Genomic DNA, 144,179 nt, shown 5'->3' with positions numbered 1-144,179 from the left:
CTAATTCTATAAGAAGAAATAATATTAAAAGCTTAATGATTACATCAAGACCTTTTTAGGAACTCTGGAAGTCAAAAAGAACTATGGAAAGTGTACTATGAATATAAAGCACAAACACTCAGACTGAAATAAAAAGGCTGAGACACTGATCAACTAATAAAGAAGCAGAAAAATATCCTATAAATACATTTAAAGACAAAACCAGAAGAAAATACAGATTGACTGTTTCACAGAGAAGCCAGGTGAGCTGATGATAATAAAAAGGTTAATTTATAAAACAGCTTTATTTTTTGACAAATAAGGTGAACTGTAAGCAGATATTTTTAAAGGGGGCAGAAGAATTGGGTAAGTTAGGAAACAGAGGTTGAGGAATATTTAGATAAATTGTATGTACACAGGTTTGCAAGGCTTGATTAAGTTCTGTCTTTAGGACCCAGTGAAACAGTCTCTCAAACTTTAATGGATTTTTCAGAAATTCACTGGATACTCTCAGGGGACTGGAAAAGGATAATCTTGGTACCATCTTTAAGCAGGAGAGAAAGAAGGGACTGGGGAATTGGAGACAGCCTAGTGGATTCCTGAAAATATTCTGGAACACATTATTGAGCAATTTATAAGCACCTCAAGAATAATAAGATGATAAAAAACATATGACATGGATTTGTCAAGAAAAAAGGTTGTATCAAATTGGCGTAATTTATTTCTTTGACAGAGTTGCAAGCTAATGGATAACAGGGAAGCAATAGATGTGATAAACATAAGCATTACTTTTTTTTTTTTAATTCTCTACAGCATTCTCTTAAGTATGCTAAGAAAATCTGGTCTGCATTAATTCCCTGTAACATGGCAGAACCCTCTAAAAATCTCCCAAGTACAGACTTCAGCAGTTCCCTGTCAAAGTGCAAAAGCATTTCAAACAGACAACAGCAACCAAAAACCCCTTACTTCAGTCAATATTTTCACTGATGGTCTGAATGACAGGCAATATGGATGGTGAGGAAACAGCAAAACAGAAAATGAAAAACTTGCAGATAACAAAACTTAACAACATCATACACACATAATTTGCCTCTATTTTCAGGATGGTTATGAACCTTTGCAGAAATTATCCAAAATCAGAAGCTGAAATTCATTATGACAGGGTGAAGAAATCCACTACCTAGTTATGATATTCAAAACATCTGCCTATGCTAGGTACCATGAAGAAGATCCTGATCAACCATAAACTGAGCAAGCAGATAACAATGGAAAATTCAGTGCAGAATATTGAAATTTGTCTTCAAATATACCAACTGGAATTTTAGCTGTAATATAGGAGTAATTTTTTCACTTAGTTACAGCTTTGAGCCCAAAGATAAAATGAATGTGCCTTGTCTTAGATATTGACTTCCACAAGAACACATAGCAATTTGAAAGAGTCCAAAAGAAAACCAACAAAAATACAAACAAATTTGGAAAACACTGTTATTTGGGATTAAAGCTTGAAATATATTTATTTACATTCTTTCATTTCATCCAGGAAAAATAAAAGGGAAAATAATTGTCAATACTTAGTGGTTTTAAAATAAATGACAGTGGACTCTTCTCTATGCTGACTCATAAAGAGAAGATATTTCCATCTGCAAATAGATTAAACTCAGATTCTAAGAAATATTTTTGTGACATGAGACATACCCAAATTGTCTTCACACCTTTCAAGGCAAGGGAAGGAATTGATCCAGTATGACATGACAGGATCTAATCAATAAGAGCTCTAAACACTGAGCTACACTTCACAGAAAAAGGATGCTGCAAACCTTCTTCACTGTCTGCTCTAGTGATCCCAAGTAATAGAGCACATTCAGAGCACGTACCAAGAAAAGGAAAGCTTCTTCCACGGACAAAAGGAGTACATGCTGTTACTGGACAGGCTAATGAGCAAAACTTCAGACTCATAGGAAATTTCCAGATAAAAATTCAGTGCACTTTTGTCCACTATTAGGTAAGGAAAAACAAGCAGAGGTTTTGTAATGCAACTTTGTATTAGCCCATAAACCATTACCAGGTAGGACTTAGGAGTTTGCTATCTTCTGTAAACATATAGTTGAAGCTCTTTAAACAGCCTATACTGCACTTTGACATTACCAGCCCAAGTCTGCAAAACTGCCATGTTTTTCAAAATGACACTGCATCATCTCTGTTTAACATAGCCTTATCCATGCATTGAGAGAATGGATAAAGTAGTATCAGTATCAACAAGAATTTCAACGTTCAGCAAACGTATTAATTAATGGACTAGTAGTACATATAAAGATTACTGATGTACTTGGGAGAAGAGTGAGCCAAAGACAGATGCCATGGATCCAGTGTAGGATGACAGAGCTTTAATAATACTGTTCATTTACAGCAGGTCAGATTCTACCATAAAAGACAAGTTTGGTAAGGAAGAAAACAACGTGAAAAGGAAAAACCCAGTATGCAGTAAACCTAGGATCTGCTAAATTGTAAGGGACTGCTGTTTTTATCTTTCATTCTGAATATAAGCGTTTTGCAGAGACTAAAGTAAATTACTGTGGAAAAGAAATCTTTTTGCCTAAATGAACACTGAGAATATGGTGTTATAATGAAGAAGGAATACCCTCCATACTACATTTTGTCCCCATCAACACCATCTCATCCCTTGACAATCACTTTCTGTTATAAATATCTTAAAGACATGTTTTATATGCTGGGAAGAAACTGCAGCAGTCATCAGCCTTCCATTGTCCCTAGAATGAGAGAAAAGAATGGCAGTGGCTCTCTGACTTGGGAAGTTAACAGTTTTTATAATCTCGTAAACTCCTACTGAATGATAATTAACATTACCATATTTGTACTTTAACTTCCCTTGCCTTAATCAACATAAGCAATGACAGTTTTCTCTGCAGAAATCCTGTGCCTGAACTGAATACCCCAGAACTCTTGCCCATGGACTTTCCCTGAAGTCATCAAGCTTTATTCACTTCTCACTTATACCTTAAACAGGTTAGAATCAGAAGTGGTGTCTACCACCACCATGATATAGTAGCATCAGTGCAAGAGGAAAATTAGACATTTCAGGCTTCAGTGTCTCATGTTGCAAAACAACCACACCTACATGCTAAGGCTATGTCCTTCTTTTGAGAGACAAAAGAAGGACATAGAGGTACTCTAAGTGGTATTTGTTACCCAAATCAGTATGGATCTATTGCTGAAAATCTCTCACTAAGCACTATGATGCTCAGTATCTTTAGGCAGAGATTCAATCCATCTTTTCTGTATTGCTCAAGCCTTTCTTTCTGCTACCCAATAGTTCAATGGTTTCCTAACTTCTATACTTCATAACATTCTATAAAGTGACAGCATGTACTCCATCTAAAGTTAAATACAATTTAAAAGGGAAAGTTTGGTGAGCAAGGGAATCTTTTTCAGGTTTTTTCCTATCACCAACACTTCCTGCTTCTGGAAGAGGAAATGTTCCTTCCATTCAAAAGGAAAACTTTCACACATGCAATTTTAAATGTTTTTTAAAAGTATCTCTCAGCATATATGTACAGACCAGTTAACAAAATTGGTGTGTCTGTCTCACTTTAATCTTTGATTGAAGAAATATGACTAGCTCTCCTCTAGTCATCTCTCATGCATTCTTTCCATCTAGTAAGATTTCTTTTTTTCTAAACCTTCATTATGTCCCCTACATACTGTCAATTAAGCTTCAAGTAGTAAAAGAGATCCTGCAAAATTAAGAGAATAAATTTCATTTTAAGGGTTGAAAAAACAAGATTTCCCACATAAAGCTACAGTTAAACACCAAATTGATCTAACTTTAGAAACAGTTCCTTTATCTTCAGTGAGTGGTAATGTGACTGCTGCCTCTTATAACACTTCTGAATTACTGTCACATTCATCATGACAGATGTGGGTCATTAGAACTGAGGAATTAACGACATGCAGAAGGGATTGGGAGCAGACTGGTTTTGATGGAAAACCTAAAATCTACCAGAACTGGGAGGTCAGGTAATGCTTAAAAATTACTTTCTGCCAGTAAAAACAGAACTGTAGGAGGTAATTATCTGACTCTATAAAAACACTATGCTTCTTGATTGGACTAACATATGGACTCCATGAGTTCTCTGGACACAAAAAACAGTAAAACTGTGACCCTGATAGAGTCTGACATCAGTCATCATAGGTGGCATGGAAAACATGCACCACATGGAAGAACAAATCCAGAGTTCTAATCCCGAAGGGTGCCAGAAAATCTTTACTTCCTGCAGAAATACTTGCCAAAGTACATTCATGGGTTTTTTTCTGGAAAAAAAACAGTAAACATGATTTTTGGTCAATTATTGTATTTAACAAGAAAAAAAATCAAGATAAATATTCATTAAAGACTGTCACAAGTATCTTTCATGTAACAATATTGGTAGTTCTCAAAAAAAAATTTCCACAAGTAGTATTTATTCTAAAGCATAGATTTAAAATGTTACAATAGAGGATAATTTATGGAACTCAAGGGTTCCAGTTAACCATAGTGTACAAAGGCTATCCTATAGTGAACATGCTGTTTACCACTGCAGTGCTTGCATATTTAACAACAACTAAAGTGCATGGGCATCACTTTGTATCTCAAAAACTGCCAAGTTTTTTCTTCTCACAATATATTCATGCAGAAAAACAGGACTTTGAGAATTACTAAATCATTGCAGCATTTAAACAAAAATAAAATTATCTTACAAAATTTTAAGAGAAAGAAGATTGGTCAGAGCAGGAAAACACAGACAGATAAGGAACTGCTTCTGTTAAACTCAGCAGAAAAAAAAAACAGTTACAGACTGTCACTATCCCTTTCCCTAGTCCTTTTCTGTTGCTTCCTTTTTGTAATTAAGTTTATAAGAGCCTTTGTTCTGAGATCACACAATGAAATGTAAAGAACTTCAACTTGAAAAAAACCCAGGGATAAACTTCTCACCTCTGTTTTGTTGCTATTTAACAGATCCAGTATCATGAGAAAGGATATACCTTTGCCACTAATATGCTCAGTGCAGTCACAAAACACAAGCATTTACAAAAATTCCGGAGCATTTCACCTGTAAACACATGGGGGGAAAAGCCACAAGACCTGAATCTCGCACACAGATAGGAATTTGGAATGAGGTATCTAGTTCTTTTTAAACTTCATTTAAACTTTATTACACAGAAATAATGGCAAATTAACCAATGGTGTCTGCCCCCCCTTGAAAGCCTCAGCTGCTAGAATGCTCTTTCAGTGTTGCTTCAAATAGAGAAAAGAGAACAATTTTGATCTGATGGGCTTTTCTTTTCATTTACAGGAAATCTGCCACCCAACACAGTGTTGCACTATTCCACCACATTCATAAAAGATAAGCAAGGCACAACTCTGCATGCATAACAAAAGTAATTATTAATCTAGGTCTTGTCAGGATATATTTCAGGTGATCTTAGCTGTTCCCAGGAAAGGAGTAGGCAGGTGCTAGAGCTGTGTGCCTCTGTTTATGGTAGTAAGCAAAATGATGACTTGACAGCAACACTCATCATAATCACTCTTGCCCCTGCTGTCTCACACATATATACAACCTGCTAGGAACAAATCCTTATGCAACAGAAAGCTGAATATAATGCAAGTTGTGACTTGTGGGGAATGTAAAGTGATTCTTTCGGGAGTTATTCGGTACTACTACCTAATGTCTGACATTTAACAGATGTGCGTCCACATGGTGAGTCAGTCCGAAAAACCTCTTTGATCAAAATTAATACATCTGAAGCACTAAATGCATTTTCCAAATACCTTAGACCCCTGACCAGTTCCAACAGGACAATTCACAAACTATGTCCTTTTACAGAAATCTTTCTGTGGCATATTGTGAAAGAAGCATTGACTGGAAGACAGATGCCTTTTAGTGCAATAATAGATATGCTGAGTTATACATTGATCCAAAATTGATTGGTTTTCTGATGGAAGTAATATCTACTTCCTGAACTTATTGTATTTCACCCAATGCCATGATAGATGCCTACAGCACAGTACACTGTATTTTCCTCTTCAATAGTTAACTATTTCTGTACTAGTCACTGTGCTTGTCATTAAGGAATTCACACCACAACTACAATTGAATTGGAGTTGCTCAATATATTTCAGGTAAGCAGGTCACTTGCATTTTTACGGACAAGATGTGCTCCTTTTTAAAAGGTATAGAAAATGAGATGGTATACATAGAGCTGCGATCCTAACAAAGGCCACTTTCTCCTCCAAGCTAAAAGAAACAGAGGGGTTTTAGCAAGCTAAATTTTTGATGGTTGAAGGCTATTTGTGAATAGATTAATAATTTTTCCTAGGTCTTGCTAAGCTATATAGTTATGAGTACACTTTTTTCTGTTCATCAACTTTGAAAGCAGTCAAAAATTGTCTTTATACTAACTACTCAGAAATGTTTTTACTTTCTGCCAAATGGAGAACAGGTGACAATCATGTTTTTCTATTCAGCTATCTCTGCCTCTAATACCTACAATGAATAGCAGAAATGCGCTGTCAGAAGTGCAAGAGCCACAAGCCCAGCAGTCCCACACTGCTTTGCATGTCTAGGCCTTGACAGGCCAGGCTATTTCTGTGTTTTATTACCTGTTAATACAGTGTCTTTACATTTGACCTGTAGCTTGCAACTATGAAATGTGGTACACATCAAGGTACACTAGGTTATTGAACTTTTAGTACAGTAGAAACAAATGTGACTTAATGCAGTAGTTTAATTGCCATTTAAAACAAGTGCCAATCTTTTAAGTGATTTAACCAACAATAACTTACAAGTAGCAGGTGTTTTGCCTTCAGATGAAAGAAGATAGCAGTGAATTTCTCAAGAAGCTATAATGTCAACAGTAAAGCTATTTTAGGAAGAAGATAAATGAATTTTGTGGCATCTGTTATGTTTTATCATAAGAGAAAAGGAACTTGCATTACTCCAGGCTCATAAAGAGGTTTTTTAAAATTTATATGGATCTCTTTTATTCCTTAGCAATGGATCAAATTCAGCATTAACTAAAAGCTAAGTACTGTCAGCAGCAGCATTCTTACTCTACTCAGTAGGCAACATACATTGGCCTTTGAGAGGATGCCAAATGGGCACAAATGTCCTTGAACCTCAAGAGACAGCACTGTCACTGCTACCAGTCAGAAGTACGACCTGCAGGTTTTATGGCAGACACAATGTCTGGAAAAAGCTGAAGTAAAGCATCAGGAAACATTCCATCCATCTTTATTCTAGTAAAACATTGCTTAAGGACAGGGCATAGCCACCAACAACATAGGTTTTATGTAAGCTAAAGTCTAGCAAGAATATATCTTAAAAGTACTTATATTTTTATGGCTAAATATCTGGTTTCAAGGACCAGTTTTCCAACTGGGAGGACAGAGATTCTGGGGATTAATTGGCAGGTGTCTGATTGCAAAATAAATAGCACTTAAAATGTTAAGACTTTGCCCTTCAGAGCAGGCAAGTGTCACCTGATCCCCCTTGCATAAAAGCAACACTTATGGGTATTTTTTCCTATAGGTCTCATATTCACGGCATTAATACCCAAAGCTTCCTTTTCTTTTCTCTTTCTGTGATATGCAGTTGCACTACAGATTTATAAGCATTCAGTACTTGCAAGAGCTATGCATATTGATTGAATTCAAAGGCAGACTATCCTGAAAAACCACAGAGAAAGATAAAGGGCCAGTCCTATTTCATAAAGGTTGCAGATCACAACATGTTAGTGGCTAAGTATATAAAACATTCTCATCCTGATGTAACAGTTCATGATCTTCCTGCATTGAAAGACAGTTAGTGGAATCTGACATATATGATTAGCCACAAAACATTTCTTTAATAATTAAAAGGAACTGTCTATAATTTTATTGTCCTTATACACCTGTTCTGCCATGTACTCCATTAATAATAATGTATTAATATTACATTAAAAACAAACTGTGATCAGCTTAGAAGCACAAAAATGGGGGCCTATATACTAAAGTCTAATGAATAAATCTAAATGCCTTCTCTGTAATATTTGAAGTACTTCCTACTATTTGTCCCAAATCAGAAACAAGGCTTTTATTTTGAGAAAGCAATGTGAGAGCAATTTTTCTCCTGACTCCTTTTTCCTTGTCTCTTGCTCTTCCTTTTCTTACTGCTAACCTTTTTATCCTCTATCTTTACTGTCTTTAGTTGTACCCATGGGAGCTAAGTTGTAGTGAGTTTTATACTTCGCCTAGGAGACAGAGAGATTTGTGGTCATTCTTATCTACTCAGATAATAATTTCCAAAGCTTTGGCTGTGTTGCTGAGGAGGTCTTGTCTTCTGCTCTCTCAGGCTTCACCCTTGAAGTTGACAGCTTCATAATTCCTGAGGAGCACAGCTGTCAGGAGAGGTTGCATTCACAAAGAGAGTTTCTCTGAGGTAACATGTACCAATTCTGTTAACGACTTTGAAGATTAACCCCATGACCTTGAATTTAACATAGCATCCTGTGAGGAGTCAGAAGCATGAGGCAAGTATCGGTATGATGCACCCAATTGGGCTGGCACGTTGAAAGAAGAGGGATGTTATAATCTGAAAAATGTGAAAACTGTTTCAGTCTTCACCAGAGATACACACTCACAGACAAAAACTTGCATAACACCAATGTACTCCAGGTCACAAAATCACAAAGAATTTACTCGCTCTCTAATGTGACAGCAAAATCATCACCAAAGGCCTAAGTTTGCTTGAAGGAAAGCATACACTTAAAAGCCTTGCTGGATTGGCAGACTATCCTTCATTTTTGCAGTTTCAAACAGGCAGTGGGAGTGAGGACAGATTTTCTATTTGATAAACAATTTCTGATCAGCTATAGGTGAAACAAATGTATTTCTCATTCTGTCATGAGCTCTGTGTATAGTGGTTTGAAACTAAAAGATTAATTTCCCAGTTTGCAGAGCAGTTTGACAAACAATAATAGATTCATTTTGCAGAGGATGTACTGGACCTTGCTTTACCAGCACTCTCTTTGACATGCTTGTGTTAAGCTCCAGGCAGGTGATTTCCATGCAGAGACAGAAATCAGCAGGAAGCCAGAGAGTTGGCAGAAGCAAGCCACACGTAAACTGTAAGTCCTGCTGAAAAGACAGCTGCTACACCAGTCATTTCACCACCTACATCTGATGACAGCTCCAGCCTCAGCATTTTGTGTAATCACAACAAACTATAAGGAAAGAAGCAGTAACATAGTAAAGGCAATAAGCACACAGAAAGCACACAGAAAGCTCAAGAATTAAAAACAAAACCCAAGAAAATGCAGCTCCCTTTTCTGTATTCCATACTAGCAGTGCTGTCTCAATGCCACTGCAAAACCATAGCCAAGGCCTGACTTCAAACTGAGTTTGAGAGCCACAAGTGTAACTAGTGCAGCAGCTTGTCTTGCATAGAGGCCAGTAGAAAAAGCTACAGGAAAGAGCATAAAAAGAGAAAGTAAAGAAGGAACTTGCCTCATTTTGCCATTCCACGTTCCAGCAATCACATTTTAGATTTTATTAGTTGAAAGATTCATCAAAACATTGCTTCACATTTTCTTCCATGAACTTGCATAATCTCCATTTAAATGCATTTATTCTTGATGAAGTTCTGTCTCAGTGCATTCCAAAACCAAACTATGGATCCCATGGAAAAGAATCTTAATTTCATATGTACCAAGTCCGCTCTTTGATGTTGTCAACGGACTGTTCCCTACTTCCTGTATTGAGGGAAATGGGGTTTTTTTCCCTTTATTGATTTTCTGTATTATCTCATTTATGATTTTGTATTCACATATTGTACTATCAACTCACCCTTTAGTCCAGCTGGCCCATGTAAAGGCAAGTGCTTTAGAATAAAGGTGAACACTTGCAGTTTTCCAAACATACTTTAAAATTTTCTGATTAAAAATAGCATGTGATTATTCAACGAGCTGTTTTATGGACAGAAAATATTTAATGGCTTAAAGAGGACTTAGTGGGGCAGGGGAGTGGAAGCCAATTGGTTCATTTTTCAGATTTCTTTTAAAATCACTGGGGAAAATTCACAATACTAACCAGGATGGACTCTGGATGGTGGATCATGATTAAGAGATCTCCTAGTACTTTAGAAAGGTTTAGTGACAAAAGTCTGTTCTATTTAGTTCCACAAATTTACCCAAAAGTGTTAGGAGAAAACATGTTTGTTGTGACAACCTGGAAAGAGCACAGTTATACTAATACTTAAATACTAATGATCTTGAAATAGAAAGCCTGAAATATCTTGTGTCCACTCCAGATGCAGGCTGCACAGTATTCTGTCTTGTAACTGTGATACATATAACATCTACATCTAATAATAATTTGTATCTGAAATACACTTTCTCTTAGCAAAGAGTATATGATTCTAGCTCTCAAGATCATGACAGATGCTGCTTTATATAAATCTGTATAAACTTTTCCTAAACAGATGTCTTTAAGTACAACATTTGAGAACTGCACCTAAAAATAACTTCAAAATGTCTAATACTAAATATTTGGATCTTTTTTTAATCTCAGTAATTTCAAGATGAATATGTGAATCTATGGAATGCCATAAACCTTTGTTTCTGTATACACATGTGAACAAATACCAATACTCTAAATTTTTCATTTAGATTAAGTATGAACCATTGCTTTTTCCCTTCTGTGCTGTTAATTCTGTTAACAAGAAATTGCTACAAACTTTCTTAGTACAAAAATTATCTATTCTGCCAAACTAGAGAACTATACCTATTGACAAGAACTGAGGGAAGTTAGTGACAAGAATTTCAGAGGGAAAACTGTTATTAAAAGCAACACTGAATATTCTGATACTCAAGAAAACTCGTTCTAATTATAGATGCCTTAGATGATATAAAATAATTCTCATTTTATACACAGCAATATGACAGACTGGACTTCCAGTTTATATCATTACAGGACAGATTTTTTTTTTTCTTTAATATATACTAGCTAGCTAGTTAAGCCAAGTCACTATTCAGAAAAGAAATCTCTAACAAGCACCTCTATCCAAGAGATTGTCTCAAAATTTATAAATTAATTTACCTCCCAGTAGATCCTGGGATCAATTCTACCCCCCTTTACCTGGAGGCCATATCCATTGCCCAACAAAACCAATTTTTTACATGAGCTAGGCCATTTCTTCCCAATAGTACAACTTAGAAATATTGTATACACAACTTCTCTGCTACTTATACATGTTGCACACTGTCTTCAACTACTCTGTGAACTCACATCATTTCACAGTTTGAAGAATACTTAGCAGAATAAGAATCAGATCTATATGGAAGTTTCGTAACAATACACCATAGTAACAATATTATAAATGCTAAATTGCCAAAAATATGACATATACACATATTCTCTCCTGCATGTACACCCTATTTGAAAATCTTAACTAGACTTGTGGTAAAAGGGGAAAAAGAAAACCTGCTGTGATAATATTGCTTGAAATGCCTAACCTAGATTGCTATATTTCTCCACCCCACCAAATTCACTTGCTATATTTTTCCACCCCACCAAATTCACCTTAGCCCTGTTTTCTAGGACACCAAAACCATTGCTGTTTTCAGAAAGACTAGCGAGCTAATCTGTTTCTTTGAGAAAACTTCATCATCACTCCACTGTTCCTTTTCTCCCTGCTAAACCAACTAACCTCAGCAAAGTTCTGCATCAACCTTTTTTTTCCATCTTGCTATGAGATACCTCTCCCAACACTTGCTATTACAACGCCACTTGGAAAAGAATGGGCAATTGAGAGCACCGAGGAACAAGCACTTTCACCTGCACTGTGAATAAATATTTTCTAACAGAAGTTTTGTGAAACTTCCAGCAGATGTTTTGACAGGTAAGAAAAAGTGCTCAAGTTCCCTTAGTCTGTCCAAATTCTAGCAAAACTGCTTAGCCAATTCATTTACAGGTCATACACTGTTCAATTCCTTTCATTTTCTAATCTCCTGAAATCTGAATATTAATCTGAAAGCGAATTTGGAACAGATGTAACATATTTTGAACTTCAGTCACCAAGAAGGATTTTGCCTTGTTAATCTCAAAGGATTGGCATAGAAATTTTACCACATTTTCTAAAAAAATCCATACAAATTTAAAGTCGAGTTCTGAACTTAATTGAAGTAACCTTTTGTACAATCTAGCTTTAATGAAGTGCAATGAAGTTAAATTCCATAGGGGCCATTAATCTGAAACACTCCATTAAAACAACTACAAGGGGAGTTTTTAATAAACAGTGTGAACTAATGCCCATGTGGAAAGGTAATTGAGAGGGAACTGGTCTCTGGGCCAGATTGTTATTAAATCCTTATCACAGGTAAAGCTGAAACCCCAAATGGCAAGCTGCCATGTGATTTATAGTGACCTTCTCTTCCTAGCCTTAAAGAAAAGAGTATGTTCAATAATAAAAAAATCCTTAGACTAAGCTATAAAATAACTTAGCAATTACTTAGAATAATTTATACAGTGCAATACACTGACCTTGCTCCAAGCATAAAATCTACAAAATGACTTCAGTAATATAACTGTGAGCTACTAAAAGGACTAAAGGTTTAACCACTTTTATTGTGCAGAGCCTGAGGGTGCTATAAATACATATCACACTCCTAATAGGAGAGCTTAAAAAAATCCTAATTTTTTAATCTTAAAAAAAGCTTCTCTAAAGTCAGGTAGGATTTTGATACATTCCAGAAATGCCTACTGTCCTATTTTAAAACATTCTACTGGGCTGCTAAAGTCCACACTTTTGAGCATAATATACACTCAGCAGCTGAGCCCTGTCTCAGTCAAGTCTCAGAGGAAGCAATGCAACAAGAGACAGAAAACTGCACCACAGAATAATTTGGTTTACAGCAGTACAAACTGTACTTCTAAGAAAGAAAAAAATACTTTTATTAACTTCATGAAAGGTAGTATAAGAACAGTATAAGAATATTTCCTTTAACAAAATGTGTATAAAAGTACAGTGTATATATAAAAAATATATACTTTGAAACAATCAAAATACTTTTCTGTAAAAATTTGAATAGAAATTACTTCAAATCAAAATGTTAAGAAGCATGGCTTCAGATGAAAGTGGAAATGTATTTAGTACATGACTGGCTCTATACTTTTTTCCATGCTTCAAATGTCTGCAATTCTTATCTAAATAACAGAACAGGAAAGTGTTTTGTGACCAGATATATGATAAGAGTAAGAGTACTACAATGAAGGTTTGACAGGGTCAAGTATAATCAGCAGCAGAATACTTCACCAGAAAAGAATAATAACCACTTCTATTTTCAGGCTAGAAAAAATCCAAACTACAGCAGATACCACCCAGAAGAATACAGGATATGCACAGCATAACTGAAAGACAAAAATTGTCAACAGGCTGATATCATGCAACACAAAAAGCTGTCATCTTGATTGATTGGAGCTCAGTTAATTTGGCAATGTACCAAAGGTTAGGATGTTGCGTCACATCTTGAGTTCTCATCATTAGGGGGAATTCTACTCAGTCCATTTCCTTTCGGAAAGGGAAATGTTGCGACTTCAATGGGGACCAATTGGGCAATCTTTGCTCCATGTCCCTGCACTTGATGGCCTCCCATGCCTTTGGATGGCTTTCACTTTGGCAAAGCATTTTTTTGGGGGGATTTTTATGCATGTTTACCTTGTTACTCCTAAATTCCCCTCGAAGTTGTGTATTCACCCTTGATTTTTTTTTCTCCTGATTTTGCAACATCTGTCAGCTTAGTTTTGGCATGTTTTGGCCCTTTGCACTTCACTGCATGTAATCCTGGTGCATTTTCTTGTAGTCACTAAATTTCCCAATTTTATTTTTTTTTCTTCAATTGCATTTCCTTTGATGGTCTCTCCATTCTAGAGCGTTTGTAAGTCATTCTCTGCTGTTTCCAGGACTTCAATGGCCATCAATTTTGGCAAGCTTTGGTCCATGTCCCTGCACTTGATGGCATCCCATGCATTTGGATGGCTTTCACTTTGGCAACGATTTTTTTGGTTTATTTTTTTCAGTATCCATGTCATGTCTCTCATATCTTCCCCACAAAGTTGTGTCTTCCTCCTTGAGTTTTTCTCCTGCTTTTGCAGGATCTGTAAGGTTTGTTTTGGCATGTTTTGGTCCTTTGCACTGCACCTCATTTCCTCCCAGACCATTTTCTGACAACCAATAAATGTCCCAATTTTCTGGTTTTTTGTGGTTTTTTTTCAGTTGCATTTCATTTGATCCTATCTCCTTTCCAGAGGGTTTGTAAGCCTTTCTTTGGTGGTTCGCAAGATTCCGTTTCCCTTCCCAAAAGGAAATGAAATTTCCTTTCTCTGATTTCAGAAAAGGTGAAAGAACTCCAAGAAGGTCCCTTGTGACATATAGGTAAAACTACTGGGAAAAAATATGCCTGTCAACCTATTCACAGGTATTGATCAGTTTCCTGGGGATTAGTACATGCTCTTTTTTTAGACTTTTGGCCAGAACATATCTTACAGTCTTATCATGGGAAGAGATGGTTTTGGTAAATTTAGAATATATATTAAGAAATTTTTTCCTTTGAGGATGGTGATACTTTGGAACAAGTTGCTCAGAGAAGGTGCGGATGCCCCATTCCTGGAAGCATTGAAAACAAGACTGGATGTAACTTTGAGCAAACTGGTCTAGTGGAAGGTGGCCCTGTACATGGCAGAGTGGTGATGGAACAAGATGATCTTTAAGGTCAGTTCCAACCCAAACCACTCCATGATTTAAAGATTCTGTGACTCAGTGATGGTTACTAGGGTGCATGTGTATTTAGCAAATACAAGCAAATCTGACTTGTTTCTATTTATTGGCATCTGAAACATGCAGCCAATAAATACACTTAGTGGAAACTCTGGGTTATGAAGAAATTCCTCCAGTGTTATTTTATGCTTCTTTAGAAGAACGTGTGAGGTTCATATGTCTTTGTACCTCATTTTAAAAATAGAAACATAATTTAGTTACATATTGGCAAGTGGACAACTCTGTCATTTTAATACAAGTAAAAGTGAAAGCTCTATATAAAAGCCCTGGAAAGAAATGGAGTTCAGCATGTGACTAAAGTTAAATACATTATTTAAGTACATTTTTAAACAAGGATGAACCGAAGCATGTGTTTAAATGTTCCACTGAACTGTGTCTGAGAAAGGACTATTTTCAGCTTCTGCTTATGATTTTTCCAATGCTAAATCTCAAGCAAAATGAAGCCATTCCAAACAATTAAATGTGCTTAACTGTACTGGTCTCTTTCCTCAGCCAGCTGATTCTTGTATTTCAGTGGAGTCACTCCAGTTTGTATCAGCTCACTACCTGCCTCAAAATCTGACTGGGAAGATTTTTTCCTTTTAAAAAATCTGGAAAAAAAAATCTGTTGAGGTCTTTGAACATGACTGAACTACATTTCATAGGGAAATGCCCTACAGGACAGGGAGTCTTGGTCAAAAGAGCAAACTAGTGAAAATGCTGTCTCTCCCCAAAAGGTTTTTCTTTTCTTGCAATTTCAGAAAATAATATTTGAAATTTTCAACTTGGAATAATTCAGTTATTTACAAGTTTCAAGAGATTGGCATGAACAGAAATTCAATGTTACATTCTAAATCGCTTTTTCTGAATTCTCTGATGGAAACTTGTTTATATCTCAGCTTTCCATACCATCCCCTCACAATGTATTTTCTTCTTATCTTACTTCTTTACCATGATTCTAAAGAACCTGTACACCCCTGACACAGCTCTACTCAGTAATGGGGAGGGTACCTGGCAGTCTTTGCATTGCTATCTAGAGAAGGGATCTGGAGACAATCTGAGCTGTTTCTGCTTTGAAGAATTACAAGACTTGTTTGGGAGAATGTCAGCAAATGTTAAGAATCCTACATTGTCAATTCCAATATTGGCTGGACATTGCTTTACTAATGGAACATCATCTATTTCAGCATCATTGTTTGATTACGAGTTATTGACTAAATCAGTATCTTCTGTCAGTTATCTGCTTCAAAGAGAGAAATCAAGCTCTTTTCCTATTTTTGCCTGAATTTCTCCAAAGACATTTCCTAATGGGTATGAATAATATACTCTAGCCATATGGCAATATATATATATATATATAAGCCCACTACATCTGTATGTACAAAACACCTTTAAAAGTAAGTTTCATGATACTGGCCATGTGTGTAGACATACAAATAAAGTATGTAAACATGTGCACTTTGGTCAGCTTTAAAAAGGTATGTTATTTCCTGAGCTTAAAGCAAATAGCAGGCTCCTGAGGAATAACAATGCCTAGTCAGAAAGGAACATACTGAATATTTAGAACAATTTAGGTATCTGCTGCTCTGCAATTACAGTTTCCTCCCAACACACATGTAATTTTTTACCATATAAAATTCACTGCCCCTTAACACAAGGAAAATTACCTAAGTTTCAATACAAGCCTGGCTGTCAGGAAGCTCCCAAGACAGATGACTGGATAAAGTATAAAACCTTCTTCCTCTTATAAAATCCCACTGTTCCATTTCTGAAGGGAGCTTGGCTTCTTTGAAATGGTTAAGACAAAACATGAAAACAACATTTCATTTTTTTGGCAATCTGCAAAATCATTCTTCTAACCCAACCCAGAACTGAATGTTATTTCATTCTAAGGGGATGTCCCAGTTGAAGCAAGGGTGGCTCATGGAGTTCATTACCTGCAATCTACTTTCATAAGTGATGAACACCTTCCAGTTCTGCACTGTCCCATGAAGGAGTTAGAACCTCAGATAAATCCCAACACAGGATTTCAGTCACCTGATGATGTATTTTATCACAGAATTATGCAGGTTGGAGACCTTCAAGATCACTGAGTCCAACCTTTGACTGAGCACCACCATTCCAACTAAACTCTAGCACTGAGTGCCATATCAAGTCACTTCTTGAACATTTCTAGGGATGGTGACTCCACCATCTCCCTGGTCAGCACATTCTAATGCTTAACCAGACTTTCAGTGAAGAAATTCTTCCTGGTGTCCAACATGACCCTCCCTTGGTGCAGCTTGAAACCATTTCTTCTTGTCCTATCACTTGTTACCTATGAGAAGAGGCCAAGATCCATCTCCTGTCTACAACCTCCTTTCAGGGAGTTGTGGAGGGAAAAGGTCTTCCCTAAGCTTCCTCTTCTCAAGACTAAACAAATGCAGCAAAGCTCCAGAAATAGGGAACACCTGTAAATTTGTGCTGTTTGGTAATGCACTTTCAGAATACAGCATACGCTGAAAACAACAAAAAGCTAAGGGAAATAAAGCTTTATCTTTACTGCCCTCTCCAGGCTGCAATAATTTTGGGTTTGTTATGCGCAACAAACACACTCTTCAATGCAGCAAGACCTTAGAGCCATTCTGAAATATTTTGTTTAATCTGTGATTTTGCCTAAAAGAAGCTATTTGATTTAGACTGAGGAAAGAGAGTGAATCTATGGGTGTATGAAAATCAAAAAAACTTTTGATGGCTTCATAAAACATACACTATATGAAGCTGTCACTGTCGAAGTAATTGAGAAATTTACAGTGAAACAAGCTCTTATGATTTTTCAGAACAGCAGAAAGATGGTAGCGTTCATATCAAACAGCTGTTCCATAATATAGAAGTGTTTGTAAAGGACAGAAAGCTAGAATCAAACATTCAGTAAACGTATGATTTTTCACCCCTTACAAAGTTAAAATTTCATATTAATCTTAATCATGTTGCATCATTTCCTTCTACAAACAAAAATTTTCATATACTGTATTTCCCACTGCATAAGTCCCTCTATTTCTTTAAGATATAATTAATATTCTTAACTTTTTCCAAATGTGGCTTATCTCATATTTGTTAAAGTATTGTTTATTCTCTCATACAGTATGTTGATGGAGACAGAAAACTACTCTTGAATTTGAACTTATTTCTGAACCATGAAGTCACATAGTCTCATTTTTAAAAATGTATTTTAATATTTATAATATTTTAAGTGCCAGGGTTATTCTTATTAATTTCATTGAAAACCATTAAAACCTTTTTACTTTTCTGTGGCATTTCAGAATTCAATCTTAGAATCCCAACATCAGCCATATAAAAATATTACAGCAAACTAAATCTCGTGCATAGTTTGCTTCTATTTTGTATATAAGGCCTGGTGTAAAATCATGCGAGACTTGTCCATTTAATTCAAGAGGACTGTGATTAAAATCCAGCCCCTACTAACACAGCCACACCTTCTGAGATCTAACACATTAATTCACATGATAATTCACTTGGTGCAGTATTCTGGCACCAAGTTCCATACTTTAGGCAACAGTATGTCCCATCTTTTTTGTTTATCTTTCCTTAATTCACCCCACGTTTATTCTGACTTGTTGCAGTATTTTGCGCTCACAGTTTTAGATTATTCTAAGATTTACTTTTGTCCCACCTTACTTTACCTAAATCTGTCTTCCAACATTTTCCCTTTCCTTGTTCCTCGTTACCCTTTTGTTGTCATCCTTTTGACTGGTCTTCTCTGTGTTCTAAAAAAATTTGTCCTTGTTATCTTGATTAATCTCCACATGTACAGTCTGAGTCCACTGATTCTCAAGTCAGTAATCTAAGGGGAGGATTTGGCCAGTATAAAATGGCCTTCCCCCCTTGAATTCTGTGAGAACGAGGTATGAGATACCCATGTAAGATATGATATATTATCATTTTGTTTTCTAATATGTACATAATATGGAAACAGCAAAGAAACAGATGCTCTTCTAATAATCATAAATATAACTGCATTCTTAGCATAAATCCTGAATAGTTGTGTTTGCTCATAAGTAGTAATGCCACAAGTGTGACAAGGATTTGACCTGCATTGCACGTGACTTCAGGTTTTTCATTATAGCACATTCTTATGGAAATTGGATTTTTTTCTGACACAGTTTGGAGGATGAAAGGGTTAAGAGATCATAGAAAGCAGGGATTTAGAGAAAGCAAAGGTATTTGGATAAAACCAAACAAATATTTTAATTTTTGTTTTCCAGTATTTCTGACTATTCAACCTGGTTACTTCAGGCATTAACCTGCAAAGCATTTAATTTTAAGCACATAACCAGGTTTAATCACATGCTTAAAGTTAAATACATGCTTTGGTTTCATACTGAACCAAGCCTTATGCCCTCTGACTTAAATGGATTAAAATATAGTTGTATTTCTGTCAAATACAGCTTGTACAAATAACGCAAAGCAGTCAGGCTCCTCAAAACAGATACTTTTTATTATTTATTTGTTCTTGAAGCATGTTCATCACTTTGGCACCTCAAATAAGGGGGACTGAGGAAGAAAATTAGCAGACAAGGCTGAATTGGTTAAAATGAAAAAATTATAGTACCCTATTATGTTTGCTAGCTAGCATGTGGCTACTTAGGGAAAAAAATTTCCCACTTATCACAGATATTACCACATGTACATGTATTTATATGTATCTTATAGTCCCTGCATTTCTCTTTCGGTTGTTTTAATTCAGTTTTTGAAACGTGCCAGACAAGCAGATACAAACAGGACCTTGTTTGATTTGATTAGGCTAGAATGGAGAGCTTGATTTCTTTCCAAAGTTTTCCAACAGTTGACCTGAAACATATCAAAGCAACTTCCAGCTCTTTTGTTTCTATCAAGTTGTCCCAATTTCCTAATTTCACCAGATCCCACAGTTGCCATGTCTTTGAAGTTCATTTGTTGTTCATGGTTATTTTCTTTCTAGTGATTAGTATAGCAGACACTCAGACGGAGAGTGATTTCAAGTTTTTCTGTAATTTATTCTAGTTGAGAATCTACATGCTGGGGCAGAAATGCTATATTCTATAATTGAAACATGCAGAGATCAGGATGTTAACATCTTTGGCACTGAGTACTGCAACACCATATCATAATCACCATATTACTTGATGTTTCTCCCGTGTTATTAAATTGGAATGTGAACATGTACACGGAAATTGATTGTAGAGTAGTGCTAGAACTCGTGTGCTGAAAGACTTTTTAAGCAAGATTATGAGCTCCTGAACACTTCCTTTCTAACAAATACTGCGCAATTTATCACTAATATTGTTTCACACAATCAGTCTTGGTTTAAGAAGAAAAAAGTCAAGTTCATACTTGAAGAGGAATGGTCAGGGGGAATGGCAAGAAATTATGCAGCGGCCATTAAGTATTTCTTTAGTATCAAAATTCAGGCTTCGCCTTTTGAGACAGCATTTTGTTTACTTACAAGTCAAAGTAGGACACTGACAGGAAAATCCTTTGTTTCCCATCAAACATCAGGCTTGGCACATGGATGGTAACGCAACTTTTCCCTGAGAACAGAATTTCCATTGAGACCAACCTTCAAACTGTAATTGCAATTCATGGGGGTGCAGGATAACTGCCAGAATGGGGCAGTCTGTACTGGCCAAGGCGCTCACGCAGCGCCTTGCCGTAACGTCCTCATCTCTCCTGAATCCAAAGGGCCACTGTAGAGCCACATCAATACACAGCAATTGAGACCCTGTCCAAGCACAGGAGGCCCAGAAAGATTTTCTTTCTGGCACTTGGAGCTATGTTCATCAGAAAATTTGGCACAGAGAGAGGAGTAGAAGGAATCCCACTTCATAAAACAAACTAAGTGAACACAAGGGAAAACTTTGCAAGCAGGAAAATCTCTGACATGCAAAGAAAAGTTTAGGGGACTTTTTAAGTAAGCAACACAGGAAGAGAGAATTTTAAAAATTCTGTGTACCAGTTCAAAACTGTGTGAAAAATTGTTAGTATTCTGAGAAGCATCATATAAAAAAAACATGGCAGACTGTCGCGTTCTCAATACTGCAATAGCAGTGGTATATGTGGCTTTCCTGTAACCATTTGATGAAGAATTCAAAGCCATTAATCTATAAAGGTCACTGACATTAGTAGTTCACTAAATTACTGATACTAGAACATTCAATGAAGAAGAATTGTTTTCAGAAGCAGACAGACATACTCTGACAATCGTCCATAACTCCTTGCTGACACAGACAAAAAAAAACATGTTAAAAGCCCTAAGCTTTAAATTTTAAGACTTCCCTGCTTCTAGGGCCATGTCTATACAGTGATATGGAGAGATACCTGATCTAACTTCAAATGCATTTATTAGCACACTTGACAAGACAGTGTTCAAAGCCTAAATTCTTTAGTTGATCCTAAATCTTGAGGACAAGTAGCTGCTTTCAGTTTGTTTGCTCACCTCTTCTGCTGGTGCCTCTGCCATTTCTGGTAATTTAGCATTACTTTAATGGCAATATTTACAGCTGAAATCACAAATGCAATAGAAGCAAATCTATGTACAGAATATTTTTCAAGTTTAAAGTACCCTTTGGTGTCAAAACCTTCCAATTATTCAACTATTAGCTGTATAATTTATTCTTTTGAGACCTCATGTGCAGTCCAAAATAAAAAGGACAACATCCTAAATGTGACAAAGAAAGAATTTTCCCCACTTTAATAGAAAGGAAATTGTTGGTGAGCTTTACACTTGCAATCACTGTATTATTGGCCACACCTCCTGGAAAGAAAAAGAGATGAGTGTTTGTCTTTCCCTTATGCAGAACATTTAAAGTCAGTAAAGCTGGGTATGGCACCAAAACAAGCTAATATCTATTATTTTTAATTTCAAAAGCACTCTCTTAGTTAATATTGCAAATCATTGTAGAATCATCATTGTAGCCCACATTCTTTACCATTTCTATAAGTAACAGTTGTTTTGTACAAAAGGTTAAACTTGACACTTGTAGACACCTCATTCTAAGGAGGGGAAAACACATTGAAGGCATTACCACCTCCTCTAATCTGCTGACATTCCTAGGCCCCTCTCCTGTACTGCCTTTCTTTTCACACCTCTCTTTCTTCAATGCAGCTTTTAGAGAGAACAAAAAAGAAAATTTTCCATACTTTGACATTAACAAAGCTCTCTTAATACCTCACACCTCTTCACTTTCCGCTGCTGCTTTTTCCAACTAAGCTAAATGTCAGTGGAAACTTCTTTCTCTTCTTACCAGATATGCCTTACTGCACTCTTTTCTGATGACTTAAAGAACTGCCTTTGGTGCAATTGTTACTGATTTCCCACTGCTTTGAAATAATCAGTCATCATTCTTTCCAAGGACTGTCTTCTCAGGAATACTGTATTTCTTTGATCAAATTGTCCCACTCACCATCTGATTCTTTCTCCAACCTTTCTTTACGGTTCCACGAGCAAGACCAACTATTCTGTTCGTACACAGTAACTCCCAGAGCTTTCTCTGGAATCTTACACTGTCCACATTCTAGTTTCCTGATTTGACTTTCAGAAACCTTTAAGTGCAGTCAGCTCCTGGCTGGCAAACAAGTCTGATCCAGACAAACTCTGACAGATACACATTTTTGACAGTATATTTTGCATTTGTGGAACAGAAAAGCTAAGCTTATTTTTGTTGAAGGCTGTTTTTGTCAGAGAAATTTCCCAACTCACCATACTGAGAGACATTCAACTGGTTTACACACATGAGATTCTAAGGGAGAGAAAACAGAATAAAGTTTACTGCTCTTACTACCTGTTATGTAGTAAGATACTTTGAGTCTCTTGAAAATGCAAACATATTCTAAATGTGTCCCCCTAAAGCAGGGAACACCAGGCATGTAATCTAGGAAAGTACTCAGACCAAATAGCAAAAATTGGGAAGGATACAATCTAACTTATTCACGTTTTAATTGAGCTGCTATTCCAATCATTTAGCCTGCCAGTTTGATATGGCACAGGACATTCATTCTGCAACACCCCGACATCCTAAGACAGAAATGTCCGCTCCCTTGCTGGTGTCAAGTTCCCTGTTGCTGATCCCATCTGCTTCTTTAAGTGATGTTTCTGGCAAGCACTGTTCTAGATTAATCTCTTGTAAAACCCATCTGCCTTTTCCCAAAAGAACATCAAGTGCTTCCTGCTGCCACTCAGGGGAAAACATGATAAGAAAAATGTCTTTCTTCCTCAGCTAAATGAGTGCTAAAATGATTGAGGCTCTGTTTTTACTCTCACACACCCTCACTTTCCATCATGTCAGGACAGATATTAAGATACACAATACTCCCAACTCATTCATATCTTGAGGTTCATCTTTGTCTTATCGTCTACATTACGTTTATGTATCCAGGCATCTCTAAACTTAAATAAAAGGAAAACCATCAGTGTTACCTACGCCAACTTCACATCCAATTTTGTTTCTAAGGTTCTTTGGAAGAGAGATCTTTCTCCAAATTTCCTAAAGGATTTCTCAATGCCAACTGATGTCAGTAATAATGAACTAGAAAATGAGCAATCGATTAACTATGTCACTACATTACTTTTATTTCTATGAAGGGACCAGAAGATTTGTGTTAAGCAGGAAAACAGCTACTTTAGCACAACCAGAAACCAGCATTTGAAACTCTAACTGACCTTTAGAGACAGCATATCAGTCCTCATATACAATGCCACCATCTAGCTCTTCCATTACCTTTTATTCAGAATAAAACTATCTATTTCTTGAAGCCTAACTAGCCTGAAAATGCACTTAATAGAGTTTGCTACAGTGCACACTAGCTTCTTGCTTTGCAGGGGAGAGAGCTATTCTCAGTTATACACACTTTATGCTTAGAAACCCAGTAAAAGGATAATCCACTGAAATGTGTGTATTTATGTAGAATTCCAATGTAAACACAGGCAGAGAGAAATATCAAGCATCCTTGAAAAGCTGACAAGACTTTATTTTTTTAATTTATTACATGCAAAATCCCATTGGTATCTGCAAAACTCATTTCAAACATTGTTTTCAGCTCTGGATATGACTCCTAAAACAGCAGCAGGAAAAGAGGCAAAAAAGATCTAACAGTCCTTGGCATATCTGGGCTCTTCCTTTGTTCCTTTAAAAAATCAAAAGCATCTAAAAAGAAAATTTTCTGTTTGTTCAGATTTAGGTGTTACTTGCTGTGTTATATGAACACAAGGGTTAAGCTCAGCAAAAGAAAAGCAAGATTCTCTGCTTGAATCAAATGCAACAATTTCCTGAGGATTTCTAGATTGCCATTGGGCATACTCACCACCTCTTCACAGTTTTGTATATATCTATACTCTAAGAAATATTTTGAGGATCTTGTTGACATATACAATGATGATTATATGAGCATATGAGTGAGAATTTGACATTTGAGGTGAGTCCAGACATGCAGATTGGTCACTGCAGTTAAAGTTCTAAGACATAAGAACCTCGAGTTAACTATATCGCTAACAATTCACTCACATCAAAGTGGTGTTGAAAACTCCTCAGTCTTTCAGAAGACTAAAATACTGCTGATTGCACTTAATCCCTCTGGTTTCAACAGCAAGCATAGACTGGTGAACAAACAATTTAATAAACTCAAGCATCCCTTAACATTTAGGAGAAAAAGTCTAGAAGGATTTGTAAACCCTGATGCTCCAGAAGGACTTAAAATGAGAGGTTCCTGTTCTTGTATTATGTTCTTAATTGGTGCTAAATATCATCAGTAAACTGCTGGGCTTCCAAAATTAACCTGAAATCTCCTAGAGAAAACAGACTGCCTAACAAGTCCTTAAAATCAAGACTCTGAGAAAAAAAAAAAAAAAGGCAGACATTGTCACACCTCTAGCAGTAGCTACTTCGTTTGCACATATGCACTAACCTTCCTAAACATGTTGCTCTGAGATCTTACTTAAAAAGCAAGTTTTAAATACAAACACTCACAACTTTTGATACTCCTCAGCTAAATTCTACTGATCAGATTTTTAAACTCCTGTTTCTGATTTCTGTGCACTTCGGTGAGTAGAATTCTACATCAGAATAACATCCGTTCTGCTTGAATAAGGAAAGCAGAGTAGTTCCAACTGCACCAAGACAGCATGAAAAGAACCATCAATAAGCACTCAAGAGATGTGTCTTGAATCTCAAGCAATTTCCACAAAAGGCTCTTCATCTATGAAAATATACTTTATTTCCCCATTTTTAAAGCCACTTTTGTATTTTACAAAACACTGAGGGTGGCTTTCTTCTATGCTGAAAAATTCATGCAACTCCTGTTGTCCTGTTCAACTGTTATTGTTGGTATTGTCCTGTTACCTCCCCATATACCCCTACATAGCGTCTTTAAGATGAATATTTTAAAGTGTGCTGCATGCTTATAAAGGAAACACTTATTTTAAAGGGAATTGACTTCTGTTATGACCTTTGCCTTCTCTTGTGATCTATCACTCAGGAAACAAAAGGTCCAAGGACAGCTCAGCCATTAGGTACTCTGTTGCCCTCTCTTGGAAGAGCTGTATTCATAGATATGAGTGTGTGACCTGAACTGGGGCATCTTCATGTTTTTATCCCTTGCATTTGCTTTCTTGGGTAAAAATGCCAAGTGCCAGTTCACATATGCAGATACTTTTGCATCTTTCTATTGACAAGTAGAATATGAAATAAAAATGCCTCCCAAATGTTTTTTGGGGTATATTTGATTTTATTCTTAAAACAAGTCTTTGCATGTTAGAAATTATACTGGTTGAATTAAACAAGTATAAGCTTTACTGAAGATGAATAGATGAGTGCAAAAACTCCATTGCTATGAAGAAGCTCATCCAAGTAGAAACTTGCTTAAGGTATGCCTTTGTTCCCTTTCTGAGGGTTGGTATTTTCTAGTCTTGTGCATAAATTGAAATAAAAACTGTAAGCAACTTCTCTATAAAATCCAGCCATCACAACACTAAAAAAATTATTCCCAAAGTTCACTCCAATGCCGGGCCATAGTTATTTCACTGTAATTTAACAGACTGTGACATGGTATAGTTTATATAAGTGGAGCAAAAGTCATTTACATAAACTTCTTACCAGGTTTCCTCAGATTCAGAGCCAAAATTCACCAATACGCATTACTTTCCACAAGAAGTATGGGTGAAGTGAGTACTTTCAAGTGGTCCTTTTCCAGAAGATGAGGCTTAGTCAGCTACTAACAATGCATGTCAAGTTTTGTCTTGTAGAAAGACATGAACAAAAGCAGCTTCCCTACATATTCAGAAATAAGGCTTTTACAAAAGCCTGTAATAGTAGGGCAGATTTTCAGTTACTGAAAAAAATCACATCTCTACTAAATTGACTCAGGTTTGGATTCTTCAGTGAACAACTCTGAGCTGGAAATGTGCGCTAATGAAATTTGTAAAGGTATCATGGATGCCCCATTATTTAAAGAAGCATAAAAAAATGAATACATGTTCTCACAAGATAGGGCCAGTGCTTTTGGGCAGCCATTCATCAAGCAAGTGCCCATTGGGGGGCATTTGGAATTTCATATTTGATGCTACTTCTCCAGTGTTTCATTAGTTCTGTTCACTTAATTATATCTTGTCTAAATGATCACCTAAATTTTTTATAGAACCAGATTCCCTTCAAAGAAGCCAGTCATGCAGTACTAAAGGCATGTGGCTTTATAGCTCCTAGCAGCCATTTAAAGGAGTGGATTTCCCCTGGAGCTCCATGGAGATTTCAGTGGGCACAAAGGCAATGAAATATTACCAATTTTGCATTACTTTTATACAGAACAGATGTCTCATTATAAAGTACTCCTACTCAGGTGCTGATAGAAGATGACCTGTCGAAACAAGACAACAACTTCACTTCAAAACAATTGAATTAGGCAGTATAGACTCTCTCCCTGTGTCTTTATCTGGGTACATTTTATGTCAGTGGAGAGCCACACTTACACAACGTAACTCTCCAGCAGATATGGCTTAAAGAAATAGGACATTATAATCACAAAACATTTGAAATAATCACTGTATTTTTTTCTCCCTCAAGTGAAAACAGTTGTGAAGGGTGAGAGTGTCATGTTTTACTTATGCGCTCAGTCACAAAGAAGATCTGTCTGCTGGTTCACAGAACCATTTTTTTCCACCTATAAAAGGTTAAAAATATAAATCCAAAGATCCCAGATGAATGAGTTAAAATTCCAATCCGACTAAATGATCATTTTAACCACTGATTTCAGCAAAAGGTTCCACATGGCATTTATATAGCTCGAGCCTGGCCCACCTTCCTTCATAATGCCTGCCATGGAGATTTGCACACAAATTCATGCATCAATACCATAATCGTTATTCAGTCAAGTACCCAAGGGGGTGTGAGAGCAGAGGAGGAAAGGAAATAGATACTCAGTGAACCTCCATCAAGTATGCAAGTAAGAGATGTTAATAAGCACAGCCGTGTGGAAAAGATCAGCAGACTTGCTCTGCCTCCTCCTCAGCAGTCAATGCTCTCTCTGTGGACCACAGGCTTTCCACTTCTACCTTTTGCTTCAAATGGAAGAGTTACTCTGAGCCTGTACTCCGGTGTGAAACAAGTGATCAACTCAAAACAATGCTGGCCCTGGGGCTCTCACAGGAAACCTCCCAGCACAATGCCCTGGATAGGCAAATCACTTCAGTCTGTCATACAAATGTTTTAATTTTCACTTGTTTCAATCAAAGGTTTTTTTCCCAGTCAAAAAATCCAGCATGAAAATGCTGTCTCTTTAAAAGAACTCATGTGTTTCAGGGCATAAATACAAACTTCAGCAGTGAGGATGAATAAAGTGAGTATGGCGGTAACCAGTCCAACAGAATGCTCACCCCAAAACTGGATTATCCCTGCCTCTGTTTCCTTAACAAGATTTTTAGGGGAATTCAAATGCTTCAAATTCAAAGTTATTTGAATTGAGTTACTTTCATGAGGATGCACAGCACAAGTAAATGTATATATATTATAAATATATATAGCTGTTATTGTTGTTAATAATACTAACTATAGTTAACAAATGTTATCGTTCTCTACTTGCATTGCATACATCGATTTTGTAAGATCACTATTTCCTGTTCTGCCAAAACTTTATTAAAAGATCTCTCAATTTTAAAATAGACCCAAAAAAAAAAGACAATCTGTGATTTCTGTCATTTTCAGTAAAGGGTTGTGGGTGAGCTGGATAGTTTGCATATCCTACTGTGTTATTTTTTATACAGTTTTTATGTCTCACCTGCCTATATTTTCCAATAGGAAATTCTAATCTGGGAAGCTTTTCTCAAAAGGCAGAAAAGGAATACTGAAAGAGTGCTCTTATGTCTGAAAAATATTGTTACTAAACCTCCACTATCTCTGTTCTGAGTATTTTTGGTACATAGGTGATGTTTGGGAACTACTTGATTTTCAGGGATTTAGAGTAGGAGAGTATGCCTATATATGGAGTGTAGTTATTTTGTCCACAAGTAAGTTGGGATTTGCCTATATATGAAGTGCAGTTATATTTATGTAGGTATAGTTTCAGACTCCCCTGGAAATAACCTCCTCATTGGAGTGTGCCTACATGACAGAAAAGGGCAGTAACTACAGAATCACTATTTGTGAAGAACAACTGTCATAGTCTAGCTTGCGGAGACAATTCTGGTTGTTTGACTTTCAAAAAGTATTACAAAAATCTTAGAACCAGCTTCAAAAGTGCAGTGGCTGCACTGTGCAGCTTTCTGACAATTTCTGCTCTGGCTCTATTTTTTACACTAAAGAAATTCAGGGGGAAAAAAGTGCTGTGGTTGAGAAAAAAAATATATCCAAACCACTGACACTTAAGTAGTTACATTTAGCAGCTTTTCAAGGCTTTGATCACCTGCCACTTGTCTGAAGGTGATATATGGTTAAACACTCCCAGCCAAAAGCAGTTTCTGAGAAGAAGATATTATCACTGGAAGAGTAGCAAGGGGTATTGATCATACTGCAGCACATTGAACTGTGCCTCTGAGACTTCAGATTTTCTTCCTCAATACACAGACAGCTGTAAGAATCCATCTTTATTGTTTTTAATGACTCTTAGCCAACCTTCTTTTTTTTAAAAGTCCTTCCTTTGGCCAAGCTCTGGGTGTGCAGTAAGAGAATTATTTTTACAAGTAGAATTAGTATTACAAGTAAATACTAGAGAAAACATTAAAAAAAAAATCAAACCGATTACCACAAGCAGATTAAATCTACAAAGATATAGAGCTACTAAAACTTGACAGAAAGCAATCACCGGACTTCATTTTCAGAGCAACAAGGGCCCACTTAACACAGATAAAAGGGCAATATTTTGATCCAAAGCACACTAATGTCAATGGAAAGATTGATCAAGCTCTAATTTCCATGGACAAAGATGAGACTGGGGACAGGTCAGCCTTCTGAGAATGGATGGAGAAAAAAATTACTGAAATGTCAGCTAAATCACACATTGCAAATTAATCAGCTATTCTGTTGTAATTGCCCCAGTGGGAAGCATTTGCTTATTATAAAAAATATAAATAAATTGCCTGTGCTTGCTCCAATAATAAGCAACTTACTTAGATTAGCCTTAGGTGTCTAAGAAAGGCATACAGATACTTGCCAAGTACAAAGGATAGGTTGTAAATTGACACCATAGTCTACCATACATTCACCTATTTAAATAGCCACACCTTTTCTTGCCAACATATTGTTTGTCCTCACTATCACAAGCAAAGATGAGAATTCTCACAAAAAGTCAATAGCTGCCATGGGACTTAGGAGGCAACCAGGATAGCAATTCCCACAGTAACTATCATTAGAGCACTAGGGGCAAAACCTATTAACTGAGAGTAGAATAAGCCTTGGCCCCCAAGGTGGTTAGGCCAGATAAAGACTGGCAGCAGCATGGGGGGTAGTGCTGTCACTACCCATGGGACCCCCAAGGGCTGGGCTTATGCCACCTCACAGATCAGCCTGGGTGGCTGCTGCACTGTGCTGCCATGCAGCTCCACACTGGTTGCAACCCAGAAGGAATCAAGCAGGTGGAGCCATACACCAATAGCATACCCTGATGTGGGCAATGACCAGCCACAGCCTCTTCCTTACCCAGCTTGACTCTAAATCCTTTTGACTAAATTGACAATTACCAGATATGTTGAAATCATGGCAGGAGTCCCAGCCATGGGAGCTCATTCACGTCAATACCATCTAAGCCAGGTGGCCCATCCACCTCTAAGCCACAGAAGGGACACTTCTGTGCATGTGTTTGATAAATAGCCAGCTCTGATTCTCACTTGCCTTTGTACTGGTATCTGAAAGTGCATTTTCCCCCTCTACCTAGGAAAGCCTAGGTGGAATATTGAGTATGCAGTAGTCAGCAGGCAGGGAAGTTTGATCAGCCAAGGGCTAGAGAAGAACCTCATTCTTGTCCTTATGGACAGTTTTCTATAGTGTTCTGTCACAGATTAAGAGAGGTAAAAACAGCCTCAGATTTTCCCTTAGCAAGGAAAATGGAAAAGCTCCCTTTGGTTCAGAGGGAGGTAGAGATATGTATCACAGTGGAACTGAGTTTCAGACTCCAGAGGCACCACTCGCTTAATGTTTGGGAACAAATCCCAATTTACTTGTGAACAAAATAACTACACTCCATATATAGGCATACTGTCCTACTCTAAATCCCTGAAAATCAAGTAGTTCCCAAACATCACCTATGTACCAAAAATACCCAGAACAGAGATAGTTGCATTTCTTGATGATGAAACACAGCAGTGACAGAAAAAAAAATCTGGAATCTTGCTATTCAAACTCAAGGAAATCATGCACATCACAGAAGGAATCATAAACAAGATTTCAAGATTTGATTAATATGCCACCCCAGCCTTGGATACTCAACAAATTACTATGTTACCTCAATTTACTACATACTTTTCACTGAGAGAAAAGGTGAGTTCAACTACATGTTCAATACCAACAGAGAAAAAGTGATTCCCTTCTGACTCTTGAAATTAATATCCCTGAGGTAACAGTACCGGCACTTATCAGTGTAGGGCTGAACCCAGGCCAGCAAATGTCTAGTACCTTTCCTGTGCAGATGTTGGTATTCCTGAAGTTATTTCCCTGAACTATGAGATGAGAAAAGAAATAAGGAAATGGGAGCACTCTTAGAGAGAACCACAGACCCCCTTGTACAATGTCAAGACTCTTCAACGTAGCAAATTCTCATGTCACACTTTTTTGAAGATTATATTTCAGTATTTCTGCATGTAAGCTATATACACTCCATCCCACCAAACTATTGGATTACTAAAAATCAATTTACTATGGGATTACTTAAATACCATACTACATATCCAGTGACTAACTGCACATAGTGTGTGTGATATTCTGACTTGAGTGAGCTCAGCTCAAAAGGCACCTGCACAAAGCTTTCCAAAGCAACTGCAGTAAATTTTACTGGTTGTGGGAAACCTTATAAACATTAAATAATGTCATGCTTTATAAGCATTTCCTTCAATGTGACTAAACACATGGATAGCATTGAGGATGATATTTAACTTTTTCCATGTGCAGATTTAATACCACAAGAAAATTTGAGTCCCCTATTGCTAATATTCCACCATGTGGTAACTATTTAGTTGTTTTTTAAACGTTACTGAATTACAGAATTAAATTACAAATTACAGAGCACAGCAACCACCAGCGGGCATTGTGTGTCCCTCTGGCTTAGCACAGGGTCACATATACTGGCATTAAATCATGACAGTATTCCTACTGCAGTACTGGTTGTGTTGATACAGGAATGAACATGCTTGCTGGCAAAACCACGTGCTTATGTACTTTTAAAAACAGAGCACACTAATGTCAGATTTGATTGATGTAACTCCATCAGGTTCCTGTCATTTTTAGCACACCTGTGACAATAACACACTGTACAGAGGTACATATAATGCTGGTGGAAAGCCCTGTTAGCATACATACCTCAATTAAATCAAGTTAGACTAATTTATACAGCTGTGCAGGTCCAGATGTAAAATGAGAAGTGTCCATGAAAGTTGAGGCTAGAAACATTCACAATATGGAAAACAAGGAAAAAGTATGGTTTTTAAGCTTCCCTCACAGGTTAGTTTACAACCTTAATCACACTTTTTGGAGAAAGAAGCACTTTAACAGACCCACTGGAAACTGCCACAGGAGAAAATGAAACAGTAACGACAAACATTTCATTCTTTCAGTATCAGTGATGAATACCATTTATTTCTAGTGGAGGAGTGGAACAGATCTTCATTGTCTTTCAAAGTGCATCTTTTAAAATTTGACTAAAATTCAGAGCTTTTTCTCTACTTTACATACTAATGTACATCAACACTTTGGTATCTGAATATGTTCCTCAAAAGCAGGAAAATATCTTCCAGATCCTATTCATCCCAAAATTGTGTATAAATATACAGGATTACAAATACACTGCCTAAGCTTTACAGAGTATGCTCATTCAGGAGCATGAGAAATGCTCCTGAAGCATCCAAATGCACAGTTCCTGAATTAGTTTATTTCTTTACTTACCACATCTTGGGGGTGTTTTAGACAACACCACTCACAGCAACACAATAGATCATAATCATAATCAGTATTGGAATTTATGTTCCATTCTTATCAATTCCTAGCAACATAAGCACAAAGATTTTAGCTACTCTTTTTAGAACAATCAATGGTAATTAATGTAGCCTTAGCCAGGTTTAATTAATTCTCTCCTGGTCATTGTCTCTCAATATTGAGGAGAACAAAAATTTCTCTCACAGCCTCTAATACCTAACATTTGTAAAGACATACATAGAAAAAGAGTGAATATTTGTTAAGAATAACTCCCAATTATCTGCCATTGTATTCTCCCTAGGCATATTACTTACCTAAGGGAGTAAAGAGAGCAAGGTGTGAGTTCAGTACCTTATACACGGTTGGCTCCAATTTTTATTTGCCAAAACCCTCTGTATTAATATTATTAAGAATAGTAAAAGGCAGAGGAAGGGATGGAAGCAGACCCTCCCCTCAAAAATCATAACCAAAAAAAAAAATTAAATTGCAAAGAAGGAATGAAGAAAAAAATATAGGGGATACCCATTCAGGGGGAAGCAGAAAAGATACAAAAGCAGAAAGGACAAAAAAAGCATCAAGTAAGTATCCCTTTCTATGATTCCCATTTTGAAAATCCTGTTTGAGACATGGTGTTAAGTGCTGAACCCACTTTCATTCATCTGTTCAATAAGGTCTGTATTCTGGAGATTTTTAGGATAGAAAACCCATTACTTATGCCCCAGGGTTCAAAGGGGTTCGGTTTCAGAATACACATTAATTCCCCGAATATCCTTTCACCTAAGCTCATATTAAGGTCCTTGAATCATGTTCCTGTCCTTGTATTAGTATCTCCCCATGCATATTTGCCTGGAAAGTATAATGTATATTAACAGTTTTTTGATACACAGTTCTCCATATTTTTAGATCTTGTTGTATTTAAATGGTATTGTATTTTACTTAGCAACTATTAAATTGCATATTAAACTACTGAAAAATTCAGACTGCATCAGTCTGGCCTTTATCCTTTTTTTGTGCTCAATACCAGACAAACAATACTTTCCCTGGCTAACTATTTTTTGGCATCATGCAAATATCCAAGACCAAAGTATTTTCTAAATATTAATTGGATATTACAACTACACAACTGCTGTGGGGACAACCAGAAGTACTTGATCTTTTGTTAATAATGCTAAGCTCCCAGGAGCTCATTAACAGTCTTCATCTAGACAATCATTTAAGCATCATGTCTGATGAACAGGATATGGGTCAGTGAATTAGCAAGTAGTCTTTCACCAAGACATCACTCCACAGCTATAGCATGGCTTGTCAGGCCAAGTTGAAAATGAATGCACACAGATCTTCATTCGCCTCTTGCTCAAAACACATTTCTTATTTCCAGTATAGCACCATATCCTCCACTCTACTCCATCAGCCTCTAGTGCTTCAACATTTTAAAACATGGAAAAAAGGACTACACAGCATGCACTTATTAACAGTTTCTGTAGAGAGAGGCTTATTTTTCAATCCATATCTAAGATTGTTTCTGTACTGGTTGAAAATCTTTAAAAAGCTCTTACAAAAGGAAAGACCATCTTCATGTTTCTTGTATTATAATACAAAAGCAATTCATTAGTACCTAAAGAATTACATCTCTGCAGGAGATTAATACAATTCTCTTTCTGCTGTAGGCAGGATAATCCTTGCTAGAATTTCAAAGCTCCTCCTAGCATCCCGAAGAGGAAAAAAGCTCCTTGTAGGTAAAGGGAATTGAGCATTTCTACTACCATTTCTTTTGTTTGGAAATTTTAAAAGCATTGCTTTAGAAAGTTATCTAATAAATCTTTCATTTGGTATATAATGTTCTAGATAGATAGAATCTTCCATTGTGCAGAAGCTAAAAGGCCAAAAGTACAGATTTGTGTGCGCCCATCACCACTGAAGAGAAAAGAAGTACAACAAAGTAACTTCTCCCACGGGAAAGAACACTGCCACTTGCCTTAGAGAAAAACCAAAGGACTTCAAAACCCATCCTAGAGATCAGTTTAGAGTGTAGGCATCATAACAGATAACTCAGAGGAATTAAACCTGCAACTTTCTGTGTATATGTTATTACTATTTTCTGCATCCTGTAAATATTGCTGATTCAATTATTATTGTAATGCAATTTACATCCTAAGTGAAAAGGCAGACATATCCTTTGTTTCAAATTCCTGTGTCTTGAAGACTGCATTGATTGCAAGGGGTTTAGAGATTCTGAGTTCCAAGACAACACAATGTCTTACTGCAACTGCAATGACTGTAAGACAGCAAAGAAATGCTTGTGGAGCAAACTTACCTCTGTTGAAAAAAGCCTGAGAAACACTTTTTTCTGTCTCTGAGCACAGTACAAAACCAGGCATCAACATTTACTTATGGGAAGAAGAAGCAGGAGCACCTGACATAGTGTAGACAATAGATGCTGGGCTAACTAGGAAAGAATACTGCTGATGCAGCAGATGAAGACAGCCTCACCATCAAGCATCAAGACAAAACACCCAACCATGCCAAGCAGCAAGGGCTATGTCAAACAAAGCTTAGACTGATCCAGTGCAAAGGGGAAAAGATGGTACAGTAGCTTCACAGTGACACTGTGCTGCTTACGGTCCTGTGGTTTTATTTCATATGGTTGAGCTGTTATTTCCTTCACCAAACATCTGTTTGTCATCTCTGCCTTGCTTATGATTCACACTGGTATAGTGTTGATATGGGAGCACTCAGACCCAAATTAGATACGGAGCTCCTGGACATCCTTCTTAAATCATTTCCTGGCTCTACTGCATGAGCTGCCTACAGTACAGATCTAATGCCAAAAGTAGCTACTGCTTTCTGGTTTATATTGCTCTGATAGTTGTCAGGGAAGAGAGCAAGCAGATATTAAAGCTGCAGGTAACTACCTTAAATTACTTGTTAGAGAAATAGTATTAACTACAATTATCCTACAGTAGAATGACAAGAATCTTGTACATATAAGCCTGCACATCAATACACAGAATGGAAGATTAACTTGAATATGAACCTTTGTTTGCTATCTCCATTTCAGTCTTCGGATCTATTCTGGCATTTGCTGAAGAGGGGAGAGTAAATAAAAGCCTTTGCCCTCCAAAATCATCTTTTACCAAAGGAAAAAAAAGGAGAAATTATAACTATGGGAATAATTGGTCCTGTCAACAAGGGTTCCCAGATAACAGCTTTGGACTTGTTTGAAGTACCATAGATGAGAAATCTGGATGTTTGCATTGCTCAAAGGAAGATAAAGGGGTAAAGAGAACTGTTTAAGTGTCCCTGACATATAAAACTAAACTCTGTGGTTTAAAGACAGATTGCTTTGATTCCTCATGGCATCAACCTGCCACTTTTAAAGATCAGAGGAACTTGTAAAGCTGAGTGGTTGTTGGCATATTCACTACATATGACAACTGACTATTAGGCAAAAATAAAGATGAACACTGATTTTTGAGTGTTGCAGGAATACTGGACTGATGACTGAGGATGGGGAAGTGAACGATAAAAAGCTGTGATTTCTCATAATTCATACCTGCTTTTTTCACTACATCCTGCTGGGTTTTCACCTTCTCATATGTTGCCAATCTGCACTCATAAAATATTGAGAAACAGGTGAGGAGAGTAACAAAACATGGGACAGACTACAAGTCAGGGAGCAGCTAAGAAACCAGTGGTAAAAATTGCTTTGAAAACAAGGAATAATACTGGGAAATATAAGTTGTTCTTGGATTTCTTCCTCTGCAACATCCCATTATCCTCTAACTGAAAGTAGATCCAGTGTTATATTTTTTTATCTACTACTTTTACCATCAGATTTCTCAATTGTGTAAAAAAACTGAAACCACTGGGTATCCAGTCAATATTTCCCTTTATCTTCATATGTTAGAAAGGAAAATCTTCATATGCTAGGAACCATTTCTTTCCCAATTATAGTAAAAGAGTGGAACATGCTTCCTAGAGAGGTGGTTGATGCCCCAAAGATGCATTTGAAAAATAATGTGTTTTAACTTCTGTTCATCCCTGAGGTGGTCAGGCAGTTAGACCAAACCACTGTTGTCCCTTCCAACTGAACTATTCAATTCCACTCTATTCGCACTTCAAGGAGCAGACCAATCATACTTTTTGCCTTTTCTAACTTCCCCCTGTGCAACATTTTATTTTGCAAGTAAAGCAAAATCACTCTAGGCAAAAAAAAACAAAAAAATCCTTTTGCTTCAGATAAGTGAATATAGAAAACTGCCTCCCTCTCCACGTTTCTCGTGTAATCTTAAACTGGTAAAGAGTTCACATCAAGTCATGCCCTGCACATACAGGATGTGGATGCATGCATGCACTCACAGGCACTTTCCTGTACTATACTCTAAAAGCAGCGCCTCAAGCTAAATTCCAGAATTTATCTTTTGCTTTCTGAGACATAGAATTATACAATGGGTTTGGGTTGGAAAGCACGTTTAAAGTCATGTATTCCAACCTTCCTGCACTGAGTAAGGACATCTTCCAGTAGACCAGACTGCTCAGAGCCATGTCCAATCTGACCAAGGATGGGGCATCCACCATCTCTTTGGGCAACTTGTTCTAGTGTTTCACCATCCTCATCGTAAAAGCCTTCTTCCTTAGATCTAATCTAAATCAACTCTTCTTCTGTTTATAACCTTTTCTCATACTACAAAAGCCCTGCTAAAAAGTTTGTTCTTCATTTCTTATAAGGCCCCTTCAAACACTGAGAGGCTGCAATCAGGTCCCTCCAAAGTCTTCTCTTCTGTAGGCTGAAAACAGCCCAGCTCTCTCAGATTGTCTTCATAGAAGAGGTGCTTCATCACTTTGATCATCTTCATGGTCTTCCTCTTAATCCAGTCCAACAGGTCCACACCCTTCCCTTGCTGAGGACTTCACAGCTGGACTCTGGTACTCCCGGTGGCATCTCACACAAGTAAAGCAGAGGGGTGGAATCCCCTCCCTCTCTCTGCTGCTCACACTGCTTTGGATACAGCCCAGAACATGTTTGGCTTCCTAGGCTGCAAGTGCAAATGGCTGGGTCATGTCCAGCCTCTCACCCACCAGCACCCCCAAATCCTTCTCAGCAGAGCTGTTCATGATCCATTTATGCCCCAGAGTCAAGCAACAAACTATGCCTAAGAGAAAACTAAAAGTGTGTAGCAGCAGATAGCTGTGAAAACTAATAAATCAGAAGCAACCACTGCTTTAGCTCAGTTTGTCAAGTACTGCCTCTTAAGTGACCTTTTGACAACTTCAATAGGCTGAATAGGCTCTCTTTGATTGCAGGGGATGAAGCTCAATCTATACTGCACAAAGTTTAAGTAGCAGAACACCTTCAGTGAAGCAAAAGGAGGCATGGAAGACTTGGGATAAAGAGAAGGAGGTCTTCACAGAGCTAGTTGTTATCAGACTGTGATGCATACCATCATCCTTTATATAGGTACTGTTCATTCTCTAATTACCACAGGATAAATTAGTGCAGAGACAGAGTGGGCAACAGCAGCATCACCTTCTCATATACAGTTGTAACCCGAGATCTAAGCTACGTAGGTGATCACTTAGTGACAAAATAAAGTTGTCTTACACAAGAATCAAGGCACAATATTAACAGCTTCTCTGTGTGCCTGCACTTACAAAATGTTACCCTTTTTATTGTTTGTTTTCAGAGACAGTCAGCTGTGGAAGCACAGAGTCCAGAGACCTCCTGTGGCCCATTGCATTGTCTATGCAGTTTCCTCAAATGGCTTAATTATGTACCCTTGGGAGATTTAAACATCTATTAACTCAAATTGTTAATCGTTTACAAAATCCTGCTTGTATTACTAAAACAGTTTAGAATAATTGCTACTGAATAAATAGTGAGGGTGCATTTTCCAGGCGCTCTTATGCCTAATTCACATCAATCACATCCAAAGACAAATGGACACAGGCCCCAGTAGCAGAACTGTGACTTGGTGATCAAGTTGCAGCAGTTCATGCATTCAACTCTTAAAACGCTTTTATCAATTCCAATCTGTTGGCCCAGAGCTGATTATCTAACAAAAGCAGCAGAATTTGGCCCACTGTGTGCTCCATTTTGAAAGCATACAGCTGAGATTGCCAGCATAAGCAAATGTTGGCAGTGTTTAACTCTGACAGGAATGCTCAGTTACATATGCTATGGGACTGTCCAAATCCCTGGCAGAAAATAAAGTGCCAGTGTTTAAGTAACCAAATCTTTTAAAAAATCCACATTTGTTTATTTTAGCAGCTCTAAGTGTACTCCCAAGGATAGCTACAGCACTAGAAGAAGGCTGTTCTAAGAATAATCCATTTCCAAAAGAAAAAGTCTTATGAAATAAAAAGCAGCAAGAGAATTTTTCACATTCCTTGCAGGAATTAGCTCTGAACTGAAATTTTTAGTCTTTAAAGGAAATCATCTTTCATCTAGAGTCCTGGATCACTTTTACTGAAGACTGTACCTTCCTCCCTTTATCACCTTAGGTATTTTCTGGTACTGGCTGTAAATCACAAACTTGGAAGAGAAGCTGCATCTATACCATGTTTACTGTGGCTTGTTTGTCTCCATTTGTTTAAATTGCCTCCTATCACAGATTGGCTGAAATTGGTCCAGGAATGCTGAAGCCTAGCAAATACATATATATTTGACAAAGTGGACTGCAAGTAGATGAAAGTTATGAACAACATTATATTTATCATTTATCTTTCACAAGCTCACATAAATATCTGCCCTTCTTTCTGTACCTTACAATGCCCTAGAACAGAAAAAAGTTATGACTGTACCAGACATAAAAATCTAAAGTAAATCATAAAATTCTAAAGCAGTATCCCTCCATTTCATTCACAATGCTTCTCAATATAAGTCATTTATCCTCTTATCTAGACTTTCTAACCACACAGTAAACATGTAAAGAAACTTCTTTGTCCTTGTTGCTAAAGCACTTTGTACAGTGTTGGATTTCAACTACTAATATCAATAACTCGTAACTAATGTTTACCTAAATGCAAGTACCCAAAAGACTGACTTGGGAATGGATGGTCTATTTACTTAACTTGTGATGAGTACAAACATTCAATCTTTAAAATTGATTTATTTCTAAACACTCATTCTCCCCCATTTGATTTTCTGACAGAAGTTACCTGTAGGTTAATAAAAAGGTAAACCTGGAGTAGTCAGCTGCAGAATACTGAGCTGCAGGAATTTTACTGTAAATGCAATTTCAAAGACAATTCTTGCACAAGCTCCCTTTTTTTTCTAACATTTATTTTTCTTGTCTTGTATTGCTTTCAGCAATATGCCAACATGAGTTTTTCTTAACTTATATTCAAGATTTAATATTCACTGAAGAAAAAAAATCACAAGAAAGGCAGATAATGCACCTTTCTCAAGTCCTGTACTCCAGCTCAAGAATCATCATGTGGCAGTACATACAGCTGTAAAGTACATATGCGTCTTACACAGAACCAAGGCACCCTTTCCCTTTTCAGGGATCCTCTGCAGAGATATAGAAACCCTTTCTTCCCTAGACATCTGCAGTTTTGAACAGGCAACATGGCAAATTCCCTACCTTTGAAGGGATGTGACTTAGCACTCAATGGAGGACTGTGGTCCTCTGATATGGTCAGCAGCAATATCCACATATGGAATTAACTTGGAACTGGGAACTAGAAGTCTTTAAGTTTCACTTAAAATTAAAGCACTGATTGCAATTACTCTTAAACATGAACATTTAGGAGAAACACCAGACATGGTAACAGCAAGCAATGCTGTGTCAGTCTCAAAAAACCTTTCTACCTCACTTCATCTCTCTGAGAACATGGGTGGCCTGAAGAGATCAAGGGCTGACCTAGAGTGTGTGCTGACACAACCAACCTATTAAAGACGCAAGATAAAAGCACAATACTAGGAACTGATGACAGAATTTGCTCTAATCACTTCCACCTACCTTGATAAAAGAGAAAAGGAAATACCTCTGTCTCAATCATTCAGTTGGGAGAAACTGACTTGTTGGTAAGAGAAAACCTGCAAAACAGTGCTTTAAGATATCTGTTAAAAGCCTCTTAATATATCTGTGTATGTCTCCAGTATATTTACCTGAAGGTCAGAAAGAAAAGTAGCCAGTGATTCTTAGGGTTTTTTTTCAAATAGTTCAGGTTGACAAATCATTCTGAAAAATAAACTATTACCCAAACATTTCAGTTTATTCCCACGACTGAAAAAACAGATGTGTTATAACATAGGACGGAGTTGAAGAACTTTTGGGGGTAATCCTTCTGAGAATACCAACTATTCCCTTTGGCTAAGAATTTGTATACATAGTACTGCTGCATGAAAAGCAATTTTTAAACTAGAGTTTACTTTAAGTAGATAAGAGACCAAAGCCATGTTTCAAAGTGTTCAGACACATAAGTATGATAACTGCCTTGCCAAACAGAGCTTATCCAAACAACAGTGTGAAATCCTCACTGTTTGCCTGTATTAGTTTTAAGTGCCTTCTAAAACCAACTGTCATCAAAACACAAAGGGATGATTTTTTTATTTTTTTTTACTATGCAGTATGTTAGGGAAAATACATACTACATCTTGTGTTTGTGGCCATTCTTACAGTGGTCTCAGCTGCTTCCCATCTACTAAACAAGTTACCAGGATGGGAATGGAACTTCATTTGCAAAGTAATAGCTTTCAAATTAAGTAAACTCAAGTCCTTCATCTTATTACTATTGCTATATACTCAAGTGCCACAAACTCTAATAGCACTAGAGAGAATATCCCAGACTTGAAGAGATGACAAATTGTGAATTTCTGAGTGTTACATAAACTAAGTCATCAAAACTACTCCTGCATATGAAAACAAATAAAATCAGCTATTACTTTTGCCAGTCTAGAAACTAACTGAAACTGATTAATGCCAAAAACTGTAATAAGGACCAGAGAAAGCATTTAATTTCCTTATTTTTCTAATAAAGTTCAGTAGTTCAGTGTGTTGCCCTTTCAACAATTTTTTCAGGCTATTATTCCAAGTTGCTTTGGTATTATTGCAGATGTCAGAGGCTTGAGGAGAGGTTCAGTATTGATTTCACGTGGCAAGGGGTATGAGGAGAAACCAGTGCCAGCTCCAAACCTACTGCAGGACACAGCTGAGGATATCAGGCAAGTTGGGAGCACCTCTGTGATAACTTATTTAAGAAAGGACAAAAAAAAAAAAAAAAAAACCATCACACATTAATTATAAGACAGAGAAGTGAGGAAAAAAAATCCCACAAATGAGGACAGTAGAGAAGGAAGGAAAGATGCTCCAGGCCTGGAGCAGAAATCTCCCAGAAGCCTGCCCAGAAGACCACATTAAAGTAGAAATTCCCTGCAAACCACAAAAAGCCCCAGAGTGAAGCAGGTGGCCCCCGCAGCACATGAAGAGCAACACGGCAGTGGGTGGATGTGCCCTGAACAAGACTACAGCCCATGGAGAACCCCTGCTGGAACAAGCTACTGGCAGAAACTGACACCCATGAAGGTCCAAGGTTGGAACAATCTGTTACTTAAGAACTTTAGCCTATAGGACAGAAAAGTATGAGGAGATAGGAGCAGCAGAGACAAACTGTACTGGACTGATTTTAACCCAATTCCCCATCCTCCTGCATCTCTGGGGGTTGGGAAGGGGTAGGAGAATGGAGTGAAGTTGAGCCTGACAAAGAGAGGAGACAGGGGAAGGTAGTGTTATAGTTGTCTTTTTTTCAAAGTCTATTTTGCCCATGATGGTAATGGATAAGTGGTCCTCCATCTTTATCTCAGCCACAAGCTTTTCCATCTTTTTTAATTTCTCTGTACTGAATCACAGAATGATTAGGTTGGAAGAGACCTTCCAAACCAAGATCATTGAGGCCAATCCGTGTCCTAACACCTCAACTAAACCATGGTACTGATATGGTATGTTGAGAAGGTGAAGTGCAACAGCAGCTGGGAGGGCATCTGGAAGTCTCCCAAGATCACTTTGTCACAGGTCATAAAGTACCTTTACAGGCTAGATTTCTTTGGACACTTCACCATCATGGATCCTTCTTTTTGTATTACCAACAGAGAACAACCCCAAAAATGGCATTTACTGCATATTCCTTAGCACATCATGTTATTTCCTTCACTAAATACCTTCATTTGGAACATATCCAGCATTTACCTTGATTACCTTATATTACAACTTTTTTTCCCCATGTAGCTTTACCTATAATTATACACATGTTACGCTGGGCTGCATCAAACATGTTCGTTGCATTTAGTGCTTACTTTGAGGAGATGAAATAGTGAACAACTGAAATTACATGCAGATCTTCCAGTAATTTTTGTAATTGGATCCAGGCAATCCATGGACACATAGCATTTTTCTCATGTGCATCAAACATTTTAGGTGTTTTATTTGTACCAAATCCCCATTCCAAGTGTTTATGATCTGGTTATAACCAAGAAACAAAATAAGAAAACCTCATCTTCCCATTGTCTATTCAAAATTTATTACACAGTAAGATAAACCATTCCAAATGCTAACTACTAGAGCTGGGACAACTAAATTCTTGCCATAGCTATTTTGCTTTCTAAAGAAGTTTTTTTTTTTTTCCCTACATTTAAAATCACAGATGTAGATGTTACCAGATCAAAATGATATTGTTCATTAAATTGTTAAAATGATAGAACAAACCTGTAAAGCCCAACAGCCTACTTGTATACTGGTACTGATTTGGAAAACAAAATGAGATATTTCTCTGCCAATGTTCCCATCAGAATCAAATATGTGAACACAAATGGGTAAAGACTTACCCAGGGTAATTAAGTTCATCCCATTAATACCATGGGTATCCCACCCAAGAATGCCTTCTACAAACTTGTCAAACTCCATCCTAAAAAAGGTTAGTTTTTCTTCTGATTTCCACTTACATTAATAACATTTCATACACACTTACAGGCAGTGCTGAGAAAATTTCTAAATTCTCTCCAAGGTGCTTGATCCAGCTAATTACCTATACATTCTCCTAAGTTCTTATTCAAGTTCCTGAGCTCTAGAGTTGTTTAGCCTGAACAAAAGAAGGCTCAGCAGAACCTTATTGTTCTCAATAACTACTTGAATGAAGGTTGTAACAAAGAGGGCAACAGCCTCTTTTTCAAAGTATCAGCTAAGAGGACAATAGAAAGTTGTGCTGGGATGTTCAGATTGGATATTAGGAAAAATTTCACTGAAACTATTACTAAAAATTTAAATGGGCTGCCAGGGAAGTGGCTGTGTCACCATCCCCAGAGGTATTTAAAACAGGTGTAGATGTGGCATTTGGCGTTTTGTAAGGAACTTGACAGAATTAGGTTTATGGTTTCTCTTGATGAGCTTAAGGGTCTTTTCCAAGATCAATGATTCTATGATTCTACAGCTGAATGCACTGTAGTACATTCATATTCTCTTCTGTAATTGAGACAATCACTATTATTTTATGACTGAATTTAAACTAAATTTACTCATTATAGCATAATCCATAGTTACTTTCTCTGGCCTCTTGTTTATAATCCAAGAATCATTAAGTTCTGCACGGATCTCCTGAGATCCAATCCCTTGAGTCCAAACTGCATACTCAAGAAGGGCGAACTAGAGCGAGTTGCCAGGACCACAGTGGACTCTTACTCTGTTTTATTTTAACTTGTTTTCACTATCTTCTTCTTCTTGCAGCGCTATCAGGCAGAAAAATTATCCTAGAATGCAAGTACTAATAAAAGCTAATATAAAACTCATTTTTAATCACAGCTAAAAAAATTCCCAGATTCTGGAGCCTCAAGTATCAATAGCACAGTGAAAAGCATCTGTGCTGTGTCTAAAAACCTATCTGTATGTTTGGGGCTTTATGAGAGCATAGTCACTGCAAGCAATAGCCAAACTAACTTACACTTAACTTCCTCTCAATCAACTTCAGACATTAGGAGAGTGAGATGCAAAAGCAGGCAAATACTCAGACAGTCAACCTGTTAGAAGTTGCAGTCACGGCAGTAAGCCTGCAACAGACAAAGGCAGAACAAAAACAGACAATATAAATTCAATATTGTCTTAGTATGTATCTGCCTGCTGGAGAGAGCAGAACAGATCAAATGGATGACTGCTGCTCAATCTAACATCACATTTGAAGCCAAAACTGCTTTTCAGATAATCTTTCAAAATACAAACTCCATCTAGTCTTTCCTATTATAAGGCAAGTCATACAGACAGGGTCAAGACTGTGTCAGAGAATAGGTTTTGATTTTTATATTAGGAGTCAGAAATCACATAAAAAAACACCTTTTGTTCATGTTGGTATATTAGTTCTCTAAACCTTAGTTAAAAACAAAGTTTTATTTTTCTATTTGAAACAGAAGATGGCTTGTAGAGGTAATCCACATGCATGTCTGTGCATAGAGATGCGCATACCTTCCCTCTGTGAAAAGCCTAGCATCACACAGGATACAAGAGTAACTAGAAGGGAAGAAGCCTAAAACTTTCTCCTGCTGCTGTGCTGGCATTGACAGGGTTAAATTTAATGTCCATTTGTACTGCTGGTTCAGATAAATGGGTTTCATTTCATTGTTTCCTTGTACTTGATAAGGTTCTTGGATTGATTCCGGTGGCTCACAATGCCTTCCAGGCACAGGATGTTATTCATACTACTGCACCCAAAGCCTTTCACAACACTGTCATTTCTTCTTACAAAGGCAGGCATTACTAAACTAAAATATCAGCAAAACCAGTTTCTCCATTTTTTGGTAAAATGAACAAAATTCTGTGAAATGAAATCAATTTTGTCACAGTACAATAACCATGACAACCAGAAATATCAAGAGAGCTGGAAAAAAAAATTCCTTCTTCCATCAGAATTGGACAATATTAAACCAGTGTGGAATCCATGATTCACCTTAGTAACTCATAGCTATAAAAGTATCTAAACATGTTTCAAATCATAGAAGCTCCTCTTACAGAGCAGGAAAGTATTTTTAACTGAGTCAATTAGCAGCAGCAGCAACTCAGGTTCCTATAACTGAAAAAGTATGTCTCTATCCTCATTGATCTTCATCACAAATACAGCTAATAATAACGTTCATTGAACCCCAAAAGGATTTGCATGACTTTGCACTGGGAAATACAGTGAATCCGATTGCTTCGCAGAAGATTAAATTCAAGACTTTCGGCATGACTGCCTCACCTCATCACTGACTTGCATAGTCTCAAAATATCTGCACATGTCTGCATGCCTTCATTTCATGTACTGTCTGCAATAAGATGTACACTAACGTCTACATACCTCACAGAAATGCTGCTAACATTCCTTAATGCCGCTGGCTGGGATACGGGGTGTACCCAGGAGCTGCATCAAAGCCGGATAGCTCAGCTCTGAGGGGGGCTAATCAGCCCAAGCTCTGGCGGCGCCCCTAACCTATGCCTTAGCAAGCCTTTAGTGATTTCAGCTCAGTGATTATCAGCTCGTGAGTGATTTCAGCTCTTTGGGCTTGCTAGGCTTGGCTGGGGCACGCAGCAGGCACTCGGAAGACCAGGAAAGAGAGGAGAGCGCTGTGTGAGGTTCCAAGACGATGTCTTTATTGGTCTTCTTCGTAGCTCTTTCGCGGGGTGTCTCGAAGGGTCTCAGGGACAGCGGCTCCAACGAGCCGGGCAGAAACAGGGGTTTATATAGGGTTAGGGAGGATTGAGAATTGTCCAATGGTAAGGGTTAAAGGAAAGTGACCTATAGCTTTACAGAGAGATAAGCAAGGGTCCGAGAGCGGGAGAGAGGGGCTCCTTTTGTCCAGTCATCCTGACTCAGCATTCTGTCTCTGAACGCCAAGGCAGGTTTGCAGGGCCTGTGCCTGCTACAATTCCTCACTAATAATAAACTCCATTAAGAGCCTAATTTTTTTAACTAATTCAAAGAAGCCAAAGAACTGATTTTTCATCACCCCAGTCTGGTGATTAGATTGAACCTCCAAGACTGGGCCCATCATTTTGGAGTACACGGGACATTTTTACTACAATAGCAATGGAGAGTATTTTCGCTTATTATCTTATCAAGAAAATGCAGAGGTTATTAAAATAGCTAATGTGTTAAGTATTTTCCTGCTTTTTGCATGAATTTGGAGAATACTTTCCCCAATGTGAGTTTGTCCCTACATTGCAGAACTAGAGAACCAGCTCTGGTTTTTATACATATACTCTGGTCAAAATCTTCTAGGATGATTTTAAACTTCTCCTGACATTTTCTTAACATCTCATCCAGCTCCTTCAGCCATGTTAGCCTGCTGTAAACTGTAGCTTTGGGACTGGCTGCACATAGAACTCCAACATAACAATAGCAATTGTGTTACGACACCTGTCTCATACATCGGGCCATCCTAGGGAATCCTGCTCCATGGAAATCACCCAAACACTAACTGCAGCAGCATTCAACACGGACAGCAGTACCTGTGAGTGGCAGCCTCTTCACCTGCTACATGGCTTACCAATTTTGTGGCTTAGGGAACAGAGCACATCACATTATCTCCTCAGCCTTCCTAACTCAGTAGCCTGTACACTCACAGGATGTTAAGGAGACAGCTGTCAAAGCCAATATTCTCATCTCTGAGCCATCACTCGCAGCTACTGTGGTGCTCCTGTAGCAGTTCTCAGCAAGTATGACACAGATCACAAATCAGAACCTTTACTAAGTGTAGTGTTTGCTAGGACTAAACACACCACCCACAGAGCTTGTAACCTGGTGAGTAGGAAACACCAGAGAAGGTGCTTTCAATTCTACCTTTCTTCAGGAGTTACAGCCTCCCTTCCCACAAGGTGCATGAAGACAACTAGACCAGATAAGGATTCACATCTCTGTATTCTCTATATGTACATAGAATGGACAATAGTAAATGGTGTTCCTCAAATCAAATTGATCAAATTGCTATTAGTTTTCACCAGCAATCTGAATAGCATCATATAGAAAAAATAAAAGACCTGCTCAGAGCACTATTCTCACTAGGACTCAAATTCTGGAACATGAAGGTACATACTCAAAACCAGACAGAGTAGGGAATCAAATCCTGGTCTCTGACATATTGCATGATCACTTAAATGGTATGATAAAAAGATGAAGGATGTTTGAGTCAAGGGATTTATATCACATGTGCTAATTTAGAAATATTTAAACAAAAATCTCTTTGCCTTACTGTACAGCAATATGTTCAGCACCATCTTCTTACATTCAAGGCCAGTTCTCTTACACCCATGAGGAATTTCACACCTGTGCTTGAGCTTTCCTTTCAAATTAGCTGCTCATCAACTCTATTACTAAACAAACATGAAGCAGCTGTAGCTCTCAGACTATGATTAAAATTAAACCCTTCAAATCCAGCCTAGTTTAGAGAACCTCTGTACAGTTGTTCTCCATTGATTAACTCCAACTGGCTCACTACTAAAACTAATAGATTAAGTCTGAAAAAAAGTTTCAAATAAAGCTTTTCACATAAATGGGATCCAAATGATATTTCAAGTAAAACACAAAAAGATGGTGCCACTAAAATGTTTTAATAAAAAATAAATAATGTATAGGTTTAAAATGCTTTTTCTTTGCCTTAGAGCAGTTAAACTGTGGATTACTTTATTGATTCAGCATTCATTATTTTGCTTTTCACAACACTGGAAAAACAAAACAATGCCCTTACTGGTCTTCTAAGGGAGGAAATGGAAGATGATAGAACTACAAACAAACCTGCCAACTACCAGTTGCACACACCACCTGTGGCAAAATACTGAGTGCTTTCTACAGGGCTGTGTTCCAACCAGGCTATAGAACAGGTTTTCAATCTGAACTTTCCAGCATACATACCCGCTCTGGGCAGTCAATGAAATACAGGAAAAGACAAATAGGGGTGATCCACAGGTCTGCATTATCCTGTTTAGCCGTGATGTGATACACAGAATTAGAAGCTAGAAAGTTACCTACACAATAGGCAAATGAGACTTTGGAATGAAGTCTCAAAACATTTCAGAAAATAGCTCTTTGCCTTTACAATGTCTCTTTAAGAGAAAATACATCTACAGGATGCTGCTGACTGAAATTCATAAATATGAGCAATACTAACCCAATCACATACTGTCCTTTCCCTTGTTTCTATTTTAGGTTGAAAGCTTTTGCCTCAAGATCCATGTCATTTTTACTGGTATGATGAAAGGGCTGAATTCTCTCCATGTAATGTTCTAGTGAAATTATTGGTATTTCACTAGAACCTAAACAACCCTATAAACATCATTAGTATTCTTATGATTCTTTTCTCCACCTGCTTACTGACTTCAGCACTTGAAGTCAGCCAGTATCTTCCCCTCAAGACAGAGCTGGCTGCTGATTCACTTTCACAGTGATTACATCCCCACTTGTCCATCACACCCTATGCTACACACAACCTCTCAAAAGCTCACTATACCATTTCACCATTTTGAGATAGTAGCCTGATGTATTGTATGGTCCCAGCACTAGAGATCTTTCTCCGAGTCAGATGCACACATCATAGTCTCCAGAAACTGGCACACAGTTGAGGAAATGCCTGATTCCATTCTGAGGTTTGTAACAGCTTTAAAATCTGTGCCAAATTAATGTTAAAACAATTTTAAAAACAAACAAACAAAAATGTCTACAGCTTTATGGGAGATGGGAAGACATAGAAGGCAAAATATTTGGGAGCTTCAGAGATTAATAAAGGCACCATAGAGCATGCAGACTGTATAGAGAATCTTACTGTACTTCAGGAAGAGGAGGAGAATGGAAACGCCAAGGATCTGCCCTTCAGACATCAGCCTAGAGGATGACTACATTGCCTTACTCATGCCAAGAACAGACCACAATCCCAGCAGTAGCCAAAACCACATCATCAACCCAACAAGGATTATTCCCCAGCCTTCCTATACAGAGATGCTTTGTGAAGGCAAAGGACAGCACTAGGCATGCAGATAAAATGAGTGCTCTGTCACCAATATCCAAGGAGGCATTTGAAAAAAAAAAAAACAAACAGCATTCTCCAGCTGCACCTCCTTCTTCCATTAGCAAGGGACTCACAGGTGATCTTCAAGAAACCCCAGCACCTCCAGGTTATTTCACCTGAATTGCATCCCCACACTGACATGCTCGTCCATGAACACATCACTGCTACCAAGGCTTAAACATAATTTACTCTCAGGTTACTCAACTCCAGAGGAGAGCAGAATAAGGTACAAAAGCAGGTGTAAACCTGTTGGAAGTTGTAGTCACAGCAGTAAGTCTGATACAGACAAATTCAGAATTAACACAGACAGTGTAAATTCAATAGCCAGTCTTACTATATATCTACCTGTTGGGGAGAGCAGAACTAATAACATGGTTGACTGCTGCTCAATCCAGCATCACATTTGAAGCCATAAATACTTTTTAGATGCTCTTTTAAAAATACACATCACTGGTACCAAGCTGGGGGAGTTCTGTCACACACCTCCACATGCAGGAGAGGAAACAAAAGGTGTCACCTGCAAGTATTCTTAGCAGCTCTTGTAAGTACCCACATCCTGAGAAGCAGAGGGAGAAAAAGACCTAGCACCTTCAGGTGAGAAAGGTGGGACAGTTGCTTGGTAAAGCATGGAAGGGTATTTCACACAGCAGAAGTCTCTTTTCATTTTTATGTTTTTAGAGCTGTCACTGTCATTTAGTGGACAAAGTTTCCACTTGCAGGAGTGAGTAGCAGTGAGCTGGGTCTTACACTACTACAAACCCTTGCTTCTTAACAGATGTCATGCCTTGGATTCATTTTGATTCCACAGGGTGCTTTTGTTTCTCATTTCCTTTATCACGTGATCAGTGTTTATGTTTGTTGTCTTCCTGTGTGTAATCTGTCTCAGGCCATAACCCAAGCATGACATAGGAACACAGTCTGACCTGATGTTGAAGCTTCCCAGAATGTTGCAGTAAACTGCAATGAACAGTGTTTCAAACAATATCTAGAAATATTATGTGGTTGTGAATCTTGACTATTACATACTCCTATCAAGAAGGACAGTCTTTATACACTCTGCCAGTCCCTGAGAAGAAGACTGACCTATACATAAATATCCTCTCTTCTTTTTAATGCCCCAGCACAGCAGAAAAGCATTGGAGGGTTATTAAGTGGCCTGGCCTGCAGGACTCACTCCTTGTCTCATACCACAGGACTGCAAATGTTCTTTTTACACTACAAACTTGCTCCACTTTAACAACATGACCATGTTCCCTAAATTCCATTACACTGGGAGGGGGTGGAGGAAAGAACCACATCTTTTCTGTTTTCTCTCTAATTTCAAGCAGACACAAAGATATGGCTCAATACTCTGTTAAGAAGTTAATTGTATAAATTACACTCCATCTACTGCACATGTCCAAAATCCTTCTGGATTATTCCCTAGTACTCTGGGATGCACTGAATCTGTGAGACTGAGCCAGTCTCACAGATTTCACCTTTTAAGATCTAAACCAGATAATGCCTTGTCACAACATAGTTTCATGAAGCTGTGACAGCAAGAAGACTATTTTTATCTTTGCCAAATTAGAGTTGGGATTTCCAGAAGCAGTAGCCACCCTTTCAGAAAAAATAAACCTTAATTGGGAAAAAATACCTTGTGCTGCACCTAGACTATAAGAAAAGCACTGACATACACCACCTGTATGCTGTGGGGAAAACAGCCTGAAAATAGGTGATGCATACTGAAATGTTCCCATTCCTTTTCTCCCAGGATCAGAACATGGAAAGATCAGCACTTTCAACTTCTACTCACTTACCTACTGTGACAGAACAAAAGCCAACAGATGTTCCCAATGCAAAGCACTCAAAAATCATTAGTCAGGCTCCAAAACTCAAAACGATGGCTTTAGAAGCAGAATTTAAAAGAAATATAGGTGTGCCATTCTTTTGTTCCACCTTTCAAATTTTAAAACCTTTACAATCAGGTTTTATGTCTGTTCATATCCACGGGGGACAGGCATTACAGTTTGCATTGAATTTTTTTCAGCAGAAGCTAAAAGTTTTACATCATTCATTCCTTCAAGTTACTGAAGCTTTTAAAAAAAAGTCAAGCAGTATTAGGATGGTGAATGCTGCCATCTCTGGCTGCTCTATTTCAAAACAGTTTTCATACTGTGTTATGGGTTGGAAACCTTATTTACTTCATGTCAAAAAGGAGGTGATGATTATAAACCTGTTTTGTCTGCTTGTGCTGCTTTTAGAAAGTACAAGACAAAAAACTGGCCAAACCAGACTTAATAGATATGCGATGGGCAAAATAAATTTTTTAAAAATTACAAGTTATTGATTATAGTCCTGATGGGGGACGACAACTAGAAAGTTCTACATTTTCCTTTCATCTCTAACTGCCTCAATCTAATAAACATTTGGAGTCTCTCAGGATGAATAAACAAGTAGGACAGTCCGAGTCAGACCATCAAAAATAAACAAGAGTTAAGTGTACTTATTTCCCTTTTATATTTGTCCTGAGGGGGGGACCCACAAGTGGGTCCATTATAACATAGATTTTACACACTTACAAGGAAGTGAGTGGACAAGGATAATGGGAGTTCAGAATTCCCTTCAGAGCAAAAAGCTTTATCTCTCTTTACCTAGACTATACTTATTCTATCTGCAATGCTCTACAGGTCTCCCTTTCACCTCCAAAATTCCTAAGTCCACACAAAAGCTTTTTTAACAAGATATTCACAAGATATTCACTGCCACTGCATTAGTAAAAATTTCCTTCTTCTGCAAGAGCATCTGCATTCAGGACAAATTACACAGAATCAGAAGCTATGGAGGATAAGAGAAGAAAATAACATGTAATAGCTCTTCAAATTCAAATGGGCAATGCAAACAATCATAGCACGTATATGCTCCAGTTCTGTTAGGAAAAAAAAATGCTGAAAGAAACTGGCAATCCTGGGAGAGAAGAAACAATTTACAAAGAGAAAGGGTACAGTTTTATGGCCATAAGGACAGCAGCCCTGAAAATGAACACCCTGCCACAGGTTCATTCTTCTTTTAAGTCCTGCCAATCCATATCTCCATCGAAATTTTAAAGGACACCCATGTTGTCTCAGAGGAAACAGACTAGGAAAAATATATAGCACAAAAGGAAGACACATATTACTGTAGGGTTGGGGAGGGGGGGTTATCACTGTGAGTCCCTTCTCAGAAGAAATGCTGTGAAGGTGAGTAGAACTTGCCCAACTAGCTACAATCACCTGTTTATTTCCTACCAAATCACAGACAAAGTACAAAAAGGAAGAAAACATTTTTTAAACACTGAATTTAATCAATTTTCAAAAAGACGCTACTTAGAAACTGTATTTAAATTAAACTTGATTATAGGCTAACAAAGAACAATCACAACAGCGATATACATGTACATGAAATAGAAAATCTTTCCCCATGGATCCTGTGGCTTTCCTAATGAGATACAAACTCAGCCACATATAACAAGGGAAATAAGGCTCAATGGAGAAAAAAAAAAACGCATGTCCCAGAAAGGGAAAAGTCTGCGTATGAACACATAGCACAAAGCAGGTAACTTGCCACAAAAATTCTCTTGTGTTTATTTTATAGTCTATATTTTAGTCTGTATTTTCCATACAGTATCAGTAAATAAGGAAATGAGTTCTCAGCTACATTTGCATCAAACATGCCAGCCACTTGTCAGAAAATGTCAAAAATCATACGCTCAACTTACAGAATCAAATTTCCATCCCATAAAAAATGGAATTCCAGTTCAGAGAAATAGGTTGCTTTTTTAAGCACTGGAAGTAACACAGTTTGATTTTTCACTCATTAGTGTCCTAGATTTAGTGGGAGATTTTTTTTCTCTTAGACTGATTTCCGAATGAATGTTCTCTCCCATCACTAGTAAGTGGGGAATTTATCTTGTAACCCCTGCCCTCATCAGGGAAGTTACAGGTCTTTTTCCTATTTATCTAACAACAGTTCCAGAACTCACCAGATTTCAATCATTGTTGTGATTGTGCCTGTTAAAAAAGTATAAATCTGGCCAGCTTAAAAAAAATACTAATAAAGAAACAGACTAACAGAGAAACAAAAGTGTTTATACACATATAAAAATTTTCCTTAGTACATCAGGATAAAACACAGAGTGCTTAGTAGAAAAGAATAGCAGAATTTGCAGAAGTACACATGAATCATTTGGGATGACAAGCAGAAACCAGAAGGTCTGAGTTCAAGTAAACACCATAGAGAATTGGCATCAGCATGAAGCCACTGTACATTTGCAGTTACTTTTTCATTTCTCTTTTGCATTTCTTCAGTGTGCAGCAGAAAGGGATTTTGGTGAGTGCTCCCTGACAAACTCTAGAGCAGGATCTCAGTGTCTGGAGGAGCAGATATCGAGGGTCTGGCCAGCTAGAAAAACTTCACTACAAAACTTTACAGAGTGACAGCAGAGGAAAGTGGTGGAGTGATCAGGCAAAGCAGAAGAAGCTGAGAAGCCAGAACCAAGACATGATTTCTGTACTAGGGATGCTGAGGATTGGGGGATCTGAGCTGGGGCTCCATCCTGCCCTGACAGGCTGAGAAGCCCTTCCTATTTCCCAAATACTCCAAGCACTGAGCCATAACCCAAGTAGGAGAAATGCAATTTTGAGAATATCTGTTTTGAGATATCTGTTATATCTGTTATATTTTGAGAATATCTGTTTACCTGTGCTTAAAAACCTAACATTTTCAGCTTAAAAAAAAAAAGGTAATTTCTGATCACATTTAAAATTTGGAAGTTATAACAAAACCACTTCCAGAATGCAGTATTAAAAATGCTATGAATCAAATTAGCTTTTTATTTACATCTGTCATGCACCATCATGTCCTGGGGATGCTTCAACACTGGCACAACTGCCACTGAACATTATGACAAACCACAACATTCCAGACTATGTACTTTGTCCCACTGGGGAAAAATTAAAATATAGTTGCTCTGGTTCTAACTCACATCAGATTTCACTCCTTCTATAAATGAGTAAACAAAACTATATCGATCTTGGCTGTTACATCAGTCAAGAGCTTTGATATTTCACAAGGGGCCCACACTTATAAACAAACAAGAAAAAACAACAAACACATGATCTGTCAACTTTGCTATCAAGAGAGCTACCTCAAGCTTCTCTGGTTTGGGGAGGTATTTTAATATTTCCTAGCATAACAAAACATGATGGAAGAAAACTCCAAAGCACCTAAGTTTGGGTCCAGGCTCTTACGACACTAGACTATGACACAGATGCTCAATCCCAGCCCTTCATTTCCATCAGTCCTGAGTCTCTATTACATTTTTGTAATGATACCCTTCAAACTTGAATGATGAAAGCGCACATTTTGCAAATGACACCTCAGCCAGTCTGCCCCATCTGCATGAACGACAGCAAATGATTTCACTCTTTAGGCATTCAAAATAAAGTGCACATGCGGCAAATTCCAAGCTGGCAGGAAAATCCAGTCATTAAAAAAGTGATTTGTTTTCTAGAATTGCAAACACAAAGACTCCATTTATTTCCAATGCCATAAAGAAAATGAACTGTTATATTTTTTTTAAACAACCACAGCCTGGACATATTGGAAATGTTTTAATTTCAAAAATACTAACTGGTAAATTAGAGTCTAAATAGCTTTTCTAAAGTGGTACCATTTTATACACAGTTTTCAGATTTATTTCATCACTTTACCCCGCAGGAAAAGGTTTTATCATCTTCTGCATAAACTGTAATGATGCCCATTTGTTGCTGGTGTCACTAAATTTAAGAAGAAACCTAAGATACGTGAATTTTAAATAAAATTATACTCATTATAAGAAAATATATCATACGTTATGGGAGCCCCCCAAAAAAAATCTACATTTCTATTAAAATATTTATTGTCTCTGTCATTCTGTCTTTCCTACTTTTTCTTCATAAAACAGAAGAATGGAAACAGAACAGCAAATTAAGAAAATAGCAAACATAACTGATATAGCCCTATCCTAAGAAAGCTTGCAGACACTATCAGCTTTACACTAAATGAGCTGCTTAATTGGACTCACCAGGACTATCCCCTATACAAAATGTAAGCACATGCATCATTCTTTCCAGGATCATGATTATGTAAGGGTCATCTGTAATGAAAAGAAAACTACCTCCTTTCCCCCCCTCCCAAACTTCTCAACCTGCACTTTTTTGTGTGGCTGTAGCAGCATCTGGTGGACAAAGAGCAAAATGAACATCTGGCACATGATAAAAATATATGTATTTTAAAATACAAATTGTTTTAATTGCTCTTGCTTTTTTAAAGTTAAAAGAAAAAAAACACAAAAATCCAGTTTAGATAATCCTGAATAACTTTAAAGTTATTACATTTCTTATAAATGCTTTTTATCCTTACCTTTTCCTCCCTCATTGGGCCACTCAGGTAAGTGCTTGTGTACTATGAAGTGCTGGTCATAGCAGTGAACACAGGCCCACTTTGACAAAAATGTACAAATACCCCATAAATACTAAGGTTGCACAGTTCAGCAGTGAAAAATCAGAACCTAACACAAATAAAGTTTTAAAGTTATAGTTGATAGAACAAAATGAACTCCTGCAGGTTTTCTCTCAACAGAATCAAAGTCTAAAAAGAATTCAGATCCTTAAAATAACCATTGAAGGGCAAGTTAGCATACTAGGGTGGCTCACACTTTTTCCTGCTTCACTCATCTCTTCTATGCTTTTTTCTGACTTTTATGTAATTGCTCTCGCCTCTTTCATATTCCTTTTACTAAAATATCTGCCCAATTGGAATATCTGTTTAGAACCTGAAGTATTTAATTATAAGAGTCAAATACAGCTGTAATTGTATTTGCTAAAATTGCTCACTGCTGAAATTGGCCTGAAGTGAATCCCAAAGGGCTAGAAACATATGAATATGTTGTTTAAAATGACAACTTCCTCCTCCAGGTAAAAGAGGAGTCAACAAGGAGAGGTGCTATGCTGGATCTCGTTCTCACCAACAAGGAGGGGCTGCTGAGGAATGTGAAGCACAAGGGCAGCTTTGGCTGCAGTGACCATAATATGGTGGAGTTCAAGATCCTTAGGGCAGCCAGGAGGATGAACAGCAAGCTGGCTTCCCCAGACTTCAGGCAAGAGGATTTGTATCTCTTCACAGATCTGCTTCAGACACTACCACAGGATAAAGTCTCAGCAGGAAGAGGCACCCAAGAAAGAGAGTTAATAGTCAAGGATCATCCCTTCTAAGCTTAGGAACAATGCATCCCAACAAAGAGGAAGCTGGGCAAAAACATCAGGATATCTGCACAGATAGGCAACTCCTGGACAAATACAATATAAGAGAGAGCCCTGCAGAGGCCAGGTACTTTCCTACTTACCAGCAGAAAAGCTGTCACAGCATACGTCACAGTTGAACAGCCATGATACATCACCGTACTACTTCAGAAAGCACCAACCCACACAGAGCAACACCATACCACCCACATCAGAAGGCTTCAAGCATCTGCCCTTTTTGTCCTTTAGTCCAACCTTTTATACCCTCATGTTCAAGCATTGCACCTGTGTGCCCTCTGTTCCCTTTGGTGGTTGGTCAGTGCCCCTGGGCACTCCATGGCTCATTGCTGTCAGTGCTGCTCACCTGCTTTTCACAGCTGGAGCCTATTAGGGATGCGGCTGTGCCCCAGCCCCTCTCCCAATTACCATAAACTGTGCACCTACAGAAAGCAGCATATCCAACACACAACCACACACAAAAAGTATTCTGAATTTACATGGATCAGCAGCTTGACTCAGGTATTGCTTTTGCTAACAAACTCAACGCCCCCAAAGTTCAAAAATGGGAGACTTGCCAAAACCTCCTCAAAGTTAATTACTGTTGTTTGCATTTTACACGGCAAATGTAACCTCTCCAGCTTCATAAATAACAATAGGAGGTAGTGTCATCTTAGGCACACAGAGAGAAATTCAAAGAAATTTTGGTGAGAAGAGGCAGGGTTCTGGATCCAACCACAGTATCTGTGGAAGACACCTGCAGTCATTCACCAGGGTCATTCACTGGGACATTGTACACACCAAGCTTTATGAACTGGTCATGCTTTCAGTGACTTTAAAAACCTTAACAAAAGGTTTGTTGAGGTATGACCTCCCATGTCTTACTCACAGAAGATATGTCTGAGGTGCTGAAAACTTGCAAGCATAGATAGGAAATTAACTTGGAAACCAAAAAGAAGCGATCCAATGCAAGAATCTCTGTACCTGTACATGACATGTACAACAAGCCTTGAGAGGGGTAGTATTTTTCATCTTACCAAGTAATATAATCAACATGCAACTTTTTGGGCACAAAGCCCCCCGTTCTCATGAGTGTGAAGTAGGAAGAACACTTTTGAAGTCTAAACACAAATTACTAGTGTAATGGGGATTCTAATCATATATGGGCTAGTAAGGCTGCTCCCCAAGGAAAGTGTATTGGTACCTGTCTAGAAGATGCTAGGTTAACACGAGAAAAAGGTTGTTATGTGCCAAGGGGGAAATCTGACATATATTTTATTTTGTGGAATAGCGAGTGGCTAACAGGACAGGAAAAAAAATGTCACACCTCATTTTACCCCTAGCATAGTACACTTAGCTTGCTTGCAAACTACATTTCCCTAACTGGTATTCATAGACATTCCTGGAAGCTTTTACTCCTACACCACCATATCCAGGTATCCAGCTCCCGTGTTACCCTGCCAAAGGCAAGACCTGCTGCCCTTGGTCTTGCTGCTCTCACGTTCGAGGGCTCTGCCGATGTCCACGACGGGTGTTTTACAATAGACACACACACGCGTGGGCTGTAGAAGCTGTGGGCTCTTCATTCCTTAGCGCTCTTTGCCTGCAGTCTGGCAAAGCGCACGCACTACACCCATGGAGCCAAGCCAGACCTAAACGACAAAGGTGCCCAGGGAAAGACTGTTTAAATGCAATTTTAAACTCTTGTTCTATTTTCCCGCTCAAACTCCGCGTCCAGCACCCTCCACGTGCGCCGACCGCAGCACGGTGCCGCCGGTGCCCGCCCACAGCCGGGCGGAGGCAGGGCCGCGGCTTCAGGGCTTCCGCCCGGCCAGGGGCGGAGCCGCCTCCGTCCGCCCACCCTTCCCGGATCCCGACATGGCGGAGTATTCCTGCGTCAAATCCACCAAGCTCGTCCTCAAAGGGTCGAAAGAGAAGAGGTGAGGAGCGGGCTGCCCGCCGCGCCGCCCCTGCCCCGCGCTGCGGCAGCCGCAGGGGCCCGCACCCCCGGCGGGGCTGGTGCAGGAGGCCGGGCAGGGATGAGGCCGGGCCGGCCCTTCCCTCCGGCCGGGGACACCCCCGGGCTCGCCGGCGGGGCAGGGGGCCGGGCTGCGCGCCGCAGGCTCCCGGCCGCGGTCAGGGACCCGCTCCCGCAGGGCCCGGGCGTGAGGCCCGGCGGGACAAGGGCCGGGTCGGCGGCTCGTTCTCACTGCTTTGTATCTCCCCTCGCAGCAAGAAAAAGCACAAGGAAAAGAAAAGGAAAAGGGAAGAGGATGCGGCAGAGCAGCTCGATATTGTTGGTGAGCTGCTTTCTAGGAGTTACGTGGCAGTGCGGAAACTGTAGGGGATGTGGCAGAAGCTAACGAGGTCGTTGTAGGACTTCGTAAAGCAAGTGTAACCCCTATAGAAATGTAGAACAATTATTTCCCACAACATGTCATTTGTGTCTTGGGATCTTTCTCGATGCCAAACGGAATTTGTGACACCAATGGCATGGATTCAGATTTTTATAAGTAATTTTTAAAAAGTGTTACTATCTCAATGAGGTAGGAAATATTTATAAGACAGTAGACAAGGAGAACATTTTACTGTTCAAAAAATGTAAAAGTCGTAATTCTAAGTTGTGCACATGGGAAGGGCTACCTTTAATTTTGGTAGAACTCTGTAGGAGTCATGTTCAAACCAACCTGGGTTTGAACAACTGAGGCCTAAGGATTACAACTCACATATTTAACAGCAAGATGAAATAGTATCTCTGTTTCTCTTGTGCTGGAGAATCTGATAAATGGATATGACCCCAAAACTGCAGGAGATAGATCTAGAGGGAAAAAATATTTTTCTTGTGAGGTGTATTTTTGCTGCATCAGCTGAATGAATCAGCTTGGTTTGTGGACTAACACAAAGACGGGATGAAGCACAGGAGCTTGTAACCAGGGATGACAGCAGGTCAAAGAGCAGGACTTCTGAAGCAGCAGCAGCAACACCATTAAATTGGCTCTGGACTATAAGATAATGCACAAAAATTGTGAGATAGCTATCTTTGGAATTTAAAATTTCAGAGAAGACATGGAAATATAATCTCTTCGGCTATTGTAATCAGAAGTTGTGGTTATGCTGTTAATAAACTGTCATGGTTTTGTATTACAGGAAACTGGTGGGCTGTCAGTAATTTTGGTGAAATTACAGGAACTATAGCTATAGAAATGGATAAAGGAGCTTACATCCATGCCCTCGACAATGGCTTGTTTACACTTGGAGCACCACATAAAGGTTTGTTCCAGGAAATTTGAAAATAATAGAGTTTAATAGTGAAGTGCCTAAAAGCATAGAACTAGCATCACTTCAAGGCAAGCAGTGTTACAGCTACAAAAATTGCAATAATTCTAGCTGAAGCATGCAGATGATTTAAACCTAATGACTGCCAATCAGTTTCACTCATCTAGTTTCATGTTGGCTTATGTGTGCAATAAATTGAACTGCACTGGAGATGATTACCTGTTAAAGGCCATACCACTTGCTGGAAAAAAAGCAGTAATAATTTTTATTAAAGCCTATAAAATGTTTATGGCGTCACTTGAAGAGTGAAATTCAAGGTAGATGAGTTTTAATGCTTATTGCTGCATCCTTGTCTTAATATACTTGTTTTGTCATTGCACAAGAGGACTACTAATGTGCTGGGATAATTAGCCTGTTCTTTGAATTTGAGGGCAATGACTCTAACATGGGCTGTTCCAGAACCCTGACAGTCTGTCTTTTTCATCTCCAGACAGAGATCAGAGCAGCACTGGCCATATTCTCCTGTTTTGGTTCTGAGGGATGGAGAAGCCAGTAGCTTTTAGGATACTGAGTTGAGTTACCATAGCTGAACCATAATGCATTTTGTTATCAAAGAAATAACATTACAAGGAGATTAAGGTTTTCAAAGCCACCAGGAGAATTACAAAACATTCTCAATTATAAATTTATTTAAATTATGATCATCTTTATTTTGTGTCTTGTTTTAAGCACTGTAAAGTGAATACTCAGAAAGGAATTTTTAATTAAATAAATACTTCGCATAGTATTTAGAAATAGTCAGTATTTAATTCTTTTTGATACAGCAGTATTAGTAGGCTAATGTATTTTATGTTTATATTTCATACTTAACTCATGGAAAATTCATTCCTCAGGTGATGAAGGCCCTAGTCCTCCTGAGCAGTTTACAGCAGTAAAGTTATCTGATACAAGGTAATTACTGTAATGTTTCAAGTTTTGATACCTGTTATCTTTGGATTTTGTGAGAAGGCATTTTAATACTCTTTTGAAATACATTGTCTACTACTAAAAGTGTCTGTGATGTTTTGGGTATTGTGAATTGCATTAATTAAAAACACTCTTTATTGTTTCCTACATTTTCTCTTTGAGGATTGCTCTCAAGTCTGGTTATGGCAAATATCTTGGTATAAATTCTGACGGGCTTGTTGTTGGACGTTCTGATGCAATAGGATCAAGAGAGCAGTGGGAACCTGTCTTCCAAGATGTAAGCTGTTTGGAATAGTTTATTTGATGTTGCTAGTGTTTGTATTTTGAGTTAATCTATGTAGATGGGTATTTTTACTATGAAGTAAAAGCCTTTTGCAATCTCTTTCCTATTGTAACTTACGATTTTCCAACTGCAGTGCATTTACTGTAATTGAAAGTTTTTAAATACTTCAATAGCTGCATTTTGGCAGCTGTAAGCATCTTAAAAATGAAGGAGTCAGCAAGTCTGGCTGCCTATTGAAGTGTCCATACATAAAAGAATTATTTACAGAGACTTTTTGGTGTATTGTAGAGGATAAATTGTTACAAATCAAGGATTATATACAGCCTCATTATACTTACAATGTGTGATATTGTTTCTGCAGAGGAAAATGGCATTACTAGCAGCAAACAGCCGTTTTATTAGGTGTAATGAAGAGGGGGACATAGAAGCCAAAAGCAAAACTGCAGGGGAAGAAGAAATGATAAAGGTAATCTATGACTTCTGCAATTAATACAGGATTGGCAGGAACCAAACTCAAACAAGCAGGTGTCTGTGTACTATGATTTTCTGTTAATACAGTTATAATTGCTTCCTATAAGCTGTCAAGTGATCTGGCCGCAAGAAAAGTAAAAGAGTTCCAGGGCTGCATTAATTCTCAGTATTTCCTGTAGAGATAAGAAGATACTTTATCACTCAGGAGGACAAAAGAGTCTTTGTGATCTTCCAGGTACTTCTAAACAGCTTGGGACAGAAAAGAGGAATTATGACCAAATCACAGACAGAGAAGGATTGACCAGAATGATCCAGAAGGGGAGATGTTTTAAGAGAATCTGAAAAGACTATCTTGACTGTATGGGAAATGTATCTCTCCAAGTAGAGATAGGGGTCTTAACTAGTCAGAGCAACAGTATTTTAAGTCAATCTCTGAATTGTCCCGCCAGAATTAAGAACTGTTATAGTGCTTCCTTGAGATAAAGGATTGCACTTAACATTTCCCATGTTTCAGGCAGCTCTTATTTGTGCAGTTGTTTCTGGTTAACCAGTTTGAAAACTGTGAACTTGAAAAGTCACTGTGACTCTCATTCTGTTACAAAGGATATGTAGTCATCTTTCACCCATAACTTACTGGTTTTAAAATACAGATGTTTCCTATTGTGTTTTGGTTGTTTTTTCACTTTGCTTTCAATTATTAGATTCGTACTTGCGCTGAAAGAGAAGCTAAGAAGAAAGATGACGTTCCACAAGAAGACAAAGGAAACGTTAAACAGTGTGAAATCAATTATGTGTACGTACTTTAAAGCTGGTAACAGGCTCAAGTACCTTTTTTTGCTTGTAACTGGGGCTATCTTTGGGCCCAACTCCCATCCAGCCTTTCACTCACTTTTCGTTAGCAGGACAAGGGAAGAAAACAGGATGAGATAGCTCATTGGTTGAGATAAAGGAGAGCTGCTGTACCAGATACTGTCCCAGGGTTAACTGTGAAAAATTAGTTAAATTTATTTCCTTTTAAATGAGTGTAGATTCTGAGAGACAAAAATTAAAACCACTACCTTTCCTTCTCCCATCTCTCAAGCTCAGCTCCTCTCCAGACTCTTCTACCCACTCCTCCAAGCCGGATGGCTTATAGGTCAATACACAGTGGTTTCTTTCAGCCACTCCCCTTCTTTCCTGCTTTTCCCCTGCTCTGGCATGGTCTTATTCATGGGCTGGAAGGTAATACTTGCTCCAGTGCCTAAAGCATCTCCTTCCTCTCCTTCTCTGTGCTTGATGTTCCCACTGCCACTTTGCACTTTTACGGTTTTTTTTTTTTCCTTTTCTGCCTGTGTGGCATTTTGCTTTACCTTAAACATGTTTTCACAGGAGTGCCACCAGCTTTGCTGGTGGATTTGGCTGTGTCCTGTAGTGAATGTCTTGAGAGCCAGCTGTGTCCAGTGCAGGTTAGCCCCTGGCCTTTTCTCACAGAGAAAACCCCTGCAGCTTCCCTGCAGTCAGCACCTTGCAACTACATCCAGCACACTTTAGCTCCCTGATTTCCTATGCTAGTAGTTGGAGAAGGAGCTCTTTAAAATTTGTAACCACTTCATACTAGTCACATAAGGGCTCATTCCAACTTAGACTGCCAAAAAAGTAAAACCTGAATAGTTTTCACCTACAGAAGCCTTAGTGCAACCTTAGTACTGGGTTGGTTTGCTGGATTTTATTAAGTCAGTTACCTGCTGCTTTAATAGGAGCTAAGATTCTTACCACAGCTGCTGTTGTGTTGGAAAACAAAAATTTTAAAAAGCTTCTTTTCTTTACTGCTTTTCTTCCCCCTTACAGGAAGAAATTCCAAAGTTTTCAAGACAAAAAGCTTAAAATAAGCAAAGAAGATACAAAAGCCCTTAGAAAAGCCAGAAAAGAAGGCACTTTCCATGAAATGCTACTTGACAGGTACTTCAAAGTGCTAGAAATAATGTATTGATTAAAAACCTATTGGGAGATGGACGTACAGTAAAACCTGGGGTACAAAAGAGGGCTAGATTTCAGGGAGATAGGTTCCTGAGCATTTTTCCTCTGGTGAGTGTTGTTCCTAAGTTCTGGGGGGTTGCCACCTTTCATTTTTTTTTTTTAATCTGGATTTTCACATCTTTAGCTGAAGTTTGCAGGTTTGAACTTACCTGTTAATTAGTTATTTTGAAAATCTTTAACTAGGTTGTTCAGTTTGTTTAGTACTGAGTTGTTGAGGGATTAATCTTTTTAATTGTGAAAATTGAGCTAATTTTTAACATTTTTCAATACCTATGGTACCAGAATATTTTGGAGCCGCAGAAGTTGCATTTTAAAGAGAAATAGTGTTTATTAAGGACAGTCTTTATGTTATGTAATGGGAATTTTTCCCCCCTAAACTGAGACTAAAGAAACCATGTTGAATTTTTAAAGCCTTTTATGTCAGTGTATAGCATAAATATTTGCATTCATTCAGTGGGTGGAATGCAGAAAACTACTCCTGATAATTGCAAGTGATGTGAGAACACTCCTGGGCTCTCACAGGTGGTCAGCTTCACATATTGCTGAATGTGAATTCCATTCCTCAGGGGAGACAAAATGCAATTACGATGATTTGAAAGGAAAGTCAAGGTTAACTTTAGACACTGCAGTTCTGCCTCCTTAGGAAAACAAAGCTAATTACCAAATCCAAAGTGTTGTTAGGCCTTTATATGTACTTTGAAGCAAAGTTCAAGAAAAATTGTTTTCAATGCACTCTTAACACTTCGAGGCAGATAAAACACCCAGGTGTAATTGTATTTGGTCTTTATCTAAATCTTGTTTCATTCACTTTTCCCATACAGGAGAGCTAAAGTGAAAGCAGACAGATACTGCAAGTGACATCCAGCTGGCCCATTTTCTTCTGCAACTTTGATGGCAGCATCAAATTGAAAAAGAGTAAAATATTTTCTAGGTGTTTTTTTATTTAAGGCATTTTTAAAGTATCTTCAGGAATTGTATTAAAATTTTCTCAAATATTCATAACCCAGTTATCTTGTTAGCTGTATCATTTGTGAATACTTGGCTTGTATTAAGGGATTGGCTTCAACAAAAATTAAAGGTAAATCAATTAACAATGGTAAGCTATTTGCCATGTAACTTAAGCCCTGGGAGACAGACTTACACTGATTTAGTCCAGAGAGAAAGCTTCCTGGCTCTTAGTTTCCTTTAGGACAAAATTTAGAAATAAATAAGTGATTGTATGCAAATATTCCTGGCCAGAGTCAGGAATTCTTGGATAAAAATGCAGCATGGCTGTGAGGTGGGCCGTGGAAGAGAGGGAGAAAAAAAGTTACTGATTTTTCTCCAGAGGTCCTTAGGTTGGCCCTAGGACTGGGGATTTGGGCTCATTAACTAGTTGTTGTAGGTACCACACGACACATTCCTCCCTAGAAATGTGAGTGACTGATGTACAGTGAACCATTGGAATGTCACAGTGCTGCTGTGGCCTGCTGCCAAAACTACACTCAAAAACAGCACTGCAAGGAGCAGGCTGCAGGCCAGAGTAACTATTTATTGGAAGTGCATTGCAGGTGCCATTGATCCACAGTCACTGTGGATCTTAAATACATCCGAAGTGAACACACTGATGGTGGAAGTAGATTGATGTTACAGCATCTGTTTTTCTTTCAAGAATATGTTGTTTGAATAAAAGCTTGCCTCGTAGAACCCACAAAAATGATTACTCAGATACACCTGGAAGCAGAAATATATTCTCTGGTGGGGAAGGGTGCTGAAAGGACTGCTCAGCAGCAAAATAAAAGCCTGAGAATTACACCTGAAAAGGAATTTTCAATTTCATATTAGTGTAAATAGGAGAATGCAGTGTGTTGCAAGTCATGATATGTGATAGTAAGGGGAAAACTGAACTGAAGGTGTGTTTGTCACAGAGAGGTAAGTGAAGTAAAAAGCAATGGCAGAGCAAATGGAATGGACTGTCCCTGGTAGGAGAGGAAGTAATAGAATTGGCAAGGGACTGGCAGCCTTGCAGAGAATAGGGGAATTTTAGTAACGATGGGATTGCCCTGTATGTTGGGACTAATGATACACTAGAGTCCTGAGAAAATGTATTCTGAGATAGCAGAGGGATCTGGGGAATTCACTGGAAGTCTAGTCCCAAGAAGATGAAATCAAAGGCATAACAAAATAGTGAAGATCAGTGTGTGTATTTAACTGTTGCTATGGAGGAGTCTTTTTGGATGTTTTCCCAATGGAGGTATTCATGGAGTCATCTTGAAGATACTACATCCTGACAGTACTGTTAATACAAGGAGCTTTAATTTAACTGAAACACAAAAAGGGAGAAATAATTTGGGCAGCCTCTACTTAGGGGGGAAGGAACAGATCTGGAGAGAGGCAATACAGTACTGGATAGATGAGTATGAGAGGGCAGAAGGGTGGACATAAGTGCTGGTATCAGTGAGACCAGCTGTCAGGACAGTTAGCAGGCTAACTGTACACCTTAAGAAGCATCTTCCTTAGATTTTTGAAAACTGACAGAAGAAACCTAGGGGAGGTTTCTGGAGGGCCTAAGGTGCTGGTGCGGACCCTGAAGGCAAGGTATTGTGATAGAAAGATAGCAGAATAGCCATAGTCAGAGAAGGTGACTGGTGCTGGAAGATAACTGTTTCTTAAACTGAGAATTTCTTTACCAGTGAAAGAACTAAACCAGAATCACAAAGAGGCCTCATAAAAGTACACTGTGTAATGTGACAATGACATCATTTTGTCTTCAGAGCATTTGGAAAGAGATTTTAATTTTCCAAAGTCATTGTTTATTTTCTCATGTTAAAAGTGTACAAAAGATAGTAAAGCATCTCAACAAAGACAACGAAGTCCCTAACAGCTGTCCACCCCAGATATAAAAGATGACCAAAAGATGTTCAGAAAATAGCAGGACTAACTTAATCAGACTCATTCTTACTATAGCACATAATTGTATATTCAGATATCTGGAAGTAAACACAGGATTATTGTCTTACATGTATTTGTTTTCAACTGAAAAAATTTTCCAAACCCTATAGAAACTGCCTGATGTCCTGTTTTTAAAGAACACTCCCATGAAAATCTCAAGGTTTATCCTGTTACACTGTAATTTTCCTCTGTTTCTAAATCCACAGATTGGTTCTGTATGTTCTTTCACCTGTGCTTAAATGTTTTTATGCCTTGGTCTCTAAAGTTTCGTGCTGCTCTGAGCTGGTTCCTTACTACACAGTTGCATGCTCTCCTCCCAAGGCTTTCCCACACTACAGTAGATTTTTAATTCTTTCCTGTTTCCTAATTTTTGCAGTTCCATGCAGCTTTCCCATCAACTGTCTGCCAAGGACTTCTCTTTTTTTTCTTGCCACCCCCACTTGGTTTTGTAAGAGAGTTAATTGCCCAGGCAGTTAAGTCACGATGTAGAGACTGCGTCACTTCTTTTCTGTGTGCCTAAAAAACATGTGACATGGCTCAGGCACTGCACAGAGCACATGAGACAAGCTAAAACACAGGCATCCTGGAAGGTTTTGAGTACTTTTTCATGGTGCTTCCACCAACTGTTGCCAATGTACACACTCATGAATGAAGCATTCATTTGCTCACACTAAAATGATAATGCTTGTACTAAAATAGCAGTACACACTTAATTTGGATGCTGAGGCAAGAAGGTGGCCTGCCCCTAGCAGGGGCCTTGGAACTAGATGAGCTTTTCCCTTCCAACTGAACACCATTCTCCAATTCTATGAAATAGATACCATTTAAATAATAATTAGAAGGCAGGGCACTTACAGACGGATGCATCTCATACCTGTGTTTCTCATTAGTCTTGTCTCCCCAGTTGTCTACTTCCTGTACACCTAAGCTACAAGATGGAGAAAAATCCTTCCTCGAGAATGTGCCTGACTGGCATCTTTCATTACCACTGATGCTCAAAAGATAGGCTGGAAATAAATCCCCATGGACTGATAGCTGTAGAGCAGGTATTTGGTTATTGCAGCACTGGTGGTGAGGGGGATATCTCCTCCTAACTCACCCACCCGTGTCAAGTGCTGTGGTATATTTATACAGTAAGTATTGCTTAGTATTGCTATGTCACTACAACATCATCACATACATGCTGGAACTAATTTACATAGTATGATCTCATGGTTATTGGATCATTTTTTGCACTGTGCTTGCGTCTCCCCAATTCGGGGGTCTTTCATGAAGGTTTCCAAGGTCTTCTTTGCATCTGAACTTTTCAACTTTGCCTTCAGAGCATGCCCAGTTATGGTGTTGCTTGGTCTGTCTGGTCTCAACCAGTCTCAATTCATTATTTTGTGGCTAATTGGCTTTGCATTTGCCAATTTTTTATTAGTACTATACTTACCTATCTCTAAAGCCATCCACCTGGTGAGTTTTTTCTTCTTTTTTTTTTTTTGTCTATTCAGCATTAAGCAACTAGTTAACCATGTACCAGCCCCTACATTAGAAAGTTATTTATATCAGGTTATATAGGTATAAAAAGCTATGGTTCAGGTTATATAAAATTATATTGATATCTTATAACTCAAGCTATATAAGCACCTTGTAACTTTGACCTAAGTTATATAGGCATCACCACACAGCCTACCTGAAATCTGCGTAGGACACACAGTAATTAAAAATCGCACTACTGCCAAAGTGAAAACTGGTGCCACGGGTTTTCTCCCAGCGTTGCCAAAGAGAGGCGATTCTGTTTCAGACTCTCCTGTGCGGAAGTTGCCATTTGTGGAAGGGCGCCTGCACATGAACTGCTGAGCTTCATCATAACCGCACGGGCGGGGCGGTGAGGGGAGGGCCGTGCCGTGCCGTGCCGTGCCGTGCCGTGCCGTGCCGTGCCGTGCCGTGCCGTGCCGTGCCGTGCCGGGTCGGGTAGGGCCGGGCCGGGCCGGGCCGGGCCGCCGCTCCCGCCTCCGGCGGGCGGGGCTGTGTCATGTGGCCGCCGCTCCGGGAAGCGCCGCTCGGAGCGGAGCCGGGCAGAACCATGGCGGGCCGGGCGCTGCTGGCGCTGCTCCTGCTGGCGCAGCCCGCCTGGGCGCCGGACCCGGTGAGCCTGGCGGGGGACGGGCAGGGGCGAGCGGGGCCGGCGGGAGTGGATCGCCCCGCGGCCGGCGGGGGGGACGCGGCCGCCGCCCTTCCCGAGGCGGGAGGCCGGGCGAGCCTCTGAATGCACGCGTGTGGATGCGCGGCAGCGCCTCGCTGCCCCACGGGCTCCCCGGGCCGGGCAGGGCTCCTGCGGCGAGCGGCGGGAGGGGCCGTGCCACGGCCGTGTTGTACAAGCCCTTGCTCGCTCCTGCGCTCGGTTCCGTGCGCGTCTGTAATGTCAGCGTGGCCCTGCTACACCGCAGCAGCGATTTCCACAAGGAAAGTTCAGAGGGGCTTGCTGAAAAAGCGCACGGTTCTGAACCTGCCGAGTGCGTGTGCTGGGGCTCACCCGAGGGGAGGAGCGTAGCGTAGAGCAGGTGGACTTGGTGTGTCGTTTCTTGCTCTTTCGGCAGTTTGGGTTTTTTTGACTGAACAAATGAAATACTTAACTTTTGGTGGAATTGGGAAGCTGGGAAGGCGGGGTTCGTCGTTTGGAGAAGGCTGGCTTCCATCTCCTGGGCGTATAAACGGTTGCTCTTGTTTCCTGGTGTATTCCTGAAGCAGCGAAGTATTCTTTCATCTCTTGAAGTGCCTAAATTTACTCGTCCTCTATGAAGAGGACAGGTTTTAAATATCTGTGGATTTTAAAATATCTTTTGCAATCTATTTTTAAATATTTTAGGAGTATACTACCTCTTTTATTCTTTACTTTGCTCCAAGGTGGGTTTTTTGGTTGGTTTTTTTTTTTGGTTTTTTTTTTTTTTTTTTTAGCAAATTGCATTGATTTTGGGAAAATTATTATGGGTTTTGTGAAAGGGGAGTGCTGCAAGAAATGACTGTGGACATCTGAATGGCCAGCGTTCCCTTAGTGTCTTTTAGTACACAGGAGTTGGCTTTCCTCTCTCCCCTCTCTTCTCTTCTTCCAGTCCCATCCTACCAGCCAAGAGCAGCTTCCTAATGCTATAAGCTATCTCCAGCTTAAAACACCTTCAAAATTTTAGCCAAAAGTATCCTGGAGTGTAGAGTCGTAGAAGGTGCCAGCTGTCAGCAAAGTAGTAGCATTAGAGCTTGATTTGCATTTGATTGCACTTGGTACATCTTTGCACTTGCACAATATCCGCTGTGTATCCAAGCTGCAGGTTGTGATGCTGTGCAGCCAGATATAAGGCTTGGATATTTTATTTTTGTTTGAGATGCAGGGTTGCATCACATGCTGAAGAATTCTTCCTAAGTGCCGCTGGGTTCATCTCATTAACGAAGAACACAGAAGATAAATGCCTTGAATTACATCTCAGAAGTGCAGACTGTCAGTCCCTTCAGCTTTCATTGAGGCCCCCTCAGCCATACTGACCTTTTTGTGCAAACTGCAGTTTAGGTAGTCTTGTCACTGTTTCTTCTACTGCAAGAGTACTCTTCTTAAGCTCTGTGTTCAGAAAGGGGAACAGTATTGGGACTCCTGCAGCACAACAGGGTTGCATTGGCATTATCCCATGAGGGAAGAGGAGCAGAGAGGAAAATGTGTTGGATCACAGAGTTCATAGACCAAAGGATGCTGAATATAACAGATTGACTGAAAATATGGAATTATATTTAATAGCTCAAAGAGATTCTTTTCTGTTTGCTTTTACATAGGAAGGTGAAAAATACAAAATACATAAATATTAGGAGGGATGCCAGAGATGGCCTATCTCAGAAATAAAGAAATAAAGGAAGTGCTGGCATTTCTTAGACTGGACAATCTACATTCAGTCTATTTCATATTAATGAAATCAGGCTAGGTGTCAAAATATTTACTCAGCAGTCATTAAACCATGCATTAATTTTCTGTACTCCAGTCAATAATAACTGTTACTACTTGATATTTTTTTACAGTTCACCCAATTCATCTCAACAGCTCATTAGTTATTTGGTTTCCGTTCCACTTTTTTTTTTACACAATCAGTCAAAATATAAATCTTCTGTGATACTTCCACTTTTTATTTCCGTCTTTCCCCATACCATGTTCTTCTCCTCCACTGTGTTATCTTCCTGTTAATGTTTTGATCCTGTACTGTCACACATCTGGTTTTGTGCCATTACATCTCAATTTCAAAGCTGGCAGTATGTAAGATAATCAAGATATGCAACCTGCTGGTAAAAGTAGATTTAAAAAGCAAAACAAAGGGAGCATTAAATCACCATTCAATAATAGCTGTATTGCTCTTAGGGGGTTCAGTGGGTGTTTGAAAAGCACATTTATAGTGGTAATCTGCTGTTTAGGTCCAGCTGCCAATAGCTTTTTCTAGGGGATTACCTCTGGTTTGTCACTTTGGAAACCAAAGGTGATTCTGTCATGCTGGAAGGATGTTCCTGGCTTTCTTGGACAGCATTTATTGTTGATGTTCCAGTGTCAAGCCTCTGCAGAGAGGAGAACCCCACTGACCACAATAGTAACTTCATAGCTGCTTATTTTACTCTGGTTATAAAAAGTGCTTGATGTTTTTTCTGCCGCTGCCAGAAAATTCTTTTGGTGTCTTTTTTTTTAACCTTCTCAGAAAGTTTTGCAGCTAATCTTTAGCTGGTTGGAAAAGATATTTTTCTTCTATTCCTTGTTAGAACTTTATGTAAAAAAACCCAAAACAACAAAACACCCCACTTCTAGTTTTCTGATTGTCTTGACATCTTTTTAAGTTGCTGCCTGTGTGTCAGGGAAGCCATACACGAAGCTGTTACAGTCATTCACTTTGTTCTCATTGGAGAAGAGACTGAGGGGAGACCTCATTGCAGTCCACAGCTCCTCACAAGGGGAAGCACAGGGCAGGCACTGATCTCTTGTTGCTGATCAACGATAGGACCTGAGGGAATGGCCTGAAGGTGTGTCAGGGCTTAGGTTTAAATTGGATATAAGGGAAAGGTTTTTCACTGAGGCTGGTGGGGCACCGCCTGTCAGAGATCAAGATGCATTTGGACATGTTCTCAGGCACAGGGTGGGACTCTTGGACTAGACCCGTGCAGGGCCAGGAGTTGGACTTGATGATCCTTTATGGGTACCTTCTAACTCGGGATATTCTGTGATTCTGCATTGTAATAATTAACCTAAAGAAACAGTTATTATTAGCTCTAGTTTCTTCAGATACCTCAATTAGTTTTGAAAGATGTACAGGTTGTTTTAGGAATTACTGACTTCTTTACCTTGCTTTATACATAGGTTAGAAATCTAAAAATAACACACGTAAGGAGGGAACATTTTCTATGTTCTCTGTCCCTTTATCTGTTGCATTCCTTACCTGTTTTTGTAGCTTAGGCTGCAAAGCACTGGGAAGATAAAAATAGGTGCAGATACAGGATTAAAATCTCAGGGGAAGGTGCCAGGAGTGACATAATGTTTAGCACCTTTAGCTTAAAATCCTCTGAAATCAGTTTTGCACAGGTGCCTCTCTGTGAGTATGGGCTTTACTGACAGAGCAACAGAATTCTGATCCACTTTGGATAACTTTTTTTTTAGAAGCTTTATCTGTCAGTAAACATTTGATGGAGTTATGTCCTGAAGGTCCAAATCTGTACATCCATTCCAGTAGGATGTATATGTAATGTCACTTTTTTTCTGGTGGATTTTAGAATTGCAGGATGGAAAATTGCACAAGACAGTTGCGTCAATACTGTTAAGCATTTGTCTGGCTTTGCACAAAACCTCTGACTTTTGTTGCCTAATTAGTCATCTGATATCCCTCCTACCCTCCTTGTTTTGATGCTTCCTCGCTTTGAAAATTAAATGGCCTTTTGTGTTTGACATTTTGTTCCAGCTGTGCAAAGGCTGTTAGCTGCACTGCAGTGAAATCAAGGAAACACAAAGCTGCTGGTCCTATACCTTCACCTCATGCATTGGAAAACCAAAATTTGTCTCATGCTTTCTCCCACCAACTGGAAACAGTAGAAAGAGATAACATTATAACACAGAGAAATCAATCCCAATTTAGAATTGCTGTTTCCAGTTGTAACGCATTAAGCTGGTGTTTCAAGTCCATGGCGTTGTGTAAGACATTTTGTTTTCTATATTAATGCATTAAAAACAGATAATGAGATTAGCCCAAAGAGAACATTCATTGACATGAGTTAACTTCTTTGTCCCAGTTACGTAGGGGCTGAAGATGTTGTCACAGTTTTCACTGGAACCAGAATGCATTTCAAGGACACACTAGTAATCTAATTAATACAGCCTAATAAGTATTGGAAATCAAAGGGTGGGGAAGAAGGGAAGTGGTGGTGGAAGGATCACTCCATATTTTGTTTGTGTTCTGTCTCCCGAACAATTGTGCTTTGGGAGCTTTTCTGTGGGCTCCCAGAACAGCACCTGTACCTTTCCTTTTTCTTAGTGAGGTATATTATACTCTAAGGAGCTTACTGAACTTGTCACATAGTTTTGGGACCAAACCTGGCCTGCTGTCAACTGGCTTGAAGCACAAGTGTGGGTGGCCAGTAGGCATTTGCTTGTATGTCACTGGGTAGAACATAGAATTACAATTGTGGCATGTATATGCATATGTTTATTATATTTATATGCATGCTTTATGTAATTGATAAAAAAACAACCTTGCATTCACTTTGAGTGCATCTAAAATAGTTCTCAAACTTTAATTTGTAACTAGCCATGCTCCCAGGAATGAAGGTGTATTTTTTATTTACATTCCTGAATTGCACCCCACATAATGTTTAGCACCACTTCAGCAGTACTTCTCCACACTGAATCCTCAGCTCATTCCACCAGCTGAGGGATTGCCCAAAGTTCATTGTGCTTTTCCTGCTCTGGCTGTACAGTGCAGCTTAACACTAAACATAATTAGGAATGACACTATAAAATGGGATTATGGATTGGACAAACAGAACAGACTGGTCCATACTGAGATCTGAGGTTCTTCAACTTGTATAAAGAGTATGCTTTTGAAGTGCTCTTCATTAAATCATACAGAGTAAAAATATATACAGTTTGTATATGTATCATACCCTTGTGCTTGCCATGGAGTACATTAGACATGTTGTCTAGAGGTCTGTCAGACAGCATGGGGAAGTTGCTGCTGGTCCCTTCTCCTCTATTTTCCTCTTTCCAAAGTCCCAAGATTTTGAATTTCCTGAGTAGTACTAAAGGTTTAATTCAAAACTAAGTCTACTAGAATAATAGTGTTCTAACAAAGAAGCTAAATAGTAATGTTTCATTGTCTTTTCAGTATGGAGAAGAGTGTAGGAGTAAAATGTACCCTCCTTCAGGACCAACGTAAGTAATCTGATTCAACTTGTCTAGCAAATTGCAGAGAAGTTGTAAATTACAAGTCTGAACAGGATTTTCTTCTTGAAACTTGTTCCTGTTGCAGGTCTAAAAAATGCTAGTTACAGGTGGGAAGCACATATTTTGTCAAATGTTTTTTCAGAGCCTTCTTTAAATTTGATCTCTGGTGTTTTTCTCTCAGGTTCAAAGGTAATATACCCACATATGTCATAAACCTCGATTTACCTCCCAGCAAAAGGTGGGATGAATTGATGCGCGACAAAAAGACAGAGGTAAGAAATGCAGAGCTGCTCTGAAGCTTAGCAGATATAAAACTAGCACAGTCTTTTGTTTTGAGAAAAGTTTTTAAAGGAATACGTGTGCTAAAAGTATCTGAAAGGGATAATATTTCCTGTTGATGTTTCTACTATGATTCCAGTTCAAAATAATTGCTTGGGTAAATTTTTTTTCTGTGCAACACTTTAGCTAGCAGCATCAAGTGTAGAGACACTGGTGTTTGGGATGTAGAGGTGTAAAAACCAGTGTGCCATAAACAAGTGTGTGCCATTCCATTTATCAAATCTCCTTAGTGGTGAGGTGGTGCAGAATGAAGAGGGAGCAATACACCAAAGGAACAGGCTTGGTAAACTGAAGTGAAACTGTGGCAGTATTTCGTCTCTGCACCTCCCTCCTTCTCTCAAAATGCTGTGTGAGATGATGAAATGGCAAGGGGGAAATTAAGAGCTTCCTACCCTTTTCAGGAATGCTGGTTGTAGCACTGGTGTTTACATAGCACAAATAATTTTTTTAATATTTGAGCCCGTTTCAAACTGCTTAAAACAGCTGTGGTGAAGATGGATGAAAATTGAGTTCAGTAATTTTTAATTTCTCAAACAAGGCTAGGGCTTTTTTTCTCTATCCTTTGACTTTGGACTTTCCACTCTGAAAGCCAGACAAATGCTACTTACATGCTAATATTTATTTTAAAAGGTGTTGGAAGCTTCAGGTTTCGCCTTAAATTCTGAAGAGTTTTATCTCTTGTGTACTTTGGATTTCGATCACACGGAGTGGAACTCTTATTTGCGACATTTACATGTTCCAGATCAATAGCATGTGCTTTCATAAGAAGTTTATTGAGTGTTTTTGTCTTCAGTAACATCACTGTTTAGGCAAAGATCTTGAAATTAACATTCTGAAAGACAGAAGAGTGCAGAGTATTAAAATGTGTTCAGAGGAGCAGAAGATGAGGATGGCTTTCCTGCAATTTGTTATTTCTGGTAGAAGGACACATTGGAATTAGTCAAGAAAGTTACTTGAACAAAGCTTGAAGAGTAATTCTAGTGGGGAGTTGAGGGTATTTGTCTCACCAAGAAGGTGACATTTAGCACTTTATTTAAATATTTGTTTTTCTCAACAAAGTGTTTTTTTTCAAAAGTCTGTCAAGGAGTTCTGTTAGTATTCCAGCAATTCTTATGCTTAAGATCTTCTATTCAACAAAAGCCCTTGCTCTTTTTAGCTGAAGACTGTGGTCCAGAATATCAAAGATATAGCAAATACCTTCTTCCCCAGTGGCAAAGTTGTTGACATAGTGGATAACAAAATAGTAAGTATTTTCAGCTTAATTATTTTATTACTGTATGCTCTGACTACAGAATTAGAATGCTTCTGAATCTGGCCGTTAAGAACTTTCAAAGGTATTAATTTACAAGTTCTTAATTCCACTTCTGGAACAGAGCAAAAATGCTATTTCGGTCACTCTGAAATTTTGCCTTGTTGTCTACTCTGAATAAACCATCAAACAAAAAATGCAGGTTTCTTCCTCCTCTAATTTTTCCTATATCCTTTCAAGTTTGGATTAGTAACACTGGACAAATATGCAACAGCCTTAGTTACTGTAGCAAAACCCTTCACTGAAATTTTTTACCATGTTCTGGTTCTTTTAAACAGTAGAGTAAAATCAGGTTTTGAAAACTGTAATAAATGTCTGATTACAGGGACAACTTTGACCAGGCCTCACCTTAAAAATTAATTTGATTCTGATTAGAGTACACTTTGGCATGGAACAGGAGAAAGCAGGGTAGGGTTAGAGACAGCAAAAGGTCAGATCTCTACCCCATCTTTAGTTACAGCATATCCCTGTGTGCCTGAGTGGAGTGGACATAAATGCAGCTTTTGCAGGAGTGGACATAAATGCAGGTTGCCATGCCAATGGGTGAAAGTCAGGGATGCCCATAAACAGTGACATTGAGCTCCATTGCAGTTGAGATTTTAATATATACAAGTCCTACTTCACTTTTCTGTCTGTTGCTGCTGAGAGAGGCTGTGCTCATGTCCATTGCTCACGTCAGTGTTTTGATAAGAGTTTTACTTCCCTTAAGTGTATACTTATCTTCCAAGTACTCTGCAAACATCCTCAAGTTCTACAGGCTGCAGAGAAATTAAACACTCAATAGTTGGGAGAAAAGTGTGCCTGTTGAGGAGGCGTTTGTTGTAAGTTACAAAATACTGTTCATTTAAACATATATCATATAAAAAAACTTTCCCTTTCAGGCTCATTTGACTGCTACACTTCCTTATCCTTTCAATGAAGAGCTCCAAGGGATTGCAAATTCATCTGGGATTCCTTTGGGTAACAGTTTCCAACACTTGATTAACATAGTGGAAAGCTAGGAATACAGACTCATTTAAAATTAGTGTGTTTACCAATATGCAGTTAGTTGTAGCCATCTGTGATTTTAACAAATCATTAATTAAGTAGTTGAAGCACTAAATTACACCTCACCCTAAACAAAAACAGTGTTTTAGAGGAGAATGGAAAAAATCACATAAGCCTTTTATCAGGCTGGGACTGCTCCATGGAGCTGTAAGTTCTCATTCATAGGTTTTGGGAAGTGGAGCAAGTCTCAGCTCCTGTGCACCAAAATTTGAGGGAATCCTTTATTTTTTGTTGGTTTTGCACTCTGCTGTGTGTCTGCTGTTGACATAGAAAGAAGTCAAAGCTCAGTTTTCTGCTGTGCTTTATTTCCCTTGTGGTCCTTGCCATGTCCTTCTGCCTTCCCTGTGTACCTCCTGCAAAAGAATTCCAGGTGAGGAGTAGGCACTGAGTTCTTCCAGAACTGAGACAGAGAAGGACCACTGCCTGTTTGCACTGCTTGCCTCATACAGGAGCAGTACACCTGCTGCTAGCAGCTGCTCTTACATGGCAGTAGTGGTGCATGTAGCAGCTTTTTCTTTAAAGTGAATTTTATAGCTTGTTTTGGAGTTTTCAGAGGAGGAAGTAGAATTGACTGTGAGCTTTGTGCATGGCAGAAAGTCAGGGGATTCTGATCCCTCTGTTTGCTTTTCAGGAAGCTCTTGGTTTTGCTGAACCAGTCATTTTAAAGATCAAAGGAGATTTAAATTGAAATATTTAACAGAAATATTACAGAATACTAAATTTGCACTATGGTTTTTTTCTAAACATTTTTTCTGTTCGTGGCAAGTTTCCAACTATTTAACTTTGTTTCTTTTTTTTCTAGGGGAAATTGTTATTTTCAACATTTTTTATGAAATTTTTACTGTATGTACATCAATAGTGGCAGAAGATAAAACAGGTAATGCAATCCAAAATCATGTTAACAGTTTTCTTTTATGTAGAAGAGGGTCCACCTCAGTTACGCAAATACAGTCCTCCTCAACTGCAGCCAGTAAGGTCTATTAAAGAGACTGAAAGGTAATAATAATGCCTAAGGACTGATAATTAAAGGTATTCCTTGAGAAAGGGAATAAGAGTTTGTAAGTGTCTTAGGTTTAAAAAAAAGGACAAAAATACTTTCAAAGATAGTTTGGGTTTGGTTGGTTTGGGTGGTGAGTTTTTTGTGATTGGTTGGTTGGGAGTTTTTTAAGAGGTGGTATTTGATTTTTTGGGAGAAAGAAACACCAGTAAGACACCTGAAATTTTCTCAGTTCCATGCAGGATTTTGCATCTGGTTTCTAGATATTGCATGTGTATGCTGTAGAGAAAATGGACAGTCTCTTCTAAGAAAAAAGACTCTTTCCTTCTCCTACTTAGTTCTGCAGCCCTTGTCTGCACCCATTCCAACTTAGGAAGTTTCTAAGGGATTCTCAGAGGGCTTGCAAACATCTCACTTTTAGCGGAAGCTCAAGGTGTTGCCATTGCATTAAGATAATGTGAAAAGATTAGAGTCTGAGATGGACAGCAGTTTGCAAGATTACTTGATTTCAGTAATGGCAAAGCACTTCTCTGACCATTAAAAACCCATCTTTATATTATGGTTATGAAAAGGGCAAGTGAGAATGCTATTTTCCTTGCACACTTTCCCAGCTATTTGACTGCTTACTCATTTCTTGGGTTTCTAAGCTGAAATTTGTCTATTTCTTTGTAAAATTGTATTTAATTATTTGTTGTTGTATAGGGAAACTGTACCATGCCAGAAACTTGGATTTTGGACTCTTCCTAGGGTAAGTACTTAAACTTGTGACTTTTTTTTTAAACCCAAAGAAAAGCAAGCTGAACTTTAAGTAGCTGTATACATTCTTTCAGTCTTCTTTGGATATCTGTAAGGCTGTGACAAGTAATTCTCCATTGTGTGTTGTGAAAAAAAGGCTAAAATGAAAAGATCAGGATGTTTTGCTGACCGTATGTCAAACTGCATCAAGAACAGCTGTGTTTTGCTACTTAATTTTTTTTCTCAGCTCCAGTTCAAACTGTGTCAAACCAAAGAATGGCCCATGTAACCTGACCTCTGTGGCACAGTATATGTTGTTCTTTACAGGATGGGATGAAGCATCAATTTTAATATTGGAGTGAAATGGGGATTGGATTGGGGCATTGGGTTTTAATGATTTCCTCCCCACTCCTTTCCCCCAGATACTGTACTGTGTTCCACTGACACTTCCATCATTCTTCATTTCCATACAAACTCTGTAGTTTGTTGCCCAGCACTCATTAGTTCTTCTTTCATGCCCTTGATCAGGTAGTTCAGTATTTGCTTTTATTACCCCAGTATATTTTGTCACATCTAAAATCATTCATCCAGATGATGCTCAATGCACAATTGGAATTTAAATGCTCATCTTCATTAAAATTCTTACCTACCTATTAAAAACTCACCTATTGTCTACTGTGACTCCACCTGTCCCTTGGTTTGGCTTGTGTTGGACTTCTCTGACTTGCCAGAAATACTGTGAACATGCTTCCTGAAAATTAAGCAAACTTTCAAAGCTGCTCCCAGAGTCTGGATTAATTCCAGAGAATTTAATGGTCTGCTAAGTGCTCTGTATCAAACTTTTGCCTACAAACTGGTCTGGCTAATCTTACAAACTAGAATTGGTGCTTCCCTTCACATAGAGCAAATCCAGTAATACATGGTTTCTTTTCTGCCTTTGAAAAATAAGAATTCAAGGTTTGGTGTCACAGGCAGTACCTGTGGCTCCCTTTGCTAGCAGGTAGAGAACAAAGTTATTTGTTGAAAGCAAACCAGCTGTGATGGTGGTGCTGTTTAATCCTGAGCAATATATATGCTCTTGCTTCAAACAAAACTTAATTCTTTTCACTGCCAGCCTGTGCATTTAGTCTTCTTAGCTGTTCCTTGCTGGTGCTGCTCAGGTAACAACAGAGCAGTGATCTTGCCTGATGTGAGTAAGATCAGAGGACAGGCATTATACACAGGATGTCTGCATGCTGTAAAGGGAAGCTTCGAAAACTACTGAGGGAAGTTTCAAATGCTGTACTGTCTCCTGCAGGTGGGATGTTAAAAATAATTCCTGGACGTTAACTCGGGAACTGAAGCCTTTAGTGGTACTCTTGGACTTTCAGAGAAACAACAAAACAGTGTTCAAGTCCACAAATTTTGCAGGATACATAGGCATGGTGTCTGGAGTCAAACCAGTAAGTATGGGAATGGGGCCTTGTCAGTTGGTTACAAATGCTTCAGACTTTCCTTTAATATTTAAATTTTTCTGCTTTCATGCTGTGCCTTGAGATGTTTTCCAGTAAATGATTTCTAAATTGTTTCGGCACACAGCATAGCTACTTGATGACAGATAAAAGAAAAAAAATGCTGCGCCCTTCCTTGTGAAAGGAGATTGCCTAAATGAAATGTTTGTTTGGACAGTTCTTAAAAACAGCATTGAATTCTGAATATGAACAGGAGTGAATACAAAGTGCTGAAGTGGTTAGAGTTTCTTGCAGGCTAATAGCTAATGCTGTGATCCCAGAGGGGAAACAGCACACCTGTGGTATTTAATTCTTTCTCCAATCCTTCTTGGAAAAGGCAGTCCTGCATTTTAAGAATTTTTTGTTGGGTTTTCATTTAATAGACACCTGAAATTTGGAGTTTATATATATCTTAAAAAACAGCAGTACAGAACTATATCAGGGTGTCCAACTTGCCACAACTTCTCCTTTTCTATATGCTCTATCTTCTGTTATAGGTAGACTTTCTTCTTGTAGGGCATTTCTGGCATAAATCCCTGCATTGTATCCATGTATTTTTGTATTCTGCTCAAATAAATTAGGAGGATGTCATTCTGAAAATGATTCAGTGTAGCTAAATTCAGTTTTTGTCTGAAACATTATTTGGAGAAGACTGAGATTTGAGTTGGAAGTTTGTGTTCTAGTTAGCATGGACTGCAGTGTGTGCAGATGCATGCCCATGCAAATAGTAGTAACATAGCAGGGTGTGCTTAGCACTGGGACTTAAAAATCTGCCTTCAAACTAGAATAGTACTCAGAGAGATGAGAAGAAGGTGACATGCAGCAGGAAAAGGAAAACTGCTAATTCAGCAATGCAACACAGACCAAGAGGAAAAAATGGCCACAGGCTTGACTTGCTTAGCATAAAAGCATGCCTTGCTGACTGCCTGCCAGGTCAAAAAACTAATTTCTACTTATTGAAACCCTGATAAATTAGGTTCTTCTCTACATGAGCTTGATCTTGCAGCCTGTTACTCGAAGGGGAAGAGTCTAACAAACAAGAAGCTCAATTGACATCTAAATTGCAATATTGCCTCTTGTTTATTACTGGTACTTGTGGGCTGGCAATGGCTGAAGGTTGGCTTGTTTAATGCTTTTCAGAACTTGTTCACTCTGACAATGAATGAGCGTTTCAGTCTTGATGGTGGTTATGTGGGTGAGTAATGCTCATTTCTTTCATTATTTCTGCACAAATTTTCCAGACCTTGGGCAAACCGGTTACCTTAATAAACAGGCACACAAGTGGTGAAAAGATTGCAGACGAGTTAGATAAAAACCAGCTTATTTTAAAACCAGCTGTGAAAGTCAGAATAGCATGAGTGAACTGTCTAAAAACAAATTATTCTGATATTTTGCAGGAATCTTTGAATGGTTTCTTGGTAGAAGAGATGGTATGTGGATGGGCTTTCTTACAAGAACTGTATTAGAGAATGCTACAAGGTATTTCCTCTCCCTTTAAATATCATGCTCCTTTAATCTGCTTTGCATTCAACTAACATGAACACTGTAAATGTATGCTTAATATCCAGTGATATAGATACCTTCCTTGTGGCCTTAACTTTAAATAGTTCTGGTGTTGCTGGTACTCTGGAGCATGAGACAAAGCATCACACATGATCCCTCAAATATTTTTTCTCAAATTTCTTTTTTCCTGATGAGCCTGTTGCTAATCTAAATGCATAACAGCATTCTGCATCAAAGCACATCCTACAAGTACTAGTACATTGTAGGAAGTAAGCAGAAACAAAGCTGGTATGCAATAAATTAATTCAGAGCAATATGACAGAGTATGTCATCATTTTACTCACATTTTAAGTGTAGAAGTGCAGAGAGCACCTCTAAACAATCATACTTTAAGTACAAAATGAGACGAGAAGCTTTGTTCCTTTATCATGATCCTGTTTCCTCATATGTGCATGAAAAGGGAAGAAGGGCTTAACTATCCAAACTTTTCCTGGGTCTGTGAAACTCGCTCTTCAGTACTTAAACCATTTATAGCATTTAACAGCCCAACATTATCTTACCCACAGTTACCAGGATGCAAAAGACAGACTGGCAAAAACAAGACTGCTGGCTCCAGCTTACTTTATTCTGGGTGGAAAAAATTCTGGAGAAGGGTGTGTGATAACTCGATCCAGGACAGCTGCTCTGGATATCTGGGAGTGAGTATGCTTGACCTGACAACTGACTCAGCCTTCCAGAAGAGGACAGGTTCCACCAATAATTGTGTGCTCTGTTTCTTGTGACCTCTGTTGTACAAGAACTCACTTCTTTTCCATCAGTGAAAAATACCACAGCAAGCCTAAAAAATAATGCAACTGTATATAGTATATATTGTATATGTGTACTTGCTATATACTTAGAGAAGCAAAACACAAACTTAGACCTCTTTTCCAGCCTTGATATCAAGAAGGGTACATGGTATGTATTAGAAACCAACTATGATCGCTGGAAGCCTCCACTGGTGCTGGATAATCGTAGAGGACCTGCAATGAAATGCCTGAACCAGACAACACAAGAGGTAAACATCCTCCAAATACCTCATATCCTGCTGGTCTGAAACTCCCAAGTTACAGTCCTGACCTGATACAGCCAGGAGCATTCAGGTTATTTTCAAGCACAGCTGTAATGACACAAGTGGCTGATGATTTTGTGGTAACTTCTCTGCTTCTGGGTTAGAAGAAGCTGGCTCTTTACATGGGGAAGGTTTGTGGGTTTTTTGTGTATTTGTTTGGGTTTTTTGGGGTATTGTTTTGCTTTTTGGTTTGGGTTTTGGTGGTGGTTTTGGGGGGGGGGATTGGGTTTTTGGGATTCTTTTTTGGTTGGTTGGTTTGTTTTAGGCTTTCTTTTCATCTGGGTGGGTTTTCTGAAAGTATCTTCAGCAGCTGCATATGCAGGAGGGTACACCCAGAGATACCTTGAGAAAGACTTTTGGTGTTTTTAGGGTAGTTTTACCAGTGAAATTCAAATACTCACTCTGGGGCAACAAACACACTTAAGTGTGCCATGCTCTACTAAGATCTGGTCTGGTCAAATTTTTGCAGCCCACATTCTTCTGATATCAAAGTGTTATGGGTATCTTGTACTTTTAAAGCTGTATCTTGTTATTTGAGTAAGGTATGAAAAAGTTAGTTCTCAGCATTTACATCAACAGGTAATGCCCCTTAATATCAGTGTATTATTTTCTTTCAGAATCTCTCCCTACCTGCTATTTATGATGTTCTCTCCACAAAGCCTGTGCTCAATAAGGTAATTTTTGCAGGACGTTTAGAGTGGGGTGCAGACCACTAACTAATGTACATATAAGGAGGAGGCTTCAGTGGTGCATTCAGGGTTTTTTAGGTGAAAACATGTATGTAAAACAAATTTCGCATTACTTTGTGAAAGCAAAATATAATTGCTAGAACAGCTATTTCCCAAAGGCTGTACAGCTTTAAAATTCTCTGTAGCCTGAGCCCTTTCCTCGTAGCTGGCCCTGGTTTGAGGCAGCAGCTGCTCTGCAGACATCTTGAGCAGCCTTCTAACCAGAATTAATGTGTGATCTATGTCTTTGTAATTCACCTAAAACAAGTTAATATATCTCATTATTTAGGCATACTACAGGCACATTACTCTTGCAACACGAGAGGTTTTAGTCTGGAATTGAAATTTTTGTGTTTAGGAAAAAAAAATCTGAAGGAAATAGTTTAAGAGTTCTTGAATGATGAAGTTTAGTTCCTGTGTTAAAGGGAGGCAGCATTCTTGACTGAGAACACAGACAATTCATACTTGCATGTTGTTGACTGAAGAAGGTAAATGCTCATTTTAGTAGAACTGTTCAGCTGCATCAGAGAGAGTTTTTCACTAATTCCTGTAATGTGGTTTATTTTCTTTTTCTTCTTCCTCCTCCTGCCCATTAGCTGACCGTGTGCACAACGCTGATGGAGGTGTACAATGGCCATACAGAGACTTACCTGCGGGAGTGCCCAGATCCCTGCAGTCCTTGGTAGCCCTGTACCTCTCCCTGTTGGAAGCTGCTTGTCCCAGCTGGCAGTCCTCCACGAGAAAATGCTTCTGGAAAGATACTACTCAGTCTGACTCCTTTCTTCAGAAATCTAATGGCTCTAAAGAAATGGCAAAGTGCTTCTAACAGTGAAGGACCCTATCTCACAGCAGACTTTCTTGCTTTGTAACCGGCAGTTCTGCTGACAAGAAATGTATCCTCACGAGTGTCTGGTGTGATTTCAGCCATTTCTGCCAAATGAGTTTCAGCAGTTCGTTCTAGATCTCTTCAGTCTTGGCAGTATTCTTGGTGTGTTGTTGGTTGGGGGTTTGTTAATTTTTGGGTTTTTTGGTTTGGTTTATTTAGATTAAAATAGTTCTAAAAAACACAAGTTATAGTGGCACCTACCAAACATCAGAAAGAATTGGGTGTAAGAAGACCATCTGGTACAATACAATTCTGTTATTCTTTCATAAGCACTTAAAATTTCTTGCTATTGTTCTGGTATAATGTGAGGATATGTCTGATATGCCCTTTTATAAAATAACCTACCAAGTGTCATATATAGTCACAGAAACAAGGTCTTGGGGAAATATCTGAAACAAGATCTGAGCCAAGAATATCTTGCTACTGATTTATAACTTGTTTGCTGAAATTCTTTCTTGGCCTGTTAACAAATGTGGTTTTTTAATACAGATTTTTCTGTTGTCTCAAAAAAATACTAATTCAATAAAGAAAAGATACTTTCTTTCACCAAAGTACACATGTACTGGTTTCATACTTCAGTCTGAGACATCATGCATGTTAGATACCACAGCGCTTTCATTTCCAAATAGACTGTGTCTGAAAAACTGATTTCTTCTGATTTTGTAAACTGGTAGTTAAAACTATTATCATAATAAGGCAGTTGGGTTGTTTTGGGAGGATTTTGGTTCATTGGTTCTTTTGAAGGTGGGGAAAGGAAGCCAAGTCAGATTACACCATTGTCTGCAATTCGAGAAAAAAAGGTTGTTTAGAGAGAAGTAGTAGCATCCTAATATCCTAGGAAGCAGATAATGTAGGAGGCAGTAATTTTATCTGTGCCACTGGCTGCATAGCTGGGACTAGCTTACAGTTCCAGCTCCTGTGTTTTCTACACAAGAATGCTATTTACCAAATAATTTTAGCAGCTGATACAGAAACACTGCTTCTGGTTGAAGACAATGAAGTACTGATATTCTAGGCCTTAGAACAATGCCTGTAGTAGCACAGCAAGAAGCAGTTAAGGGGGATGTAACACTGACAAATTGAGGGCACACAGAAAGCAACGTCCCCTGATTAAACAAGGGCTAGTCTAGTTGTATATCTAATTTCTTTTTTAACTGAAGCATGCAAGCAGAGAGGTGTGTTAGCATTATTGTATGTACCAGGGTCCATTTTTAATCTCAACTATGAATATTGAAATCTCTTGAACCCAATATTAAATCTATTGAAACAAAACATAACAATACAATTTAAATTAGTGAAAAATGCATGTATGAAAGGCAGCTCCTGGGCCATTTGATTCATAAGAGACAATTGAACCAAGTCAGATGTTGCAGTCTGTCCTGTGAAGAGCCCATCACATGTTTCTGAGTGCACACCTTAACCTGCCAGGGGATTGTTAGGATTTATGTGGAATGAAGTTGTGTAACATCCATAATCAAATTACTGCGTAATTTAAAAATCAGTTTACTTGCTTAATTAGTCTTGTCCCACTTTAGCATATGTAGAACAAGGCAGTGTAGACTAGTGACAGTTATTAAGTAATGTCCCTTGTGCAAGACAATCCACATTTCCACACTTGAAATTGCTTTACAATTGCAAAAGGACAGCTAAATTCTATAAATGTCTGTCCAGAGCCTGAATGCCTATGCTGCTATTGACTAAAATAAACAAAGCTGTTTAAAAACAAAGCCCTCAACAACTGTCTTACTGTGTCTGCCTTATTATACAAAAAGTGATGAATGTGATTGTTTATTGATTTAACCTTCACCTGTCAAGTCTAAAAGTTTTCTCAAGCCAGACAAAAAAAGTTTAATTTGCTTTTGTTACAGATAGACATACCTATTTTTAATGTCAGTTTACTGCCTTCCCCCTGCTGCTGCTGCTCTAGGCACAGCAACCATTCCACTGAAGAAATGTTTTGCAGCTACTTGCAATGTTGGGATTTTGTTTAGCTGCCTTTTATTTTACGTAGAAAGATACAATGGCAATGGGTGTGGTTTTTTAATACTGATTTGCTGCACACATAGTTGAGATCTCTCACAAACACTGAGGCAGTGGTCTGATTACTTTTTCTTAGGTTTGTTTTTTTCCCAGGTCAAGTAACCAGCCATATCTACTTTTCTCTCTAAGTTTACATAAGAGATTTATGCAGCTTTCCTAACTCTGCTGTGAAAAACAATCAAATCGTTGCAAAAAAGGTGAATATGTGAGCAACAAGAAAAATTTTGATTATTACTGCATAACATAGTTCTAGAAAAACCAGCCTCAGTCTTAGCTTCTAGCACATTTACTGTCTATGTAAATACAAAGAGTTAATCCAGTTTACTGTAAACTAGATAAAATAAGGTGTTACACAAGAGACCAAGCTGCTTGGGTGCAGGCATTTAAATGATAAAAAAAAAATTTTTCACTTTTACAGTTTTAGGAACCCATGCAATGAAGCCCCATACCATTTCAGAGGAAGAAAGAATGTCATCTCCCATGTTAAAAAGCAAAATTTTGGCAGTTAATGAGGACATGAGAAGGCAGGAATTTGAATCTTAATCAAAATCAAGCAGTAGTTCTGGGACACACGTGCAAGTGAGTTTGCTTTAGAGTCAATTACAAGTCAAGGCTTTGCTTAGAAGCAAAACTCCAGAGCAGGGCCCATAGATGTCCTGGCAAATACCTCCAAGGAAAGCAGCAAGAGCAAATATAAGATTTTCAGTGGAGTGAGCAGGCATGATGAAGAGTGGATGGACAAGCAGCAGGTGAGAGCTTCAGGCAAGCTCCGCAACTAACAATTAAATAAATACTCCTTCCTCCCAGCACAAGCTCATGTCCTGCTTTCACACAGCCAGCTCCTTGGGCTATAGGTGCAAGGAGAAAGAAATGCAAAGAAAAAGCTCAGTTTCCTCTCAGTGGCTGGCAACAGCAGCTTATGACAAGATCCTGCTTATGGCATGGATCATCAGACGAACTCTTCTGCTTTTGGAGGACCAGAACTCTTAGTGAGAAGGGCACACCCAAGCTCTCTGAGCAGTAAAACCTCTCTCTCATCCTTTGGACCAGAAGAACAAGATGAGCCAGAAGTAATGCTCAATCAAAGAAGTGGCACAGGCCACAGTTTGCCTTGGGAAGAAAACTGCAGATATTTATTCCTTTTTTATTAGAAGCTGCCTTTGACAGTTAAGAGAGTCTGAAAACTGAACATACCAGCTGGCCAAAGGCTGTGATCTAGAACCAAGCAGACTGTGTGGTTGTTCCCTCGAGCTCTGCCTGCCAGTTTTTCAGACCATTGTAACTTGGCAGAATCAAAGATTTTAAAGGTCCTTTATAACTATGTCTGCTCCCACACAGTTATCTACAGGAGAGGACAATAATTAAAAAGGAGCTAGCCTGTTTACATACCAAGAAGCACTATACTTAGGACATTTTCTGATCTACAGTGAATCAGCTCTGAATTACATTAATTGTATATGGGACAATCAGTCTAATCTGTTTTGCAAAGTTTGTTCTCCTAGCTCAAGGGTTACACATGAGCAATAGAAGGATCCCAGTAGTGAGACTGCCTCTGCTGGAGATTCTGCATTAAGGTAACTCCAGTCTTTGCTTAATGTTTTGTACTGTTAGTCTTGTCTTTCTTTTAAACTTGCTAAGTTTTCTCTATTTTGCAGATACACAGTGTAGAAAAGAAACCCAAAACATCCTTAGGTTTTCTTCTCTTTATATTTCAGTGAAAATGGGTCATCTCAGTAAGAAAGATTTTTTTTTTGTCTGCACTAAAAAAGATTATATCACAAGCACTGAGTTGTAGCAAAGAGTTGCTGTCTAGTTTTTAAAGCGGAACTTTAATTCAGGTACCTGGATTAGACATAGTCTAATGTTTGGATTAGACATAGTCTTTTCTCAGGCTACACCCACCATCTGAATTGCACCAGTATTTAAACCTTTGAGTGGTTACATATAATTTGCATCTGCTTAGTTTCCAAAATGCTACATTTACATTTCTGCAAGAGGTCTACATGCACCATCCCCTGAGAGCTGGAAACAGTTCTCTTAAGATGGCCATATCCAGCTCCATGAACCTTTATGCCTTCTGTGTGAACCAGGTGGGAAAAAGAAGTAAATGTGACTGGATGGAAAGGAGAAACTGAGACTACTCAGTTGATTATCTGCCTCCTTCCTATCAAGTAGCCTGCAAGTGCAGTGCATGCCCATATCATTCCAGATAAACATCCCAGCCACCCAAATGGGTTTGAAAGGAAGCCAAGTGACTTTGCCTATCCCCGTCTCAAGCTCCCACTTTCAATAATGTCCATGTTACACAATATCACAACAACATACCAGCACAAATCCTACTTCCCACGGCCCTTGGTGTCAGGGCTACCTGCAGTCTGAAATACTTTATTTTTTTTTAATAAATACCAAAATTTATTTTTCTTTTTTTTTTTTCCTTTTGGCTTGGCTCTGAGTGTGCAGAGCTGAGCCAGCACCTCTGTCTGCTACATGGGGGTTAGCTGTTCTTGCCAAAGGAGTTGTCAGCCACAGCATGACAGGTGACAGCCGTTTCCTGTTTCTGAAAGCACTGTTACCAGCCACACCATCCCTCTCCTTAATTTAGAAAGCTGTTTTGTTGTCATCTGGTTCTACACTTCCACAGGCAGGCTGAGGGCTGTAACAGGAATAACAGCACTGAGGTTACACGACACTTTCCTTGTTCAAACCACTGGGCAAGGAAACCCACAGGAATTGTTTATTGTAAACATTTCCCACAGACTAAACCCAACAGGCGGCAGCAAGCAGTCTTGCTCTCCTGCATTTTCTGCTGTAACATGGCAACAAAGGAGTATGCTCAAGAACCACTATATGGAATGACGTATAGCTCTTCAATGTTACCCAGTGGACATTCTACATTTGCAGTTGAAGATTCATGCCAAATATACTTCTGAGCTCTGAGTATCTGCCAAGTGGATTCTTATAAATGATGAAACAAAAAAAAAAAAAAAAAAAGAGCAATAGCAGATTTTTTCTCAGCATACAGGATGAAACCAATTTCTGCTACTATAAATTACAAAGCAAGACCAGAGCTAATATCAGGGATTTTTTTTATAGTCACCTCTTCTTGCAGTTTCTAAAAAGCAGTCTCAAACCTTTAGAGTTTTTGAATCTAAATTCCTGGTTACAACTGTTAAAATATGTGGGGGTTTCTTTTCTGGTATCCACCAATTCTCAGAGGCACTACCTTCTGTAGTGACATTTACAGATGCCAGTCCCACAATCTGTCCTATGCAGACAAACACCCACACCTTGAGTCCTCAGTGGACCCACATGCCTGGCAAGTCAGAGAGTCAGAAATGCAGCAACAAACAGCAGTAGCAAAAGCACAATACCTGCTGCAACATGTGCAGTGGAGCTGTAAGTCACATCACTACAAAACACCAGCCTCCACTGTGCAGATATAAAAGAAGTTCTGAAAGAAGCACAGATTTGAAATGAAATGTGATGACTGCAATCCTAATAGAATTCAGTATTTTAGCCCTGTACTGTACAATGTCTGGCAACCTTATTTCAACATTGTTTTTAAACAGAGATATCTAATCCATAAAATAGCATCCATAACTTTGTCTTCTAGAAAGGTACAGTGAAAAATTGCTCTTTCTTTCCTTTTGAAGACATAAACCACCTAAAAGGATTAATAAGTAAAAATATGGGAACTAGTAATGACTCCAGTTTTTATTTTAAGACACTAAAATTTCCAGTTTGGTTCGGTTCTGAAAGCTTCTAAACAAATTATGTAAATTACCTATCCTAAGTACTTCGTTCACAACAACAACAAAAGGAGTTAATGATTATGTTACTTTTAGTCTTCTAAAGTTATGCTAATGAAAACACTAATCAAAGATTGCAGTCACATTTTCAGTCCTTGCCTGTTGTAGGTGGATTTCATGGAGCAATAAGATTTATAGCTTCATCATGACACAACATATATAAGGCTGAACTCACTCAGTTGCTAATGAAATGTGATTTGGGGACTCTTGCATCAGCTGGGTGATGATTAGGGCTTATCACAGATAGGTCTAGGAAAAGGCTGGGAAATACTTAAAGTTGTTTTGCAGTTACATTGAGCTCTTAGGAAAGGAGCAATTTCTCTACAACATCAGCCTGAAGTTTTCTGCCCATACAAGAGAGGTAATGATAAGGATTTTAACTGATTTGTAAGTGATAGGGTTATATGAAGTCTGGCAAAATCCTATCAAATCTTTATGGTTTAGTGCCTTTCAAATTGTGAGATGGGTACTTTGTCTTCTCAGACAGCTCAAAAAAATGTTAATTAAGCAACTGGCTTCAGAGAAACCTTGCAAAACTTGCTCTATATGATGCCTCTTGACTTGAAATACTGCTTTTAATAGTTGCCTGCTGGCACAACAAGCAACTCTGTGTAGGTTTCCCACAGCAAAAAGGGGATCCTAAATGTAGTTTCTGATTATGGGAATGGCTCCATATAAACTATATGCAGCAGGGCTACTCAAACATCTAAGTTATTGAATAATTTTTAAAATAAGTGTTTTAAGAAGATAGCTCCTACCCTCATAAAAATAAATACTTTAAAAGCAGAGGAAGTTCAAAGTTAAACTCTTTGACTTCTAGAATATCTTGTCCATACATGCTATCAGCTGGGGGGGAAAAAAGGGAGGGAAGAATCTACGTGAGTAGCAGAATACCTGTCTCCTTAACACAGACTGTAGATCAGCTGCAGAGCAGAATTCTGTTTAAAGCCCTTCTCATTTCAGAGGGCTACACACTTCTTATTCCTTTTCTTGGTAAGTGTGGTCTCCAGCTCCTCTCAAAAGAGAACTGCTGCCTGTCAACTGAAAACTACACAATAGCTTTTAAAAAGCAGTAGTTTTCATGAACTGTGAGATTTCAAATTGGGTGATTAAATGATGAGAAGTTTGTCAGAGTGGATTGGAGAAATAAAACATCAAATATAGCAGAGCACAGTAGAAAAAGCTTCCCTCTATTTTTATTTTAAGTAATTTTTATTATAAAATACATCTGAAGTTCATTCTTTTGTAGCCTAAAGGAAGGTTTCTTGAGAGGATTTTTTTCCGTGAATGTCTCTTATTCAGGTCAAATTCAGTCATTTTTGTAAAAGAAAGCCATTTCCTTTTCTATTGAACCAAAGGCTTGTATATTTAAAATTCCCCTGCAAGTGGACAGTGAGTTCTATGGATTTTTTTTTTTTTAAACTTGTATCCCAGAATATGTTCATAATATTTAAAGTATATGTTTATGTGTGGCAGGGGGCGAGGTTAGGCTCTGCTGTAGGAGTGTGGTGGGGTTTTCTGGAGTTTGTAGGGTTTCTGTGTGTTTGGTTTTTTTGTTTTTTTTTTTTTTATGACTATTTTACATGGTTGTAAGACTGTGCCTGACAAGCTTTCAACATCAAAGTGCTCAGAAACACTTCAGAGTAGTGCTTGCTTTAGAGATGCAAGTACGCAGTGCTAGTCTGAGCTAAGGAGTCATCCAGAAAATTCATAGGTCAGCAAACCTCCTGCTTACAGTTCAGGTCCTACTTCTTCCCTAATGATGTTACCTACTTATCACACTCCCTTTGAAATAATTTCATTCTGTATTTGACTTAGGTTAAGAATAAAGACTCATGAGAGCTGTACCTAATACAAGTCCTTTGAGTGCCAGCATCCTGCTGACATACTAGCCAAGAACTAGATGAAGAAACAGTTTTGTTCTTTTTGTTTAATACTGCCACAATCCAACTGGAGGTCATATGACACAAACCCACATAGAGGGCACCCCAGCCCTTTCTGAGATGTATCCCAGACCAATGCACTTGGGCAGTAACACTCCCAGTACAGATGCTGGAGCTGGGGCTGCCCTTGGTGCTCCTCAGCAGGGCTGGGCTGGGCTACAGAATTCCATGCTGGCTGCTTTCCTTTGGGCCTGTACTGAAGGCTGCAGTGCCTCCATTCCAGGGACTCTGCCCAGTGTGGAAGGACAAGGCTCAGTGCTCTCCAGAGCACTTCCCTGAGGAAACTCAAAGCCATGCTACTCTTCTCTGGAAGTGGCTGAAGATGTTGTCTATCCTTTCCTTATGGCTAACTATAAAGCACTGCACAGAAAAAAAGTTCAAAATTAGGCCAGAAAGAGGAAGAAACAGAAGCATCTGTTACCATATTTTTCTGTGGATTAAATGTGTTAAGCCTCTTTTGAGGATGAGGGCAAAGGAGAAGTGAAAGAGTAATACAAAAATAATAATAACAAAAAGAACAACTTTTAAAAGTGATTATTTATGAAGGCTTTTGTCAAAAAGCACAGTAACGCTGCTCTTAGTCTGGGAAAGATTGTCAAGGAACAGACTGATGTTGCCAAAGCTTCACTCCTTACTGCTTTTAACTTTAACTCTCTTAGAACAGAAGAATTTGGGTTAGGAGGAGGTTCTGGAGGCTACCTGGTCCCTTTCTCATGGCAAAACTACTCTCAAAGCCAAGTCAGTCCTCTTCAGCTCTTGTCCTCTTGGAGTACACAGACTCAACCTCTTTCCTGGACAGCCCATTCCAGTGTTCCCTCACTTTTCCTGTAGGAAATTTAGGTCAGTGTGGTGCTATCACCTTCAGGGTTTCCAGACTCAGACCAACAGGTTTCCATTGCCTTTGTTTTCCATAAAGTGCAGCCTGTGAAGTGCAAATTTAATTATAGCCCAAGTACTAGGCTAGTGCAAGTGGTTCTGTTTGTTTAACTAGGATTTCTGGTAAAGGTTCCCTGGAAGCTCTGATAGCAATATGCAGTTACCTGGGCTGGAGCTTTACCACCCTCTGCAGTGGGTACCAGGGCTGGATGTAGTGTGCCATAACATGCCCTCCTCTACCCTCCCAGCTCCTGACCCAGTGGCTACACCAGCACTTTGGCTGTGCATTGCATGGCTCCCTGCAAAACCATCTGGCTAGAGGCAGTGGTGTCAAACACTACTGTAGGATTTTAACATGCCTCAGAGAAGGAAACTGGCATTTGGCTTTGTTGAAACACATCTTAATTTTTTTTTCTTCTACCTCCTTACAAATAAGAAACTGTTAGAACAGTTGGACTGATTAAAATTAGTTACATTCTCGTTAATGAGGAATGTGGCCAGAAGTCCTACTTCTAGATGAGAAGAGCACTAAGGGATAAAATGTGCAACCCCAATTACCCTGTGCTGAGGGCCAGATAACTTGGAGCATCCTGTGCCCCAGCTTTGCAAAATCTTTGTCTGATCACAGCAGCCAGCAGAAATATCACAAAGAGCATGTGAACAGGTTCTCAAATGTCTCTTGTTGCTTTACAAGGCTGATACAGTTTCAACTAAGATTTCTTGTCCTGAGCTTTATTTTTGAAGGCTTTACTTTTACTTCTGCTCTTATCTGGCTGGCTGTGAATACAAACAGGCTGACCTAGACATGTAAGTTAAATGTGCTGTCTTCTGGGAGGATTATGAACTTTCTGTAACACACTTTCCTAGATATCTTCCTTTTACACATTTTTTACAAAAAGAGGATTTTTACACAAGAGGATATCAGTATTTCAGGAGTAAGCATTGCACTTCAAGATTAGACAATTTCTGATATACCTATTAATACCTTCCCCATCCCCAATGCAGGTTAAGGATTTTACATTCCTCTATTCAGTGAAGACTCTTGCAGAAGTGCAGCACAGCAAATGACATGTTTTACACCTGCCTGTGAGGGCTAAGAAGTGTTTGCTGCAGCTCACCTTCTTTCTCTTTGCTGTACAGCACTTCTTCACTGACAGTGGTTCAGCTCCTGATGGAGGAGCACAACGCTCCCAGCGAGGTGCCGGCAGCCCTAAAGCGCCTGGCCAAATACATAGTGCGTGGTTTCTATGGTGTGGAGTGCTCCCTGGCCCTGGATGTGCTGATCCGCTACCCCTGTGTGAAAGAGGAGGACTTGTTACAGCTGCTCAAGTACGAGCGTAAGCAACTGCGCACTGCCCTCAACGCGCTCAAGGCGGACAAGCTGGTGAAGCTGCGGATGCGAGTTGAAACGGGGCCCAACGGCAAGAGCATGAGGCACAATTACTACTACATCAATTACAAGGTGCTGGTGGATGTGGTAAAATACAAACTGGATCATGTACGCCGGAAAATAGAAGCAGATGAGCGGGATTCAACGACCAGATCCTCTTTTAAATGTCCATCTTGCTCTAGCACGTACACGGACCTTGAAGTCAATCAGCTCTTTGATGCATTTACAGGTGCGTTACTTATATTGCTGATCTGCTATTATCTTAAAGAATAACCCTGATAGCACAAAACTGTTTCTTAAGTGAACTTTGCAATAAAAGCATGTTTGTTAGAATGTGCTTCTTGTTTGCTGGTGGATGAGGCCTGGAACAGGGGATGCTGGGAGGTAAGGGTAAGAGAAGTGCTGCCTCTATAGAACATGCCAAAAAAAATAAAGAAAAAAGGAAGACTAATTTTGAATGTACAAGCTGGAGTTGAGAATAAGATTCCAGGCCTCAGCTTTGCTTTGAACCTGGTTGAGTAATCTTAACTCATCCAAGTCTTGTGAGTCTCACTTCCTCATATGGAAATATGATCACAGTACTGTCTTTACTCTGCTTTGAATCTCTTAGTTAATCCATTTGTGTGGTCAGTCCTTCTGACTGACAAGTTGGACAAGATGGGTAAAACTGTTTGCAGTCACCTACTGTAATAAGCATCTTGCAGCTCAATGGCACCGCAGCAGAGCTGTTCCGTCACTCCTGGGCTAGGAAGTTGAGGCTTCTCACGGGTCAACACGACACATCCACAGCAGAAGTGGTGTCAGAGCTTGTGGATTTTTCTTCTCTAAAATCAAAATAACTACAGAGTATTATTTCAAAATGAGTCAAAATGGCATCATAGTGCAATACATTACACAGAGCACAGATATTGTGCTGACATGTGGGTCATGTGATCTGCACAGGATGCCACAGCTAGGCAGAATGACCTTTATATATGACTAACCAGAAATGTTAATGGTGAAATTTGTGTTCTGCCAGTTAGCAAAATCATCCCTTTCTTCTAAATGGAGGGCTCTGTTGAGTTACTGAAATGCAAACATTGAAACTGGTGATGTATTTTCACAGAATAATTTTTAAGTTTGTTTTCCCAAAGACATAATTATGGGGTTCTAGCATGTACCTCGAGTTTGCTTCTGGAACAACTAAAACCAGATGCTACTTATGCTTGAAAAAGTCTTCTGTTACATTAAGAACTGAGAAGATGAGACTGGAGAAGGAAAAAATAAACTGATGATAGTGCATGTATATCCAGCCTAAATTTCTCTCCCAAGACATTTCTCACTTGCATAAAGTGTGTAATACCAGTCTGTCTCAAGGTTGCCTGTAGAATTGAGTTCCCCTAGTTAATGTGAAGAAATGGACTAAGCCAGAATACCTGGGTAGATGTCCAGACTGCAGGCTGCTTAACAACATCCTGCTGATCTTTTTGCATTCTATGAACATGAAAATGGAAAATGTTGCAGAGACTTTTCGCTGCACTTACTGCAACACCGAAGTAGAGGAAGATGGCTCAGCATTTCCAAAGCACGACACTCGAACATTGCTGGCGAAGTTCAATGAGCAGATCGAGCCTGTCTTTGTGCTGTTGCGTGAGACCGAAGATATTGTGCTGCCCTATGACTTGCTGGAGCCTCAGCCAACAGAAATACCAGAATTATCAGAAAGGTATGAACATCACCCTAGAAGTTCTGATCAATACAAATCCCCCCCAACAACTTAACAGTTGTAAAATCTTTGAAATACTGAACTTGCAGCCTATGTACTCCATTCTGCTTTGTTCAGTACAGTCAGCTGTTTAATGGAGAAGTCTGTAATATCTAAGGCATCCTAAATTATTGCTATACCTTTTTAATTTTTGATGCATTTTTTAAAGTAATTTATTTCCCAAATTACTCCTTCAGCTGTTCATAGCCCTTTCTTTGAGAAAATAGTATTTCTCTATTGGTGTGCTTCATCCAGAGATGCACTACTGAGGAGACCTTGCAAAAATCAATGGTTCAGAACCACTTGACTCTGAGAGGTAAAAGGGAATGTAAATTATTAAAGCACTTGTTAAAGCTAGTCTGCTGATATAACATGTTTTTGGGGGTTGCTCATTTATGATTGTTGTTCAGATTTTTTTAATGGGAACTGGGGTGGGAGGTTCTTGCCCAAATTCTACCTCTTCAAAATGTGACGTCTCATTCAGCTTTGATCTGAAGTTGGACTCAAGTGTGCTGGAATCCTGCAGCCACCCTGAAAAACGGGCACACAGAAGTTCTACTTTTGGCCTTACATACACCCAAAACTTAACTATTGATATCCAAGACTCAAAGCACGAGAAGAAAAGAAGAGACAAAGCAACTGAAAAGCAACCTATCTGGTTGTCACAGAGCACTGTGGAAGGAGCAGCAACAGCCACCAACAATAGTGTTGGTAAGTTTAGTGAATTCACCAATTAATTCTTCAGCCTTAGTGTAAATACAGCTTTCCCACTGAAAATGTAGTGAGCTTGGTTTAGAAGATACTGTTTCAATTCTGTGCTAGTGGTTATCAGATCTTAGTTTCCAAAATCTAGTTTTAAGACTGATTGAGGTTATATTCCTAAAGCCAGAAGTCAGGTGTGTCCTAAAACTTCTGGTTTTAGCCATGCAGTAATTTTAGTGGTAATCTTTACAGTGGAAACATCTGTATTTCAAGAGAATTCTAGTGGGAAAAAAGATCCAGAGTAGAAAAAAATCATCTATGTAGGATACCTATGTGATAACTGTAAATGCTTGATCCTTCTAACACTTGGTGTTGTGTATTAGGAGTAAATGCTTCTGAAGAAACTGAAGAAAATGTTAAAGAAAGTGTCACTGATAATGAAATCATCAAGACTCTTCTGATCCATGAATCCAAGTCATCATCTAGCACAGTCCAGGCTCCTATTGTGAAAAGCAAACTCCATGGATCACACAGTGATAGCAGTGAGTTTGAAGAGGATGCCAAGCACTCAAGAGGAGAAGGAATGAAAGTAGCAGGCAGCAACTTTGAACAAGAGGAGGAACAGGAAACTCTGGGTCCGATTTTAATGGTAGCTGGCCAGCCCTGTTCATATGGCCAAGTTAGTGAAAACCCAGAGCTTGTGTCTCTCATGACAAATGAAGAGAGAGACACTTATATAAAAGTAGGACAAGAAATGTTCCAGTCTGTCTTTGAGTAACTACTACTGTAGTAATATCCAACCTTGTACAGAATGGATGAAGGCTTCTGACTTATGTTCTTCAAAGTTTACCACTGAAGGGTTTTGTCTGAACTTGCTCTTAAGCAAGATGGTAATCCTGTAGTAGGTAACTACAGTTCAAACATTATCATTGCAGCCACAGCAAGTGTTGTTTGTTGTTGTAATGCTTAGACTTTGTGGATGATGTAATTAGTTTTGGAGCATGAATCATTTTGGGATACATTTGGATCTGATTAAAATAACATTTAAAAAGCAGTGATGCAATCTATAATAAGAAATAAATTATTCCACCTCTCTCCCAGAAGTAACAGTTACTTCCAGTAGTGAAAATGAGTTCAAATTCAGTATGAGCTGGTTTCATTCCATATGTGTGTTCCACTGGTGTGTTAGGTCACTCACTGTTCAACAGTAAAGGACAGGTGTCACACAGCAACCTCCTTCTAAGGGAAGAGCTGCTACTGAATTGCATTAGCAATAGATGAGAAGCAACTTTGGCCTCTGAACTTTCATCCTATGAATAATTTTTCCAATTCTTCATAGGCAGGGCACTATAGAACTGTCTTGAATGGTGAACTGTGCAAAGGGCACTGGACAGTAAAATGTAGCATTTCATTTGGGTCCAGATCAGTAAGGGAGCAAGCAATGTATCAAGCACAAGACTCTGCTTCTCCCATCTCACTCCCATACTCCTCCGTGTCCTTTTTAAGCAAGAAACAAATTCTGCTTGAACTGAACTACATGAGTACAAGGACTGGCATTACGCATAAGTGAGAGTTTAACTTAATGAGCAGTTCTGCTACTTGAGCAAGCGCTAATGAAAGTAGACTACAAGAGCACAAAGTAAAACAGAGGAAGGTCCCTCTGAATGTTAGGAAACACTTCTCTATAAGGGTAACACTGGCACAGGTTGCCCAGAGAGGTGGTAATCTCCCACCAGGAAGCTACTCAAACACCACGTGGGCAAACAGCTCTGAGTGGCTCTGCTGGCACAAGATGACTTTGAGAGGTCCCTGCTGACCATTCCATGATGAAACAGTAGAGAGAAGGTATGACCAAAGAAATACAATTTCAATGCATTTTGCATGTACACATACTGTTGGTTCTGACAGGTAATTTTCTGTTCAGTAGCTGGTGTGGGGCTGTTTTGAATCTATGCTGAAAATAAGTGTTGATACCTCAGGGCTGTTTTCCTTATTGCTGAGCAGCACTTGCACACAGTCCAGACTGCTTTATCACCCTGTGCCCCCAGCGAGAAGGCTGGGGATGCACAGCTTGGAGGGGATGCCACCAGGACACCAACCAAAGGGCTATCCCATATCATAGGGCATCATGAGCATATTGAGCTCAAAGAAGAAGGAACAGGGAACAGCTGGAGTAATGGCATTTGTCTTCTCAAGTCCTTGTTATGCATCATGGAGCCCTGTTTTCCTGAAGGTGGCTTAATAACTGCTTGCCATTTTGCTTTGCTTGCATGTGTAGCTTTTGCTTTACCTACTAATCTTTCTTTCAACTACAAATTATTTTGTTTCCACTCTTCCACTTCTCTCTCTGAGCCCACTGGCTGGGGAGTGAGCAATCAGCTGCTTGGTGCGCAGTTGCTGGCTGGGGTTAAACCCATCATTACAGCGCAAGAATTCAGGAATGGGTTGTGCTCAGGCTCTTTTTTAAGCTTAGAATTTAATGATTCAACAGATAAACTAGCCGTATTCCAAAACTGCACATATAATCTCACTCTGCTTTATAAAAAGTGTCCTCTTTTAGGTCTGAGTCATTCTTGTGCTTAATTAGCAATTAGAAGTTTGACTGTTTCAGTTTCACAGGTCTGCCTTTGTCACAATGTAGTTCCTTGGTCCTCAAAATGGTAACTTTTTTCTGCCTACAGTAGTACCACCAGTGTAAAGCCGGCAGAGTAACTAAACTATCATAAAACGTTTTGCTAATCTACTTTCATTCTTGCACATGAGAGGCATGTAACCATAATCTGCCAATTCAAAATTTGTTCATAAAACCTAGAGACACTCCAAACAAACTAGAAAAAAATCACAGAAGAATTACAATCTCATTTTATTTCAACTTCAAGCATATTTAGGCTTCACCATCACTATACTGTCTCCCACAGTATATAGCCATATTATCATACTAACCTGAAAAGCAACACAATCCTGAATTAAATATAACCAGTGCTTTTTAACTACTTTCAGAAAAGCCTTGTGTCTAAGGTAAACAGGATCTTTATAATGTAGCAGATGTGCTGAATAAGCTTCTTCTAGCTCAGTTTTATGACTAAATGTTATTAGCAACTCTGACCTGAAAAACTGAACAAAGTTTTCCAATCTACTTTTCTGTAATTCTGCCTTTACCTTGAGACTCCAGGAGGTGCTGACTTCAACTGTTTTTTAAAACATTGACTTTGTAATGAAATTTAGGAAACTACAATTAAAGTCAAACACTTTAGAACAGATTCTCCAGACCTTCAATTGCAGCAATTTTAAGTTAGCTATGAAAAGACATTAACATTTTCAGACAGGTTTAATCCTGAGAACATCAAAAGGATTCAACAGATGCAGAAAAATACAGCTGGTTTCTGCAGTAAACTATAACCCTGAGGTATTCAACTTCACCTCAGATAAATGTGCTGATAGAAAGGAATTCCACAGGCCATGAACAGGAACTTTTTTGTTACAGACAAGCTACACTCTAGGCTATAAAGACAACACTAGGTATTCTACTGTGTCTATACCTTGTATTTTGAGAAGATGAAGAAACTTGGAGAATTTCTTGCTCCAGGAAAATTAGCAGTGTTTCTTGTAAGAGAAGAGCAAACTGCTACAAGCATGCCAACAAGTCAATGAACTTCCAGCAACAAACTCAGCATACCAGTGTAAGCCAAAGAAAATTTTTCAAAAGAGAAAACTTACAGACAAGTCCAAACTTTATTTAAAACTACCATTTTGAACAATTTTAAAATTACCAAATAAGTCACAATAAAAAATAAAAAATTAAGACAGAAAAAGAACAGTGCAGCAAAACCGAATAGAAGTGGATTCAGTTCCAGCTGTTTAAACTGCCACAGGCAGAAGATCACATACCTATCCCTAAGAGGCAGCGTGTTAAAAATTTTACATTTTTATACACTTCCAGAATTCTGGGAAATTAGTACTGATCTTTATGCATTTGTATACATAGAGTTTATTAATGCAGACATCTTCGGGTAATTCTTATGCAGTTTGAGCTCCAAAAGTTTCTGTAAAATAAGAATAAAATCATTGTCTAATATTTACAAGGTATCAAACAGCTCATTACCACATTTCAACTGCTATTTCATCCTCACAAGCATTTTGAGCCACGGCTTACTTGAACAGCTACAGCCATCCCCCCATCCACAGCTTAAGAATGGCTTAGAGCTAGCTACAACTTTGGTGTGGCATGGCATTCTTGGTCAAACTGTTCCCACAGCAGCCCTGGGCATCAGTATCCACCACACGGGCACAACAGGCTTGTGCTGGCAGAGTTGTGACAAGCAGAATGCTGAACAGGCAGTGACCAAAATGGAAGGAAAGATGCACCTTTCCTCACACTTAGCTCTGGAAAAAAAATCTGTGCTGCTTGCAAATGCACTAAATAAAAAGCAGGTTCATCAGCTTATACTATTGGAGGAATTGGAAGGAGGCACACTAGCAGAGAACTGCTACTATCAGAATACCCAGTTCATGCCCCTTATATATGCCATTACTGTACACTCTACCAGAGAATTATAAGTCTAACAATAAAACAGAAGTCTTTAATACTGTAATTTTGTCACAATATTATAGGAAAAAAACAACATTATTTCTGACCTGAATTATAATTAAGTTTTTGTGTCTGCATAAAGTTTCTATCACAAAAGTACTGAACGGTCTATCAGGAAATTATACTGAGTGTTATTAAATCAGATAAGAGCAATTAGAACTTACAGTATTATTAAACCCAAGCTTGTGAAACAAGAAACAAAACTACTGCTCCATTTGAATACGTTTCAAAACCATTATGTTGTGACATGCACTTTAAATATATTAATTTTTATGACTTTATCAGTCACAGAATCTAAAAAAGTATATAGAAGGGAGATGGACAGCAAGATAAAATCCCTTCATATCAATACAACACTTTCAAATGCATGATAACAAAACACAATATTTTTACTGCACTACGGTAACTGCTTACTTCAATCAGCAATATTAAAATTCTAGCATTCCAGAGTGTTTTCCCAATATGTGTACAGAATATAGAAAAAAAATTACCAGGTTCTTTCAAAGTTTGGGCATCTCCGACTAATTCTTGATCTTGATCTCCACCTCCATCCAGTAATTCATCACACAAACTCTTGGTTTGGGCCTCTGTTTCCATTTTCTTCATTATTTCTGCCTTTGTAACAGAAAAAGCAAACCTGAAAATTCTGGATAATTCTTGCTGCTGTCTGGGTAACACAGACATTTACAGTTACACATGCACTTCTAAACAACAACTGCACAATTAACAGCAAAATACCTCTGAATACACAGCAAGTTTGAGGGGCAAGTCTTCAACTTTCACAAAGTCATCTTCATCAGATTTTTGACTTACATTTCCAGAACCAGGTTCCTGTGAATAAAAATTGTGGTATTTAGGAAGCGCTATTTTGTTTTCTTTTCACTCCAAAACTATTAAAGTACATAAAAAAAATGCACACATCAAATTTGCAGAGGGAAACAAAACAAGACTGCAAATCAGAAATAACACTGAAATAAAAAAAGCTTGTAATTTCTCTTGGATGGATCTTAACTGAAATATACACACATATTCGTTCACTAGCACAGGTGACTCTGTATCAGGGCTGCCAGCCATGGAGCTTTCAGAACTTGCACCAGATTTGTTTTCTGCAGATGTGGTATCTGATGTTTGAGTTTCATTCACTGCCAAAGATGAGCTTGATCCTTCAGTATTCACAGTGGCTGTTATAAAGGATTCTGGGGTATTGGCTATTGAAGCTGGTGTATTCTCCATGACACTGAGGTAATGATGCACAGCTGCAGCCACATCTTCACCTAAAACCACAGAATTACATTTCAACTAGGCAGAGATAGTAAAATATTCTGAACATGCAAAAATTATTATTATTCTTTTAAAAATTATGATCCAAAGCTACAAATAAGCAATGAAAGTGAATTATAGTCTCTTAGACAACACAAAGTAAAATATCAATTATTTGTACTCTTACACACTTAAGTATAAGCAATTTATCCCATGAAAGACTTGATTTCTGACTGAAAAAAGTTTTTTAAAAACCCACAAAAAACAACTACCAGAACTAAGTGACCTACTACAAAATATTCATTCTAGGTATGAGGAGCTATAATACAGAACAGTAAATACCTTAATATTTTGCCACTCTAATATTGATTCTTAGTCTACAAAAGAAGGCCAAGAACAGAACGAATGTTTGCAACAGAAAAACACAGGGAAGGTGGTAATAACAGTTACACTAGAAATAACATTCATACAACCCAGTAATGCTCCCTTCTTTTGATGGAAAAGCATCTCTTTGCTCTTAATCAGTTACAACTTTACTCACAGAAAAAAAAATTAAAATAGAAATTTCAATAACTAGAAGATGGTAGTAGCACAAAAAACAAGTACAAGACAAATCTAAACATCAAAACACTGTAACATGTATTAGTTCTGATACAGTTCTGTGCCAAGAGCTGCGACAAACAGCTAAAATTTTTGCTCATGTCAAGCATCAAAAACCAAATCTACCTAAGTAAGATTATCCTATTTTTCCTCTTTAAAAGGATTACTGTGTTAATACCAACACAGGTACATCCAGGCTACTGATACAGTTCCATGAAAAAGGCAGTCCAGTAAATTTGATCATCTTTCTCTTAGTTACATGCATCACAAGCACTGTCCAAGACAATGCTCACCATATCCAAATTCATACGGAAGTGTTACTGCATACAGGGCTTACCTTTAGCAGGTTCTTGTTCTGATGACAAAATCTCACTGCTTTTTGCCTTACTCAACTCTTGATTTGAAGTCTATTGAGGAAGGTAAAAATGACTTAGAACAAAATTTTACTGATCAGCTTCATAGCTTATTGGCTAATTTACTAACTAGAAACACACTGCACACTTGCTCCATGAATCTGTCTTTTCACTAGTTTGAAATAAAGCCAGCAAGTCCTACTTGCCAGGTGGTCAGTAACAGTTTGCAAAACTATTAACACTGATAGGCATGTTTTATCTGAACATTTTCTTTTCACTGCAGTAGTTCCTAGGAAAACTCTGGTTCCACTTAAAAGATCTACTGTTCTAGACTTAAAAGTAAAATGTTCCAGTTACATCCTTGCCTAATGTTAATACCTGTTGAGCAAACCAAAGTTTCAATAGATCATCAGTCTTATTTAATATGTAAAGAACTGACAATTCTCCAAAACAAGGTCACACATATTAAAATTTCAAGAAAACTAACAGTGAAATGACAATCATACCCAATAACATTTCACCATTGTTCCAGAAATAATTATCACAAAAGGGAGGAAAGACAAACAAAAGACATGCTAGAATACAAGAGTGATTTACTCCCAATTAGAACTTGATCTCAGCAAACACAGAGAAAGAACTACTTAAAGGTTTAAAATTATGGTTTTTTTAAAGTTTAACTTCTCACTTGCATCCATCCACTTTGGCATCAGCTGTAATAAACTCAGGTGAGGAACACCACATTTTGCATGTAGCACCTACTGGCATCATATGATTTCTTGTATTATTCTTTTACTTTCAATAGAACAAAAAAAAGTGCAAGAAGAAAAATGAGGTACACAGATGTATGTACTGAAAACGTGTGCACTGGCACAGGTTTGTTCTGCTTTTACAATTTTGTCTGTACCTGCTCATTTTCAGTTGTTTCACTGCTGGCTTGTAGTGATGTTTGCACATCAACAGGTCCCTCCTCAAATTCTATTTCTTCATCCTCATTCTCATCTTCTCCACTGCCATAGTTAGTCAGAGCTTGGGTTTCTGCTTTTGATAAACCTAAAGGTAAATCAATGTAAAACCACCTTTGAATTGCCAAATCCTGTTGGGGAATGTAATGCAATGATACACCTTACTTCAAAACATTCTTTAGGATTAAGATATAGTAATGGCTCAACTTTCAAAGATGAGTATGTTTTACATCAGCTATATTATGAACAAACACCCACGTTGGTGTGAAATGTCAAAGTTATCGAACAAGTTGGTGCAAAGAATGTAAATGGTAAGGGAATCCAAGCCAGAAGTAGTTGGTGTAAGACAAAAATTAGGACAATAAATAAATAAATGCAAGCTTTAAAGTAAAAGCACATTTTAAAAAGCCACATTATTTAAATGAAAAACTGCATAAATTTGCACAGCTTTCTCATCATTCAGGTTAAAGTCTGAGAAACTTGAAGTTAAGCTGAGACAGGATATGTAACCTAATGAATCTGTTTCAAATATATTTTTACAGATCTACTGATTATGAAAAAAATTACTTCCTCTAAATGGAATATTTAACCCTTGACGTAACACTAGGAAATACAGTACTGCAAAACTTTCACTGACAAAGTACTGATTATAAAATCTATGAGAGAAGGTGTTAGACAGCACTACTTCATGCAAATCCTGGTGTAAGATTAGCTGGTCAAAACTACTGTGGAAACACTGAATAATCAACTATATAAAAGTTCCTTACTTATTGCCACTGGACCACTTTCACTTTCCTCATCTTCCTCTTGATCAGATGCATCAGATCTAATATTTTCAGGCACTTTGTTACCAGCACACACTTCTGAGTCCGGAACCTGTTTAGCAGTTTCAGTCTCATCCTTGTCCTAAGAAAACACAGAATATTGTGCAATTTCATGTTTATCTAAAGACTACACTAAAGTTTCTGCATAAAGGAGATGTTTCTCAAAAGTTAAAAAGTATCTACTAAAAATCTAAGTAGTTTAAGTAGTCCTTACAGCCTTGAAATGAATACAGCAGAACAATACTCCTAAACAGAGCGTCAGAACATGGCACTGGTCAGCACAGCTTTCAAGCACCTCATAACTATTGAGTATGTCATTATCTGCAAAGGTTGACACTGATCAGCATGCTAGGTTAAAAAACCCTTTCAATTAGATTTGTCATTATCAAGAAGACAGACACACCTGAATTATTACCTTGCAGCAATCTCCCTGCTGAATAATTTGCTAAATATGCTGAATAAGAAAATTCTGCAATCCTATATGAACCTCAAAGTAAAGCCCTGAGTTTGGCTCCAAATGTTGAAAGGACTTGTCTACACTACAGCAACGATAACAAGTGATGTACAATTTCCTACTTTTACTTCCAAAGCAGTGTGACAGAAGCTCTAACCCCTAGAAGAAAGCACTGGCTCTACTCCCACACATGCCTACTCCAATACCTATATCCATTTAGGATAGCAATCAACATTCTGCTTGGTATATATACTTGTATCATTCCCTTGACTGGAGAAAGCTGAACATTCCAGCAGACTATTTAAAACTTCATACACAACACATTGCCCCAATGATATCAGTGGTTTTCAAAAGAAACTTGAAAATAAAAGGGACAAATTCTGAGCACTAACATTTCATACTCAGAGCACAGTCAGGCTTGCACTCTTGAGACCTTAAACACCACATGTCCCAGTTCAGAACATCTACCTTCTCCCCAAGATGGAAAGTAAATTAACTTATTCCATACCATTAAAAAAGAAAATGTTAACTGCTATAAATAGTTAAGCTGTTCTTAGAAATGCAAATTATAATTTACTTTGTAACTATGATAAAATAAATGACTGAAAATAACAGAAAGGAGATTAATAAATTTCTGAAGACTGGAAAATGGGCTGCTTACAGATACTTTATTTCTATGACAGACAGCAGTAAGACTAAGTGACCTATGAAATTATCTGAGGAATAAAGACAGTTGAAAGACATACACATACTTTGTCCTCATCGACATCTTCAACAGAAGAACAAACATCCACCTGGAGACTTTTTTTTGCCTAGAAGAAACACAAACTGTCTTCAATTCTAAACTGAAATAACTTGGAAATACTGAATCAAACTATGGCTTCATGAAAGCCAGGCTGAAATGCTAATCTTAATAAGAATTGCTATCTTTAAACAGTAGCAAGCCACAGGGACTTTTGTACACACAGATGTCTTCAAAATTTCAGAGTTGCAAACCATTAAAAAAACCTGTGCTAACCCTTATTATTTAAACAATTACGCTTATATTGGGCTAATCCTACAGTCTGTGGTTGAATCATACCTAGTGCATAGAATTAGATACATCATGGCGAGGGGGGTTGAAACTATATGATCTTTAAGGTCCTTTCCAACGCAAACCACTTCATGACATTAACACTGATCAAGACAAAGAGCTGTGTCTTCAGCAGTTACTTTACTGGACTCAAGAGAGCCAGAAAATCGAGCAAGATCAAATATGTCTGCATCAGGATTCCAGAGTTGAGGGCTGTGAAAGACCATACAGAGGTAATTGCACAGGTCTGTACAAAGTAACCAGGACCTACCACTTCTGTCTCATCTCTGGCTTAGCTGAATCTGAACCTCTGCCACAGCAATGAGGCAAACACTGACCTTAACCCTAATTCTGCCTTCCAGGAAAGCAGAAATGCTGAATCTAAGCTGGCTCCATGCTTTCACATAGCAGGTATAAACCAACTGTTTAGGTAACAAAGATACACAAAGAGTTTGTTTATAGCTGCTATGAGATTGAGTTTATACCTGCTCTGAGTTGCCAGTGGGAAACTTCAGATAAAACAGGAAGTCATGTCTAAATCTTTCTCGATTTAGAGTGTTCCTCTGGCCTCTTTACAAGGCAGTCCACAGCCTCCCTCATACCAGCCATACTACTGATATATCTAAATTTATTATCTTGAAGTATAGCTGGTGGTACACCTAAAAATACTCGTAGGACTTTATAGTTTACAACAGGTTCAAAAAATATCTTCTGCTGGCATTTAAAAATTAATTAAGGGTATGTTTTGGTATTTGTGTTTCTAGAAGAAAGCTGAAAAGACACTGAAATCATAAATAGATGAACATGATCTGGTTTACTGTTTGTTTTGTAAACAGATAATATAACTTAAAAAAACACAGCTACGCTCTCAATAAAAGCAATACTAAAATTAATAATGTAAATGGTGTGAAAACTAGCCAAAGCTTGCTTTCTAGAGCAAAAATATGTCCTACATATGTCTCAAATATTTCTGAAAACTTCATATATATTTTACACACCAAGTCCAGAAACTGATTCTTTCTGCATTTGCCAACAAACCAACTACATGACAACTTCAGAGGATTTCTCTAGTTTTTTTGAAGATAATGCAAGGAAACCAGCAGGCAAACTAAAGAGATAATGAACTAGGACCTCCAATATGTCAAAATACTTAGCTGGGTGTAGTGGGGCCATGCAAAACCAATACATTGCGATAGAGTTAAACTTCTTCACAGTAGATAGTATAAGGTTGTGTTTTTGATTTGTGTTGAACACAGGGTCAACAGCATAAGGATGTTTTCATTACTCCCTAATAGCATTCCACAGAGTCAAGACCTTCTCTGATCTTTACCCCACCCAAAAAGCAAGAGGTCAGAATGCACAACACTTGGAAGAGGACACAGCCAGGGAAGATGATCCTCACTAACTCAAGGGATGTTCCACACCACATGGCATCATGCTCAGCATATAAAGATGGGCAAAGAGTGAGGGAGGGGGAGAGATCCAAAGTGATGGTGCTTGACTTCCCACGTCACCATTAAATGTGATGGGAGACCTGCTCTCCTAGAGGTGGCTGAACACCTGCCTGCCTATGGGAAGAGGTGAATGAATTCCTTGATTTGCTCTGCTTGCATGTGCTGCTTTTGCTTTACCAATTCAAGCGTCTTTACCTCAACCCACGAGGGTTTTCTGTTTTACCCTTCTGCTTGGTCTCCTCATCCCACAGAGGGGACTGAGTGGCTGTGAGAGGCTGAGCTGCCTACTGGGGTTAAACTACTCAATGGCCCCAGGTGTTAAAACTATTTCAACACTTGTTAATTCCTTCCTATGTTCACATAAAACCATTAGAACATTTCCTCTGAATTATGAACAAAGTCTATACAATTAGACATCTGTAACAGATACTCATCTGTAACACAGGACTTGCCCTTACTGAGGAAAACCAGTTCACACTCCTACACAAGCAATACTGTGATTACACAGCAACTTGTAAAATAAATAAATAAACATATATATAATGTATAAAATAAGGAAATCAAACTAGTTTAGAACATACACATATTTAGCAATCTCACAAAATCTACATTTTTCAAAAATAAAACAAAACAAACCTCTTTAGCATAAGACTGCATTACTTCAGTGGTTTCTATTTTTCGTTTACATCTCTGCTTTACAGAAATACTGTTGTTGTCCAAGTCTTGCATGAGTTTAAAAAAGGCTAATTCATTGAATAACACTTCAGAGATCTCCACAAGAAGATCCTCCCCACAATCTTTTAATTTTCTACCAGCAAATTTTGCCAGTGAATCCTGTGAAGAGAAATAATTCTTCAGTTTCTGAAATAGGCTATCAAGCTTTAAAGACTAAGTATTTTTCATATTTCTAATAACTTGAAATGTTATGTATATATAAGCTCATATTTTTAAAAAAGTTTTAGTGTCCTAAACAGATTTTACATGGAATCTCTAGAACTTAATAAGCTCATGATTTAAACTCCATGCTTACAGAAAAAAAAAAAATATGAAAAAGCGCAAATTACACATTTTCAGGAATTTACACAAGTTGTCCATGCAAAGCATCACCAGAGCTCTCCTTGAAGACAGTCACAGGCCAGAGATACAGCTCTCACTACCTGCTGTGACAGAACAGCTGTTCTGTGTGCAGTAAATCATTTGTTTAGGAACAAAGGTAATACCTCATCACTGTATCTAAGGTGAGGGAGAACGGCACCTACGCTATTCAAGGTGTAAAATACAACTTCAGAGAAGCTGGCTCATTAGCCAACTTGAGTGCTGCAAAACAGAACTGAAAAACTACTAACCTGAAGTATACTGCCAAGCTGTTTATGAAAGAACTTCACAAATTCTTTACTTTCATCATTTTGCTGAGTAAGAGTCAAGACCATACGTCTTACTGATGTCAGTAATTGAGAAGAGCATACTTCATCCATGTGTTCCTACACAAGTATCACAGAATGAGCTTTGTCACCACTTCAAAAGAAAAACTAGCCATCAACCCTAATACAGAAATTAATTTACAAAACAAAACCACCTGTCCACTCAAGGAACAGCACACCACAAAAAATCCTAATCAATCTCACAAATACCATACTTCATGAATGACTGCTTGGTCACAACACATAAAGATTTATCTCAGTTTTCCAGTACATGAGGACTTGGCATCTTATAATGTTTGGCCAAACTAAGAAGCTTCATATATTGTGGCTGTGTACATAAGTGTATTTAAGTGCATATTAAGACATCTACTGTTATATACAGACAAAAAACTGCAAAAAAAGAACAAGTCTTCAGGCGCTCTGACTCTGGCATGCCAACAATATAGAGTTTTTAAACTTAGTATCACCAAATACCTTATTAGACAAACCTAAGCTTATACACTGTGCATACTATAAAAGGGAACAAGGAGATGCCTGGAGCAACTCAATCTTCTCTGCTCTCCAACCTTGCAAAGAAGAACTGTGACTATTTCTCCTTCTTTAAAGAAGAACATTTCTTCTTTGTAGTCACAGAAGTTAAAAAGCTCTCAACAACTTTAAAGATATTTATAAACAGGAGAAAATAATGCTAAAAATCAACTACTCAGAGATATTCTTCAAAAATACCGTATTACTGTACATGTAACAGTTTTAATTAGTGATTTCAGTTCTGTCTGCTAAAAGGCACCAAATATTTCAGAAGTACAGTCTCAAACATTCCTATATTTAATTTTGTCAGCTCCAAAGCAAGCAATCTCGATTCTTTTTGACGTCAAGTCCACCTGCCCCATGAAACCTAGAAACCTCACCATTTATTTCTCCTATTAAAAACTACACAGAATCTTTCTGTGGAACATCTAATTCTTACTTCATCTTCAGCAGAGTCTGCAACTGAACACATATTTATCGACAGCTGTTTCTAAGAGACAAGTTTTAGATTTTAAATAACGTTCTCCTGTGCAATTATACAAGTGTTTTTCCTACTCTTCTAATTCATGCCATATTATACAGACCCCTTACCTTCAGAAAAGGGATGACCTCTTTCATAATTGCTTTAATCTGCCGGTCAAGCTGCTGAGTATCTATACGAGGACATGGAACTGCAGAAACATCACCTGACTGTGGCACAGACTGACATTCACCAGTTCCTGAACCTTGTTTTAATAAAAATAAGAAAAAAAAAAGCAGTACATTTAATACATTCAACATTACTATTATAGAAATACCACTTTCAAAAATTTATTTTAAAAAAGAAATCTTATTTCCTTAAGTATGTAAATATTCTTTCAAACTTTGCTAAATTTTCAATATAAATAAAGAGGAAAGCAATTTAGCTTGATAGTTACTATAATTATATTCTAAAACTAAGCAAAATATATGTATATATGCATACCTTCTAATTTAGCAGCAGAAGCACCCTGAAAATTACTAGAGCAGCCCTCAGAGTCAAGGGTACTTTCAGCTTCAACTTTCATACGCTCATATTCCCTCATCCAAGACAAAGCTTTATCTAAGTGAATCACTGTGTTGCCTATATTTAGAATAAAAACACTTTTTAATCTAAATAAAAAGTTTTCAATTGATAGACAAATAAACAATGATGAAAATGACTTTAAGGTCCCAAGTTTTGAAATCCACATATAACTAGTTGTAATATTTTATTACCAACTTCGATAAATTCTGTGTTTCACAATTAGCTAATTTAACTATGTTTTGTCTTATAAAACATGTAATTACACACTAAAAATCAAATAACAGTGTACTAAAGTGCAGACAATTGCAGGTATTTAGGGAGGGAGAAAGGAAGAAACACTTAAAACACTAAGTCACATAATTCTCACCAAGGTCATCAGTAGCAAAGGGTTCAAAATTCGAAGAAGTAGACATAGTACTGCCATTGTCTGCATCAGGTTGTTCACAATCTTGACATGCTTCTGTAGAAAAGTTCTTGGCAAAAGTTTCCTAAAAAATACCAGACAACTGAATACAAAGAAGGAACACAGCATACTCTCACAGATGTGTGAACAAGCCTGCATTTCTTTTCAGTGACTTGCTGTGGTATCAGAGTTTGTCATCAGACTGCCTGACTGGAGAACAACTGTACTTCCAGGTTATCCATCAGGTTAATGTACCATGCTTACTTCAAATACTTTAAGTGCAAAACATGTAAGAAACTGTACAGAAGTGTAATTGATTTCTTAAATACAAAAAAGCAAACATTTTTGAAGAATCATATGATCAGTACTTGCCCTGACCTTACTCCGAAGAGGATTTTGGCTCTTTCTGAATGTATCAGTTTCTGATTTACATCCCTCTCCACGTTTCATTCACCCCTGATACATCACTCATTTGCAGTACTGAGAATCCTACCATATTTAATCACTTCTGCATTGATTCTTTTGCCACTCATTGTTTAGAAAAGACTGCGTAAAGTCAATACTAATTTTAACAAAGTTCAATCCCTAGTATATTTCACTAGACAAGCATACATGTGTGCAAACTGAAATACAGGAAAAGATGCTAATAGCTTCTGAATTTCAAAACTTACATCATCTGTAGAGGCAAGGCTTTCACTAGGAGTGAGTTCAGAATTTGATGCCACCCATGTTGCAGAATTCAGTGATTTTGCACACTTCCCTTTTTCATTTTTCTCACATAAATGTCTGGTCACTATATCCTGGAAAAGATAATCTATGCTGTCAAAAAAGATCTAAGGTTTACTTGATTCATGAACAAAATCAAAAAATTCTGTGCATACCTGTAAAGCATATAGAGCCCTTTGCCTCAGATAATCTGTATTTAGCAGCTGAAGCTCATGGAAAAGTTCAATAAGAAAGTGGGGACGAGACTCATTTTGAGAAATAAGAGTTGCCACTTCAGAGTAAATTGTGTCTCGCAAAGCTTCAAACATAGAAAGATCACTACCAGTTTCTGTAGAAAAAAATAAAGGAACTTGTTAAGTTCTTGACACACATCCATTTAACAGGCTATCAGGTATGCAAGTTATGGGTATACAAATTGTCTCAAGCATTGCAGATTCCCTAATATAGCTGCTTTCATAAAGCTTATTGATTTCCTGAAGGGCAAACATTCTTAAATTACACCTTATGGAATCTTCAATATATAAAATACAATATAGATCGATTGTAAAATAATTTCCTTTACACTTCTGAACAATACCTTTTAAAAGCATTGTTTATAAAAGAGACTATTGCAAACAGCACAATGATGCCTTCAGAACAGGTATTAAACACTGAAAACAGAGTTTTAAGACATTTCAAGAAAAATAGTGAAAGGTCTCAGGTTTATATAATACAAGCAGTCCACACTTTTGCAACACAAGCAGCCTTAAGAAAGCTTTAGACTGAACTAAAGAAAGCCACTCTTTCCCAACATAAATGCTACATTCTTACACATGTCTAGTACCACTCCCAAGTTCACAAAAAACCTCCTACACTTAAACTCTATTACATATAAGACAATGTGTTGCCTAATAAATCTCCAATTCATTTGAAAATTAAGGATTCCTTGCATCGCAACAGTCAAATTATTACATACATTATTTGGGAAGTGCTGAATGGAAACATAGTTAAATTTGGAAAACTCAGTTTAACAGATGTGTAATTGTCAGTATTCAAGTTAATGAAGTTATTAGCAATACAGGAAACATTACTGTGCAATTTAATTATCTGCAAATAGTTTACCAATTTTTTAAGCACAGGCAAGTTTTTTCAACCTTTGGTAAGTTACCACAAATTGCATGCCTCGCCCATTACTAACACGAAATAGCAGCTTTTAAACAAACTAAAAATGCCTACTGAAATGAATGTTTTGATGTAGTATCTACCTCCATATTTTCTATTTGTAATTATTACTAATCAAAAACGTGGTAATCATGTTCTCCACAACTGTAATTCAAAGCAGGTGGTAACGTTGCACTTCATGCAAGGCTACTTCTCTTGTCTTGGTTATAGGGAAGGTGCTGCAATAGCACTAATCTTGAACATCTGCTAAACAGTGAGTTATAGGACCAAAGGTAAGAGAAGAAAAAAAAAAAAAGGCAATAGCATATTGTTGAAGCTAAGCAGTGAATGCATTACCTGGCGCTTCAATGCATGCATTTCTGTTAGACTGCTGCAGAATTCTCCTAGCATGCGCTGTAGGAAAGTGGGGATAGACAGTGATAAACACAAAAATGCGCACCAGAAATAAAGACAGGGTCTATACAAAACAGCAGGAGGAAGACTGCTTAGTCATCCAAACCACATCAGAGCTGCTTATTGTGAGAATGAGAACTTGACCAGCGAAGTTTATTATGTACACTAATAAACAGCTCTTAGTGTGACATAGCTACACTGGCAAAGCTTTATACTGTGCTACAATGACTAAAATTTCTGATCTCTTAAACAAAACAGAAATAATGGCAGAACCAAAAAAAGGCACAAGAGAGAATTTTTATGATCTAGATACAAGAAAAGCAGTGCAGATGACAAAAATGTGAGGGTTTATGTGATGTTAAAAGACTGAATTTGAATGATATTTGATGGAGCTCATTTAAGCACAAATAGGAAGAAGACATGTATGCAGTACAGGATGTAGTTTAAACATTAAGCAAAGTTTCATCAGTTTTACAATTACTTTCCATAAAATCACCAACCAATGGGTGAGATTGGCTACATTTTTGCTTGTTGTATGGTAAAAGGTTTCTAAATTACTTTAATCAAGTATTTAATGTACAGAGAATGCCCAAAAGCAATTAATATCAAACTTTTTACATATTTCCATTTACAGCATCCTTAGAAATTAAAATGCAAAATCCACATGCTAAATATGCAGTCCTGTCTTCCTGCCAAAACACACTGCTTTTAAATAACACACTAGCAACTAAGGTCCCTTACTCACATAAGTTAACAAAACAATTAAACATTCAGAAAAGAGTACCTGAAGACATTTCTGTAGATCTACTGTATTTAATTATTTTTTCCAATTGTTCCTGATTCCTTTTGCTGAACACCTTTGCATGAACAATGTCATCAGAGTGTCTGCTTTTATTGTTCTTGCAGGGCTCACACACACTAGAAGCACTTGCACTTTCATAACCTAATGGGAAGAAGTTAAAAGGAAGAAATAAAGAAATAGCTTACAAAATGTTTTATTACTTTACAAAATTTGGTCAAGGCCACTCTCAAAGATGCAAAATACTAATGACGTTTCCTATACTAAAATCTTCCTCTGTATACTGAAACCACACAGTAGTACTAAATCCTCAGCAACTCCAACAGTACTACTATACTAACTAGTACTGTCCCTCTCTTCTCACAATTTTAATGAAGCTTTTTTTTAGCAAATAATCCAGTTTGAACATGAAGAAAATGAAGATTCTCCTAGTTATTTTAAATCTGCAGGTATCTGCATCCATGATACTCTCAATTGGTTATTTATTTTCTATTAACTGAAATCCTAAAAAAACTTATGTACTTGTATAATATGAAATTAAGTCATTTCAATAATTTATTTTCATTATTATAGGTAGCATTTATGGAGAGTAAATTCTCTGGAATGTAACAATTATAATCTAAGCCAAGTTTGCCACAGTATCCAAGATTACTTTACAACCTACCAGCATTTTTAATTCTGCCTTTTAGCTGAGAAGAACTCTTCCTCTTATTCTTTGATTTGGGCGTTTTATCTTTTGATGCCAGGCTTGCTTGCGCTGATGCTTTTCTAGATCTAAATGTCTTTGTCACAGTAGTTGGGTCTATTGGATCAGGTATGCTACTGAAACTCTCCAAAGACTCTTCATCAAACTCTCTTCTTCGCTTCGTATCACACTGATTTTTATGACCAGAAGCAATGCTTTGTACTGAAACTGCAAAACCTGCATTCAGCTGAGACTGATCATCTTTCTTCATTTCTTGGCTATCATCAAGCCAAGTTGATCTTTTTTCCAATTCTTCTTCCGGTTGTCTATGATTCCTTCTGTCAGAAAAAAAAGACCCACAGAGCAATCTCAATATACCATAACCTAATCTCTCAGACAGAAACATCATGTATTACCAGGTGAACAGTTTATCCGTAATGCAAATTATCTGCCTTTGTTACTTAGACATCAAATAAATATTGAAAAATAAATAAGTCCAGAGAACCCTTCCAAATGGAAAATGGAACTTCCCATTTATCTATTGCTGGTTTCAACATTAATATATTTATGCAGCTACTGCTGTGCTCAAATACTACCACAGGTCAAAACATTTCTTAAAGCAACATTCAGTACAATATACAGTAGCACAAAAAAAATAAGCATTCACTGAAATTACATCCTCTAGTTATTCAAACAAGTCTGTTTCAAAACAACCCCACAGAAACAAAATCTTACTCCACCTACAGAAAGTGTCAGAAAACCACTCCAAGATTGCATTTGATTTTAAAATTTTCATTAAATGATATATTAATTAATATATAGAAAAGCAGAACACTACTGAAAAAAATGAAAAAATTAAACTAGAAGTTACAAAAGTCAAGCTCATATGGTAATTCTATGACAATGAATTCCCTTACAGAATGATGAATTCCCACAAGCCCCAGAAAAGGGAGGAGAAATTATTAAAGGAGAGCTGTACTTTTACATTCAATACCTTTGTTTTTCTGCTCCGTTAGAGGAACTGCTTTCAAAGGGTTTGGGGAATGCCATATACTCAGTTTTCCCAGAAGTATTATGATCTAGAGGATGTTGTTGCTCCTGCTGCTCACTGCTTCGCGGAGAAACACTATGTGCAAAATCTCCAAAACCAGATGGAAACACTGGATTACAGTTAATACCTACAAAGTAAACAAGAGAGTCAGAAGATATTACCTCATTTATTTGTGTAGTAAAATTCAAATTTGAGGCATACTGTGTGGCAGCATGAAATTATGAAGCAAAAATACAATACATTGAGGAAGTAAGGAAGAACTGTTTTCATCCTAAAAGCACGGCAAACAATCAGAATTCATCATTAGTGCAGGTTTTGAACACTACGGGATACTACAATCCCATCAGTGGAGATCAAGGTCCTTCAAGAAACTCCAGTAAAGAGCTCTTAAAAGTGAAAGTAAAAATAACAACAGTTCCAAAAAAAGGCAGAATTCTGTCTGCCTGAAGACCTTATCAATACTTTAACCACTATCAAACTGACAAGAAAATTCCAATGGTTCAGGAACTTCAGGTACAAAGAAGTCAGATTGATACTACTTCAATTTTAACATCAGAATTTTCATGAAAGTGGCAAACTAAATGTAACTGGTTTTTTTGGGTAGGTTCCATGTAATTTAAAAAATGTTCTCAAACACAAAACAGACTCTGCAATTTGAAAGTTCTAATCTAGGTCTATGCCCATTTCCTGGTTTCCTAATAAGACTGAAATATATTAAGACAGTTTTGTTTGAGTTGTACAGTAAAATACCTACACTCTTTTCCTCCAAATCCAACAGTAAACGTAGATTACAGAAAATGATTAGGAATACTGTATCCAAGTCAACAGTTACTGTATAGCTCTGATGGGAACTAAATTGTTTAACATGCTCCATTTACAGGCATTTATAATAAACACGAGTGTTTGAAGTTCTAAGAAAAACATAAATAATCACAAAGTGCCTTCCAATTACATGGTTCACTCAGAACACGATTTCAACTATTAAATGATTGCTGAAGGTATGTAAAAGCTTCAAACACTGCTTTTTGTATGTTGGATTTGAAACCTTACATGAAGTACGTATTTTCAAGTATAACTAACTTCATACTGAGAGTCTTGCTCTTCATACTGAAGTAAAAATATACAATTACTCAGCAATAAATAGTAAACTTCCACTTAAGACCATTTCAATATAAAGGAAAAGTGACTAAGTTTGATTAAGTTCACATTACAATTTCAATTAAACAAGAAAATGTCAATTTTTGAAATTGATATTACTTCTCACACCTACAGTAATACTCACCTGGAGCAAAGGAGGAAAAATTAGTAAATCCTGGAACACTAAAGAGATTCACAGGTTGTGGAGGGTAGTTGAATGGACAGAAAACAGGAGATGGAGGTGGTGGTGCACTACTGCCTCTCTCCTTTCTTGATGGTTTCTCTTGACACTGTTGTTCTTGCTGCTGCATAAGATCACTTAACATTTGTTTCAACCTTGAAAGTAATAAAAAATAACAACTTGGGGGAAAAGAATATTATGGGAAAACTGTAAATTTATACTCAAGTAATTTGAGCTTCATATTATTTCACCTACACCATGTAATGTATGTAAAGAAGTGCTCTATTTAGCTTAGAAAAAAACCTCAAGACAAAAATTACTTACATTTAATCAATTACTTACATTTAAAACCAACTGCTCAGTACTAGTGGTCATGCATGCACAGTTTAAACATCCTTGTAAGAACAAAAAAACCTGACTACATACTAAAGAAATAAGCAAGCTGAAAACTACAACAGAAGCAATCAAAGTATTTACAGAATTGAGGTTAAAATTGCTTTTAAAAAGTGTGTAAGAGGACAGCACATATATATCACTTACCAAATACAAAACAGAAATGAAGAATTTCAACTTTCATGCAATGAATTAAAATGATTATTACATCTTTTTTCAAAAAAGATAATTTGGATCATGGAATCTTACATTCCACCATCGGAATGGAATGTAAGAAGCACAAATTGTAACTGAAAACACTAACAAAAGGCCAAAAAGCTTTTTTTCTGTATATTACCATTAGGATCCAGAATCTTGCCAAGTAGTCTAGCAAAGACTACAGACACAAAAGCATATTAGAAAATAACTATTGCAACAGATTTTTGCCAACATTTGGTTCTATTCAATGAAGATTACTAGGAAAGTACTTTTAAAGGTATCAAAGAGGTCCATGGGGAAAAAACCAGAAATGCTGCACACAATTTCAAAGGCTTGTTATCAACTTAGAAGTTCAAGAGTCTCATATTTAACCATTATCTGTATGAATCTTTTATTGACATAACCATGTTCCTGTTACTGAAGCATTTCAAATTCCACAGTTAAACACCAATACAGTCAACAAACCTTTGGACATTATTCTGCTGCCAAGTCAGTTGAGTGTAACACTGGTTTAACTGATGCATAATGAGATGTATTTGTGAAGATGCAACATTATTGGGCATCATGCTGTAGGGGCCTGTGAGCAAAGTCTGCAGAAGGCAAGAGAGGGTCTGTGGAAAGAAAATATGTAACAGTGACCAAACTACAAAAACCAGAAGTTAGTGCTAGAAATAGTTAAAAAGAGAATAAAAGGCAAATAAGAACAGCAGAATACCTACCTGCTGATCCTGCATCAAAGTTTGACAAATGCTGACACTAAATTCATGCTGTTTCTTCAACTGATTGATCTGCTCTTGCCATCGTTCCTTTTCTTCCACATAGGAAAGCTCAGACATCCATCGAAAATTTTCCTGACGTCGCATATTTATATTTTGCTGTTGCCTGGCCTTAGACACTGGACGATAATTTCCATCTGCTGAAAGGGGACGGCAGTTTTTCCACCTGGGTTGCGAAAATTTGAAGAATGAGGACAAAATCAGATAATTCAAACAACTAATGATACTTCTATTATTCAAATTATGTTTAAGTTGTGCATCAAAAATTCACATGGCACAGGCCACAGCTAATAACACATGCCGTTTTGTCAATCCAACATTATCCTACACAAATGGAAACAGGAGCCTGACTCTGACTGTCAAAAAAGGAATGGCTAAGAATATGTCTGGGCCTTGTTTTTAGTATTTTCCATTACTGCTAATATGTACTTGATGAAAACAGCCACCAACATAATACATTGACAAGTCCAGCCCCGATGAGTCCACTGTCTACTAAAATAATTTTGGTATCCAAACCAGAAGAAATAACTGCAGATATATACATTCTTTTTAACATGGTATTTCCATTTATTCACAAAAATGTTATAAAGGAAGTCAATCAGGTAAACAAGAATTAAAATTATTCACAATAATTAAGAAATAGTTTTCACAACTACAGAAGCCAGCAATTTAGAAGGAAAAATTTCAGAGTCAGTTTAATTCTCTGAATTACTATTTTTGAAGAGACTGATCATAGCAAAAGTTTCACACATGTGATTATCTTTTAAGCTGATTAAAAATAAATAGAAACATCAAGAGCCACTACCACACAACTGGAGAGCTCAATGGCAGATTTTTATAATTCTGAAAACAAAAGAAATCACCAAGTCAGTTACAGACATTGCAGCTACAAAGACAAGAAACTGCCACTAACAAGCAGAAAGAAATTCTCCTTTGCTGTGAGGATGCCTTGTAGTTAATGCAATGCCTCTTCCACCCTCTTCCAAATATTCACACAAGCATCAGATCAACAAATAAGGTTACTAACCTATCTTTGTTTCCTTTACCAAAATAGGCATTTTCTGGTATGTTGTTATTGGGATAAACAGAAAAACTGTCATTCAAACTTGATGCATCTTCTTCTTCTTCTTCTGCCTGACCAACTCCATCAGAGAGATAACCATCTTCGTCTCCATTTTCTTCCTCTAGGGCACACTGGGTAGAACCTCCCCAGGTAGCCATGGTCCTAGTGAACATTGCAGGGTCAGGGAGAAAAGGGGTGTTTGGAAAAAGAGTATTTTTTTTCCAATTTTATGACGAATTATTAAAACAATCTGTTGACAATAGCAAGTCTATTTGCAATTAATCAAGCTGCACCAAAAAGTATTGAACCATTCTGAACGTGAGCCACTAGTGTGCCCACATGGTCAAGAAGGCCATTAGCAACCTTGCCTGTATCGGGAATAGTGCGGCCAGTGAGACCAGGAAGGTCATTCTTCCCTTGCACTTGGCACAGGTTAGGCCACACTTTGACTACTGCGTCCAGTTCTGGGCCCCGCAATTTAGGAAGGACATTGAGATGCTGGAGCGTATCCAAAGAAGGGCAACAAGGCTAGTGAAGAGTCTGGAACACAAGTCCTACTAGAAGTGGCTGAGGGAGCTGGGGTTTAGCCTTGTTTAGCCTGGAGGAGTTTTAGGGGAGACCATATTGATCTCTACAACTGCCTGACAGGAGGGGGTAGCCAGGTGGGGGCTCAGCCTCGTCCCCAGGGTAACCAGTGACAGGACATGAGGACAATCTTAAGCTGAGTCAGGGGGAGTTTAGGCTGGACATTAGTGATTGACTGGGCATTGGAATGGGCTGTCCAGGGAGGTGGCTGAGTCATTGTCCCAGAAGGCATTTAAGGATGTGGCACAAAACTGGATGTGGCACTCAGTGCCATGGTCTCGTTGGCAAGGTGGTGTCAGGTCACAGGTTGGACTCAATCTTCAAGGTCTTTTCCAACACAGTTGATTCTGTGATTCTCACCAACGCAAACTGGTGGGAAGCATTCTGCTTCTAATACTGGCGCAGATATATACTGTCTGTGTTGGAAATGTATTACTTTACCATGCTATAAAATGGGTAAAGATGAAAAAAAATTACTCTGATCATCTGGCATTTTCTTCTTCTTAAGTGATTCTTTCCCACACTGGTAGAAAAGAAGATACTAAATATGCTGGGAAAACCCATAAAACTGTCAAGTTGCTAAATAACAGTCACTTCACAAGTCAAGAAATTAATTCCTGCTCTGTTAAATCATCACATTCAGTGGCCAGATGAACACAGGAAACTGTCCTCAACACTGACATCCTACTGAACAACGGAAACACCCATTAATGAATACAGCGTAACTTGTGCTCTTACTTTTCAGTTCTGCTCTGCTGTGGAGTACACTGAGCTTCTGACCCTTCACTTTTAACAGATGCAGCAACAGTAGATATTGTTTCTGCGAGCTCTCTCCTTCTCTGATCTTCAGCCATTAAAGCTTCAAGTTGCTTTCTTCTCTGTCGCAATTCTTCTCTTAAAATCTCATGTCTTCTCATCTCAGACCATAACTGCTTGCAGTAAAATGGAAGAATTAGAATACAATGCTAGCCTAATTTTAGGAAAGAATAAGTAATATGCAGATCAATATCAAAGACAATTTAAGGGGAAAAGGTGAAGAAAGACACAAAGATAAATCAGGTTTCAACAAATACATCGATCATTTTCTCGAAGGATGACCTGCCTACAGTACACAATATGAAACGTTCATGGTAAAAACTCAGAATTAATTTAACTTTCACATTAATATTTAGTAACAATTGCTATATTTGGGAGAGAATGTCTTGCCAGTTTAAGTCAGTACTTCCTTTTTTCCAGAAACAAAATAAAGAAGTTATACGTGCTTTGTTAAAATAGCTACTACTCCACTCCCCAGGCCAGCTACTTAAAATTTGTCCAAGCAAGCTGTAGCTTCTTTCTAAACCCTTTTAAAATCACTGCATATCAAGTATGAAATACCTCATTGCCTACTGGTAATGATTCATCACACTCAAATAAAGGCTTGCCAGCTGTGTTACACTCATTCATGGCTGGAGTTGATGTTGCTTGTGAAGTCTGTCTATTTGCTGGGCAGTTACCCAGGCCAGCGGACAACTGAAAGAGAAAGCAAAATGGCAAAATAGAATTAATGGCTTTCTAGAACTTACCTGCAGTTAAAACCCAACACATTTAAGGCTTTATGAGGCTAGAAAATCAGTATCTTGGGAAAAGGATTTTTGAATCAAGGCTAAATATTTATTTCAAAACTTACCTAGGAATCAACAAAACTTAATTTATGTATTATTATATAATGTTCTAGATAAGCAGTATTAATAATTTATTGCTCATTTCACAGTCACAAAAAGAAGTTAATCTTCAAAGACCATGAAACTTTAACTTAACTGTACAGTAAAGCCCTGTAGAGTTAAGTTAAAATGCAACAAGTGTTGATCATGCTTACAAGATACAGCATCATTCCAAAATACCAGCAAATGACTACTAAGAGAAGTAAAGAAGCAGTGACTGACTGGTATGGACAGAAAAAAATTTCAGGCTAAAAATAAGACAGAAGGTTCTGTATCTTTGAAGACTCTATCACGGCTTTTGAAGACAAACTACAGCAAGATCAAGATACATCAACCACTGAACAAGAATCATTGAAAAGTGAATGACATAAGCAGAACTCTAGGTTTAAAAATCCACCTGCTTACAGTGTACAAGTTTTAACAACTTAAAGTTTTTTCCAATTTTCATAGGGAAAAAAATGTCAGCAAGGTATTTTTTATTTCTTTGCTGAACACCTTAAGACAGCAAAGAAATATATTCTACTTACTTGAAGGTCAGGACAAGCTTTCTGTAACACTTGAATTTTTTCCTGTATTTCAAACAGTTTTCTTCTTTCTTCTTGTAACTGCTTAAGCTCCCGTTGCTGCTGCTGAAGTTTAGCTTCATAGAACTTCTCTCTGTGTAAATAAATTATACACGTGTTAATTGGCAAGAAGTTGCCTAAAGCACAGCTCTACCATCCTCTGACAAAGGCTTACCTTGCTTTCTCATTCAGTCGCACATCTTTTTTTAACTTGTTGGAACTTACTCGGACATTGTTTGGTTGCTGCTTTGTCTCTTCCACTTCACCCAACAAGTCACCAATATTAGACACATTTGCAATTGCTCCTTGAGGTTCTGGATCATCATCCTAAAAGGATGTCAGAAAGGCAATTAGACTATTTTGAAGCTGATACAAAAAAAAATGTAACATATCTAGTTTGTCAAGTTTGTCTAGCTTGATTTTTTCAAAACTAATCAGTCTGAATAGCTTTAGCTTTAATACAAACCAGGAGCTGAGAAGCCACTATCACCATGGCATCATGACTTTAAGATAAATTGAGTTAATGAGAGAATTTAAAGTTATTTAACTCAACCTCAACTACTGAAACTTCCACTCTAAATGTAAATAACTTGTCTCATTCTTGAGGCATAAACCACTTACCTGTGACTCAGTGGACAGAAACATAAAAGCATATGAAGAAAGAACAAGGACAAACAGAAGAAGACTGAGGTAAACAAGACTGCTTATTTACCACAATCAGTGAACTTAAATATTATTATTAACAACAACAAAACTACTCTTGAAAACTAAATCTGAAATATTTTTGAGAAAGTCCTACTGGTTTTCTATTCTGCTTTTATTTTTTTTCATAATTTCTGTATTTTCAGTTCTGAAGTTGAAAATATGAGAGCCATAGCCACTGCTGCTTTTGTTTTCCAATGTAATCATTCTTCATAAAGTCTCTGCTGAACGGGAGAGATCACTGGTGACCAAGAATGACACAGCTCACAGATCTAACGTATCTTTGCTGAGATTACATACTCAGAACAAGCCTTGGAAATATGATTGAAAATATGCCATTAATTAGGCATTTATCAAGGAACCTGCTGAATCATCTCTAATTCCAATTTATACCTCTGCATAGCTAGCATCTCTATAGTGATGATGATAAAAAAACAAGACTGATCTAGATGCTGAGAAATAATACAGGAGTATTATCATGAAACAACAATACTGTGTTTATACTGTTGCTGTTGTAAAACATAGATTCCAACTGAGCTTGATTTTAAAGTTCCCACATAAAGCCTTTTCATTTCTGATACACCTGTGTGTATTCAGATGGTGATCAAATGTGATCATTTTGAAGGGACATTAGATCCATAACATTGTGCTGCTAACATCACTAAATTAGCATGAGATATTCTAAATTAAAAACACTTCCACCTTATAGCTGGCCCTCAAAACTCTCAAAATAAATAAAACCACTGCCTGCAAACCAAAATACTGCAAGTCAAATATATTGCAACATCCAAAGATTTTAATGAAAAATGTTCCTCACGGATTGAACGACGTCATAAAACCTAGGGCTCAAAAACCTAAACTTGTAGAATGTTCAGTATCATCTTAAAAATGTCTAATATTTTAAAAAGTAATACTGATCTACTTCTTGGTTTGTATTTTGTAATCCAGTGCTAAGGTTAAATATAAAGACCACTGTTCTCTTAGGCTGGCATTCTCCAAGAAAATCCCTGAATTGAACCTCAGAAGCAAGCACCTTTGAAATCAGAAAAATCAATCAGTGTCTCTTTTCCCTAGACTACAAATAAGCATTTTAAATGTTGCATTAAGCAGTTTTTCCCTATCAGAAAGTACAGATAACATGAAACAATTAATGCTAAATTTTTGTGCACAAGTTTATATTTATAACATACCTGCACCATAGCAGCAAGGTTTTGTAACTGTCTAAGCTTCTGTTTTGCAGCTATAAGCCTATTGATCTTCTGCTCAAACTCGGCATCTCCAGCCATATCACCCAGGCTGCTTCTGTGACTAGACATGGAATCTTCACTAACCCGATCTTCTTCCACTTCATCATCTTCACCTTGGGGTAGATCGAGGTGTTTGTCATTCTCTCTATTATGACAGTCTGGAAACAGGGAGAGGAGGAAACAAAACAATACCAAAGACACATTACTGAACTTCTGAAGTCCACTGTAATTACTAGACATTAGAAAAATATTAGCTTAATGATAAGGCTCTTGAATATTCTGCTCATCAAACATGGATCTCCCAAACTCTGTGCAGCTATCAGTTATTTGCACTAAGAAGTAAAATTATTGGATGATTTTAGAACATACCTAAAGCAGAAGACATTTTTAGAGTCCTTATATTAGCAGCAGATCGGTTGTTTATTTCACAGTCTGTATTAAGATGTCTTCCATCTCTGTTATTAGTTCCACACTGTACATTTGAATTGCTATTTATTTCACTCCAACTACTGATTCCTTGAGGGTTTCTAGGGTGAAATAAATTACTCATGTCAACTTTTTAAAAACTGGTATGGATACAATTTTACTTGAGTCTTTTTCTACCTACCTTTTTTACAAATAGGTGTTCTGACCCCTCCCCCTAAAAAAACCCAACAAAACCCCCAAACAAACAAACAAACTCCAACCCCATATAAAATCCATCCAGACTTTGGGAGGTTTTCCATATTCATCTCTCCAACAGATTACTTTTTTTTAAACCAATCAAAGCAGCCTTAAATTTTCCCCTGCTAGATCTGCAACAATACATTAGGTCTTATGGGTATATGTCTACATTATAAAAGCTTCATATGACGCATAGCTAAGTGACTGTTCATTTCTACCAGGTAAAGATCCTCAATGCACACAGGTGCCAGACTACAGGTGTAAAACAGAAGGGTTTTTTACTTCAATTCTCTAGTCTAAGACTGTAATCTTCGAGTGAAATTCCATACACATAATTCAGCACTTAAACGCAAAGGAATTCCCGATTTTTGATGTTTTATAGCAATTTTCTAAATGTTCATGCTAATCTAAATAAATAAGACATCAAGGATTAGATAACTGTTAAACATCTGTGTAACAGTTATCTCAAATTAAAAAATCTGTAATTTTATTAATGTAATAAGCACAGATTTAAGTTACTTCTGGTTGACTCAAAGTATGGCAGGTTTCCTGAAGCAACAACTCAGCTACAACGACTCTGGATAACAAAAAATACAACAACCTAATATTTGTAACAGGCTGTGGATCCTCATGTTCAGAATCACTTTCTGATTCTTCTGTTTCTTCCTCCTCCTTAGTGTTTTCATTCACAGCATCTGTCATCATATCAGATGTCTGCTCATAGTAGTGAACTAACTCACGTAACTCATTCAGTCTCTTACGAACTTCATTTAGCTTCCTGAAGAGGAAAAAAGAGTATTTATTTAATCTGTTTTGCTGTATTATGCTAATCAATGTAGACTTAAAAAGAATATATATACTCTAAAAGTTCTTAAGAGTTTACTGCCAGTTTCCAAGCTATAAGAACTTTACACTTGAAGCTCTGAATTCAGTTAACTGTATTAGATTGTTTACTAAGTAATCTGTAATACTAAATTAGGTACATCAAAAAATGGAAATAGTTACTTAACACAAAACTTATTAAAAAAGTAACACTCCAAATTACTAAAGCAAACACTGAAAAAAAATTAAAGACTTTTACTGAAGTTTTTCTGTTGGATTTAGATTTTCATCCTCTTCACTCTCATTTTGAGAAACCAGGGAATCAGGAGGATAAGGAGCAGACGCCAGACTATTTGGTTCACCATTGACAACAGTTACTATGCCTACAGGACCAGAAGCAGCTGAAGTAGTACTTCTTTGATCAACACTCCTTTGAGGAGAACTTGAAGCAGGAAAAACTACAGAAAAGAAATACAGCTTATGTGAACAATTCGTAACAAGGAATCTGCTTAACTGAATTATATTAAAATAACGACAGAAAATATTATCAACAGACAAAACAGCAGTTAACTTCTTTCCTTACCAAAACAAAAGCTTTTTTCTTAAGTTTCATTGCATGCAATGTCAATAGGCAGTGAGTAATAAGGTGGCTTTTGTAAACAAGATTTCAGTTATTCCCTTTTAGCTTTACCAAATGTCAGAAGCAGAAGCTTTCATGCTGTGAATCTGAATAGAGTTTTTTCAAGGGTTTACTTACAGCTACATTGCTTTTTTAATAAAAATTTAACATTTTAAAATTTTGATCAAAAGAAAAATCCTAGCACATTTTTCACCTCTGCTGAGTTCTTTTGCCCATTTGCTGTACAACAAACTGGATGTTTGCTTCTTCCAGCTACATGAAATCATATCCCAATATGTTCATATTATATGCATTAAATACATACAGAAAAACTGGGGTACAGTAACATAACTATTAAATCAGCATCTCCAAGTGCATACTTCAAGGCCTCATTCCTCAATGCTGACCAGAATATGCTGTGATCAGAAGTTTTCAGACACAGGACAAATGTCACCAGAACAAATGCATTGTTAGAAACAGAGAGCGAGAGCAGCAAGTGGACAGGTCTGCATCAATAAGCAGAGCACAAAGCCACTAAAAGAAAATGCCAAAGCTCTAGTCCAGTCAGACAGGTAAGGCCCTCTAGAATGGCATGTGACTGAGTCCCTGCCCCAAGTGCACAAGAAAGCCTTATGACAGAAAGGGAGCAAAGCCATATTGCCATAAAGCTACTAATACATGAAGTGGCGAGTACACAAATGCAAATATACTGTGATAAAAACACAAAGCTCAAGTTCATATGGCTCTTTTTTTTCACAAACCAGATGTGTCACAGACAAGCTTTGAAGAAAAAAACTCATCACATCCTCACATTAGTGAACTGCAGTGTTATAAATGAAAGTTCTAATACACTCATCATCATTAAGTGCTAAGACACTCATCCATCATTACTTGTAGAGTTTTTTGTTAAGACAGAAACTTATACAGCATTCAAAACCATTTAGATTAAAATTGCCTCAGCAGTTTTTATCACCAGCATTTCATTGACCAATTGCAATCTGAAAGACAATGTTACAAAATATGCACATTAAAAACATGGTATTCATCAAAAAAAACATAGCTCTGTCTATATTGACTTACAGGAAGAGTTATTTAGATGTTGGTCACGAAGTGTATGAAGTTCTCCTAATAGTTTGTCCATCTTTTGCTTTTTACCCTGCAACATTCGCATCTTGTTAAAAAGCTGTGCCTTCTCATCTGACTGGTGTTCAGACATTGAAGAGTTTCTGCTTTGTGAAATCTCTCTGGTAAGTGAAAGGCTTTCTGCTTGCCTTCTGTTGTCAGGCACAGACTGTGTCTAAAAAGAGTAATTCCATTTTATTCAGAGTACTACAATAAAAGGTAAATAAATTGTAAGAAGCAAAAAGCTTTCTTATGGACCATCTATACACAACACCAGAATCAACTCCAAAACAAAGAATATTATAAAGGGAAATTTGCTGAAAATGCTCTAATGACATCCCAATAATATAGTGAGTCAGTAATTAAATTGCAATAAATAAACTATTTCTCTAGACTTTAAAGGAAACCAATGAGACAAAGCATAGATCCGTCAGCTAATAACGCTTAAGAATTTTCAAGTTTGCTGAGTTTTCAAGTTTGGGGGGAACTATGATAACTTCACTAGCAAATACACACAGACGAGCAAGACAAATATTGCACTGCATTGTTAAATAGAATAAAAATGGATAATGGCAACATCTATACAGTACAATCTCAGGACTAACCTGAGAATCATGAAGTTGGTTGTGAAAGCGTTGAATTAGGTCATTCAATTCTTCGTTCAGTTCTGATGTAAGACTCACTCCCGAAACACTACCTGTAGTTTCTGTTACAACTGGGCATAGGGGAAAAAGGGGAAAATATAAATATTTTTCCACAGCAATGAAATAAAGGCTATTTAAATAAAAATGTGTGGTTTGGCAACATCAATATACTGACCCTCTAAAAATACAGCATGTATTTGTAATTTTGTGTCCTTTCCACCAGCTTTACTCTTGAAAGATTACTTATGCTACAAAAATACTAACAAGACAACTCAGAGCTGCTTTGTAAGGGACCATACAAAAAGACTTTAGCCTTGCTCTTTGTTTTGCTAAAAAGGTCAGTGCAAAATGAAAACAACCAATTTGTCTAAGGCTGATAGAAAATTATTAGAAATAAAACTGCAATTATTTAATACAGGTAAACTAACAACAGTGCAGGTAATTTCACTTTCTCAAAATAAAAAACTAACAGGACACCAAGCTTTCATATTGTGGCAAGTTGCAATACTTAACATCTGCAAACAGTGTCTTGGAAGTTTGTTCTTCAAGAAGCTTTGTGAGAGATGTAAATTTAAAAGCAAGCTTTTTGCCTTTGCCTCAAAGTTCATATTCAAACAATACTAAAAATGCAAGTGGCAGTTGGAAGACCCAAATGATTCTTTCTATTTCCCCTAAATACAAACCAACAGCTCATAAGAAAGTCAAACACAAATATTATTTCTTTTCCCCAGAGATTATGACTTCATTACACACATGGTAAAGTTTCACTGTTTTCAAATTTCAAAAACATTTATTTTGCCGTAAGTTGAATTTCAATCTTAATATTAAGTAGACCAATTCTTAGGAGAAAAACCCTCACTTTTAGAATTTTACAGGTAAACCACAGTAATCAGTGCTGGGTTTTTAAATAACCCGTCATTTTATAATGTTACATTGTCAACTCTTCAGAAACAGAGGCTTTGCAATAAAAAAAGCCTTTTTAATGTGTATGTCACAATTCCAGCTTTAATCATTCAGTCAGCATGCTAACATGATATAAAAGACACATCATTCCACATACCAGAATCATCCAGGACAGCAATGGCTTGCTCTGCTTTATGCTGCAAAGCAAGAAGAGCTGCCTGTCTTCCTTGAAGAGCCTTTAATTCCTCCTGCTGTTGTAGCATCCTTTTCAATAAATCATGCTGTTTCTTCAAGTTCTCCAACTCTTCTTTAGCTTCCTGTTGAGGATCTCTGGCCTGCAAGAGATGGAACAACATTATTATAACTACAACCATTTATCTGTTGAGAACTAGTAAAAGAAGTGTCAAAGCAAGAATAACTTGTATATAAATTAACAGCCTGGTTGATGGAAAAAAGTAAAAATGAAATAGCTCCACCTTTCTGATAGTCCTTTATTAAAAAAAAAACCTCACGCATCCAACAGGAAGAAACCTGTACCACCAAGACGTGCTTATAGCTCCTGAGGGTTTAAGTTTTCTTTTTCTTTACAAAGCCAGTCAGCTGCCCTAATGTGACCCAAAGACTAACCAAAGCCTCCCTCTGTCTTTTAAATCATAACAGAGGGTATTAACCTTTAAGACCGCTAAAGGTAAGCAAGGTAAGGCACTGCATCATGGAGCTATATAAAACACAAGTTGTCAATTCATTTACTGGCCTAAAATCTCTAAAATTTTCAGAATAATGTTTTGGGCAGTAACTCATTTCTAACCTATCATGTGTTTAGTTCTGTGTGCTGTATGTATGGCATTGATACTAGAATACGCCAGGTTTGGGTAAATCAATTTCATAACAAAAACATGCATAGAACCCTGTCTACATTGTTTTCAAACAATATTTTGAAATAGTTCTGAAAGAATGAAAGCATGCTGAGCATGCTTTAGTAAAATATACTAAAACTCAGTTCTTTTCCTCATCCAATGCTAATTAGGAGCTGGAGATTTGCATCAAAAACTTTACTCAAATTAAGTATTTTAATGAGACATCCACACCTAAGATCCTGATCCTGTCTGAAGTTGCACTATTGCACTTTGCACATGAAATAATGGAAAAGAAAAGCATTTACAAAGAACACTACTAACTTGAAAGCATAATCTTCTATCCATATAGTATTAAGTTTCTAAAGTAGAAAATTCAGTCCAAGTACTCTGCATCAAAAGTCAGAATAGAAGCAGGCATCTTATTAACTGGTTCTGGGTACTAAAGAATGCTCAACTTTCCAGCAGAGAAAGCTGAAAACATCCAGAATTCTGAACTCCTCAAAGTGTCACTGAAAGATGCACTGCAACTAACACTGATGATTGCTGTTTAACTCTCACCTTTCATATAAACAGCAGAGTAGAGTCAAAATAGATCACACACTGAAATCAGCACAGGAAGGAACAAGGGGAAGAAAGGGAACAAGGGTATATGTCTCAGCCTCACTCACCTATTAAATAATCCAGGCTTTATCTAAAGTACCAGATTTGCCTGAGTTCATGAAAACTGCATTAACAAATTTTTCAAACTTAGTTCTACATTTAGACTGGTAAGCTTGACAAAACATTTAAGTCTTTTATTTTTGGGGGAAAAATGATTGAATTAAAGACTTTTTAAAAATTAAATCACAGGAAGGACAACGATATAGACAAGCTCATAATGAGTAAAAAAAGACGCTTTAGACACTGCGCCCCTTGAAAGTTTTCCTCCTTCCAACCAAATATTTGTATCGACAGCTATAGAAAAACACTTGTGGAACAAGTTAAGGCTACTAATTTCTAATTCATCTTCTGTATTTGGTATTAGTTTAAATGTGCACTGGCAGACTATTTGTGTAGCCATGACAAGTGTCTGAAGTTGCATTTACAATGTTCTCCCAAGAAGGGAACAACAAAACTTAGAAGGAAGACCTACAAAAAATCACTGCTGTACAGAGTTACATCATTGCTAACTTTCAATGCTAACAATTCAGAAGAAAAAGTTGTGAAACATTTCTATTCAAAGAAAAAATATTCTAGGCAAAGAAGACTAATTTGTGAAAGACAGCTGGATACAGATAAGCAATCCAGTGGGAACATTCACTGTAAGTAACAAGTACATTTGAAGCAATAATAAGGGAGATGGAGGGATGGGGAAGACTAGCCTGTATAAACCCTATTTGAGGCTAAAGTAACATTTTGAAGTGTACCTTTGAAAGCAATCCATGATCCTGGCTATTAATCACACAAGGCCAGATTTCCCTGTCATTCAGAGCAGCTCTCTCACTTTTCCCTTTAGGGCTTGGTGTAACATCAATGTCTGTAACCTGTTCTCGTGCAGTTGAATTCCCTAGTTTGTCCTCAATGCGGGGCCGACAACTCAAACTAAAAGATACCTCCTATATTGAATAGTTTAGTATGTTAGATTTTGAAAGTGCGCTCCAACTTAGCATACATTTTTAAGTTACAAACCTACCCACTTTATCTTATCAAATAATGAAAACTAGTATCTAACAACATCCACTAAAGAGTGAAGACAATTTTAGTTATTCTTAGAATTTGCACAACAATAAAGCTCCATACAGCAATCAGCATTATATGACCAGAAGTATGCACTCTGCATGTAAAATATTAAAGATGCATGTAAAGAGAGCTTAAATGCAAAATTAAGAGCCAAACAAAAAACTTAAGCGCAAATTTTGCAAATATTGAGACAACTGCAAGTTTACTTGGACACTTCTTAAAAAACATACCTGTCTTTTTCTGCATTTTCCAAATTTAATTATTTTTTAGTTAGAAGTGCATCTTCCATGTCTATCATTTCATTTCCTTACAGAGATAGAAAGGGTTCTTATAAAGCTAAAAATAATTACAAAAGCTTCTTAATGTTTTAACTGTTTTATTTCCAAGCAGGTAAATTGTCCTTATCCATAGGACATTCAGTGTGCTAACTGGCCAAAGAAGAGTACCTGCTCTCTGGTATTTTTCCTCAGTGTAACAGAATGGAAGATACAAAACTTAAGTTATTAAAATGCTTTTGTATATACTACAAGACATGTTTACCATGTTAAAAAAAAAAAGCTTTTATAAATAGAAAGGAAGATTGGACTGTTTATCTCAGCACTTAATTCAGAACACATTTTCTGAAGAGGTGCCCATCTTCCCAAGAAATGAGAGAAACTTCTGTGTTATGTCAATACTTCTATCTTGTCACTAGAAAGATGCTTGTACAATGGCCCACTTATGATACATTTCTAACCCTCCCCTCACCCAACACCCCAAAATTTTCCCCACTAACAGTAACAAACGTAGAGATGAAAAACGGTATATAAAGGTATTTCTTCCTACAAAAAGTGAGTGAATTCTCTGCCAAAGTACACATTTAATTCTTCATTGTACTTTGAAGAACTAATAAAGATCTATAAGATTCTTCAGATTGTTGTTGTGACAGAATCATTACTTTTTTCTCATATTAAAAAAATAAATCTACACATGCATAGGCACCTCCTGAACGAAGTGCTTGGGGATTTACTATTTTTCAGTTGAACTGTAGATTATGACACTATCATAAGACCCACAAAAAAACCAAAATAAAGCCCTCATTTCTACCTTAATTGCTAAAAGGCAGCTTACCGTGGTATCTGAAGCCTCAGACTGCACATCAATGTTTAGCGATGTGCTCTCACCTACAGAACCAGATCCCACAGCTGAATCTACAGTCCGAACATCATCCTCCTCATTTTCTCTAGCCTGAAATATTTCATTGGCACAAATCAAAAGCTATATAAGGGGGCAGTAAAAATGAATTATGGAAGGTACTACATACCAAAATCAACACCCTTAGTAGCACCATCAAAACATAAACGGTCAACTCCTAAAAAAAAAAAGCTTATAGTGCAGAAACAAACATATTATATTCTCAAACTTACAAGCATCTTTTGCAAAAATTTCAGATAGGATTTCTCCTGCTCTTTAAGGTCATCTATAAGGTGTGATAAACGCTCAACATTGGCCGATCTTTCATTTTTCTCTACAAGATCATCCCGCATGGAGCTGGCCTTAGCAATATAGTCGCGAATCTGAACTAGTCTGCTCACAATCTGCAAAGACACTGAAGTTACTGAATGCATTCAGCTACAACTGCAACGTATTCAATGTACAAGACACAGGTGACAGCAACAGCAAAGGAGTTATGAAAGGGGGACATGTTAGTACTTCCACTCCTCTGAGCACTCTTCCACAAGTGGTTAAAGTCAACAGCCTTTATAAGGATAGATTTATGCATGCGGGAAGTTAGCTGAAGCCCAGGGCTTCTGGTCAACACAGGCTAAAACACAACGGAGCTCATCAACACAGGAAAACAGTCAACTGTGAGAGCACTTTCTGGAGCCACATAAAACGGAACCAACCTCTAAAATGAAAATTATTATTACCAACAAGCAGATTTCTAAAGAACAGTAGATTATTAAGTTTGGTTTCACATTTTCTTCACGTTTTAAAAGAGTAGGAAGTTAAATATTTCCAATAAGGATTTATACTTTGAAGAAATTTAGAAAGCAGCACTGAAGATTAAGTCTCAATATTTTGTAGACTTTATAGGCTGTGTAAATACCTGGCTACTATCCATCGCTTGTTCTCCCCTTCCATCTTCTTGAGCAGACGCTTGACAGTTTTGCAAGAAATCCTTGCTTAGAGCAGCTCCAAACAACTCTTTACACTGCGCTGATACCCCACCTTCCTTTTTTTGGGAACCTGAGGCAGGATCTTTGCTTTTGTTAGTGTTAATCTGTAGTGACAGGAAGTTGAATGGTTTTTTGTTTTCATTAAGTTGACGTTTGTTATTAGCAGCCGTTGCCCTGCCTTGAGAATCACTTCCAATGCTTCTCTATATACAAACAAAAGAAAGAACAATTGCTTTATTTTTTCTTCCAATATGTTCTCAACACTGCTTCGTTTCCCTGCTTATATTACTATTTCTACAGTATTATTAGACTGATTTTAAAGTTACCTAATCAGTCACCAACTGGCCAAAAGTTAGCTGAAGACAGTGCCAATAATTTTTTGCCACAAAGTTTTCAGAAAGCAAATCCGTCCTCCAAGAACAATGAGAACCAAAAGCATTCTGTAGTTTCTCAGAATTCAGTTTCTCATTTTTCTTGTGACCTTGACCTTTACTGTAGCAAAAGGCATTCTACTTCTCCAGGTACATATGAGAAAAGAACAGTAATAAAAGAGCAACATATTCCTGTGCAGAACATAATACCTCAGAACTTCAGCTTTTCTTTAAAACCTTGTGAATAGCAACATGTTACCCTAACACACATTTGAGGAGGAAGTCATGCCAAGCCTTTAAATTGTAAGTCAAGCCAATGAATCACACTGGAAAGAATCTTCACAACCAAAGAAGTTAGCAACAACCTTTGGTAAAGATGAACTAGCCTCTGTTCTGAAATTATTAAGACAAATTTATGCCTTGTTCCAAAAGAATCAATCCTTTATACTTTTCCTTAGTTTTGGACAAGGGAAGGATGAATGCACTGTATTTCCAAAAAAGTAGTTATGGCTCAAGAATTTGTGCCATAAAATTCTCCCCTCTGAGGAGCAGCTTTTAATGATACTCTTCTGCTTAATCCACACAGGTAACACAAACCTGTGTTCAGGATCACAAACTGGCAGTTTGAGAACACTTTCAAAATAAGGTAACAGCTATTTTCAAGTAGCATACAAGTTTGATGAGAAAGAAATACTTCTCTGAGGACACAGGAATTTGTTAACGGCTGAGAGCAAAAAAGTGAAGACAGCTATCACACAAACAGAGGAAAGCCATAGTCCTGAACTTTCCCTTATTTTCTGAAGTTCAAAACCAGAATTTTGATTTGGTTGTCATGGTGCCTATAAGTTGTTTTTTTTTTTACCTTGATCACTTATGAAAGGATTTTTTACGCATCTGTCACTTTATTAAGAGATAACTGAATACATTTTGGAGTCACATTTCTAGAGGGAGCTAGTATTCACACAAACCTGATCCAGATCACTGAAGTTTATTCTTTGTTTAAGCCTTTCTAGTTCAGCCTGCTCTGGGACAGACATCTGAGTCATGTATCGAGCATGAGGAAAGCTATGAGAAGTTCGGGTCTTCCGTCGTTCCATTCCAGGTGAAGATTCTGGAGATATGTCATTAGTAAGTCTTGTTTCACCTTCCCCACTAAGCTTTTTCTTGTTTTTCTCTGAAGATCTGTTTGCTTTCTTCTGTTGACCTCCCCAGTCCTTAAGGGGAAGGAGAGAGAAAAAAAATCGTATTTGTTATCCACCCAGACAAAAAGCAAATGTTTGCATTCTGTGAAAGAGTTTACTTCCATTTTAGAAGTAAAAATAGCAAGCCACATTGAAGTAAGCACTAAGTTTTCTAGAGCAAATGTCACTTTACAAAATAAAGTTTTCTCCACTGCATAATTAAAAATAGCTTGTCAGGAAATTTTAAATCCATTTCATCCTAAATTCATTAAATTAACTTCAAACGAAGCTCAAGTTATATTTTTCTTCTTTGCTGGGGACTCTTTCACTTTCAGGAGTTCAGAACGTTTTAAATTATAGCTTTCACTTTCCTGTCACCAGCAATACTTTTGTGTCTAGCTACTTTATTTACCCAAAACACTTGCCATAAATACCTCTACAGACCCCACAATCTCTGATTTATACCCACTGCTTGCTTACATCTACCTCATGTTTTCCAGGTAAAGCTGCACTGGATGGAAAGCCATGCATAATGAGGCTCGGGGTTTGCATTGTTACCTGCCACTAACAGAATCTAGCTGGTAGTTCTAATGTACAGCATAAAATGGCAACAAAAGAAAAGGAGAATTTTACTGTGTTGTTCAGCCGGTCATCAAGGCTCTCATTGCTCCAGCTGGGCAAGTCCTGATCGTTCATGCCTTCTTCAAAGGGACCACCTCCTGTTGCCATGACAAGCAATCAGTGAAAGCAATCTATAAGAAAGAGTTGAAAGAAATGTGCTGTATTAAAATCAGTTTACATTAAAAATTTAAAAGATTCATGATCTGAGAAGACAACTACATATTCATTATAGGATGAAAACACAAAGCTGTTTAGGAAACTAAACTCCCCATTTACTACGCTCTGTGACTAGAAATGTATCAATGAGATATGAGAAGAACACAGAAACTGACATTAAAAAACAAATAGGTGTGAGCTTGGGGCTTGGTAACCTCTGATCTATGAAAAAAAAGATTTGGGTTTTTTTTTTAGGGTTTCAATTGTCCTCACTTTAAAACAAACTGTACAGTGCTCAGAAATGCTGCTTTGTAATTCATAAAGCCTACACTTTAAAGTCCATGGTGATGTCTACTTGATATAGTAAGTGACTTTGGAGACCCAGTATGTCAAACTTTCACATTCATTTTAATACTGAAATACTGAAAACAGAGTACTGAATGACACACTTGAAAAAATACAAGGAAAACAGACGTCAGTAAAAGGATTTTTACTTTCATTACCACACATTAAGCTATTTAAGCAGTGACTGACCTGCCACTTACATTACAGATTCTACCAAAACCAAACAAAATCGTATGAGTTTCACAGAGCTTAGCTGCTCTCCATCAGTGTCATTCTGTGCAATATAAAGCAACTTAAATATTGAAAATTTTCATTTTCACTTCTTATTTTGACATTAGAACTAAAAGAAAAGTCAAAGTTGAAAGATCAGAAAAAGTATTCCTTTATGAGAGTAAAGTTAGATTAGCCTGTTCTAAAAGGTGAAGAATATGTAACTAACTATATTTGCTAAGTGCTGCTGGCACAATTCCACTGCAGAAAGCTACAAAATTTACCTATGAAGAATTGTAACAGATGCAGAAGAAAGCAGTCTTGCAGAGATTTACTTTTTCCAGCTCATTTCTACCACTATGTTAGGACATAACCCTAAGCTTAACTGAAAAAATAAAAATATAGAAGTTTATAGGAACCACTTCCTCAACATTTTACTGAAACCCTCTATTACTAATTTTCACAAAGTACAGGCAAAGAAATCACCCAAAACTAAAGATTAGGAAGTATTTAAGAAGTTTGTTGGCTTTTTAAATATCAGTTCCAGAAAGGAAAACAGATTAATCTTGAACTAAGTTTAAAAGCTGTCCTAGCACATCTATTTTGCTTAGGTATCGGATTAAATCAAAATAACCCAGTACAGCCCTCTCAAGAGGCACACTTACAAAGCAATATTCCTATACAAACACAGCCAATTACTAAATGATAAAGGAAATGGGCTCTTCCAGGCATGCTCCTTACACCATAACCACATCTTCACTTGGCAGTGTGCCAGCCTAGGTCATGGTAACGCAGTTGGGAGTCATTCCGCTTCCACATCTCACAACCACAATCACAACACACACAGAACAGGTGTAAGTGCCTGCTGCTTTGGGAACTCTGCCCTACTGTCCCTGCACAAGAATTCACTCTCCCTTCTTCATCCCAACAGAAGTGCCCACTAGGCCATGCAACCAGAATGTACATCCTATAAAGAGTTCACAGGGAAGCTCATGCTAAAACTTACAAGCATCCAAAGCAAATGCAGAGTTATCAGTTTAAAAGCAGCCATGATTTTAACGAACTATCTCCAGTTACAGATAAACTGCTCAGCTTTGTAGATGTGTAAGACCCAACATTTCAACAGACACTGTATCCTGACCCATGTCACTGAGCATTATGAGGAAGATTAGAGGCCATCTGGGTTTACAGTCCAATTCTGTAAGCTGTATCCTCATCATCATGTTATATAATTCTACTAAAACCACAGCAAAAGTAGTTTTGCCCTATCTTCCACTGTAAAAAGAAGTGGCAGTATTCATCTTTACATAATACAAGAAACTACTCACATTTATTTGTTCTAAAACTTTCACAAAACCTCTTCTCAACTATCTTTGCTGTAAGATAAATTCACTGCCCCAGATAGAATACTGTGAATAACAGGACTCTCAAACAAGGAGACCCAGCATACACCAACATGCCCTGACAAAAACGGCTCAAAACTAACAGTATCTTCATTATTTCCAGCAAGTGGGTTTTAAAGTGTTCCAACAGAACCATCCCCTTACCAAAAAGAAAGTTTCTAAACATTCCTATTATAGTCTTTGATACCTCCAAATGAACTGTAATCAAGCAAGTTTAAGAACAGAGAGCTCTGATGGTCTCTTTTCAACTCTTTAACTCAGTTGAAAAACACAAAGAGGTTCAGCTAGGTTTTCTTCTTTCACACGAAGCTGTGCTTTCCACCTCCACATACACATTTCACCAATATACATTTTTTTCTTTGTTTTCATTTTACCAGCTATTTCTACAAAAAATCCTCTTCTAAAAACTTTGCTATCTCCCCATTATCTACCTGTCTCTCTACCTACAGCAACCAATTGCTAATTTCACGTTCTTGCATGTCATAGGATCTGTACAAAAGCTTTTGAGCATGTGCCTACTGCCTTACAACATTTACCAGGGATTTGAGAAAAAAGAGAAGACTTTAAACTATACGTTCTACAGAAATAATAACGTCAGATTACATGCAGAATTATAGGCAAAACATGTAAGATTAGAGTCAAAACATTCTGCACATGTATCAGGCATATGTAGATTGCACAGAAGAAACACTACTTAACACACAAGCAAAACAAAGGTATGTACTTCAAAAGGCTCTTTTCCTACAGTAAAGATGCTCTTGAGAATGTTTTCCTGTAGCATTCATGTGAAGGCAGGAGCTCTCTAGAGCACCTAATACTGCAGAGGGAAAACTTCTGGCTATCAAAAAAAAAATTAAACGGAAAACAGAAAGTCGCAAAAAGCCATCGTAGCACCATAAAGGCTGAAAATGGGGCGAAATATTTCTTCTTAAGTTTAGCTTTTTAAGACGGACGCTCCTCACTGGGCATTAATTCCTTAAAAGCAAACCCTACAGTATACACAGGAGCAGTCAACAGAGCAAATCCTCTCCTGTCGCAGCGGACAGCGCTCACACGAGCCGCACACTCACAGACCCTGGCTAGGGGCAGTGTGTCCGGAACTTCCAGCTTCCAGCGCCGGGGCCTCCGCAGCGCCCGCAGGCTCTGCCGTCCCGACCTGCTCCGATCCCAACGGCAGGCGCCGAGCGCAGGCCCGCCGGGTCTCGTCGCCTCCAGCGGGGCCGGCGGAGCGAGAGACAGCCCGGCGGCTCTGCCGGCCGCACCGCTCACTGCCTGAGGCGGGCGAGGCGCTCCCGGCCCGGGGGCGGCGGGCAGAAATCCCGCTCCTAGCCGGCGCCAAAGCCCGGGCGCCGCGGGGCGCGGGTAGGCGGGCTCTGCTCAAGGCGCTTCCACTGCCGCGAACGCGGCGGCGTCTCCTTGGAGAGCGGATAACGCGCCCTGCCCTGCGCGAGGGGCGCGGCCCGCACAGCCCGCTGCCACCGCACGGTTTCCCCGCCGCCCCGCACCTGCCTCCGAGCCCACTGCCGGCTCCTCGCCACCACCCTCGCGGGCCGCCGCCCTGCCCCACCGCAGCAGCGCGGCCCCGCCGCCACCAGGGGAAAGGGACGGGGAAGGGGCAGCGCGCCGCGCGAGGGGCAGGAGAAGGCGGCTCACCCCGCGCCGGAGGGGAGGTCACCCGGCCTGGCTCCTCCTCCACCGCCGCCCGCCACTCGCGGGGCCCGGGCCGCCCGGACGAACGTTTCGCCTTCGGGCAGCGGAGGAGCGGCGCGGCCTCGCTTCGCCCGGCGCGGCGGGACAGGGCTGGCGGAGACGCTCACGACGCTCCTGCCTCAGCCACCGCCGCCATCTTGGCCGCCACTCCGCTGGGGGCGCGGGGGCGGTCCTGGCGGAGGGATACGGACACAGACGGACAGACAGACACTCACCGTCGCCTGGAAACCTCCGCCCGCCCATGTCCTTCCGCACTGCGCGCGCCCCGCCCGACCTGGACCGCGGAGCGCCCGAGGATCCCCCGCGCAACCGCCGGGGCGGTCGGGAGAGGAGCGGTGGGCGAAGAAACTCCAACTCCCAAGGTGCATTGTGCGGGGGCGCGGCGCCCCAGGGCCGGCGGCAGTGCCTCCTGGGAGTGGTAGTTTTCCACTCAGGGCACGGCCCCGCCCCCTGACAAGACTGGGGCGCATCCGGAGCTGTTGTGCGGCCGGCGGGGAATCGCCGAGCGTGTTTTTCTTACAAAATGAAATACGAAAACGGTGATGAACTCTGTAAATGCTTTTGCCTGATTGGAAGACGAATAAAATCACGTCGAAACCCTAAGCGTGGACGAGGATCAACTCTTGCCCTCGTTTGGAGCAGTGTCGACTACACTCTTCCTGTCAGCCTTTGGCATGTTTTGCTCGTTAACTTGTGGCATGGAGTTTAAGCATCTAGGTGTTTTATACTTTCCTTTGGGGAAAAAATAATATAAATACAGGGTTTGGCATGTAAACGATAGTTGTGTGTAAAAAGCCTGTGTGCCGTGCTTGGTATTTAACTGAAGTTAAAGAGAATCACAGAATATGCTGAGTAGGAAGCGACTCTTCAAGACCCAACCGTGGCCCTGCACAGGACAGTCCCAAGAGTCACACCCTGTGCCTGAGAGTGTTTTCCAAACGCTTCTTGAGCTCTGTCAGGCTTGGTGCTATGACCACTCCCCTGGGGAGCCCGTTCCAACCACCCTCTGGATAAAACACTTTTCCTAATATCCCACGTAAACCTCCCCTGATGCAGCTTCAGGCCCTGTCACTGGCACCAGAGGGGAGAGAGCAGTGCCTGCCCCTCCTCTTCCCCTCACAAGGAAGCTGTTAATCCTTCAGGGGACTGGACTTGGATAACACACTCAGGATTTCTATTTCAGTGAAGCTGGTATCATATATATGACTTTCATTTGGGGGGGATGGTCCCTTGTCAAAATGGGAAAATGCAGCATTTTCAGCTGTGTTTTTACACTGAGTTTCTAAAGCAAAAGCATTTAGCATTCACATAGGCCTCATAATTGATCCTGTTAGAGAAACATTCTACTGGTACAACATGGAAATGTAGTTAGTCCTCATCTCTCCCATATTAGGACTTACACTAATGTATTTTGCTAAAGCGAAAAAAAGATATATGAATCCTTTTCAGTGATCCATTAATCTGTCTGTAATGTAGGAAATGAACTAAATAATTGGAGAAGTGTCAAAATAAAAATGTTTCAATAAAAGTAATGTGTTATCTCCAGCACATTCCCCCATACCAAAGTTCTGGATAATACTGAATGAGTGAAAGAGGTGAGCGTAAGACTGCCTTTTAGGGCAGAATCTTCTTCCCATTTCTACCACGAGCTACTTGACTGTATAGCCACAAATGAAATTACTTTGAAAACCATCTACAACAGTTTGATGGAAGCTCTCTGTGATGAATATATATAACCAATCTCTACTGCAATTCTGCAGCTAATAAAGAAGTTAGTTTATCGGTATTTTTATTATACTTTTAACTAATGTTCTATTTTTCTGAACTCGGGTATCATGTCTGGATAGTCATCATAATATTGGCAGTGTTGCTGTTGACAAGATGCTTTCTATTGTCTCAGTGACAAGTCTCCCACAGCATGGCAGGTGGGGGCAGAACTTGTGAGAAAATACTGCCCTTAGTACACTGACTACAATTTATTTTTTTGCTGTGCCTTATTCTTAAAATACGGCTCCCTCATGCCTATTGTTTCCTGCAGGAAAAAACCCAAACAAACAAACTTAGATAAAAAACATAATACTCTGTTAAGGGAGAAAAAAATCAAATAGACTGTAGCATGTTTCAGTAACAATGAAGTATTTTAGTATTTTAGTGTAGTCCCTTATATGTCATAACTGCATGTTTTCCTTTGCACAATATGAGCTTACAGCATTATTACTCTGATTCCTGCCTGACATTTGGAGGATGATTTTTCTCTTCTTATTTTCTGCCCCTATTCTGGAATTGGCTGCAAAATTGTTCCTGTATTTTCTTTTCTTTTTTCTTGTTTATTTTAGAAATGGCTCCTCAGAACCATTTTTCATTTGGGATGGAGAATTCGAAAAGATACAACAGGCACAAAGGAATTGTGGATTGCACTGCAAGATGCATGATTTCCAGCAGGTGGTTCTCCACTACTGTTGTAAAAATAACATCTCAGGATTTGGGAATGATTATGAGGCAAAACGCATATGGCTTAAAGAATGTCTTTTTAATGAAATAAAATAAATATTTGGGGGGAGGAGAGGGAAATCCTATATCAATGCTAATGAACCTCTAAACAGACAGCAACTAAACCCCCCTACGAAGATCTCTGTTAAAAGCACTTCCCTCGGTGGCATGCTAATGAGTGCATCCTCACAGAAACTGAATGGATTATCTTTGAGATAGCCCAATTTAATTAGGATTTAAAGCCATGTCAGAGACTTAATTACATTTTTCTTACACAACTTTTTGGCTATATCTTGTTAATTTCGCTTTATCATTCCAAAGTGAAAGAAAGCAAACAAAATACAGGCATGTAAGGACTAGAGACAAGAAGAAGTGAAGGATTAATGTTTTATTGAGACAGAGGAGATGTAAGAAGCCCCCTAAAACAGATATAGTAATTAAGTGAGCATTTGATTCAAGCAGTAGTTGTACATTTTTTTTCCTGATTTTATGACAAAAAGGATTTGTTGCAAAATTTAAACTGTCCAAAAATGACCAGCCTGCCATAATATGGTTACACACTGACTACCAAGCTACTATACTAAATGTATTCTTTCTTTCTTTGCATAACTTTAGATTGGAAAGATCTTGGAAGGCAAAGAGTTTCAAGTTGATTTATCTAGGTAGATGAAGTGTCCACTTAACCCTATGAGGTCTGATAAGAAGCTAAGCAGGTGCAAGGGGAGAGGCACAGGCATTTAAGACCACAAAGCCAAGCTTTAGGCTGGTCAAGATTTACCAATTTATTATTAGTGAAGAAACTAGGACAAAAAAGAAATCATTTTTGATGATCCACTCAAGCAAAACAGTCATCAGAAACAATAAAGAGGAATAATTTGAAGATAGGTATTAGCTAACTTAGTCAGATCCCAGGAAAAATCTTGGATAAGAATGGACGGGATCCCCATTGTAAACATTTTCCACATCCTTAAGGGTGCAGAAAGTAATCCTCTTGGTACTGCTATTACTCACCAATCTGTAACATTTGCACTCCAGGTACTACATTCTAGAAAATATT

General features: G+C 38.2%; 4 protein-coding genes across 27 annotated transcripts; 3 read left to right on the top strand and 1 right to left on the bottom strand.

Moving 5' to 3' along the window:
- The first annotated feature begins 58,574 nt into the window (after nt 1-58,574).
- On the top strand, nt 58,575-65,014 carry FRG1 (FSHD region gene 1). The gene is made up of 9 exons (XM_038136435.1): nt 58,575-58,716; nt 59,009-59,076; nt 59,924-60,046; nt 60,946-61,003; nt 61,181-61,295; nt 61,663-61,767; nt 62,474-62,565; nt 63,600-63,710; nt 64,610-65,014. Exons 1-9 carry the CDS (start codon nt 58,655-58,657, stop codon nt 64,644-64,646), a joined length of 771 nt encoding a protein of 256 aa, XP_037992363.1. The 5' UTR covers nt 58,575-58,654; the 3' UTR covers nt 64,647-65,014.
- Nucleotides 65,015-68,697: 3,683 nt separating this feature from the next.
- ASAH1 (N-acylsphingosine amidohydrolase 1) lies at nt 68,698-84,944 on the top strand. Its single transcript, XM_038136229.1, has 14 exons — nt 68,698-68,853; nt 74,093-74,139; nt 74,333-74,423; nt 75,647-75,733; nt 76,681-76,759; nt 77,649-77,723; nt 78,546-78,591; nt 79,876-80,020; nt 81,209-81,263; nt 81,466-81,547; nt 82,138-82,269; nt 82,505-82,628; nt 83,300-83,356; nt 84,007-84,944. The coding sequence occupies exons 1-14, from the start codon at nt 68,740-68,742 to the stop codon at nt 84,094-84,096; spliced, it is 1,224 nt and encodes a 407-aa protein (XP_037992157.1). The 5' UTR covers nt 68,698-68,739; the 3' UTR covers nt 84,097-84,944.
- A 9,182-nt stretch (nt 84,945-94,126) lies between these two features.
- LOC119700361 (general transcription factor IIE subunit 1-like) lies at nt 94,127-99,915 on the top strand. Its single transcript, XM_038135423.1, has 4 exons — nt 94,127-94,583; nt 95,858-96,059; nt 96,583-96,809; nt 97,184-99,915. The coding sequence occupies exons 1-4, from the start codon at nt 94,136-94,138 to the stop codon at nt 97,576-97,578; spliced, it is 1,272 nt and encodes a 423-aa protein (XP_037991351.1). The 5' UTR covers nt 94,127-94,135; the 3' UTR covers nt 97,579-99,915.
- Nucleotides 99,916-100,513: 598 nt separating this feature from the next.
- PCM1 (pericentriolar material 1) lies at nt 100,514-142,028 on the bottom strand. 24 transcript variants are annotated; one of them, XM_038135400.1, is made up of 41 exons: nt 140,848-142,028; nt 136,821-136,939; nt 135,975-136,220; nt 134,566-134,838; nt 133,883-134,053; nt 133,587-133,703; nt 132,164-132,352; nt 130,058-130,235; nt 128,959-129,068; nt 128,312-128,528; nt 126,872-127,070; nt 126,392-126,568; nt 125,497-125,654; nt 125,071-125,285; nt 123,354-123,505; nt 123,143-123,272; nt 122,290-122,424; nt 121,651-121,844; nt 120,292-120,489; nt 119,208-119,430; nt 118,954-119,099; nt 117,862-118,052; nt 116,523-116,706; nt 115,508-115,866; nt 114,829-114,987; nt 113,988-114,044; nt 112,646-112,818; nt 112,436-112,564; nt 111,729-111,849; nt 111,281-111,418; nt 110,908-111,041; nt 109,714-109,848; nt 109,004-109,201; nt 106,594-106,653; nt 105,331-105,469; nt 104,506-104,651; nt 103,586-103,655; nt 102,415-102,662; nt 102,127-102,219; nt 101,880-102,003; nt 100,514-100,843 (listed from the first exon to the last, which is right to left on the bottom strand). In XM_038135400.1, exons 2-41 carry the CDS (start codon nt 136,914-136,916, stop codon nt 100,818-100,820), a joined length of 6,408 nt encoding a protein of 2,135 aa, XP_037991328.1. In that variant the 5' UTR covers nt 136,917-136,939; nt 140,848-142,028; the 3' UTR covers nt 100,514-100,817. The 24 variants fall into 24 exon arrangements, with proteins under 24 accessions (XP_037991328.1, XP_037991327.1, XP_037991332.1 ...); XM_038135399.1 differs by lacking the exon at nt 140,848-142,028 and adding an exon at nt 140,576-140,841; XM_038135404.1 differs by lacking the exon at nt 140,848-142,028 and adding an exon at nt 140,576-140,841 and having other exon boundaries at nt 115,508-115,863.
- Between the last annotated feature and the right edge of the window lie 2,151 nt (nt 142,029-144,179).

The sequence above is a fragment of the Motacilla alba genome, chromosome 4 (assembly GCF_015832195.1).
Source record: "Motacilla alba alba isolate MOTALB_02 chromosome 4, Motacilla_alba_V1.0_pri, whole genome shotgun sequence".
In the NCBI taxonomy this organism is placed as follows: Eukaryota; Metazoa; Chordata; class Aves; order Passeriformes; family Motacillidae; genus Motacilla; species Motacilla alba.
The sequence above is the reverse complement of the archived record's forward strand: the minus strand, read 5'-3'. Positions and strand labels throughout refer to the sequence as shown.

Bases quoted from the DNA above. Each gene is read 5' to 3' on its own strand.
- LOC119700361 (XM_038135423.1), top strand. From the start codon at position 94,136: ATGGAGGAGCACAACGCTCCCAGCGAGGTGCCGGCAGCCCTAAAGCGC. The intron at 94,584-95,857 runs GTGCGTTACTTA...AAAATGTTGCAG, and splicing joins GCTCTTTGATGCATTTACAG to AGACTTTTCGCTGCACTTAC. The intron at 96,060-96,582 runs GTATGAACATCA...CGTCTCATTCAG, and splicing joins ATACCAGAATTATCAGAAAG to CTTTGATCTGAAGTTGGACT.
- FRG1 (XM_038136435.1), top strand. From the start codon at position 58,655: ATGGCGGAGTATTCCTGCGTCAAATCCACCAAGCTCGTCCTCAAAGGG. The intron at 59,077-59,923 runs GTGAGCTGCTTT...TTTGTATTACAG, and splicing joins AGAGCAGCTCGATATTGTTG to GAAACTGGTGGGCTGTCAGT. The intron at 62,566-63,599 runs GTACGTACTTTA...TCCCCCTTACAG, and splicing joins CAGTGTGAAATCAATTATGT to GAAGAAATTCCAAAGTTTTC.
- PCM1 (XM_038135400.1), bottom strand. From the start codon at position 136,916: ATGGCAACAGGAGGTGGTCCCTTTGAAGAAGGCATGAACGATCAGGAC. The intron at 116,707-117,861 runs GTGAGTATTACT...TTTACTTTGTAG, and splicing joins TTTTTCCTCCTTTGCTCCAG to GTATTAACTGTAATCCAGTG. The intron at 114,988-115,507 runs GTAGGTTGTAAA...TCTTCCCATTAG, and splicing joins AGGCAGAATTAAAAATGCTG to GTTATGAAAGTGCAAGTGCT.
- ASAH1 (XM_038136229.1), top strand. From the start codon at position 68,740: ATGTGGCCGCCGCTCCGGGAAGCGCCGCTCGGAGCGGAGCCGGGCAGA. The intron at 68,854-74,092 runs GTGAGCCTGGCG...TTGTCTTTTCAG, and splicing joins CCGCCTGGGCGCCGGACCCG to TATGGAGAAGAGTGTAGGAG. The intron at 81,264-81,465 runs GTGAGTAATGCT...GATATTTTGCAG, and splicing joins TCTTGATGGTGGTTATGTGG to GAATCTTTGAATGGTTTCTT.